The sequence below is a fragment of the Oncorhynchus gorbuscha genome, linkage group LG02, assembly GCF_021184085.1.
Source record: "Oncorhynchus gorbuscha isolate QuinsamMale2020 ecotype Even-year linkage group LG02, OgorEven_v1.0, whole genome shotgun sequence".
Lineage (NCBI taxonomy): Eukaryota > Metazoa > Chordata > Actinopteri > Salmoniformes > Salmonidae > Oncorhynchus > Oncorhynchus gorbuscha.
In genome coordinates this window covers 54,800,355-54,940,935 of record NC_060174.1, presented here as the reverse complement: position 1 = coordinate 54,940,935, position 140,581 = coordinate 54,800,355, and the positions used below count along the sequence as shown (strand labels likewise).

The following is a 140,581-nucleotide window of genomic DNA, read 5'->3' as shown; positions in this document are numbered from 1 at the left end:
AACACTTCTGATGACGTATCCTGACGTCTGACGAGTATACATTTGCAGGGCAAGGGGCGAGGAACATTGACGGTAGTGCCCCTGTATGCGATGCATGTGAGACGGTCAGCCTGGAGTGTGTGAAACTGCTCATACGGCATGGGGCTATGGTCAACCCTCCACTATTTACCTTCTCACCCATCCCCGAGGCCTGCGTTGGGCACCACACACAGTATAAACACACACACTGGGATGATTTGTAGTTTACTCCCCTTAAGTGTTTTAAACTATGTCTGGCGTGTTTTGTGTGTGTTACAGGTAACTCTGAGTGTGTTCAGCTCATGATAGATGTAGGAGCTCTGATGGAGGCCCATGACTGCCACTTTGTCCCAAATATATTGACATAGTAAAATAAATGTGTGTAAAAAAAATAAAGTATATTTCATGTTGAATTCCATTAATACTGTATATGTATGTGGCCAAATGCAAGACTATTAAGTTTATAAGTGAAATTGTCTTCTTTTGCATGGTCTGCATGGACTGTTGAAAATGTGGGTATTACAGGTGTCAAGTACACCCCTTCAATGAATATCTGCAGGTTATCATATTCAATCATATTAATACTTTTTACCCTTCAATTTTTGTGTCTATTATTATATTCAGAAGCTGAGCTAAGGTGTCAAAGAAATTGGACTTTGCTTGGGAAGTAAACTCATACAATGTGTGACTGTCACTATCAATTGATCTATTCATTTTCTGTAAAAGAGAATATGTATAATAAAATTGAATGTTCATATACATTTTCATAATAAAACATTTGGTAGTGGAATTGGGGAAATCGGGTCTAGACTTTAATACCCATTATTATTTTTATCATTATCATTAAATAGCCTACTTAAAATATGTAATGAGTCTTATTAAACTATGTAGAATTGCAGGATATTAGCTGAAAAACAACAATTTTCTTAGGTACAGTAGCAGTCAAAAGTTTGGACACACCTACTCATTCAATAGTTAAAAAAAAAAACTATTTTCAACATTGTAGAATAGTACTAAAACATCAAAACGATGAAATAACACACATGGGAATCAGGTAGTAACCAAAAAAACACATCAAAATACATTTTAGATTCTTCAAAGTAGGCACCCTTTGCTTTGATGACAGCTTTGCACACTTCGCATTCTCTCAACCAGATTCACCTGGAATGCTTTTCCAACAGTCTTAGAGGAGTTCCCACATATGCTGAGCACTTGTTGGCTGCTTTTCCTTCACTCTGCGGTCCAACTCATCCCAAACCATCTCAATTGGGTTGAGGTCGGGTGATTGTGCAGGCCAGGTCATCTGATGCAGCACTCTCCTTATTGGTCAACTAGCCCTTACACAGCCTGGATGTGTGTTGGGTCATTGTCCCGTTGAAAAACAAATCATAGTCCCAACAATAACGTAAACCAGATGGGATGGCATATCACTGCAGAATTCTGTGGTAGCCATGTCGGTTAAGTGTGCCTTTGAATTTGAAATAAATCACTGACAGTGTCACCAGCAAAGCACCATCACACCTCCTCCTTGCTTCACGGTGGGAACCACACACGTGGAGATCATCCGTTCACCTACTCTGCATTTAACAAAGACACAGCGGTAGTAACCAAACATCTCACATTTGGACTCATCAGACCAAAGGACAGATTTCCACCTGTCTAATGTCCATTGCTCGTGTTTCTTGGCCCAAGCAAGTCTCTTCTTATTGGTGTCCTTTAGTAGTGGTTTCTTTGCAGCAATTTGACCATGAATCTGTGATTCACGCAGTCTCCTCTGAACAGTTGATGTTGAGATGTGTCTGTTACTTGACCGCTGTGAAGCATTTATTTGGGCTGCAATTTCTGAGGCTGATTGGTTGGAATTGAGAGAGGCGATTGACAGGTCTGAAGGCTAGTCAGGTTCTGTGTATTCAAATGATTTATTTTAAAAACGTACATAATTCCATAGTTCCTTTTTTGTCAGGGACCATGTATATGGAACAAAAATATAAACGTAACATGCAAAGTGTTGGTCCCACGTTTCATGAGCTGTAATAAAAGATTCCAGACATTTTTAATACGCACAAAAAGCTTATTTCTCTCAAAGTTTGTGCACAAATTTGTATACATCCCTGTTAGTGAGCATGTCTCCAAGATGATATGCCACACCTGTCAGGTGGATGGATTAAGAAGCTGATTAAACACTTTGATAATTACACAGGTGCACCTTGTGCTGGAGACAATAAAATGCCACTCTAAAACATGCAGTTTTGTCACACAACTCAATGCCACAGATGTCTCAAGTTTTGAAGGAGTGTGCATTTGGTATGCTGACTGAAGGAATGTCCACCAGAGCTGTTGCCAGATAATTTTATGTTAATTTCTCTACCATAAGCTGCCTCCAATGTCGTTTTAGAGAATTTGGCAGTACATCCAACCGGCCTCAAAACCACAAACCACATTTAACCACGTCAGCCCAGGACCTCCACATCCAGCTTCTTCACCTGTGGGTTTGCACAACCGAATAATTTCTGCACAAACTTAACTACTTTAAGACAGATGGTTACTTGTAGGGTGGTTGATTGAGCCTATAACGCACACTTCTAGCAAGCAATGGTTTTCGAGTTCGAATCTCATGGACAACTTTAGCATTTTAGTAACTTTTCATCTACTTACTACTTTTTAGCTACTTTGCAACTACTTAGCTAACATACTAACGCTTCCCCAAATCCTTTTAGCTAATCCTTCCCCTAATCCTTTAACCTAACTCCTAAACTTAACCCTAATCTTAACCCCTAGCCTAGCAAACATTAGCCAGCTAGCTAACGTTAGCCACCTAACTAGAATTTGTAACATATCATACGTTTTGCAAATTCGTAACATAATGTACGTCTTGCAAATTCGTAGCATATAATACGAATTGTAATTTGATACGTATCATCCACAAATGAATACATACCATACAAAATGTCTCACATACAGATACAGTTGAAGTCGGAAGTTTACATACACTTATGTTTGAGTCATTAAAACTCGCTTTTCAACAACTCCACAAATTTCTTGTTATTAACAAACTATAGTTTTGGCAAGTCGGTTAGGGCATCTACTTTGTGCATGACACAAGTAATTTTTCCAACAATTGTTTACAGACAGATTATTTCACTTATAATTCACTGTATCACAATTCCAGTGGGTCAGAAGTTTACATACACTAAATTGACTGTGCCTTTAAATAGCTTGGAAAATTCCAGAAAATGATGTCATGGCTTTAGTCTCCTAGTGATGAACGTACTTTGGTGCGAAAAGTGCAAATCAATCCCAGAAAAACAGCAAATGACCTTGTGAAGATGGAGGAAACAGGTACAAAATCATCTATATCCACAGAACCTGAACCTGAAAGGCCGCTCAGCAAGGAAGAAACCACTGCTCCAAAACCGTCATAAAGAAAACCAGACTACAGTTTGCAACTGCACATGGGGACAAAGATCGTTATTTTTGGAGAAATGTCCTCTGGTCTGATGAAACAAAAAATTGAACTGTTTGGCCATAATGACCATTGTTATGTTGCAAGACGAAGAACACCATCCCAACCGTGAAGCACGGGGGTGGCAGCATCATGTTGTGGGGGTGCTTTTCTGCAGGAGGGACTGGTGCACTTCACAAAATAGATGGCATCACGAGGACGGGAAAATTATGTGGAAATATTGAAGCAACATCCCAAGACATCAGCCAGGAAGTTAAAGCGTGGTCGCAAATGGGTCTTCCAAATGGACAATGACCCCAAGCATACTTCCAAAGTTGTGGCAAAATGGCAAAAGGACAACAAAGTCAAAGTATTGGAGTGGCCATCACAAAGCCCTGACCTCAATCCTATAGAAAAATGTGTAGGTAGAACTGAAAAAGCATGTTCGAGCAAGGAGGCCTACAAACCCAACTCAGTTACACCAGCTCTGTCAGGAGGAATGGGCCCAAATTCACCCAACTTATTGTGAGAAGCTTGTGGAAGGCTACCTGAAATGTTTAAAAACAATTAAAGGCAATGCTACCAAATACTAATTACGTGTATGTAAACTTCTGACCCACTGGGAATGTGATGAAATAAATAAAACTGAAATAAATAATTCTCTCTACTATTATTCTGACATTTCACATTATTACAATAAAGTGGTGACCTAACTGACCTAAGACAGTGTATTTTTAAATAGGATTAAATGTCAGTAATTGTGAAAAACTGAGCATAAATGTATATGGCTAAGGTGTTTTTCAAACTTCCGACTTCAATTATATCTAGTTTGATCTGTGAAGATGGTCACTCAGTCGAGCAGTGTAAGAAAGAAAGGAAATGCGCAAGGAGACGATCACCTTTCTATAGAAAGAGGGAACTATTATGGATGCTCATAGGAACCTTGCTGCCTGCCTCTTAACCAAACCAAAAGCCAATAGCCCTTGCTAACCATGAAACATCTGGTCATGTTGGGGCCAGGAAGAAAGTTTAAGAACTGGACACGCACTGAGGAAGGTAAAAGCTGAAATATGTCCGTGCAGTGTATTAAGACATTTTGTTACTATGAATTTAAGAAAATAAACACAAACTGCAAATCATATCAAGTGAGTGCTGGTCCTTTCCTTCATGCTCGGGTCTATTTTTCTCTTCTTCCTGTCTGACTGACTTGCCCAAAGTAAACTGCCTGTTACTCAGGCCCAGAAGCCAGGATATGCATATAATTGGTACCATTGGATAGATGGTACCATTGGATAGAAAACACTTTGAAGTTTGTAGAAATGTTAAAATAATGTATGAGACTATCACACAATAGATATGGTGGGAGAAAACCCAACGAAAAACAAACCGGACATTCTTTTTTTTGAGAGCCCATGCTCTTACAATGGAAAGTATAGGCATATCCAAATCCAGCTCCCAGATTGCAATTCCTATGGCTTCCACTATATGTCAACAGTCCTTGTTCAAGGTTTCAGGCTTGTTTCTTCCAAAACGAGGAAGAATTATGAGTTTTAGTACTGGGACTCAGACTTGGAAATCAGTCTGTGCGTGCGCAACGAAGAGGACACTCACCTGCTAATATCATTTTCCTATTGAACATACTTCTTTCCGTATGAAATATTATAGTTTAATTACATTTTCGGGTACCTGTGGATTACATAGAAATGTATTTTGACTTGTTTTAACAAAGTTTAGCGTTAGCTTTTTGGATTCCTTTCTCTGCATGTTGAATGAGTGGATTACTCAAATTGATGGCGTCAATTAAACAGACTTTTTTGGGATATGAGGAAAGATTTTATATAACAAAACGACACTACATGTTGTAGCTGGGACCCTTTCAATTGCAAATCAGAGGAAGATTTTCAAAAAGTAAGTGAATATTTAATTGCTATTTGTGATTTTATGCAGCCTGTGCCGGTGGAAAAATATGTTGATGTGCGGTGCCTTCCTCAAACAATCACATGGCATGCTTTCGCTGTAAAGCCTATTGTAAATTGGACAGTGCACATAGATTAACAAGAATTTAAGCTTTTAACCGATATAAGACACGTCTATGAACCTAAATGTTTAATATCCATAATTTTATGATTATTTATTTGAATTGCGCCCTTTAATGTCACCGGAAGTTGTCGACAGGTGTCCCGCTGGCGGGAAAACCTAGCTTAATTTATATCTAAATAAGTTAAACCATTTGCTAGACCAGCAGGATAAGTCGATTGAGTCGATTGATGCACCAGTTACATAACAACAAAAAAATCCCCATCAAAAATCGGTCAGTTTAAATTAGCTAGAGATGTCTGTTTTTTTTGCATAGTATGTATATCACGAACACGATAGTGTTCTGTTTTGCTCTACAACCCCCACAAGTGTCACGGGACTCGTCTGAAGGTAACCGGTACCTGTTAAAAAAATAAATTATGTTTTTTGCCTACTTAAATGTGTTAAAAATATATATTTCCTGAGTTTGACAAACATGTCAAAACCTTGTTTTCTATTAGTTATTTTGACTGTCCTTCTTGCCATTTAGGAATGTGTTATTCAATGTGTTTCTATGGACTTTAGTAGTTCAGGGCAAAATCAATATTTGATCAAAAACAAATGTGTATATATTTGTTTTTATACCTAAAGGGGTACTAAAACTCCAAACGTGGGTTATGTGGATTTCAGCATAGCTATGATGTGGTCAAAGTTACAATAAAACGGTACTAAAGAGACACAGGGTTGCAAAAACCGTTCAATAAATTCCCTGGTTTTCCAGAAATCCTGATCGGAGAATTCCAGATTTCCCTTTGATTCTGGGAATCCTCCAACCGGGATTTTAGGAAAACCGGAATTTTGCAACCCTGGACAGACATATACACTGAGTGGACAAAACATTATGAACACCTGCTCTTTCAATGACATAGACTGACCAGGTGAATCCAGGTGAAATCTATGATCCCGTATTGATGTCACTTGTTAAATCCACTTCAATCAGTGTAGATGAAGGTGAGGAGACAGGTTATATAAGGATTTTTAAACCTTGAGACAATGAAGTACAACTCAACATTAGGAAGGTGTTCTTAAATGTTTTTTTTACACCCAGTGCAGATTTGTATTGAACCTACTGGTTATTAACCAGCATTTCACCAGGTCCTGGAAGGACCGCTTCTCCCTCCTCCCTCTCAAGCTGTAGTGTTTGAGGACATCATTGGTAGCAATTTTGAGCTCAGGTGCATCCTGTTTCCATTGATCATCCTTGAGATGTTTCTACAACTTGATTGTTGTAAATTCAATTGATTGGACACGAATTGGAAAGAAACACACATGTCTATATAAGGTCCCACAGTTGACAATGCATGTATTCATTCTATGTATTCAGTCTATGGAGTCTCACTGGGGTATAATAACAATTGTACAAACATTTGTAATTAAATTCTTAAATGTTACATTAGTAGAGGAGCAGTATACCCTGACGCAAACATTCAGCCATAACTCATCACTGATAGTCAGACAAAGATCCTTTCCCCAAATTATTTTCAAAGGAATACAGGATTTTGTAGATATAGGAGATTTTGCCTGTGATGGATTGTGCTATAGCAAGAAGGGTCTCTTGTTTCGTTCAGCTGTGCTCTAAACCTCCCCTTGGAAGTGAATGAGGAAATTACGTGTCTAATTTCAAGATAAATACAAATAAATGTATCTTGGCACATTGAATTCACTGCAGGGGTCTTGAAAGGATTTCAGAGTAGTTGTGTTCTGATGAAACAGGTCTGAAAATGTCCTGATCCCTAGAGTATGCAAAAGAATAAAGCAGGTATTACTCAGGGCTTTTGGCAAGTCTCGATTGCATACCATAGGCGAGTGAGAGCATATCTGGGAAGAAATGCCAAGGTATTTATTACAGTCCTTCCATGCTAGTAGGGTGCTGTAAATCACAAAGGTTTTGGGTATGTTGCCCACTTCAAAAAATATATTAATGAATATAATTGAGCTTAGGGGCAATTAACCACAGGATTGGGCCTCTATCTAAATCCATATTGAGTCTCGTCTGTTTGTGATCCATGTTAGCATGTTGTGGATTTGGGCAGACCAGTAGTACAATTGAAGGCAGGGAAGGGCAAGACCACCCTTAGATTCAGGTTTCAATAGAGTGGAGAACTTGATCGTAGGATTTTTATTGCCCATATAAATTTGGTGATGCTTTGGTTGGTTATTTAGAAGAAAATAACTGGGAGATTGCATGGGAGCATCTGGAATAAATAGTTCAATCTAGGGAGGATGTTCATACAGAACATTGATTCTTCTGACTAAACTAATTGGGAGAGACATCCAGGTTCAGAGATCTTTCTTGATTCGATCAAGGAGTGGGAGAGATTTTTCCTTAAAAAGGACCATTCAGATCTGGTGTTACAAAGATCCCAAGGTATTGAAACCCCTGTGTCTTCCATTGGAACGGGCAGTGTCTGTTATGCAGGTGAATGAGGACCCAAAAGCGACTTGGCGAAAACAGAGTCTTTAATCCAGTAAAGTAAATCTACAATCATAAAGCACAATTTCCACTCGTAATGACGAGAACAGACTGGAGACTCGATCTTGAACTGCAGGTTGCCTCGGGAAGGCACTTGAACGTAGCAGACTCAGACACCTGCTCACCACGCAGCATCTGAGGGAAACACGACACGACAGGGCGATACACAGACACAGCACGGTGAACAATAGACAAGGATCCGACAGGACAGGAACGGAAAACAAGGGAAGAAATAGGGACTCTAATCAGGGGAAAAGATAAGGAACAGGTGTGGGAAGACTAAATGATTGATTAGGGGAATAGGAACAGCTGGGAGCAGGAACGGAACGATAGAGAGAAGAGAGAGAGGAAGGGAGAGAGAAAAAGGGGAACGAACCTAAAAAGACCAGCAGGGGGAAAACGAACAGAAGGAAAAGCAAAATGACAAGATGATATAAGACAAAACATGACAGTACCCCCCCACTCACCGAGCGCCTCCTGGCGCTCTCGAGGAGGAACACTGGCGGCAACGGAGGAAATCATAGATCAAACGGTCCAGCACGTCCCAAGAAAGAACCCAACTCCTCTCCTCAGGACCGTAACGAAAAACGATAAAAAGGGAAACTAGGGTACTACTCTAAAAAAAAAATGAGACACGGGTAGAGAACTGAAAGCTTTAGAGCAAACAGGACCAAACAGGCCAGGAGAGTAACAACTAGGGACAGACTGAGACACAGCAAGGGCAGGAACAAGAACAGGAGAGATGCGATGGCAGGGAACAGACTGAGACCCAGCAAGACCAGGAGCAGAAGCAGAAAAAAAATTACCAGACTTCTTCTGCGCGCAGTCTGAACACGCAGCCACGAAACGGCGCGTGTCACGCTCCTGAGTAGGCCAGCAAAACCGCTGGCGAATAGAAGCAAGCGTACCCCGAACGCCGGGATGGCCAGCTAACTTGGCAGAGTGAGCCCACTGAAGAACAGCCAGACGAGTAGAAACAGGAACGAAAAGAAGGTTACTAGGACAAGCGCGCGGCGACGCAGTGTGCGTGAGTGCTTGCTTAACCTGTCTCTCAATTCCCCAGACAGTCAACCTGACAACACGCCCAACAGGAAGGATCCCCTCGGGATCGGTAGAAGCCACAGAAGAACTAAAGAGACGGGATAAAGCATGAGGCTTGGTGTTCTTAGTACCCGGGCAATAAGAAATAACGAACTCGAAACGAGCGAAAAACAACGCCCAACGAGCATGACGCACATTCAGTCGTTTGGCATAACGGATGTACTCAAGGTTCTTTTGGTCAGTCCAAACGACAAAAGGAACGGTCGCCCCCTCCAACCACTGTCGCCATTTGCCTAGGGCTAAACGGATGGCGAGCAGTTCGCGGTTAGCCACATCATAGTTACGTTCCGACGGTGACAGGCGATGAGAAAAATACGCACAAGGGTGGACCCCATCGTCAGTATCGGAGCGCTGGGACAGAATGGCTCCCACGCCCACCCCGACGCGTCAACCTCAACAATAAACTGTTTAGTGACGTCAGGTGCAACAAGGATAGGAGCGGATGCAAAACGCTTCTTGAAGAGATCAGAACAACAATCATACGACCGGTGAGGAGGAAGGGAGTTGGTTCTGGACCGACTGAAGACCGTGCGCAGACCATGATATTCCTCCGGCACTCCTGTCAAATCACCAGGTTCCTCCTGAGAAGAGGGGACAGAACAAACAGGAGAAATAGCAGACATTAAACACGTCACATGACAAGAAACGTTCCAGGAAAGGATAGAATTACTAGACCAATCAAAGGAAGGATTATGACACACTAGCCAGGGATGACCCAAAACAACAGGTGTAAAAGGTGAACAAAAAATCAAAAAAGAAATGGTCTCACTATGGTTACCAGATACAGTGAGGGTTAAAGGTAGTGTTTCATATAATATACTGGGGAGAGGACTACCATCCAAGGCAAACATGACCGTGGGCTCCCCTAACTGTCTGAGAGGAATGTCATGTTCCCGAGCCCAGGCTTCGTCCATAAAACAGCCCTCTGCCCCAGAGTCTATTAATGCACTGCAGGAAGCTGCCGATCCGGTCCAGCGTAGATGGACCGGTAAAGTAGTACAGGTACTTGACGGAGAGGACCGTCTAGTAGCGTTTATCAGTCGCCCTCCGCTTACTGATGAGCTCTGGCCTTTAACTGGACATGAAATGACAAAATGACCAGCGGAACCGCAATAGAGACAGAGGCGGTTGGTGATTCTCCGTTCCCTCTCCTTAGTCGAGATGCGAATACCCCCCAGCTGCATGGGCTCAACACCTGAGTCAGTGGGGAAAGACGGTAGTGTCGGAGAGAGGGGAGACACAGTTAACGCGAGCTCTCTTCTATGAGCTCGGTGACGAAGATCTACCCGTCGTTCAATGCGAATAGCGAGTTCAATCAAAGAATCCACGCTGGATGGAACCTCCCGAGAGAGAATCTCATCCTTAACCTTAGCGTGGAGTCCCTCCAGAAAACGAGCGAGCAACGCCTGCTCGTTCCAGTTACTGGAGGCAGCAAGAGTGCGAAACTCTATAGAGTAATCCGTTATGGATCGATTACCTTGACATAGGGAAGACAGGGACCAAGAAGCTTCTTTCCCAAAAACTGAACGATCAAAAACTCTTATCATCTCCTCTTTAAAGTTCAGATAATTGTTAGTACACTCAGCGCTTGCCTCCCAGATAGCTGTGCCCCACTGCCGAGCCCGACCAGTAAGGAGTGATATGACGTAGGCAATCCGAGCTCTCTCTCTTGAGTATGTGTTGGGTTGGAGAGAGAACACTATATCACACTGGGTGAGAAAGGAGCGGCACTCAGTGGGCTGCCCAGAATAACATGGTGGGTTATTAACCCTAGGTTCCGGAGGCTCGGAAGACCCGGAAGTAGCTGGTGGCACGAGACGAAGACTCTGATACTGTCCTGAGAGGTCGGAGACCTGAGCGGCCAGGGTCTCAACGGCATGCCGAGCAGCAGACAATTCCTGCTCGTGTCTGCCGAGCATCGCTCCCTGGAACTCGAGAGTAGAGTAGAGAGAATCCATAGTCGCTGGGTCCATTCTTGGTCGGATCCTTCTGTTATGCAGGTGAATGAGGACCCAAAAGCGACTTGGCGAAAACAGAGTCTTTAATCCAGTAAAGTAAAAATACAATCATAAAGCACAATTTCCACTCGTAATGACGAGAACAGACTGGAGACTCGATCTTGAACTGCAGGTTGCCTCGGGAAGGCACTTGAACGTAGCAGACTCAGACACCTGCTCACCACGCAGCATCTGAGGGAAACACGACACGACAGGGCGATACACAGACACAGCACGGTGAACAATAGACAAGGATCCGACAGGACAGGAACGGAAAACAAGGGAAGAAATAGGGACTCTAATCAGGGGAAAAGATAAGGAACAGGTGTGGGAAGACTAAATGATTGATTAGGGGAATAGGAACAGCTGGGAGCAGGAACGGAAGATAGAGAGAAGAGAGAGAGGAAGGGAGAGAGAAAAAGGGGAACGAACCTAAAAAGACCAGCAGGGGGAAAACGAACAGAAGGAAAAGCAAAATGACAAGATGATATAAGACAAAACATGACAGTGTCTTCATAGAGCTGGTGAGTGTAAGATTGAGAGGGCTCACAATGGTTTTGTTCAAATGTATCTTATACCCTGGAAACATGCCGTACTGAGCAAATGTGTCTCAAATGGGAGGAATATCTCAGGGTTGGATATGTAGAGCAAGACATCATCCGTGTAAATGTAAATCCTGTGGTGAAGGTCGCCTGCAGAAACACCCATAATACTTGGATTGTTCCTTATCAACTCTGCCAAAGACTCCGCCCTCAACAAGTAGAGCAGGGGGGGAACGCGAGCATCCTTGTCTTGTGCCACATCCCAAAGGGAATCTGTCAGAATTCAGACTGTTAGTAGTCACCATGGAATTTGGATGAGAATATAGGGACTTCATCCATTTAATAAAGTTCATGGGCCCATATTGACTGAGGGCCCATATTGACTGAGACTGAGAACGGAAAGCACCTCTCCATTCTGTTGAACGCCTTCTCGGCATCCAGTGAAGCCAGCAGGACAGGGGTCTTTTGTGTGTTTACTTGATCTATAATATAAAAAAGTTGGCAAATGTTATCAGAAGAGTATCTATCTCTAATACATCCGGTTTTGTCCACTTTTATTATTTTGGGAAGAAGAGTGTTTCGTCTTTTGGAGAGTGATTCTGTAATTATTTTATAGTCGAAATACAACAAGCTTCAGGAGGAGAAGCAGGATAGAGGGTCCTTTTTTTGTTGAGAAACACTGTAATGCGGGCTGTGTACATAGTCTAGGAGAGCTCAGTTTTTGCAAAACAAATCATCCAGTATTGGCATGAAACTGGGGCCAAAAAGCTTTGTAGAACTCTCTAGGAAATCCATTTGGGCCAGAGAGATAATTGCCTCTAGGACCTCCTCAGGAGTGAAGGGGGAGTTGAGATCTTCTTGGTCAGTCTCTGATCATTTTGGTAGCAAGATTCCCTCTAGTAAGGAATGGAGTTTTGCATCTGTATGTTTTCTCTCATAAGTATATAATTTGGAGTAAAAATCATGAAATGTTCAATTTATCTTATTTGGTTCATATGTGACCTCGTCATGTGCTGTTCGGATGGCCATGATTGTACGCTCTGACTGCTCTTTTTTAAATTGGTATACAAGCAATCTGCTAGGCCTATTGTTATACTCAAGGTATTTCTGTTGAGTAAAGATAACTTTTTTATCTCCTGAGTGTAGTCCAGGTTTAGTTTGGCTTTGGCTGCTTTAAGTTGACTCCAGGAGGCGCTGTCTGGGGATTGTTTATGTACTTTTCGCAGCGTACCAGCTCCCTCTCAAGATCTAACCTGTGTGCTTCCATTGCTTTTTCTTAGAGAAAGCATATGCAATTAGATGACCTCTTAGTGTGGCTTTGGCAGAGTCTCACATTGTGGCCGGAGAAACAGGAGAGTCTTTGTTGTCTTGTATGTAGTTGTCTATCCATGTATAGTCGTGGCCCAAAAAAAGTTTTGAGAATGACACAAATATTAATTTTCACAAAGTCTGCTGCCTCAGTTTGCATGATGGCAATTTGCATATTCTCCAGAATGTTATGAAGAGTGATCAGATGAATTGCAATTAATTGCAAAGTCCCTCTTTGCCATGCAAATGAACTGAATCCCCCAAAAACTTTCATCATCATGTCAGTGATTCTCTCGTTAACACAGGTGTGAGTGTTGATGAGGACAAGGCTGGAAATCACTCTGTCATGCTGATTGAGTTCGAATAACAGACTGGAAGCTTCAAAAGAAGGGTGGTGCTTGGAATCATTGTTCTTTCTCTGTCAAACATGGTTACCTGCAAGGAAACACGTGCCGTCATCATTACTTTGCACAAAAAGGGCTTCACAGGCAAGGATATTGCTGTGACAAATCAACCATTTATCGGATCATCAAGAACTTCAAGGAGAGCGGTTCAATTGTTGTGAAGAAGGCTTCAGGTCACCCAAGAAAGTCCTGCAAGCACTAGGACCATCTCCGAAAGTTGATTCAGCTGTGGGATCGGGGCACCACCAGTACAGAGCTTGCTCAAGAATGGCAGCAGGCAGGTGTGAGTGCATTTGCATGCACAGTGAGGCGAAGACTTTTGGAGGATGGCCTGGTGTCAAGAAGGGCAGCAAAGAAGCCACTTCTCTCCAGGAAAAACATCAGGGACAGACTAATATTCTGCAAAATGTACAGTGATTGGACTGCTGAGGACTGGGGTAAAATCATTTTCTCTGATAAATCCCCTTTCTGATTGTTTGGGGCATCTGGAAAAAAGCTTGTCCTCGCTCCTTATTCTACTGAACCGCTTAGGCGTAACAAACACAAGTCCAACATTTATCAGAAACTGTTAAACTACCTGTTCACTACCCTCCTGCTCTCCGGGGATGTACAACTCAATCCTGGGCCCAATATCACCGAGCCAGTGATACGCACCGGAGTGGAGAGCGGTGGAAGGCGTCGTCCACTGGTCGTCGCCGCTGTGGAAGTGGGTGAGTGCTATGGTCCTCTGGTTTCTCTCGAATCACCCGGCTCCAGGATAGATTTTGACTCTTCAAACATACCAGAGTCGCTATATGTGATCCCTGACTCTGCTTCTGGTACGCAAGCTATTTTAATTAGTTCCCCGCGTCCAGTGCAGGCGGGAGGGATTGTTAATTGCGCTACCGAACTGCCCCTAATCAAAACTAAACAAAACGGCCTAAACCCAGCCGTCAGAAAACACAGAAAATTTAACTTTTTTCAATGTGTCAATCACTCTCGAGTCATCTGGGACCCACGAGCTAAGCCCAAGGGACTACTAGGGGGGCACTTGAACATTCGTAGTGTCATTCCAAAAAGTGATCAAATTCTAAATCTACTCACAGACTCCAACCTTGACTTTCTCTGCCTCTCAGAGACATGGCTCCATAAACACTCTCCATATGCTGCTTTGGTTGTGCCTGGCTACAATGTTTTCAGGAGAGACAGGATTGAAGGAAGAGGAGGGGGTGTGATGATTTACATTAAAGAACATATCCGATGTAAACAAATTGAGTGGTCATGTGATAATGAACTAGAATGTATCGGCCTGAACGTTACACTGTCTCCCCAAATGTCTTTTACCCTCATTGGAATGTATAGGCCACCTTCCACCAAAAGTGTGTTTTTTGATCAGTTTAATACCATGCTTAGGGAATGTGATTTTGGGAAAGAGGTCATCTTAATGGGAGATTTTAACATTAATTATGAAGACAAGTGTTGTAGGAAAACCCTCAAACGGATCACTAATACCTTTGACCTTACACAGCTAGTTAAAGGGCCAACCAGGGTGACTTGTTGCTCTAAAATACAGATTGATTTGGTGTTCAGTAATAAACCAGAGAGAGTGACTAAATCATTCAATATGGTTACTGGGCTGTCTGATCATAATCTGACACTTATAGCCAGAAAACTGTCTAAGAGCAGGTTTAACCTCTCTACTGTTAGAAAGCCGGATCAACTCAGAATATCTGAGTGAATTAAACTATTTTGAAAAAGTAATTAAGGGAATAAACTGGAATGATCTCTTGTCCTATACAGACGTGGAAGCTGATAGTCAGGTTTTTCTATCCACAATCCAGACTACAATAAATGGCTTCCTAAAGAAAATCAAATCCAAACCTGGCCAAAAGAGCTTGGCTAAATGGAGAAATCTGGAAATTGATGAAAGAACGAGATTATGCTCTAAAAACAGCCCTAAAATCTAAATTAGAGCATGACAGACGTAGGTTTACCATGTTGAGAAATAAGGTCATAAAAGAAATCAGACAGGCCAAGGCAAACTTTTTTGTTAACATAATTGGTGAAGCAAAGGGAAATTCTAAATTGATATGGGAGAATCTAAAAATGTTAACAGGGAAAGACCATAGTAACACTGCAAAAAGACTAGAAATCGTGGTGAATAACAATCTAACACAGGATGCAGTTGAAATAGCAACAGCCTTCAATTCCTACTTTATTGACTCTGTCAGGTTACTGACACAGAACCCCTCCACTGATTTATTGGGCTCAGTGCTAGTGAATGACACTCAACCTGTCTTCATCATAAGGGAGGTTTCTGAGTCAAAGGTGAACAAGGTGATTAGCTCACTAAAGAACTCTAAAGCCAAAGATGTGTTTGGGATGGACTCTACCTTTCTTAAAAACTACAAAGAGTCACTCATTGGCCCCATTACTAAGGTCACCAACACATCTATTGGTCTCGGTGTGTTTCCAAGGGTATGGAAGTCAGCCATAATAATGGCCATCTTTAAATCAGGCGACCCTGCTGACGTGAGTAACTACAGGCCCATTAGTATACTACCTGTGGTGTCAAAGGTTGTTGAAAAGTGTGTAGCAGAACAACTGATTGCCCACCTCAACAACAGCCCCTTCACATTACACTCCATGCAGTTTGGCTTCAGAGCGAAACACTCCACAGAAACGGCCAACTGCTTTCTTCTGGAAAATGTGAAGTCCAAGATGGACAAAGGGGGTGCTGTTGGGGCTGTGTTTCTGGACCTAAGGAAGGCTTTAGATACTGTTAACCATGAGATTCTCATCACAAAATTGTCCAAGTTCAACTTTTCCCCTGATGCCTTGAGATGGATGAAATCATACCTTGAAGGCAGAACTCAGTGTGTCAGAGTGAGCAATGAGCTGTCGCCCACTCGTAGCTACGATGTGGGCGTGCCCCAAGGGTCAATACTGGGGCCCCTCCTGTTCAGCCTGTACATTAATGATCTGCCTTCTGTCTGTACTGGGTCTGAAGTTCAAATGTATGCAGATGATACAGTGATATATGTGCATGCAAAGAGCAAACAACAAGCTGCACAAGAATTCACTACTGTAATGGTCCAGGTTACAAAGTGGCTCAGTGACTCGTGTTTGCATCTCAATGTGAAAAAAACTGTTTGCATGTTCTTCACAAAGAGGGCAACAGATGCTACTGAGCCAGATGTCTATGTGTCAGGGGAGAAGCTCCAGGTGGTATCCGATTTTAAGTACCTTGGCATCATACTTGATTCCAACCTCTCTTTTAAAAAGCATGTGAAAAAGGTAATTCAAATAACTAAATTCAATCTAGCTAATTTCCGATTTATACGAAATTGTTTGACTACAGAGGTAGCAAAACTGTACTTCAAATCTATGATACTCCCCCACTTAACACACTGCTTGACTAGTTGGGCCCAAGCTTGCTGTACAACATTAAAACCTATTCAGTCTGTCCACAAACAGGCTCTCAAAGTGCTTGATAGGAAGCCCAATAGCCATCATCATTGTCACATCTTTAGAAAACATGAGCTCTTGAGTTGGGAAAATCTTGTGCAATACACCGACGCATGTCTTGTATTCAAGATCCTTAATGGCCTGGCTCCCCCTCCACTCAATATTTTTGTTAAACAGAAAACCCAGACATATGGCAGCAGATCCACAAGGTCTGCCATGAGAGGTGACTGTATAGTTCCCCTAAGGAAAAGCACCTTTAGTAAATCTGCATTCTCTGTGAGAGCTTCCCATGTCTGGAATACACTGCCATCAGACACACATAACTGCACCACATATCACACTTTCACAGAATGCTTGAAGACATGGCTAAAGGTCAATCAGATTTGTGAACATGGTCCCTAGCTGTGTGTTGCCGCTTTCCATGTTGTCTGTTGTCTGTAGCTTGTGAGGTGTGGAAACACTTTGTTGCTTTTATGAATTTTGTCTTGCTGCTTTTTGTTCTATTTTGCTCTGTCTGTATGCTACGTCTTGCTTGTCCTATGTTGCTATGTCTTGCTTGTTCTATGGTGCTATTGTCTATATTGTAATTGTTTTTAATAACCTGCCCAGGGACTGCGGTTGAAAATTAGCCGGCTGGCTAAAACCGGCACTTTTACTGAAACGTTGATTAATGTGCACTGTCCCTGTAAAAATAAAATAAACTAAACTAAACTAAAAAAGAAGACAATGTCAGCGCTACCATCAGTCCTGTGTCATGCCAACAGTAAAGCATCCTGAGACCATTCATGTAGGGAGGGGGTTGCTTCTCAGCCAAGGGAGTGGGCTCACTCACAATTTTGCCTAAGAACACAGCCATGAATAAAGAATGATACCAACACATCCTCCGAGAGCAACTTCTCCCAACCACCAAGGAACAATTTGGTGATGAACAATGCCTTTTCCAGTATGATGGAACACCTTGCCATAAGGCAAAAGTGATAACTAAGTGGCTTGGGGAACAAAACATTGATATTTGGGGTCCATGGCCAGGAAACCCCCCAGACCTTAATCCCCCATTGAGAACTTGTGGTCTACCCACAAATTCTGACAAACTCCAAGCATTGATTATGCAAGAATGGGCTGCCATCAGTCAAGATGTGGCCCAGAAGATAACTGACAGCATGCCAGAGTGGAAAAAGAAGGGTCAACACTGCAAATATTGTCTCTTTGCATCAACTTCATGTAATTGTCAATAAAAGCCTTTGGCACTTATGAAATGCTTGTAATTATACTTCAGTATTCCATAGTAACATCTGACAAAAATATCTAAAGACACTGAAGCAGCAAACTTTGTGGAAATTAATATTTGTGTCATTCTCAAAACCTTTGGCCATTACTGTAGTGACCAATGTATTGAATGCTTCATTGACTGACGCCCAGTGACGCGAATTTACCAGATGAGCTAAATGCCTTTTTATGCTCGCTTCGAGGCAAGCAACACTGAAGCACGCATGAGAGCACCAGCTGTTCCAGAAGACTGTGTGATCACGCTCTCCGTAGCCGATGTGAGCAAGACCTTAAATAAATAAGGTCAACATTCACAAAGCTGCGGGGCTGGACGGATTACCAGAACATGTACTCTGACTGGCAAGTGACTTCACTGACGTTTTCAACCTCTCTACATGTTTCAAACAGACCACCATAGTCCCTGAAAGCAAAAGTAACCTGCCTAAATGATTACCGACCCATAGCACTCACGTCTGAAGCCATTAAATGCTTTGAAAGGCTGGTCATGGCTCACATCAACACCATCATGCCAGAAACCCTAGACCCTTTCATATTCGCATACCACCCCAACAGATCCACAGATGCTTTGTGTTTACTATAATTTCCCATTTTATCCAGTTTAATTGCAGTCATTCTGTTTTGGATTTCTGTTATTCAGCGTATTGTGTCGCTGAGTTGTCATAGTGCTGCTGCAAATGTACATTGTTCCAGGGGTGTTGGAAATCACAATGTAAGTAACCTAATTTACGTTCCTCTAACTCACCTGAATGTCTCTGTCAATCCAACAGTTACTGTCAGCAGTAATCATGTGCCTGCCTATGAACAAGAGTTATACTGTGAGCACTGAGTTGGTTTGCTCTAGTAGGAAGCACACTGTGTGCATTTCACCCTGCACTATCAGCTCAAACATAAATATCACTGCCATGTCTACCTCTGATAAGCCTCCCAGTAAAAAGATGTTTTAAAAATAAACTCAGCAGAAAAAGAAACAGCCCTTTTTCAGGACCCTGTCTTTCAAAGATAATTCGGAAAAATCCAAATAACTTCACAGATCTTCATTGTAAAGGGTTTAAACACTGTTTCCCATGCTTGTTCAATGAACCATAAACAATTAATGAACATGCACCTGTGGAACAGTCGTTAAGACACTAACAGCTTACAGACGATAGGCAATTAAGGTCACAGTAATGAAAACCTAGGACACTAAAGAGGCCTTTCTACTGACTGAAAAACACCATATGAAAGATGCCCAGGGTCCCTGCTCATCTGTGTGAATGTGCCTTAGGCATGCTGCAAGGAGGCATGAGGACTGCATGTGGCCAAGGCAATAAATTGTAATGTCTGTACTGTGAGACGCCTAAGACAGCGCTACAGGGAGACAGGAAGGACAGCTGGTTGTCCTCGCAGTGGCAGACCACGTGTAACAACACCTGCACATGATCGGAACATCCAAACATCACACCAGCGGGACAGGTACAGGATGGCAACAACAACTGCCCGTGTTACACCAGGAACGCAGAATCTCTCCATCAGTGCTCAGACTGTCCGCAATAGGCTGAGAGAGGCTGGACTGAGGGCTTGTAGGCCTGTTGTAAGGCAAGTCCTCACCAGACATCACCGGCAACAATGTCGCCTATGGGCACAAACCCACCATCGCTGGACCAGACAGTACTGGCAAAAAGTGCTCTTTACTGACGAGACGCGATTTGTCTCACCAGTTGTGATGGTCAGATTCACATTTATCGTCGAAGGAATTAGCGTTACACCGAGGCCTGTGCTCTGGAGCTGGATCGATTATAAAAAATGGCGCCAGAGGAGATGGTCGCCGTTTTACGCTCTCCTAACCAATTGTGCAATTATGTGTTTGTTTTTTTAGATATTTGTAAATTATTTTGTACATAATGTTTCTTCAATCATATCTTACGGCAGAAAATATTTTCTGGATATCAGGACAGCGATCACTCACCTCGGATTAGATTACTATTTTTTCAACAACAACAACAGGACTCACACGATATTCTCCAAACACCCCGCAGGGCAGACATTCCAATTCGCATAAGGAAACGACGCAGAGGAAGTAGAGCCGGATGCCTCGTCCAGACCCATAGAAGGCGAGTAGGAAAGCTGCCGTTACCGTTAATATTACTCACCAACGTACAATTATTGGACAATGAACTAGACGGGGTACGATCACTAATATACTACCAACGGGACATCAAAAACTGTAATATCCTATGCTTCACGGAATCGTGGCTGAATGACGACATGGATATTCAGCTAGCGGGATATACGCTGCACCGGCAGGATAGAACAGCACACTCCGGTAAGACGAGGGGGGGGGGCAGTCTGTGAATATCTGTAAACAACAGCTGGTGCACAAAATCTAAGGAAGCCTCTAGATTTTGCTCGCCCGAAGTAGAGTATATTGTGATAAATTGCACACTACTTGCCTAGAGAGTTCTCAGCTATACTTTTGTGGCTGTTTACTAACCACCACAATCAGATGTGGGCACTAAGACCGCACTCAGTCAGCTGAATAAGGAAATAAGCAAACAGGAAACCACTCACCCAGAGGCGGTGCTCCTACTGGCCAGAGACTTTAATGCAGGGAAACTTGAATCAGTTCTACCAAATCTCTATCAACATGTTAAATGTGCAACCAGAGGGAAAAAAATTCTAGATCACCTGTACTCCACGCACAGAGACGAGTACAAAGCTCACCCTCCATTTGGTAAATCCGACCACAACTCTATCCTCCTGATTCCTGCTTACAAGCAAAAATGAACCCTGTGTCTATAAAAAAAATGGTCAGATGAAGCAGATGCTAAACTACAGGACTGTTTTGCTATCACAGACTGGAACATGTTCCGGGATTCTTCTGATGACATTGAGGAGTACACCACATCAGTCACTGGCTTTATCAATAAGTGCATTGAGGACGTCGTCCCCACAGTGACTGTATGTACATACCCCAACCAGAAGCCATGGATTACAGGCAACATTCGTACTGAGCCAAAGGGTAGAGGTGCCGCTTTCAAGGTGCGGGACTCTAACCCGGAAGCTTACAAGAAATCCCGCTATGCCCTGCGACGACCCATCAAACAGGCAAAGCGTCAATACAGGGCTAAGATTGAATCATACTACACCGGCTCCGACGCTCGTCGGATGTGGCAGGGCTTGCAAACTATTATAGACTACAAAGGGAAGCACAGCCGTGAGCTGCCCAGTGACACGAGCCTACCAGATGAGCTAAATAATTTCTATGCTCGCTTCGAGGCAAGCTTCACTGAGGCATGCATGAGAGCATCAGCTGTTCTGGACGACTGTGTGATCACGCTCTCCGTAGTCGACACGGGTAAGACCTTTAAACAGGTCAACATACACAAGGCTGCGGGGCCAGACGGATTACCAGGACGTGTGCTCCGGGCATGTGCTGACCAACTGGCAGGTGATGTTTTCAACATGTCCCTGATTGAGTCTGTAATACCAACATGTTTCAAGCAGACCACCATAGTCCCTGTGCCCAAGAACACAAAGGCAACCTGCCTAAATGACTACACACCCGTAGCACTCACCTCTGTCGCCATAAAGTTCTTTGAAATGCTGGTAATGGCTCACATCAACACCATTATCGCAGAAACCCTAGACCCACTCCAATTTGCGTACTTACTGACTTTATTGTCCCCATGGGGAAATTTTGTTGCAGTGTCATGTACACATTTAAAGTGGCATTTAAATACAAAACAAAATGGACAATACAACTTTCATAGCAGTTACATACCAATAAATAATAATAGTAAGAAATAAGAAATAAAACATTTAAAAAAAAGAAAAGACTAGGCTGCTGGCCTTACGGAGTCGATGGGAACATTCGCCCGAGCTATTTAGGAGGGATATCACACCTGGCACAAATGATTGTCTCGTTCTGTTTTTCCTGCTGAGGTGTGTCCTATACCTGTGCCCAGAGGGTAGTAGTTCAAAGTCCGGGTACAGGGGATGGCTTGGGTCTAAAATGATTTTTGTAAGCCTTGCATAGGGCTCCAACCTTAAAGATCTCATCCAGGCCTGTCTGTTTGACTACAGGGACCTTGCTTGCTGTGGTGATAATCCTTCTCATCATATTTCTCTGGCTGACAGTGGCATTGCCAAACCAACAAACAATACAAAAAGAGAAAATACTCTCAATGAAATATTTGTAAAACCCAGTCAATATAATACAGTCTACATTAAAAGGTGTCTGTCAGTATGGGAACTAGCACAACTGTTAGTGTACAAGATGTACAGAAGTGGGGACTAAACACCTCCCTGAGGAGAGCCTGTGTTAGTATTGCGTATATCCGACACGTGGGGACCTATTCTGAGTCCAACAGCCATAAAACCAGCCCCCCACCTAAGGAGAAGTCCCAAATGAGTCTCTGTGCCAGTATGTAAGGCTGGATGGATTGTGTTGAAGGCAGAAGAAAAGTCAACAAACAGAACCCTGACATGGGATTTAGCTCCCTCTAGATGTCTATAGACCATGTTAAGGAGGTTAAGAATGGCATCATCAACTCCTCTGCTAGGCTGATAGGCAAACTGAAATGGGTCGAAAAGCTTCTGGGTGACACTGAGAATATGACTTTTCACAATTTTCTCAAGGGATTGCATTACTAAGGATGTCAAGGCGACAGGGCAGTAGTCATTCAGCACAGAGGGTTGAGATGCTTTAGGAATTGGTATAATTATTGATTTTTTCCACAATACTGGAACGTGTTGCTGGTTGAGTGAGGATTGGAAAATGTCTATAAAAACACCAGCCAATTTGTTCAGCACAGTGCTTTAACACATGTCCACTTATTTTGCCAGGGCTTTTGTATGCGTTATATCCCCTGAACAACTTTAAAACATCAGATTGTTTAACAACAACTCTCTCAAACATTTGTAATGATGCGTCCATTTGTTTTACCTCCAACACAAAGTTGTCTGATTCAAATCTTGAGAAGAAAACATTCAGTTCATTAGCCATATCCCCTAAGGTCAGCACTGTTTTTTCCCCTGCCTATGTGGGGGGCACTAGCCATGGATTTAATCCCTTGCCAGGCCACCCTTGCTCTTCCTGAGGAGAGGGTCCTCTCCACCCTTTGCTTGTATGCCTCCTTGTCCACCAGTATCTGTCTTTTGATCTCACGTTGTACATCTCTTAAAGCCTGTCTATCACCCCAAGCATAAACTGGTCTTCTTCCTATCAAGTAGTGATTTTAGATGTTTTGATACCCAAGGCTTGTTGTTAGGGAAGATTTTACAGGTCTTAGTAGGCACAACTGACTCAACACAGAAGTTTATATAGCCCGAAATCACATCTGTGAGTTCATCAAGATTAGAGCTGCTGTCCTCAAATACCTCCCACACACTCAAATCAAATCAAATCGAAATCAAATCAAATCAAATCGATTTATATAGCCCTTCGTACATCAGCTGATATCTCAAAGTGCTGTACAGAAACCCAGCCTAAAACCCCAAACAGCAAACAATGCAGGTGTAAAAACACGGTGGCTAGGAAAAACTCCCTAGAAAGGCCAAAACCTAGGAAGAAACCTAGAGAGGAACCGGGCTATGTGGGGTGGCCAGTCCTCTTCTGGCTGTGCCGGGTAGAGATTATAACAGAACATGACCAAGCTGTTCAAATGTTCATAAATGACCAGCATGGTCGAATAATAATAAGGCAGAACAGTTGAAACTGGAGCAGCAGCACAGTCAGGTGGACTGGGGACAGCAAGGAGCCATCATGTCAGGTAGTCCTGGGGCACGGCCCTAGGGCTCAGGTCCTCCGAGAGAGAGAAAGAAAGAGAGAATTAGAGAGAGCATATGTGGGGTGGCCAGTCCTCTTCTGGCTGTGCCGGGTGGAGATTATAACAGAACGTGGCCAAGATGTTCAAATGTTCATAAATGACCAGCATGGTTGAATAATAGTAAGGCAGAACAGTTGAAACAGTCAAAACACCAGGTGGACTGGGACCAAATAGCCATCATGTCAGGTAGTACAGTCAAAACACCCCCAGAGACCAAATCCTCCCAGATAGTAGAAAACACCCCTGGAGACCAAATATGTCCCACATAGTACAGTCAAAACACCCCTGGAGACCAAATGGAGATTATAACAGAAAACACCCCAAGATGTTCAAATGTTCATAAATGACCAGCATGGTTGAATAATAGTAAGGCAGAACAGTTGAAACAGTCAAAACACCCCTGGAGACCAAATACCTCCCACATAGTACAGTCAAAACACCCCCAGAGACCAAATACCTCCCACATAGTAGTCAAAACACCCCTGGAGACCAAATACCTCCCACATAGTACAGTCAAAACACCCCTGGAGACCAAATACCTCCCACATAGTACAGTCAAAACACCCCTGGAGACCAAATATCTCCCATATAGTAGTCAAAACACCCCTGGAGACCAGATACCTCCCATATAGTACAGTCAAAACACCCCTGGAGACCAAATACCTCCCACATAGTACAGTCAAAACACCCCTGGAGACCAAATACCTCCCACATAGTACAGTAAAAACACCCCTGGAGACCAAATACCTCCCACATAGTAGTCAAAACACCACTGGAGACCAAATACCTCCCACATAGTACAGTCAAATCACCCCTGGAGACCAAATACCTCCCACATAGTACAGTCAAATCACCCCTGGAGACAAGTGATACTGTTGTCATTGGCCTGAGGTAGTTTTAACTGTGGATTTCTCCCTCTCCAGGAGCCGACAGTAGGTTGGCCTGAGGTAGTTTTAACTGTGGGTTTCTCCCTCTCCAGGAGCCGACAGTAGGTTGGCCCGAGGTAGTCTTAACTGTGGGTTTCTCCCTCTCCAGGAGCCGACAGTAGGTTGGCCCGAGGTAGTTTTAACTGTGGGTTTCTCCCTCTCCAGGAGCCGACAGTAGGTTGGCCTGAGGTAGTTTTAACTGTGGGTTTCTCCCTCTCCAGGAGCCGGCAGTAGGTTGGCCTGAAGTAGTTTTAACTGTGGGTTTCTCCCTCTCCAGGAGGCGACAGTAGGTTGGCCTGAGGTAGCTTAAACTGTGGGTTTCTCCCTCTCCAGGAGCCGGCAGTAGGTTGGCCTGAAATAGTTTTAACTGTGGGTTTCTTCCTCTCCAGGAGCCGACAGTAGGTTGGCCTGAGGTAGACCACATCGTGGAATTTAATGGCTGTGATGGGAGAAAACTGATTGTTTTAACAACATTGTAGTTACTCTACAATACTAACCTAATTGACAGAGTAAAAAGAAGGAAGCCTGTACAGAATAAAAATATTCCAAACATGCATCCTGTTTGCAATAAGGCACTAAAGTCTCTCCTCTGCTCTCATCCTTCTAGATCTATCGGCTGCCTTCGATACTGTGAACCATCAGATCCTCCTCTCCACCCTCTCCGAGTTGGGCATCTCCGGCGCGGCCCACGCTTGGATTGCGTCCTACCTGACAGGTCGCTCCTACCAGGTGGCGTGGCGAGAATCTGTCTCCTCACCACGCGCTCTCACCACTGGTGTCCCCCAGGGCTCTGTTCTAGGCCCTCTCCTATTCTCGCTATACACCAAGTCACTTGGCTCTGTCATAACCTCACATGGTCTCTCCTATCATTGCTATGCAGACGACACACAATTAATCTTCTCCTTTCCCCCTTCTGATGACCAGGTGGCGAATCGCATCTCTGCATGTCTGGCAGACATATCAGTGTGGATGACGGATCACCACCTCAAGCTGAACTTCGGCAAGACGGAGCTGCTCTTCCTCCCGGGGAAGGACTGCCCGTTCCATGATCTCGCCATCACGGTTGACAATTCCATTGTGTCCTCCTCCCAGAGCGCTAAGAACCTTGGCGTGATCCTGGACAACACCCTGTCGTTCTCAACTAACATCAAGGCGGTGGCCCGTTCCTGTAGGTTCATGCTCTACAACATCCGCAGAGTACGACCCTGCCTCACACAGGAAGCGGCGCAGGTCCTAATCCAGGCACTTGTCATCTCCCGTCTGGATTACTGCAACTCGCTGTTGGCTGGGCTCCCTGCCTGTGCCATTAAACCCCTACAACTCATCCAGAACGCCGCAGCCCGTCTAGTGTTCAACCTTCCCAAGTTCTCTCACGTCACCCCGCTCCTCCGCTCTCTCCACTGGCTTCCAGTTGAAGCTCGCATCCGCTACAAGACCATGGTGCTTGCCTACGGAGCTGTGAGGGGAACGGCACCTCAGTACCTCCAGGCTCTGATCAGGCCCTACACCCAAATAAGGGCACTGCGTTCATCCACCTCTGGCCTGCTCGCCTCCCTACCACTGAGGAAGTACAGTTCCCGCTCAGCCCAGTCAAAACTGTTCGCTGCTCTGGCTCCCCAATGGTGGAACAAACTCCCTCACGACGCCAGGACAGCGGAGTCAATCACCACCTTCCGGAGACACCTGAAACCCCACCTCTTTAAGGAATACCTAGGATAGGATAAAGTAATCCTTCTCACCCCCCCCCCCTTAAAAGATTTAGATGCACTATTGTAAAGTGGCTGTTCCACTGGATGTCATAAGGTGAATGCACCAATTTGTAAGTCGCTCTGGATAAGAGCGTCTGCTAAATGACTTAAATGTAAATGTAAAAATGTAATGCTGCAAAAAATGTTGCAAAGAAATTCCCTTTTTGTCCTGAATACAACATTTTATGTTTGCGGCAAATCCAATACAACATATTACGGAGTACCATTCTCCATATCAAGTATTCTGCCCTTGAGTTGCGTTCCCATGCAAAACTAGACAGATAGCTAACAACTAAGTCTTCAATAAAACTCCCAAGGCGTGACTTTTCTTGAATGAATATATTGAAAACGTTTATGTTGTGAAACTGCAAAATACAGAAAAGAATATACCTTAGTGTTCAATTCACACCGACATACTGTAGCTGTACATTAAACATTTGAAGTTGCATAATACAAAGCACGTGCTAAGGTACCATGCATCTGGCATGATGCCAAACCATATATCTAATTGTTAACCATATGGTAATTGCTCCTTTCATTACTCTAATAATGTATAACCATCTATGTAGAATAACAAAGCATATTACACTAGAAACAGTAACAAAACTACAGTATTGTATATTTTATAATTCGTTTGCATGACGCATGAGCAAAGTAATACAGCTAACGACATACACAAAAGGCATTGCAATTTGTGAGTAAATGCAACCAACATTGATATGTAAGAAACTCTATCAATAACAAGATTATCATCATTAGCTAAATGCTTGAATCGAACTTACAAACAAATATTTTTCCAAGGCTGAAGCGTGACAAGAAATAACTACATTGAAAGACCTGCACCGTAGCGTTGTCTGTAGCTGCTTCTATGCGTGCAAAACCAATTCTGAACTTCCCGTTTGCGTTGTCTTTCTAAGTACCAGAAAGCGCCACTAGGGGGCAAATAACACCATTGAACACAATGAAAATCCAATTTAACCATTGTAATAAAATAATCTGTTATCTTCTAACAGGATGGCAGCACACTCCCCGCCTGGTATAATGAAATTGTGCCACTATTAAATAAAACATATCAAGAAACAAATGTCCTTTCTATTTTTATCTTTTGTCTCTAGGATGCTTCAGAAAGAAGAACAACAATCTCTGAGATTGGTCTCAGAAACACCTTAGCAGCTCCTTGCTTGACAATTTTTAGTTCTACTTTCCTAACCTTTTTGTCAGTACTGGGAAAGGTTTTTACCACAAGCCCGACTGGCCAGTCATTTCTGTGTGCCTGACTGTCTTTCAATAAGACAACATCTCCCACTTTTACATTTGGCTTTTCTGCTGTCCATTTTCTGCGTCTCTGCAGCGTTGTCAGGAACTCCTGTCTCCACCTTTTCCAAAAGGTGTCAGCGAGACACTGGACTTGCTTCCACTGTTTCCATTTCTCTTCTTTTTCTGTGGGAAGAGGGGCATCCCACTCACTCTGATCAGAAGAGAGTTCTCTGATTAAGGCTTTACCTTGCATTGTTATTGGAGCCACAAACCCAAGGGGGTCATAAAGACTATTCACTGTGGACAGGATGCCTCTCCGAGTAAAAGGCTTCTCATTGTGGGACACCTGGAATGAGAAGCTGTCTGTTTCCAGGTTCCAGGAAAGTCCCAGGCTCCGTTGAAAGGGGAGAGGATCCACTCCTAGGTCCAGATCTTTTAAGTATTTTGCACGGTCCTCCATAGGGAAGGCTTCCATAACTGTTTTGCTATTGGATGCAATCTTGTGTAGTTTCATGTTGGACTCCGCCAACATTGCTTGTGTTTTTCTTAGAATATTGATAGCTTCTTCTGTAGTAGCTACTGATGTCAGACCATCATCGACGTAGAAGTTCCTCACTACATATTGCTTGGGTTCTGACCCGTGTTCCTTCTCACCCTGTAGCGCTGCTCGTCTCATGCAGTAGATGGCTACGGCTGGTGAAGGGCTGTTCCCAAATGCATGGACTTTCATCCTGTACTCAGTTATGTTTCTATCTGGGTTGTTGTCTTCATACCAGATAAACCTTAAGTAATCTCTGTGATCCTCACGTACACCAAAACAGTAAAACATTTGTTGCACATCTGCTGTTAGTGCAATGCAATCCTTGCGGAAACGCATTAGGACACCCAAGAGTGTGTTGTTTAAGTCTGGACCACTGAGCAGAACATCGTTAAGTGACACGCCTTGACACTTAGCACTGGAGTCAAATACTACTCGTATTTGTTCAGGCTTTTGTGGATGGTAAACACCAAATATGGGCAGATACCAACGTTCTTTGTCTCCCTCTAGTGGCTGTGAAGGTTCGGCTTGGTCGTTATCCAGCATCTTTTGCATGAAGTCAATAAAATGACGCTTCATGTCAGGCTTTTTGTCTAAAGTCCTGCAAAGTGATGTGAGACGGTTCATGGCCTGCTCCCTGTTATTAGGAAGGCGACGTCTATTGGGGCGAAAGGGTAGTGGAGCCACCCAGTTGTTTCCATCATCCTGGAAAACCTGTTTTTCCATAATGTCCAAGAAGGCTTTGTCCTCCACTGATGGTGCTGGTTTATCATCGTCTTGTGTTTTGTCGAACACGGAACATCCCAGGCTGTCTGTGTTCACAGTTGTGATTGGATCTCTCGAGTGCACTGTAGAGGGAGAGATGTGTTTCTGAGCTACGCTGTTGTAGTTCTCTTTTACCTGGATGATGTCAGGGCAAGGGCTCAGATAGGATGTGCGACCATTTTGAAGTATGTTTGTCCTGAACACGTTAACATTGGCTGGTCGGTGAGCCGTTCCCAGACAGACCTCACCCACAATGACCCACCCGAGGTCGAGTCGCTGTGCATAAGGAGTGTCGTGGGGCCCATTGATTTGCTCTCGTACCTTGTGTACCCTTAAGATGTCTCGTCCTAAGAGCAGGAGGATGGGAGCATCTGGGTCCACAGCTGGAATTCTGTCCATAACTGGTTGCAGATGGGGATGATGATACGCAATGTCGGGGGAGGGAATCTCCATCCTATCGTCTGGCATCATATCACACTCTATCAGAGTAGGGAGAGTGAGCTGCATGTGTCCATCTATAGACTCCACCATGAAGTTGACGGCTCTCCTGCCTGAAGTCTCTGTTACCCCAGAACACGTCTTCATGGTGTATGGAGCAGAGTTGTCATTGATGTTGAAGAGACTGAAAAACTCTGTCTTGGCCAGAGATTTGTTACTTTGTTCATCAAGCACTACATACATTTTGACAGCTTTCTCTCTTTTCCCAGCCGGATAAGCTTTGACTAAGCATATTTTTGAACATGATCTTGGATTGACTGCCTCACCACAGATCTCTGTACACTTTGAGGTGACAGATAGAAGAGCATCGTCACCTTGCTCCCCGCCATTATCTGTCTCTGCTGTAGCGGTGTATGTATTTGTAGGGGCTGGGCCTGGATGCAGAGCAGCAAGATGCCTGTCGCTGTCGCACTCAGAGCACTTGATTGAAACCTTACAGTCTTTAGCTCTGTGCTGAGTTGACCCACAGCATCGGAAACAAATGCCATTGTCTTTGAGATATGATTTGCGCTCATCTAGAGTTTTGTATCTAAACCCACGACACTTTTTAAGAGGATGAGGCTTGTTATGTATTGGGCAGTGACGGTCAGGGTTTTCAACCTTTGTCTTACTGGGTTTGGTTTGGTGGTCTGAAGCCTCAGATGACACATCTGTCTTGTATACAGTCACAGGTGTCTTGCTGCTGTACCTGGCAGGTTTCTCACTTTTCATGGACACCTGGTTAGTTGAGGTGTAGAGGGTGAAGCTGGGGTCATTTCTAATTTTCGCCTGGTTCCTGATGAATCTCGAGAAGAACGAGAATGGTGGGAATGCTACCCGATAGTCCTCCTTATATTTGGATCCCTGTGCTATCCATTTTTCTTGTAAACTGAATGGAAGTTTCTCTACAATAGGGTTTACCCCCCGAGATGTGTCCAGATAAGCGAGGCCTGGAAGGTACCCTTCTACTTTAGCACACTCCAGTTCGAGAAGAATGTCACCTAGTTCTCTTAGTTTGTGATTGTCTTTGTTAGCCAGTTTTGGAAATTCATCAATTTTCTTCAACAGTGCATTCTCGATCACTTCGGGTATACCATAGCACTCTTCTAGTCGTTGCCAGACCATGTTAAGCCCTGCTGTTGCGTTGAAAATATGGACAGATCTAATTCTGTTTGCTTGCTCAGACGACTCTGCCCCTAGCCACTTGGTAATTAGATCTAACTCTTCCCTGGCTGATAAATTCAAGTCTCTGGTCGCATTAAGAAAGGATGCTTTCCATGCCCAATAATTTTCAGGGCGATCATCAAACTTCAGGAGTCCTGAACTCACCATCTCACGTCGTAGGAGGTACTTGGTGAGGTCTGGTGCCACTTGTGACTCAGGGAAGTTGTGTGTGTGTGACTGGAAGTGGGCTTGCTTTCCATTTCCACCATGCTGCTGTTCATTTCTTTTGAACGGAGAGTCTCTGCTCATGTTCTGTTGTTTGCTACTTTCTGGATTATGGCATGTAGCTGGGTCAACACTAAGCTCTTGTTTCTCCACTTCAAATGGAAGTTCAGCAAAGTAGCATGTTGTTGCACATACTCACATGTGCGTTGGACTGGACTTAAGGGCTGTGTCCCTGTGTCTAGTTCTTTGTGAAGCTCTCTGCGTTCTGATTCTACAGCTTCTTCAAAGGCTGCAGCTTCAGCCAACGCAGCAGCAGCTGCTCTCTCAACTTGGAGAACATATAAAGTTGCCTCGAGGTCAGCTTTTTGCTTCTCTGTTTCTGCCTTTTGCTTCAACAAGCTGGCCTCTATTTCTGCCTTTTGTTTCATCACAGAAGCTTCCTTCTCAGCATAAGAGACTTGTGCGCGTGCTGCCTCCGCCTTGGCGCGTGCTTTGACGGCTGCAGAACTCGCTGTTGAGGATCTGCTTGACTGTTTTGATGACCTTGATCTTGTAGATTGAGACTTGGTCCCAATGTGCTGAAGAGGCTCTTCCATCTCTCTCTGTTGAACACCTGGCTCTGGTTGTTGCATCGTAGACTGCTGGTCTTCCCTAGGATAAGACGTCAAGCATAGTGGCATAGTGGTGGCTGCATCATGTTATGGGTATGTTTATAGTGTAATCTTTAAGGACTGTTTTTCAGGATAAAAAAGAATTGGAATGAAGCTAAGCTCAGGCCAAATCCTAGAGGAAAATCTGGTTCAGTCAGGTTTCCACCACACTGGGAGATTAATTCACCGTTCAGCAGGACAATAACCTAAAACACAAGAACAAGTCTACACTGGAGTTGCTTACCAAGAAGACAGTGAATGTTCCTGAGTGGCCGAGTTACAGTTTTGACTTAAACCTGCTTGAAAATCTATGGCAAGACTTGAAAATGATTGTCTTGCAATGAACAACGACCAATTAAAAAAAGAGTTTGAAGAATTTTCAAAAGAATCTAGGTGTGCAAAGCTCTTAGAGACGTATCCAGAAAGACTCACAGCGGTTCACCTGTCTCACCTAAAGCCTATTATTGTGAGAAATTGCTATAGACCAACAAGTGCTAACAGTCAGTATCTGGATAATACACTGCTCAAAAAAATAAAGGGAACACTAAAATAACACATCCTAGATCTGAATGAATTAAATATTCTTCTTAAATACTTTTTTCTTTACATAGTTGAATGTGCTCACAACAAAATCACACAAAAATGATCAATGGAAATCAAATTTATCAACCCATGGAGGTCTGGATTTGGAGTCCCACTCAAAATTAAAGTGGAAAACCACACTACAGGCTGATCCAACTTTGATGTAATGTCCTTAAAACAAGTCAAAATGAGGCTCAGTAGTGTGTGTGGCCTCCACGTGCCTGTATGACCTCCCTACAACGCCTGGGTATGCTCCTGATGAGGTGGAGGATGGTCTCCTGAGGGATCTCCTCCCAGACCTGTACTAAAGCATCCGCCAACTCCTGGACAGTCTGTGGTGCAACGTGGCGTTGGTGGATGGAGCGAGACATGATGTCCAAGATGTGCTCAATTGGATTCAAGTCTTGGGATCGTGCAGGCCAGTCCATAGCATCAATGCCTTCCTCTTGCAGGAACTGCTGACACACTCCAGCCACATGAGGTCTAGCACTGTCTTGCATTAGGAGGAACCCAGGGCCAACAGCACCAGCATATGGTCTCACAAGGGGTCTGAGGATCTCATCTCGGTACCTAATGGCAGTCAGGCTACCTCTGGCGAGCACATGGAGGGCTGTGCGGCCCCCCAAAGAAATGCCACCCCACACCATGACTGACCCACCGCCAAACCGGTCATCCTGGAGGATGTTGCAGGCAGCAGAACATTCTCCACGGCATCTCCAGACTGTCATGTCTGTCACATGTGCTCAGTGTTAACCTGCTTTCATCTGTGAAGAGCACAGGGCGCCAGTGGCAAATTTGCCAATCTTGGTGTTCTCTGGCAAATGCCAAACGTCCTGCACGGTGTTGGGCTGTAAGCACAACCCCCACCTGTGGACGTCGGGCCCTCATACCACCCTCATGGAGTCTGTTTCTGACCGTTTGAGCAGACACATGCACATTTGTGGCCTGCTGGAGGTCATTTTGCAGGGCTCTGGCAGTGCTCCTCCTACTCCTCCTTGCACAAAGGCGGAGGTAGCGGTCCTGCTGCTGGGTTGTTGGCCTCCTCCACGTCTTCTGATGTACTGGCCTGTCTCCTGGTAGCGCCTCCATGCTCTGGATACTACGCTGACAGACACAGCAAACCTTCTTGCCACAGCTCGCATTGATGTGCCATCCTGGATGACCTGCACTACCTGAGCCACTTGTGTGGGTTGTAGACTCCGTTTCATGCTACCACTAGTGTGAAAGCACCGCCAGCATTCAAAAGTGACCAAAACATCAGCCATGAAGCATAGGAACTGAGAAGTGGTATGTGGTTATCACCTGCAGAACCACTCCTTTATTGGGGGTGTCTTGCTAATTGCCTATAATTTCCACCTGTTGTCTATTCCATTTGCACAACAGCATGTGAAATTCATTGTCAATCAGTGTTGCTTCCTAAGTGGACAGTTTGATTTCACAGAAGTGTGATTGACTTGGAGTTACATTGTTTTGTTTAAGTGTTCCCTTTATTGTTTTGAGCAGTGTATGTGTGAAATGTTTGATAATGTGTGTGTGTGTGATATCAACAGAGAGGTATTTGTTCAGGGTGACCCAAATATTGACCGGCTTTCAAGCTTCAAACTATAACCAGTCCCTGAAACCAGGTTCGGGATATCATATACCACGATACAAACAGCACAGGAATGAAATCATCCAAATATATTGATCACATCTTTACTAATGCTGCAGAAATCTGCTCTAAAGCAGTATCCACATTTATCTGATGTAGTGATTCTAATATGGTAGCCATATCTAGAAAAACCAAAGTTCCAAAGGTTGGGCCTAATATAGTGTATAAGAGATCATACAAGAGGTTTTGTACTGATTCATATGTTGAAGATAAATGAATATTGGCTGGTATGTTGTGTGTAATGAGGAACAACTGCACTTGACATATTTATGAAATTGCTTATTCCAGTTACTAATAAGAATTCATCCATTAAGAAAATGTCTGTAAAAACTGTTAAATCCCTGTGGAATGATGAGGAATTTAAAAAATTGTATGGTTGAGAGGGACAAGGCAGAATGAATGGCAAATAAGTCTGGCTGAACAGCTGATTGTCAAATGTACTTTAAACTGAGAAATCATGGGACTAAACTAAACAAAAAATTACATAAAGAAGCTTAGCAAAAAGCTTTGGAGCACCTTAAATTACATTATGGGTAAAAAGTCAAACTCCTTCAATGAATCAGATGGCTCATTCATCACAAAACCCACTGATATTGCCAACAAACGCTGAACCTATCCATCCATAACAGACCAAATTATGGAATACATTGTAATATTGAATTCCGTAAAGTGAGTATGGAAGAGGTAAAAAAAAAAAAAATGTTTTGTTGTCTGTCAACAATTACAAGCCACCTGGGTCTGAAAACATGGATGGAAGATGACTGAGGGTGATAGTGGACGATATTGCCACCTCTTCAATCTAAGCCAACAGCAAAGTGTGTGCCCTCAAGCCCGGTGGAGGGCTGGGCGATATGGACAAAATATCGTATCACAGTATTTTAAAAAATGTTGGCGGTATGGAGGCTTTTGATGGTATTTTGTGTTTTTGAATAATAAAAGTAAAAAATGTGCTTCATGAGTATTGCGTGTCCCTAGGCTGGCAACACATACAGTAAGTCAAACGTTTGGACACACCTATTCATTCAAGGGTTTTTCTTTATTTTTACTATGAACTTATCCTCTACAGAAGAAGTAACTCTGGGTCATCCTTTCCTGTGGCGGTCCACATGTGAGCCAGTTTCATCATAGCGCTTGATGGTTTTTGCGACAGCACTTGAAAGTTCTTGACATTTCCGGATTGACTGACCTTCATGTCTTAAAGTAATGGACTGACGTTTCTCTTTGCTTATTTAAGCTGTTCTTGCCATAACACGGACTAGGTATTTTACTAAATAGGGCTATTTTCTGTATACCACCCCTACCTTGTCACAGCACATCTGATTGTCTCAAACACATTAAAAAGGAAAGAAATTCCACAAATTAACAAGGCATGGCTGTTAATTGATATCCATTCCAGGTGACTACCTCATGAAGCTGGTTGAGAGAATGCCAAGATTGTGCAAAGCTGTCATTAAGGCGAAGGGTGGTTACTTTGAAGAATCTCAAATATAATACATATTTTGATTTGTGTAGCAGTTTTTTGGTTACTACTTGATTCCATATGTGGTATTTCATAGATTCGATGTCTCACTATTATTCTACAATGTAGAAAATAGTAAAAAATAAAGAAAAACCCTGAAATGAGTAGGTGTGTCCAAACTTTTGACTGGTATTGTATATATTTATTATTAGATTATTAGATTTTTTTTCCTGCCTCTTAGGCCCAAGGGCTTCAACCCCGGTAATCCCCTGAATTAATCCGTCCCTGTAAATAATAGAGTCATACATACTGATGGAGGCATAATTATATTTGGTGTACTAACAAATTACTAGTCAATACAGAATGTAGCTCCAAACAGTAAGAACATTATTAGAAAACCACTCAAAGAACACTTGTCATTGTACCTACCGTATACACAGACAAACACATGCAACAACACACTATGTCAATTTCTCACTTTCTTAACTATGGCTTGGTCCGTTTCCATGAGCTGCTATTCTACCTTCCAGAACACTGATTTCATATGGTGCTAGAACAGCGAACACACATCTAAACCACCATAGGAAACCAGCTTCTGGGGGGAGCAATTTAGTGTCTTGTTCAGTGTGTATGAGGTCATTCAACTTGTCTTCATTCTACCAGAAGAGGTCACTGTCTGCACATAGGTGTTGTAGGCTATTTGTGGCTTGTAGAGCAATGCGATGGCCTGGCGTGAGATCAGCTTGTTACGAAAGTAGGATGTAGGGAAGTCACAGGTTACCTAGGTCACGGTTACCTAGGTCACGGGTTGGAGAGAAAGAAACGGTCCTTTATCTGTCACGTTCAAAAAAATTAAACAGCAGAGGTTGTGGTCTGGTCTAATGTAGAATTCAGAAACCAAATCATTAGTGATAAAAAAAAAAAAAAAAACATGAACAGGGAAACAAGGTGGATGGGGTCTTGGAGAAATTCTGCAAGCAATACAGTTACAGTTACAGTGGGTGGTATTTCCTACAAATACACAAGAACAGGCTACAGTTGACTTCCAACAGGAGGGTGAAGCATTACGTGGATATTTTGAAAGTTTGCACTTTAGCAATACAGTTGGCAGTATTTTATACATCCATACAAGAGTACAGCTTCCCTGAAGAGGAGAGAGGTCCAGCTCAGTACCGTTGCAGCATCAGCAAAGCAGGGCAGGAAGCTCTGGGGTGTTTGGGAGGTCTCCGCCTGCGAGGAGTAAGAGGGAATAGAAAAGAGAGTGAGTTTGTAAGAAAGAGAGGAGTTGTGTGTTATAGTGAGAGTCTATTAGCCTTAGTGCAAGCATGCGCATGAGGGTTGTGTTGAGAGCGTGGGCACCGTCTTCTCTTTCTGAAAGTGGTATTTCTACGACTTTGAGTCACGTTGCGCTCACATCCCAACTAACATGTTCCCACATCTTAAGAGTCTCATTGGGTCATTAACTAACGTTTTCATAGGAATGTTGCCGTGATGTGCAAGAGACCATTCCCTTAATGTCAAATGAAACCTACCAAGGAACGTGGTTACCATGTTCTCAGAACTTAAAAGACATTCATGTTCTAGATATGTTTCATGGGAACATTGACACGAAGTTCACCAATGGGTGCAGGAGGTAGTGTAGTTTTTTTTGAGTCAGGAGATTTGGTGGTGTCAGAATGAGGGGATAGGTCAAGGGTCTGTGGAAACGGGAACTATAGGTCTCGAGTTGACTTTGACAGTAATCTCTGCCATGAAGGTGGTTAGTAATTAGCCTTGTGACTCCTATAATGTGTTCCCAACTACCTCCCACGTGAGATGAGTATGTGGGGTTGTTGAAGATCTACGTACAACCTTGTCCACTCAGGTACCTGTCTATCTTATCATTGCCATTGTTTGAGTCAATCGTGAGCTCTTTGCAAGTACCAAAGTTGCCACTGGGTACACACTGGTTGAATCAATGTTGTTTAAACGTAATTTGTCAACGTATTATGACATGGAATCAACATGGAAAATACATTGGATTTGAAAAAAAGTAATCAACCAGTACTTTCATCTCATTTCAACCAGCATTGTAAACATTGAAATTAGGGTAAAACTTCAACTTAAATACATTGACTTAACCTGACTAACAGGTTGTTACATTAATCAAATTTCAACATAATCATCAGAACTACTGTATGTATATATTGAAATTGTGTTGAAAATTCCACATAGAAACGTTACAAATCTTCTTTTTTTAAATATTCATTATATATTAGGTCGTTGAAATGTCAAATGTTATATCTGATTAATCTTTGTTTCAATGTTGATAGTAAAATGGTATGTTTGAATCGATGTTCCAACGTCATGCCATCAACCTAAATAAAGAGATATATTGAAATGCCAGTCCAACTATTCCTGCCTGAACAGTGACTCCTACTGGTATATGAGGGGTAATGTTCTTCAGTTAGAACAAGTCTACTGTCCAGATGCCTACTGCTATGTACCCTGCTTGGCAAACAAGCTAAGTGTACATTTCAGCTGAGCCATCACGTCAACACATGTAGACATTGATTAGCATCCATACTCATTTGTGTAGACTACTTAAATAACATTGAATAGTTGAAAGTAAATCCTCTAACTTTTCTTAAACAAGTTGTATGTGAAAGTACACTGAGTGAGGTCGGGTTTATGTAGGGTACATTGACATCTATTTTGCCCAACAATGGACACCAACATGTAAACGTGTAGCTAGGTACAGGGCCGTAACTAGGGTTTGAGTTTTAGTGAGGTCCGGAAGGGAGCTCATTTACTGCCTTGCAGCTAGGTACAGGGCCGTAAACCAGGGTTTTAGAGAGGTCCGGAAGGGAGCTCATTTACTGCCTTGCAGCTAGGTACAGGGCCGTAAACCAGGGTTTTAGAGAGGTCCGGAAGGGAGCTCAATTACTGCCTTGCAGCTAGGTACAGGGCCGTAAACCAGGGTTTTAGAGAGGTCCGGAAGGGAGCTCAATTACTGCCTTGCAGCTAGGTACAGGGCCGTAAACCAGGGTTTTAGTAATGTCCGGAAGGGAGCTCATTTACTGCCTTGTAGCTAGATACAGGGCCGTAAACCAGGGTTTTAGTGAGGTCCGGAAGGGAGCTTATTTACTGCCTTGCAGCTAGGTACAGGGCCGTAACCAGGGTTTGACTTTTAGTGAGGTCCGGAAGGGGAGCTCATTAACGGCATTTATATAAAAACTTAAAAACCCTTAAAATGGGTTAGAAAAACTTCTTAAAACTCTTACTGAATGTTTCAATAAGACTTTTTTAATAAGACTGCTAGTGCCTTAGATCGCTGCACCACTCGGGAGCTCATCATCATGGTAACCACATGCCCCATAGTGAGTAGTGTCTATCTGCGGAGCGCATATCTGGGGGGGGGGGGGGGCATGGTGTGTAAGTGATGATCGACTACACACCGCATCCAACAAGTAGTGCCACGCGAGAATTTAAATGGCTACACTTACTAGCTAGCTATTTCCCTTGTCGTAACAGAACTGCGGGAAAGTGGTACTCGGGAAAGCAGTGCTCGCGGGAGCAGCATGTAGTAACCGTAGTCCGCAGACAGACATTATTGGCCGAGGCTCTTTATTTTAGATGGCAGTGAAGTTCTATTTACAAATAAAGTCATTGGGTCGATGTCAATCTCAAACCTCTCTCTTTCCTAAAATGGACACAAAAAGCTTTACTTAATATAAATAGTCAAACAACTCTCCCCCTCCTCTCATTTAATATGCAGACACAGCATCATTTCCCAGCCTTGCTTCCCTCAGGAATACACATTCACAGAGAGAGAGAGAAAGAGAGAGAGACTTCAGGGAGTGCGTTTTCTGTCAAATGGGCCTGTCTCGGTGGATCCAGGCCCATTCTGTGATATCTACAGACATTTTAGAGCAAACCTACCAGCTCCGCGTTGCTTTCTCCTATCAATGTCAACACTTCAACTGGGACGTCAAAGCGGCGGCCGCACCATGTAATGGAAATGATTCACTCCATTCTACTGACAGAGAAAGCAATCATGGAGCTATCATTGGGCTGGATCAGTCAATATAACAACGTGGATTTCTCACTCTGTGTTTTTAACTTCAATGGACAGCTTCAGAGCAAACCCGGTCTGTGACCATGTAAAGCAGATTGTAAAGCCCATATGTAATGATATTAACAATCTACATAGAGAATTCATGACATTACGAGACGCAGAAAACATGCAAAATACCTATCAAATAAATGGGGAAAATGCCCAAGGGCATTTCCTAGTATTTGATGTATGGGCCAGCCAAGATTCTTCAGCTGTACAGTAGGTACGGACACTAAATGTGAGGACAGTAATGTATGGATGGGAGTTGTTTATAACTACACTGTCTCGGAGTTAAGCTACACACTGAGAGAAAAGCCCGTTTGTAGTTACCCGCACTACAGATCAGTGACGATACAGACAGAGGGACCCACTCCACATACAGGATAGAACTGACAGAATGAGGCTCGGCACTCTGAGGAAGAAAAATAGCTAGAAATATGCACAGCCAATGTAGTACAAGATCCAGATGTGTGGTCACCTAGCACTTCAATTAGCTACGTGGATACAAGAGAAAGAGAAACAGAGAGTCAAAGTGAAACTTACACACGTCTCACACACACGTCTCACACACACACACGTCACACACACACGTCACACACGTCACACACACACACACACACACACACACACACACACACACACACACACACACACACACACACACACACACACACACACACACACACACACACACACACACACACACACACACACACACACACACACACACACACACACACACACACACACACACACACACACACACAGTGAAACCAGCGTCTGAAAGTGACACACAGAGAGCGAGAGTGAGAGTGTGAAATACTGAAAGTGAAACAGACACACACAAACACTGCTTACACACACACACACACACTCTGGTGTCTACAGTACAGTGCATGACAGATGCCCAGTTAGTTAGCGTGCTTGTCAGAGCATGCACAGAGAGTGATTTACAGTCTTGTGGCTTGACTTCTGGATGCACTACGTGTTTCAAAGATCTACTTAACTACACAAACACACTTTATTCTACCACTATTATATGAGCAGGAGGCTGAAGAAATTTGGTTTGTCACCAAAAGCACTCAAACTTTTACAGATGTACAATCGAGAGCATCCTATCGGGCTGTATCACCGCCTGGTACAGCAACTGCTCCGCCCACAACCATAAGGCTCTCCAGAGGGTAGTGAGGTCTGCACAACGCATCACCGGGGGCAAACTAACTGCCCTCCAGGACACCTACACCACCCGATGACACAGGAAGGCCATAAAGATCATCAAGGACAACAACCACCCGAGCCACTGCCTGTTCACCCCGCTATCATCCAGAAGGCGAGGTCAGTACAGGTGCATCAAAGCAGGGACCAAGAGACTGAAAAACAGCTTCTATCTCAAGGCCAGACTGTTAAACAACCACCACTAACATTGAGTGGCTGCTGCCAACATATTGACTCAACTACAGCCACTTTTATAATGGAAAAATTGATGTAAAAATGTATCACTAGCCACTTTAAACAATGCCACTTAATATAATGTTTACATACCCTACATTACTCATCTCATATTTATATACTGTACCCTAGACCATCTACTGCATCTTACCATCTTTATGTAATAAATATATCACTAGCCACTTTAAACAATGCCTGTTTTATGTTTACATACCCTACATTACTCATCTCATATGTTTATACTGTACTCTATACCATCTACTGCATCTTGCCTATGCCGTTCTGTACCATCACTCATTCATATATTTTTATGTACATATTCTTCATCCCTTTACACTTGTGTGTACAAGGTAGTTGTTGTGGAATTGTTAGGTTAGATTACTCGTTGGTTATTACTGCATTGTCGGAACTAGAACCACAAGCATTTCGCTACACTCGCATTAACATCTGCTAACCATGTGTATGTGACAAATAACATTTGATTTGAGTTACTAAGTCTATAAAAAGAAACAGACAAACAGTTATTATAAATTGATCAACTATAGATGCTGAATCTTACTGAAAACACAAGCTACTTTTAGATGACCCAATATAACAACGTAATTGAACTTAACATACTTGTTATGACGGTGCATTTCAGTTGCATTTACACAAAGCACCACTCTATACCTGTTTACAAATCGCCCACGGTGAGCCATATGGTGTCCCTCAGGCATCATCTCCATGCTGCCTGTGTTGCTGTGCTGTCCAGTTGTAAAGGAGAGGAGCCCAGCCACCCAGCCTATCCATGATAGAAGATATACTATACTGTAGCTCCCAGAGTCCTCATGTCTGTCTCTATACAAGTCCACAGAAAGAGTAGGGAATAGATGCCTTGAGCCATAGCTACCAGAGAGACTGTACTGCTAGCCTGTCTCTTCCTCTCTCTGCCTTCCCCTCTAGCTTTCTTCTTTGCCTTCCTCTCTCCTTTCTCCCAGTCTTCTTATTCTTTCTCCTCGTTCGGTCTGCCTTCCTCTCCGCCTTTTCCTCGTCAGTGTAAGTGTGAGGGTGTGATCTGTTCATCCAGTACTCACGCAGTCATTCTTACACAGAGTCAACAGGCTTTGCCGCACACTCTCTCGCTCCCTTTTATCAGTCTCTCTCTCTCTTTCTTTCTCACACACACACACACACACACACACACACACACACACACACACACACACACACACACACACACACACACACACACACACACACACACACACACACACACACACACACACACACACACACACACACACACACACACACACACACACACACACACACACACACACACACACACACACGTACTCTCTTACATAGTGACACTGTATCTTATCCTCTATCTCATAAACAAACAAAGGAAATACATACTGACTTTATCACACACATACTTTTAGAATCACTGCCGGTACACCTGAAACAGAGTCTGAAACTCTCACAACGCAGTGCAATTCATCACATGGTGGAATTGTTGTCAATCAAAATATGAGCAAACAAACATTGTTTTGGTGAAAGAGATTTATATACACACTACGTGGCCAAAAGTCTGTGGACACACCTTAAAGTTGTGGATTCGGCTATTACAGCCACACCCGTTGTTGACAGGTGTAGAAAATCGAGTACACAGCCATGCAATTTTGAAAGACAAACATTAGCAGTAGAATGGCTTTACTGAAGAGCTCAGTGACTTTCAACATGGCAATGTCATAGGATGCCACATTTCCAACAAGTCAGTTCGTCAAATTTCTGCCCTGCTAGAGCTTCCCCAGTCAACTGTAATTGCTGTTATTGTGAAGTGGAAACGTCTAGGAGCAACAACAGCTCAGCCATGAAGTGGTAGACCACACAAGCTCACAGAACGGGACCACCGAGTGCTGAAGCGCGTAGCATGTAACGCGTCTGTCCTCGGTTGCAACTCTCACTACCGAGTTCCAACTTGTCTCTGGAAGCAACGTCAGCACAAGTACTGTTCGTCGGGAGCTTCATGAAATGGGTTTCCATGGCCAAACAGCTGCACACAAGCCTAAGATTACCATGCGCAATGCCAAGCGTCGGCTGGTGTGGTGTAAAGCTTGCCGCCATTGGACTCTGGAGCAGTGGAAGCGGGTTCTCTGGAGTAATGAATCCAGCTTCACCATCTGGCAGTCTGACGGACAAATCTGGGTTTGGCGGATGCCAGGAGAATTCTACCTTCCCCAATACATAGTAGCAAATGTAAAGTTTGATAGTAGAGGAATAATGTTCTGGGGCTGTTTTTCATGGTTCGGGCTAGGTCCCTTAGTTCCAGTAAAGGGAAATCTTAACGCTACAGCATACAATGACATTCTAGATGATTCTGTGCTTCCAACATTGTGGCAACAGTTTGGGGAAGGCCCTTGCTGTTTCAGCATGACAATGCCCCTTTGCACAAAGCGAGGTCCATACAGAAATGGTTAGTCGAGATCAGTGTGGAAGAACTTCACTGGCCTGCACAGAGCCCTGACCTCAACCCCATCAAACAACTTTGGGATGAATTCGAACACCGACTGTGAGCCAGGCCTAATCGTCCAACATCAGTGCCCGACCTAAGTAATGCTCTTGTGGCTGAATGGAAGCAAGTCCCCACAGCAATGTTGCAACATCTAGTGGAAAGCCTTCCCAGAAGAGTGGAGGCTGTTATAGCAGCAATGGGGGACCAAATCCATATTAATGCCCATGATTTTCGACGAGTAGGTGTTCAGATATTTATAGGAATTATCAATGAGGGACACTTGTTGAATTATATACACCCACCACTACTTACACTACAGCCCCAGTGACTTTCATCATGTTGAAACCACACAGAAGGGGAAATTCCTGGGAAGACGTAAGAGGAAGTAATGGGATCCATGTGGTGAAAGTTAGCAGGTGAGTGGGAGAGAGTAACAGGACCGGAATCCTGCTTCAACATTCCAATCATGTGACAGGAAATATAACTAATGGCAGCCCTGGCTGTCAGACCAAAGGCATGGTAACACACACACACACTGCACACACACACACCCACCCACCCACCCACCCACACACACACTTCCAAATGTACATGCTTCCCACCGTTCCTGTGGTCTGAGTCAACTGACCACACGATGAGTCGCTTCCCTCTCCCTTCCTCTCCTCCTTTCATCTCTCCATCTCTGCTGTGCTGGAGCCAAGGATGTGTGGGCTGAGTCAGAGCTACCCGTAATAACCCCTCACCCAGATTGGCCTCCATCACCATCATTCATTCATCCACACACTACTACCATCCATCATGGCACCACACCTCATCCCCTTCACACCACTACCAAGTGTCAGAATCAGGATTTAAGACCTGGTTTCCTGGACACAGATCAAGCCTTATCCTGGAAGCATGTTCACTGGAGGTGGGAAATTGTTTCATGAAGTTTAGCAGCCCACGATCTATCTGTCAATCATCAGTGACAACCCATCAGCCTCCAGTGGGAGAGTTCCATTGCCTGTGTACCTGCTGCCCCCCCCCATCCCCTCCCCCCTCCTCCTCTCCCTCTGTGTGCGCTTTGGGTGGCTGGTGTACCAAAAACAGTCAAAACATGCCCCACCCAAACCCGTTACCCAACATCCTGACCATCCCTCCCTCTGTCCAAAATACAAACCAGCTGCACTATCTGGCGCCTAGGAAGGGGAACGTTAAATTCTCTCTCTATTACACACGCACACAGTGTTACTTGGATTGCATTGACATTTCCCTGTCCGTCTTTGACACCCACTTGTGATCTGTTCAAATGGCATGTTCATTAAATTGGTCCAAATCACTCAAATATCATTGAACATACAATAGCACATTCCAGCCGGTGTCTATTCCACAAAAAAAATGCCAATTTACTCTGTTCCATCTGACTGCGCAATCCACTGTCTCAAGTTTAAAACTTGATCTCCATCTAGACACCATCTCGCGCTTCTTTTCGACTAACATTTAGTTTTCAACAGCGGATATTTGCATAAACCTTGCAGTCTGTCTCTCAGACATTTGCAAAATTGTTTCAATATTCAAATTCGATTTCCAACTGTCCCATACTAATGAACATGTAGGGGTCGGGAGTTGGGACTACAGAGAGGCAGGCAGCGTTTCTCAGCCAGATTAAATCATGAATCAGCTGGCATCATTTTTATGGATACATACAAAAATAATGTCTATTGGAAAAAGGTCAAACGAAACGAAGTGCACCTAGTTTGCGGTCTTTCCAGCTTCCGTTTGAAGTTATTGTGTAGTTATGTTGTTGGCTAGCTCCTCTGAACAGTGTCATAACGAGAGCACATGTTCTATGCTGTGGTGAAATCGTGGCTCATTAGCTCATTGTTATGGATGTATCCAAATAAATGTCTCTAGAAAACAGCTTAAACAAATACAGCTACTGTTGTCATTCTGTCTGCACTGTTTGACTTGACTGTAAGTTAGCTGTAGTTGGCAAACTAGCAAGCAAGGGACAAGAACGTTGCCAGTCAGTATGGCAATAGAACATTAAGAACGAACGACTGGGTCGCGTCCATAGATATAGAACAAAAAGACTTAACGACTGGGTTGCAATCTCTGGCAAACAAACCAATAGAACGAACGGCCAGCCGGCTTGGATAGTAACCATAGATTTGTTTCGGGACTATATCTTGTGGAAGGATAAAATAGTATTAAGAAATGCATTTAAAAAAACGTTTTTAATTAAAATGTCAATCATTATTTGAATAAGTTGGTAACCCTTGTATTAAAGTGATAATGCCCTCGAAGCCGGTGTTTGGAGGATATATTGGCACGGTTTGCATTTACATTTACATTTAAGTCATTTAGCAGACGCTCTTATCCAGAGTGACTTACAAATTGGTGCATTCACCTTATGACATCCAGTGGAACAGCCACTTTACAATAGTGCATCTAAATATTTTAAGGGGGGGGGGGTGAGAAGGATTACTTTATCCTATCCTCCTTGCCTACCCTTTACTTCATATCGGGCCTAAAAACACCCATGCAAATATATCCTCCTAACACTGCCTTCTCAAGCATGATCACTTAAATAAGGCCAGAGGTGTGGTATATGGCCAATATACCACCGCTTAAGGGCTGTGCTTATGCAGGATGCAATGCCGAGTGCCTGGAGACAGCCCTTAGTTACCTGAACACATGACATTTTTGACAATGCTTTTTTCTGATAAAAACTAGTTCATTGCAGCCCAGTTTCATAATATTACCATATGTCCCAGCTACTTGCCATAGTTTTGAAGTAGTCACAAAAAAAAACAGGCCTTCATTTCAGGCATTTTTCACCCTGCCAGCTCCTATTAGTTCAATTCAATTCAATTTCAATTCAAGGGCTTTATTGGCATGGGAAACATGTGTTAACATTGCCAAAGCAAAGCAAAGCCAACTCCTATTAGTTCACCGTGGCACCAACTCGCCTTCCTAACGTTCTTTTCCCAGCCCATTGTTCTATGTCACAATGCCTGCGTCGCTAATGTTGGCAATGAGACCTGCCCATGTTGAACCAATTGCTGGTAGTTAAAACATCAACAATAACTTTCTCATGGAACTTAGAGCCCGTCCCATTGCTTCCTATAGGGCGAAATATAGGTATATCTGTCTATTTCGCCAAATATCTTGTAATATGTATATTTTTTCCTACTTCCTCGTTATGCAGACATAAGCACACTTGGCATCATTGAGGTGTGGATGTTTACTTTTAAAGTTTTGTCCTAAGAACAGTGTGTAGTGGTAAAATAAAAAGGGATACATTAGTTTTGTGCCATTTAGGCTAAATGGAATTCTCAGCATCACTCCAGTCAGAAGAGGCTCTGTGAATGTTCGATTCAATTCATTTGCTGTGGCCTCGTGCTCGTGTTCCAGCTCATCCAACATTCTTTTGCCATTTTTCAGCCTTGGGTGAATTTTGACTCATTCTATTGTCCAGCCTACCCTTAGCTGTGGTATATTGGCCATATATCACAAACCCCCGAAGTGCCTTATTGCTATTATAAACTAGATGATTTTTTGACAGGGGGTGCAGGAGTTTTTTTGTTGCCTGATTTAGATATGTTTCTGCTTAAAATTTCTGACATTTTGAGAGGCTATTTGTCAGCCAACTTGTCTATAATTAGATACATGCACATTCTCTTGTCATATGTTGCCCTAGAAGATGAAGTAAACCCTTGCTCACCAGAATAATGTCAACAATTCTTAGAATGAATGCGTCGATCTAGGTTTTAACAGTCAAGTTCTTCTTTCGCGGAGCAAAGACGTTTAGGGACCGGGGAGAAAATACAATAACAAATAAAACTGGAAAGAATTTCTATGCAAAATATCTAAATGACAACAGTCTGAAAGGTTTTAAAGAAATAGAAAGCTGTGAAAGATTTCAGTTCGGCATGGATGCATATTTCATGTGGTTGAAATACTATCAGCTTTTATGATGCTGATACAGACAGCACCTCTACAGAAGGTACCCAACTGAGCATTCGCAATCACCCGAGGCTGAATTAAATCAATATTATTTTCTCCCCTCGAGTCAATTTTTTTACATTTGGTGTATCATTTCTGAAGGAGTTAATACATTTACATTTAAGTCATTTAGCAGACGCTCTTATCCAGAGCGACTTACAAATTGGTGCATTCACCTTATGACATCCAGTGGAACAGTCACTTTACAATAGTGCATCTAAATCTTAAAGGGGGGGGTGAGAGGGATTACTTATCCTATCCTAGGTATTCCACACACACACACACACACACACACACACACACACACACACACACACACACACACACACACACACACACACACACACACACACACACACACACACACACACACACACACACACACACACACACACACACACACACACACACACACACACACACACACACACCTCTGAGAAAGGCCATATAGTGACCTCTCACATCCCGAACCACAATCCTCCAAGGAGAACACTCCCAAGTGTCATAAAAGGTTCATAAATACCTGGTCAGTTACAGAAAATGTGTATTATGGGTGTATATAATAGTAACGCTATTTAAAGTCATGCAAACCCATCTATCCATTAAAATTGAATGAAGTAGATGCCAACCTGGTACGTGGAGAGAGGGGAGATATATGGAGACATGGACGTTTGAGAGATCATCCTGTTTCCGATGCTGTACGGCGACACATAAAATTAAGCTGTGTGAGAAGTTATAAACCTACAGTCAGTGTCCAGATTTCAGTTTCCATTTAACTCATCTGAACAGTAGGCTACAGTTCCCTTGACATGACAGAGTCCTAAGTCCCATCTTGTGATTGTCAAATTTGTATAACAGTATATATGTTTGTTTTTTCCTGCAACGGCCAACTACAACTACCGCAACGCTGCTGGATTTTTCACACTCAACAGTTTCCTGTATGTATCAAGAATGGTCCACCACCTAAAGAACATTCAGCCAACTTGACACAACTGTGGGAAGCGTTGGAGTCAACACGGGCCAGCATCCCTGTGGAATGCTTACGACACCTTGTAGGAGTCCATGCCATGATGAATTGAGGCTGTTCTGAGGGCAAAAGGGAATGGAACTCAATATTCCTAATGTTTTGTACTCTGTATTTAGTTAAGAGATCTCTCAATAATAATTATCACAATAGCACATTGGTAGTAGTCAGTAACATATCAAAGCTAAGCAGTGCTTGGATAAAACCCTGGATGGGAGACCAACTTAATAGCGGTGGATAGATCAACTCTCCAGTAGGAGGTGCTGTCTAATCTATTTTTTCTTTTTTTTTCTTCTGATAGTGGATCTAATGTTGAAGATATGACGTTGTTTCAAAAGGTACAAATTCAACATATTTTATAAGGTTTGTCTATGTTGAAAATTGGTTACAATGATGACATATTCCTGTGCTTTAAATTCCAGCCTCAAAACAAGTTGATTACTTTTTCACATTTATTTTCTGTACAGATTCCACGTCACAATACATTGATAGATGACGTCGAAACAATGTTGACACAACCAGTTTGTGCCCCGTGGGGGAGGGCCAAGACACTACTCATGTATACATTCAAAATGAGCTCTGGTGTGTGAACACATACTGCAGAAGATAATGACAATAATGAATTTGATGTTTTTACCAAAAATGTTATATGAAGATTTAACATTACCCAGTTTCTGTTGTTACAAATACTGATGTAATTCTAGGAGTAGGTTTGAAATCTAGCTACTGCATACATCTTACATTCCTGTACATTCCTGAAACCTGACATCTGAGTGAGCAATCAGGTCAGCATGTATGAGGGGATTTCCGATCTCCCATACAACTTGAGTAACAGCAGGTTCTCCACTGGCCTTTATAAACAATTCACACAAAGATAATGTACTTTTCACACACACACACACACACACACACACACACACACACACACACACACACACACACACACACACACACACACACACACACACACACACACACACACACACACACACACACACACACACACACACACACACACACACACACACACACACACACACACACACACACACACACACACACACACACGAATCCCTTTGTACAAACACAACAAAGCCACAGAGAAACACTGGTAATTCTGACCACAGCTTCCTCTCAGAGGAGGAGTAGACTGACGTCAAGTCTGGTTTGGTTTTAGATTTACAGACCACACTCTGGTTTAGTGTTTTGCTCTAAATCTGTAGTGTACTTTCCCCTTCCTCCTGTGCTGCTCTCACTACCTCTACTAGGCTGCAGTACATCTCACTTGTCCCACCTTCTATGTCTATTTCCTTCCATCTCACATGTGTATGTACACACACACACACACACACACACACACACACACACACACACACACACACACACACACACACACACACACACACACACACACACACACACACACACACACACACACACACGCACACGCACACGCACACACGCACACACGCACACACGCACACACGCACACACGCACACACGCACACACGCTTCCTCTTTGATGAGGCATTGAATACCACCACCAGTCCCACTCACAAAAACACAGACCTTTAAAAACGTAGACCTATGACACAGACTTGATGGCATACATATACACTCTCCCATAAGCATACTGACAAAACAGAGCCATGCCCTGATATCTCACTCTCTGTAGGAGGCATGGCAAAGCTTCATTCAATGATTGCCAATATAAGTGAGTTTAATGCAACTGGAGAAGTGAACTAGTAATGGTTGAGAGATGAGTCGACCTGACTCAGTATTTTAGTGGTGGATATGTGACCAGGCTACTGAGGCCAGCATAGTAGAACTTGGCTTGGTTCGGCACACTATTGTGAAAAGGGTCTAAGAGTGCCCTCTACTGGTGACAGAGTATAGTGCAGTCAAGTACCAGAAGAAGTTTTGAGAAACTCTAGATACAGGTCGACATCGAACACATCTACCAGCCCTTCAAAGTCACTATGCTCAGTTGTACAGTGCCTCAGAAAGCATTCAAACCCTTTGACTTTTTCCACATTTTGTTGTGTTACACCCTGCATTTAAAATAGATTCAATTTTGATTTTTTTGGTCACTGGCCTACACTCAATACCACATAACGTCAAACGTGGATTTATGGTTTTCAAACATTTTACAAATGAATAAAAAATGAAAAGCTGAAATGTCTTAAGTCAATAAGCATTGACCTCCCTTGTTGTGGCAAGATTAAATAAATTCAGGAATAAAAATTGTCTTCGTCTAAACAAATCACATAAATTGCATGAACTCACTCTGTGTGTAATAATAGTGTTTGTTATTTTTCAATGACTTCCTCATATCTCTGTGCACCACACATACAGATAATTGTAAGGTCCCTCAGTTGAGCAGTGAACTTCAAACTCCCTTCACAGAACAGTTCAAACTGGCTCTAACCAGAATAGAAAGAGGAGTTGGAGGCCACCTGTGCACAACTGAGCAAGAGGACAAGTACATTAGTGTCTAGTTTGAGAAACAGACACCTCACAAGTCCTCAACTATCAGCTTCATTAAATAGTACCCACAAAACACCAGTCTCAACGTCAACAGTGAAGAGGCGACTCCGGGATGCTGGCCTTCTAGGCAGAGTTCCTCTGTTCAGTGTCTGTGTTCTTTTGCTCATCTTAATCTTTTCTTTTTATTGGCCAGTCTGAGATATGGCTTTTTCTTTGCAACTCTGCCTAGAAGGCCAGCATCCCGGAGTCACCTCTTCACTGTTGACGTTGAGACAGGTGTTTGTGGGTACAATATAATGAAGCTGCCAGTTGAGAGCTTGTAATGCATCAGTTTCTCAAACTAGACACTAATGTACTTGTCCTCTTGCTCAGTTGTGCACCGGGGCCTCCCACTCCTCTTTCTATTCTGGTTAGAGCTAGCTTGCGCTGTTCTGTGAAGGGCGCTGTACGAGACAGCGTTGTACGAGACCTTCAGTTTCTTGGCAATTTGTCACATGGAATAGCCTTCATTTCTCAGAACAAGAATAGAATGACGAGTTTCATAACAAAGTTATTTGTTTCTGGCCATTTTGAGCCTGTTATCGAACCCACAAATGCTGAGCGCTCCAGATACTGACGCTCCAGATACTCAACTGGTCTAAAGAAGGACCGTTTTATTGCTTCTTTAATCAGAACAACAGTTTTCAGCTGTGCAAACATAATTGCAAACATTTTTTTTTTAAAGTTATCAATTAGCCTTTTGAAATGATCAACTTTGATTAGCTAACACATTGTGCCATTGGAACACAGGAGTGATGGTTGCTGATAATGGGCCTCTGTATACCTATGTAGATATTTAATTAAATATCAGCCGTTCCAGCTACAAGTCATTTACAACATTAACATTGTCTACACTGTATTTCTGGTCAATATTATGTTATTTTAATGGACAAAAAATGAGCTTTTCTTTCAAAAACAAGGAAAAGTCTAACTGACCCCAAACTTTTGAACGGTATTGTACATAAAGGAGAGTCAAGGGTGGTGTTCCTATTCATATAATAATAAATGCAGTATTCATTCATGTAAGCAAAACAAGAGAAAACATTTAAACTTCTCTAAAGATCATATCTATGAAGGAATTAACTTTCTGTATACATGTATACTGATAGGGTACATTATATTCTCTTTATCCCTCTCCACATATGCCTTGACCTTACATCCACTGTGTGTGTATGTCTATATGTGTGTCAGTCCTTGCCCTTCTCTAGTGATATAAACACAGAAGCCTAGTGAATCATAAAACCAATGAAGGCACAAGATAAACAAACTCTCTCCCACCCTCTCTCACACACACACTAATAATAACATGACAACCAATTTGAAACCTCTGTACCTGTCTACAACAAATGCTATATTACCATATTGCCAAATCAAATTAGTTAACAGCCAGCGCACAAGTCTCCAAAGTGTGCAGCTAACAAAGACATCCCAAAAATCTGATTTGACAACAATATGTGGCACAACACAACACTGAGCAATTGCAACGGTTCAGCATCATTATTAAATCATAAAACAGGTAGGCCTATGAATAATACTACGCAACTGACTGGATGGCGTGAAATGAATACCGCTCCACGATTGAGTTATTTACACTTTAAATCACACCTCTTTCTTTTATTTATACACAACATGACCAAAAGTATGGGGACACCTGCTCGTCATACATCGCATTCCAAAATCATGAGCTTTAATATGGAGTTGGTCACCCCTTTGCTGCTGTCACAGCATCCACTCTTCTGGGAAGGTTTTCCACTAGATGTTGGAACATTGCTGCGGGGACGTGCTTCCATTCAGCCACAAGAGCATTAGTGAGGTTGGGCACTGATGTTGGGTGATTAGGCCTGGCTCGCAGTCGGCGTTCTAATTCTTCCCAAATATGTTCGATGGGGTTGAGGTCAGGGCACTGACCTCAAACCCATCGGGGCAAGTAGTGTTCTCCTGGCATCCGCCAAACCCAGATTTGTTTGTTGGACTGCCAGATGGTGAAGTGCGATTCATCAATCCAGAGAATGCATTTTGAGTGCTCCACAGTCCAATGGAGGTGTGCCTTACTCCAGCCGACGCTTGGCATTGCGCATGGTGATTTTAGGATTGTGTGCGGCTGCTTGGCCATGGAAACTCATTTCATGAAGCACCGGACTAACAGTTCGTGTGCTGATGTTACTTCCGGAGGCCGTCTGGAACTTGGTAGTAAGTGTTGCAACCGAAGACAGACAGTTTTACCGCTTCAGCACTATTCAGTCCCTTTCTGTGAGCTTGTGTGGCCTACTACTTTGCGGCTGAGCGTGGTTGTTCCCAGATGTTTCCACTTCACAATAACAGCACTTACAGTTGACCGGGCAGCTCTAGCTGGGCAGAAATTTGACAAACTTACTTGTTGGAGAGGTGGCATCTTTTGACGGTACCACATTGAAAGTCACTGAGCTCTTCAGAAGGCCATTCTACTGCCATTGTTTGTCTGTGGAGATTGCATGGCGGTGTGCTCGATTTTATACACCTGTCAACAACCGAATCCACTAATTTGAAGTGGTGTCCACATACTTTTGTAATTAGTGTAGATAAAAACGTTCACCGCGGGTATTCGGAGTACTTCAGCCCTGGAATTGTATCTGCGCAACATGATGGGGAATGCGGACGTTGGGCAATGCCCAAGTGTCAGAGCCGTTTGGCAAGGGATGAAAACACCCTCCCTTGGCAAGAAAAACATGGCGCAGCGTCAATTCCACGAGTCTAGAACCATTTTCTTGTAGATAATTTAATAAAACAAACAAACAAATCGTTGGAACACCGATGTTGAAGCTACAATAAACTACAACATATTAGCCTACTTTCAACGTGCTTATAATAAAACATGCACCGCACTTCAGCATCAAATAATAAACCAACTGTAATAATTTTACTTACATCACCAAGATTCAGCCATCGGGTTCAAATAAGAAAAGTCAAACTTGCATAATGTTCCTTTTAAACGAGAACGAAAGCAAAGTGCGACGCTTGGGTGCAGGTGTCTGGTCTCCCCGCAGGCGGATGAGGCGCGAGCATAGACAGACACTTCGCTTTATCGTATTTTTTCTGTCATTGTGCCCATCGTGAAAACTTGCGTCTTCTTTTTTGAAAACTTAAAGCGACCTTCCAAGTGGCAGAGTAGAAATGCAACAGATAGGTAGTCTACAGCAGGGCCGTCGGAAAACGTTATCGCGAGGCGGCACTTATGACTTAATTTTTATACCATTCTTTTTATGATTTGTCAACTCGCCCACAATTTCTCTGTCCTTCACAACAGAGTGCTACTGCAGCCTCTTTGCGTGTCTTGACCAATCAGATCCACTAAAATTGCAGGATGCGCGTGCGCCATCGCGCGCAAATTTATTTTGTCTCCACACAGCAAACATAATCATGACAGGCAGGTTGAAATATCAAAACAAACTCTGAACCAATTAAATTCTTTTGGGGACAGGTTGAAAATCATTTAACATTTATGGCATTTTAGCTAGATAGCTTGCAGCTGCTACCTAATTTGTCCTATTTAGCTAGCTTGCTGTTGCTAGCAAATTTGTCCTGGGTATAAATGTTGAGTTGTTATTTTACCTGAAATGCACAAGGTCCTCTACTCCGACAATTAATCCACACATAAAACGGTCAACCGAATCGTTTCTAATCATCTCTCCTCCTTTCAAGCTTTTTCTTCTTTGGAATTTATATGGCGATTCATAATAGGGTGTATTACCGCAACCGACCGACCATCCTCAGTTCATCTTTCAATCACCCACGTGGGTATAACCAATGAGGAGATGGCAAGTGGGTATATGCTTCTTAAAGTCAATGAGGAGATGGGAGGCAGGACTTGCATCACGCTCGGCGTCACAAATGGAAGCAACTTCTAAATAAAATGTTTAAATCAAGATCCGCACAGTGGCACACGTGCGTCCGGTTTGGGCATGGTGTAACGCACAACCCACAAAGCTCAAGGCGAGCACTCCACTTTCCTCCGGTATTTACCATCTGGGTTTGACGGATGCCAGAACGTTACCTGCTAACGTTACCTTTTGCTAACTGTAAAGTTTGGTGGTTGAGGAATACTGGTCTGTGGCTGTTTTTCATGATTCGGGCTAGGCCCCTTAGTTCCAGTGAAGGGAAATATTAATGCTACAGCATAATATGACATTATAGATGATTCTGTGCTTCCAACTTTGTGGCAACAGTTTGGGGAATGCCCTTCCTGTTTCAGTATGACAATGCCCCCTTGCACAAAGCAAGTTCCATACAGAAATGGTTTGTCGAGATCGGTATCTAAGAACTTGACTGGCCTGCACAGAGCCCTGAACTCAACCCCATTGGGATGAATTGGAACACTGACTGTGAGCCAGGCCTAATCGCCAAACATCAGTGCCCAACCTCACTAATGCTCATCTAGCGGAAAGCCTTCCTAAAAGAGTGGAGGCTGATATAGCAGAAAAGGAGGGACCAACTCCGAAGTATATGTTACAAATTTGCAAAACCTATGATATGTTACGAATCTAGCTAGGTGGCTAACGTTAGCTAACCTAGGGGTTAGGGTTAAATTTAGGATTTTGGTTAAAGGGTTAAGTATAGGTTTAGCGTTAGGGGAAGGTTTAGCTAAAATGGTTAAGGTTAGAGGAAGGATTAGCTAAAAGGGTTAAGGTTAGGGGAAGGGTTAGCTAATATGGTAATTTGTTACAAAGCAACAAAAAAGTCGTAAGTAGTTGAAAGTTGCTAATTTCATAAAATGCTAAAGTTGTTTGTGATGAGATTCGAACTCACAACCTTTGGGTTTCTGACACTGAGTAGTAACTACTTAGCAAACGTGCAATATGTTGCAAATATACTAAGTAGTTGAAAAGTTCATTAGCTAAAATGCTAAGGTCTGTGTTGAGAGTCAAACTCGCAAAGGTTGCTAGACGTTTGCGTTATAAAAAGGATTAAGGTTAGGGTTATGCCTTGATCACACCGACAGCGTCATTGAGTAAAATGGCACGCAGCATCATCTGGATATGTGTGCAACAAAAGTTCAACATTCACCTTCTGCTACCATTTCTGTCGTCACGCATACAATTTGATGTGTACAATAAATCTAATGTATGCACCACAGAGAACGCACTGCAACTGCCTTTGCAATGCAATGCTGCAAGGCAAACGCAGCGCTCCATTGGGGAATTAACATCGTTTGGTGTACCAAAATGCAATAACGCTGTCGGTGTGATCGAGGAATTAGGGGAAAGGGTTAGCTAACATGCTAAGTAGTTAGAAAGCAGCAAATAAATAGTTGAAAAGTTGCTAAAATGCTTAAGTCCCGAATGAGATTCAAACTTGCAACCTTTGGGTTCACCTTATACGCCCACACATCCACCCCAACCAACTGCACTACTTGCCTTAAATAACCATCTGTCTTATGTAACCACATCAAACGTTACATATCATGCTAATTTGAGTGTCCCGGATTTACATTTGCTATACTATGTCTAGTTTATGAGACCAGGCTGAGTCTACTATGCACATTTTCCTTTTGACCAGGGTACATTAAGTGCATTTCACTGAAACTATTACGTAAGTACAATATTTTCCTTTTAATTGTAAGTGGGTCATTGTATGGAAATATACATACAGAAATTTTATGCAATACAATGCAAATGTATAGGGTAGAACTTTTTTATTTCAGTAGGTTGAGAATGAATGGTGCAGTGATTCTGGAGTGTAGGAAAATGCATTTGCATGGTTTTGGGGGTTTTTCAAGACAAAGTTGCTGGACCTGCCAAGTACTATTTTGAAAGGACAAAAATCCTCCTGAGGAAATATTCCTACAATAAAATCTGAGCAAGTATCATATTCAGAATACATGAAAATAATACTTGTAACTTTTGTGTTTCACTAACATCAGTTTGTATAGCATTGAGGTGGTGAACTCACTTTTTGTCATTTAGTATTTCAAAATTATGCTAATCAGAGTACAGTAATATGTTTTGTCCATTTACCGGTATAATCATTTTTCTGGTGTTCAATTACATGTTGACAGACACATACTTTTGAGTCACAGCTCAGCAAAACTCATATTTAGCAAAACACCTAAATAAATACAGCTCACCAAACAAACAAAACAGTAGGGTATCTCCATTACAATCAGTTTGCAAAAATCTTGCCTTGACTTATTCAGTCAACAAGGTAGTTTTTGTCAAGGTTATGTCCTTAAAATGGGTTAAGTGAGAAACCTAGTGGGAAGGCTTTTTTTCTAAGGTAATTGTTCAAGCAATGAAAACAATTCATTTTTTATGATGATTCTATTAAAAACCAACCTGCTCCTACTGCAACTGCAGTAGAGAGCGAGGGGGGAAACAGGCTCCAGAGTGTGCAATCACACCCACAACAAATGTAGTCCCGTATACACACACAACAGTGCAGTTGTGGATCCAAGTTCGTGGATCCTCTTCTTCAATTCTTTTTGAGGCAAAGAGAGAGGATGCAAGGAATTGACGAAAGTGCTGCGTATCACTCCGCCTTCTTTACTGCATATTACTACGTCTTTTTCTTCTTCAGCTTTTCACTTCCTCTTAACGCCGTGCAGACGCTAGTCCAGACCTCCGTGTAGATCAGGGTGCCCAGGAAGACGACTCCAGTGCCCACCCAGTGCCAGGCGGTGAAGGGATTCTTGAAGAAGAGGATGGAGATGATGAGGCTGATGAACTTCCTCAGAGTCACCACCAGGGTTACGGTGAGAGAGGCACACTCTGTGGTCAGGATGAAGACACCGCGGATGCACACGTATCTGAGGAGGGTGAAGGACTGGTAGAGGATGATGGTATATGTTTAATAAAAATGGGTCTAAAATGTGTGTGTGTATGTGAGTGAGAGAGAGAGAGTGTGTTTGCATTGCAATTTGTAAGGTGAATGTGCATTGTCTTCTATTATACTGTATTTGACTACACACAAATACAGTATTCACTGTGAAAGTATTGTAAAGGATACTGTGTGATGACGTTCAGCAGTAGGTACAGCCACAACACCGGCACAGCCTGGCCAATCACAGGAACCTCTACAGGAGCTGGAAGACAAATGTAAATTAGGCTACAGCCCAACTCTGGACAATGTGAATTCAACATAACATTCATAACATCAGTGAGCAAAGACTAGCCTGGTCCCAGATCTGTTTGGGCTGTCTTGCTAACTCCTATGGCTATTGTCAAGACAGCCCAAACAGATCTGGAACCAGGTTAAGCAAAGACACCAACAGACATAACTATAAATTATTGGAGGTTAGTGAAGCAATTTCCCATTAATCCTTCAACTGAGATTTCTGAATAACCTGGAAACTTTGCAACTCTACTCAATGAGGAGGATACTTTGACATGTTTTCATACAAAATGTTCCTACAAGACTGTATTTAACTCACTGCTTTGACTGAAGAGGACACCGTGGTTGTAGATGTCTGAGGACAGAAGCAGGAACCCAGGCAGAGGCAAGCAGTGCTGAGAGAGCAATGACACATATTACAACTGCAGAGAAGATACACATATAGAGTAAAGTATACATATAAAACACCCTATTATCAATGCACACAACACTGAAAATGCAGACACTTGGTTTGCACCAAATATAGATCAACAATTGTAGGGTGGCGCATTACGTTTGGTGAGAAAAGCAAAGCTTAAATATCCCCATTGTCAGGGGATAAATTACAATTACTTTTGTGAGTTACTTTGCCTTTCAAGTATACAACACCTGACAGGTTTGGAATGCATACAGGAGTTTTGGGGTTGACACGTACATTATAGAAGAGAGCCTCCTTGGAGTGTTTGCCATACTGCTTGTATAGGGTCTCCTGGAAAATTCCCATTCTCGCAGACATGAGCAGTGCAAAGGTCAACATGGCGATACCTAGAAGAACAACAACAAACCCAGAAGATCAGTTATATCATGATTGAGAAACTGATACTTTAACCATACAGGGAGAGGGAGACAGTTGTCGGTCTGTACAGTAGGGGGCCGTTTGTTTGTTTTGCTGACTGCAGTCTTTTTCACATGTAGAATCGGTTTGCAAAATGACTGCCAGCCCTCTGTTCAGAGGTGCTAAGTACTCTCGGCCGGCAGACACTACAATCCTACCGGTGTGTTTGTGCCTTAAGCTTGTATTAATGATTGCATTAATCATTGCCAGTTTAAAATGGGAATGGGGTAGATTATGCACTAAGGACTTGCAAGTCCCGTAATTTCCTATAAATATGTATGCAGGGTTTGTGTGATAGAGTTGTGTGCTCTTATTTCAATCCATTGTCCACCCTTTGTCAACAACAATAACAATCCGTGTCCAGTTCTCAGATAAAGGTAGTCCCAACTAGTCGAGGCAAGGTAAAGATCTTGTTATCAAAAAGTCATTCTGGAACAAGGAAATCTGGCCGAGAAGACTCCATGTAAAAGTTAATGTAAGACTTACCTATCAGCCAGTGCAGGAAGGCATATACACCTTGATCATCTGAGCCCTTAGTACCTACATTCTGAAAAGTGAAAAACAGAGGTCACTAAATAGCAGGAAATGTAACAGTACAAAAACTTACTGAATATTTCCCTGTACAATATGAACAAATATGTACTGACTACTGTATATGTATAACATATTGTAGTAGCTGTAACAAATGTGTAACAACTGAACTACTAGACATTGCAGCTGCAACCCACAGCTGCATATGGACACAAAGTGTGTGGTTGAACAGAAACATGTTAATATTATGAAGAGCTCACCACTTGTTTGGCGGACATGATGGTGCATATGAAGATGCCCAGAGACACCATCGCTACGGAGAGATATTTACTCATTGAATACCTGCAGGGAAAAGATGCTGTACATAGTTTCAGAACCTCCTTATAACCAGACCAGGCCAGACATTTTAGGCATTTCAACAGCAGCCATCATGATCATGCAAAATAGTGACAAAGGCAGCAATACATTCCTCTGATGCTATAGCTCATGCTGCAGAAATGGCAAATGTAGCCTATTCATTTGGCTAACAAATTAGTAACATCTCTAGAGTAACAGTAACATGTTAACATGGTAAGGGTTTGTAAGACAGCCAAGTAAAGAGAAGTTATGCGGGGATACCTTTTCTTCAGAATTATTATACCCAGGATCATATTAGCTATTAACGATCCCTGTGAAGATATAAGCACAACACAAAGCATTTGTCCATCAAGAAGGGATATTATTAGATGTTGGTAATAAGTGGTACTAAAAGCATCAGATGTTGAGTTAAGAGCCATCAGAACATTTATAACGGTATACTTACAGATCTGAAGATCATGTGCAGAGGCATAGCGATGTTGAAGTTGAGAGCATAGTTGTTGATCACACTGACTGTGAAGAACATGGTCACCATGATTACATAGTTGCTATTAAGAAGAAATAAACACAAAGGTTGAAATGAAAACTGTGCTTCTCATCCCTGACAGGACAGGGAGAAAGACAGACAGACAGGCAGACAGACAGCTCAATAATTCCATCATTGTAGCTACATTCTCATACATTAGGCCAGGTGTTCCCAAAGATTTTCAGCATTGGGGAATATCCTGTGCCCCCCCCCACCTCCATCTATTTCTATAGGCACAAGCACTGTTCATGACACAAACTGTTAACACCCCTCTTTTGCAGGTTTAAGCTTATTTCCTGCAATTCTACACATTTTGTCACGTGGTGCAAAGAAAATTGTGCAGTTTTAAAGCAAAATTTCTTGCAATTCTACACATTTTTCCATGTCTAATGTGTATTCATGTGACAACGCACCCACTGCCAGCTGGCCTACTTCAGCAGTACTGTATCATTTTAATCATTTTAGTCAATGAGATTCTTGCTACGTAGCTTAACTTTCTGAACATTCGAGACGTGTAGTCCACTTGTCATTCCAATCTCCTTTGCATTAGCGTAGCCTCTTCTGTAGCCTGTCAACTATGTGTCTGTTTATCCCTGTTCTCTCCTCTCTGCACAGACCATACAAACGCTCCACACCGCGTGGCCGCGGCCACCCTACTCTGGTGGTCCCAGCGCGCACGACCCACGTGGAGTTCCAGGTCTCCGGTAGCCTCTGGAACTGCCAATCTGCGGTCAACAAGGCAGAGTTCATCTCAGCCTATGCCTCCCTCCAGTCCCTCGACTTCTTGGCACTGACGGAAACATGGATCACCACAGACAACACTGCTACTCCTACTGCTCTCTCTTCGTCCGCCCACGTGTTCTCGCACACCCCGAGAGCGTCTGGTCAGCGGGTGGTGGCACCGGGATCCTCATCTCTCCCAAGTGGTCATTCTCTCTTTCTCCCCTTACCCATCTGTCTATCGCCTCCTTTGAATTCCATGCTGTCACAGTTACTAGCCCTTTCAAGCTTAACATCCTTATCATTTATCGCCCTCCAGGTTCCCTCGGAGAGTTCATCAATGAGCTTGATGCCTTGATAAGCTCCTTTCCTGAGGACGGCTCACCTCTCACAGTTCTGGGCGACTTTAACCTCCCCACGTCTACCTTTGACTCTTTCCTCTCTGCCTCCTTCTTTCCACTCCTCTCCTCTTTTGACCTCACCCTCTCACCTTCCCCCCCTACTCACATGGCAGGCAATACGCTCGACCTCATCTTTACTAGATGCTGTTCTTCCACTAACCTCATTGCAACTCCCCTCCAAGTCTCCGACCACTACCTTGTATCCTTTTCCCTCTCGCTCTCATCCAACACCTCCCACACTGCCCCTACTCGGATGGTATCGCGCCGTCCCAACCTTCGCTCTCTCTCCCCCGCTACTCTCTCCTCTTCCATCCTATCATCTCTTCCCTCCGCTCAAACCTTCTCCCACCTATCTCCTGATTCTGCCTCCTCAACCCTCCTCTCCTCCCTCTCTGCATCCCTTGACTCTCTATGTCCCCTATCCTCCAGGCCGGCTCGGTCCTCCCCTCCCGCTCCGTGGCTCGATGACTCATTGCGAGCTCACAGAACAGGGCTCCGGGCAGCCGAGCGGAAATGGAGGAAAACTCGCCTCCCTGCGGACCTGGCATCCTTTCACTCCCTCCTCTCTACATTTTCCTCCTCTGTCTCTGCTGCTAAAGCCACTTTCTACCACGCTAAATTCCAAGCATCTGCCTCTAACCCTAGGAAGCTCTTTGCCACCTTCTCCTCCCTCCTGAATCCTCCCCCCCCCCCCTCCTCCCTCTCTGCAGATGACTTCGTCAACCATTTTGAAAAGAAGGTCGACGACATCCGATCCTCGTTTGCTAAGTCAAACGACACCGCTGGTTCTGCTCACACTGTCCTACCCTGTGCTCTGACCTCTTTCTCCCTCTCTCTCCAGATGAAATCTCGCGTCTTGTGACGGCCGGCCGCCCAACAACCTGCCCGCTTGACCCTATCCCCTCCTCTCTTCTCCAGACCATTTCCGGAGACCTTCTCCCTTACCTCACCTCGCTCATCAACTCATCCCTGACCGCTGGCTACGTCCCTTCCGTCTTCAAGAGAGCGAGAGTTGCACCCCTTCTGAAAAAACCTACACTCGATCCCTCCGATGTCAACAATTACAGACCAGTATCCCTTCTTTCTTTTCTCTCCAAAACTCTTGAACGTGCCGTCCTTGGCCAGCTCTCCCGCTATCTCTCTCTGAATGACCTTCTTGATCCAAATCAATCAGGTTTCAAGACTAGTCATTCAACTGAGACTGCTCTCCTCTGTATCACGGAGGCGCTAAAGCTAACTCTCTCTCCTCTGCTCTCATCCTTCTAGATCTATCGGCTGCCTTCGATACTGTGAACCATCAGATCCTCCTCTCCACCCTCTCCGAGTTGGGCATCTCCGGCGCGGCACACGCTTGGATTGCGTCCTACCTGACAGGTCGCTCCTACCAGGTGGCGTGGCGAGAATCTGTCTCCTCACCACGCGCTCTCACCACTGGTGTCCCCCAGGGCTCTGTTCTTGGCCCTCTCCTATTCTCGCTATACACCAAGTCACTTGGCTCTGTCATAACCTCACATGGTCTCTCTTATCATTGCTATGCAGACGACACACAATTAATCTTCTCCTTTCCCCCTTCTGATGACCAGGTGGCGAATCGCATCTCTGCATGTCTGGCAGACATATCAGTGTGGATGACGGATCACCACCTCAAGCTGAACCTCGGCAAGACGGAGCTGCTCTTCCTCCCGGGGAAGGACTGCCCGTTCCATGATCTCGCCATCACGGTTGACAACTCCATTGTGTCCTCCTCCCAGAGCGCCAAGAACCTTGGCGTGATCCTGGACAACACCCTGTCGTTCTCAACCAACATCAAGGCGGTGGCCCGTTCCTGTAGGTTCATGCTCTACAACATCCGCAGAGTACGACCCTGCCTCACACAGGAAGCGGCGCAGGTCCTAATCCAGGCACTTGTCATCTCCCGTCTGGATTACTGCAACTCACTGTTGGCTGGGCTCCCTGCCTGTGCCATTAAACCCCTTCAACTCATCCAGAACGCCGCAGCCCGTCTGGTGTTCAACCTTCCCAAGTTCTCTCACGTCACCCCGCTCCTCCGTTCTCTCCACTGGCTTCCAGTTGAAGCTCGCATCCGCTACAAGACCATGGTGCTTGCCTACGGAGCTGTGAGGGGAACGGCACCTCAGTACCTCCAGGCTCTGATCAGGCCCTACACCCAAACAAGGGCACTGCGTTCATCCACCTCTGGCCTGCTCGCCTCCCTACCACTGAGGAAGTACAGCTCCCGCTCAGCCCAGTCAAAACTGTTCGCTGCCCTGGCCCCCAATGGTGGAACAAACTCCCTCACGACGCCAGGACAGCGGAGTCAATCACCACCTTCCGGAGACACCTGAAACCCCACCTCTTTAAGGAATACCTAGGATAGGATAAGTAATCCCTCTCAACCCCCCCCTTAAGTTTTAGATGCACTATTGTAAAGTGACTGTTCCACTGGATGTCATAAGGTGAATGCACCAATTTGTAAGTCGCTCTGGATAAGAGCGTCTGCTAAATGTCTTAAATGTAAATGTAAATGTAATATTTGAGTGACAAAAAATTACAACAATATCTATGGGCTAAAAAAAACTCTATAAAAAACATTAGCTGACATGGGCTAGTTGATTTGGACATTTCTGACAAGTTATAAATAGCTCTCCAACAGTGGTGGTCAGTGCCATTTATTACGAGGTAGGCCGATTTTTATTTTCATGAGCATGCCATTATTTCTATTACAGCATGTTGGATGACTGTCATTCATATTCCATTCACCCAGTTCAACGTAACATCAGTAGGTTTAGGCTACTACATGTTACTCAAATTTTCCCTATTCCCATCATGAGTTTGCTACAACGAATGTAACCAATGTGAAATGGCTAACTAGTTAGCGGGGTGCGCGCTAATAGCGTTTCAATCGATGACGTCATTCGCTCTGAGACCTTGAAGTAGTTGTTCCCCTTGCTCTGCAAGGGCCACGGCTTTTGTGGAGCGATGGGTAACGATGTTTCGAGTGTGGCTGTTGTCTATGTGTGCAGAGGGTCCCTGGCTCGTGCCCAGGTAGGGGCAAGGAGAGGGACGGAAGCTATACTGTTACACTAGCCTATGAATGAAAGTTTACGAAGTAGGTGCACACAGGTCGAGAGAAAAGTTCTAAGGTATGCAAAGACTAACATGACAAGAGGAACTGATGATGTATTTCGAAATTGCACCTTGTCCATTTTACTATTACAACTTTCAAGAATAAATTGAATGCCGGACTGAGTTCCTTTAAAAAGGAGGGGGACCGCCGACCCCAGGTAGCCTGCGGGTAGGCGTGTGGGGCCAGTAACCGAAAGGTTGCTGGATCGAATCCCAGAGCTGACAAGGTAAAAATCTGTCATTCTGCCCCTGAGCAAGGCAGTCAAGCTACTGTTCACTGGGCGCCAGACACATAGATCAAGGCAGCCCCCCCACACCTCTCTGATTCAGAGGGGTTGGATTAATGCGGAAGACACATTTCAGTTGAAAGCATTTAGTTGTAGAACTAACTAGGTGTCCCCCAAAGTTTGGGAACCACTGCATTAGGCTACCTACCTCATAGGGATGGCTGGTTTCTTTCTTCCAAAGTTCGTCTCGAAGATGAACCCCTCCAATGCAATGAAGGCAAATTGAGCGAAGGTCACAATGTTGCCACATCCTGGGAACTCTCTGGGAGTAGGAAAAATATATAAAAGTGTACATGAATATTTAGGAAATATGCTAGCCTAAATATTAGATTATTGGATATTAAGCATTGCAGCATCTTAGCTAGGCCTATATAAACATGTTCTTTACAGAATTCATAACATTTCTAAAGATATAGCTAACCTCATTCAACCAAGCTAGTAGCCTAGTTGTCAATAGTTGTTGTTGAGGAGTTCAGAGTTGATCACTGACCTTACAAGCGTTTCCAGAAACACAACATTGCTGCAGCACCCAACAAAAACAAGAAGTACTGCAAAAATGGTACTCATGTTTGCAGTTTTTGGGAGAAAATAGCCTACGAGTATTCCTAACGAGGACATTGTGTAAACACGGAAGTTTTCTGCTCTAATTATGTATTTTTAAAAAAACTAATCGAGTATTTTCTTGAACACGTCACCGGCTGCACTCTTCCGGATTGCCTACGCATGGATGTTGTAGTAGCTATATTTTTCAAGCAGAGAACCACATTTCCCATAAAGATGGCGATGTAACGTTAAAAGAAATCACAGTTATATTGAGTCCAGGCAGAATTGTGTTGGGGCAAAATAGCAAAATAGTAGCAAAATACAAAATACATATCCACAACAGAGAGGAAGAGGCGAAGCGAGAGGGTTCATTCTCGACTAAATTTGTCCAAAATAAACCTAATGTGTTTATATGGGCTTATCTGGGACCTTGTCGCCTCTGCCTTCCCATCTTTGGGACAACGACTCCAATTGTTAGGGCGGAGACATGGGCATCTCGTCATTATATACAGATCTCTGTTCACAAATAGCAACACACACATCCCCCCATACCTTGACTTTTTAATCACAACTAAAATCTCTACGCAGCACCGCGCAGAACTGTTTCCCGTGAACGTGTCATTTGAGCGTGCGTGAATGCATGAATCACGAAGAAGACGTGGCGCCAGCTTTTCCTCTGCTTTCAACAAGCTACCGCTATCTAACGATTATTGAATGAGCACAAGTGATTTTCCAATCGCTACCTTTCCCGAAAAAAATGATTTCTCTAACAGATTCACAGAGTAAGACCTTTGAATTTATAAATGACATGTTTAAAGCGTTGTTGTATCTTCTCTTTGTGAGCAGTCCTTCTAGCTAGCCAGGTTGAATGAATGGGATCAGTTGGGCCCATCGCCCTGTTTTATGAACGACCTATTATGAACTTATTTCACTGCTAGTTAAATCATGGGCGATAGCTAGTTACCTACTTACTCCTGCTCATAAAGTAACGGATGTGCAGACAAGAAAGAGTATATGGATGGATAGATGCTTTAGGTGTCAATCAATGTCAATGGAAACAATGTAGCTAGTTAGACTTTAATGTATATAACATGATTAAGTCTACCTCTCATAAGCATCCCAGTTAAGCATTAAAAACAATCAAGCAACCTAGAAAAGTGCTAAAAATAACCCATATTAACATATGTAGCCTAAGAAACAAAGTCCATGAAGGCAATAACTTGCAGATGACATTAATATTCTGACTATCTCTGAAACTCACTTAGGTAATACCTTTGATACAGTGGTAGCAATACATGGTTATAACATCTACCGAAAGGATAGAAATGCCAACGGAGGCGGTGTTGCTGTCTATGTTCAGAACCACATTCCTGTAAAGCTTAGAGATGATCTAATGTTAAATACTGTTAAATCACCTTGGATTGATGAGGAATTGAACAATTGTATGGTTGAGATGGATGAGGCAAAGGTATGGATGGCAATTAAGTCTGGCAGCCCAACTGATTGGCAAACGTACTGCATATTAAGAAATCATGTGACTAAACTAAATAAAAATAAACTACACTATGAAACAAAGATAAATTATATAAAGAATGATAGCAAAAGCTTTGGGGCACCTTAAATTAAATTTTTGGGAAAAAAAGCCAACTCGGCTCCTTCATTTATTGAATCAGATAGTTCATTCAACACAAAGCCCACTGATATTGCAAACTACTTTAATGACTTTATCATTGGTAAGATAATAACATTTAGGGATGACAGGCCAGCAACAAACGCTGACACTACACATCCAAGTATATCGGACCAAATTATTAAAGACAAGAATTGTACTTTTGAATTCTGTGAAGTCAGTGTGGAAGAGGTGAAAAAATGATTGTTGTTTATCAACAATGACAAACCACCATGGTCTGACAATCTAGATGGAAAATTACTGAGGATAATAGCAGATGATATTGTCGCTCCTATTTGCCACATATTCAATTTAATCCTACTAGAGAGCCTGTGCCCTCAGGCCTGGAGGGAAGCTAAAGTCATTCCGCTACCCAAGAATAGTAAAGCCCCCTTTACTGGCTCAAATAGCCGACAAATCAGCCTGTTGCCAGCATTTAGTAAACTTCTGGAAAAAATAGTTTGACCAGATAAAATGCTATTTTACAGTAAACAAATTGACAACAGAATTTCAGAACGCTTATAGGGAAGGACACTCAACAAGCACAGCTCTTACACAAATGACTGATGATTTGCTGAGAGAAATTTATGATAAATAGATTGTGGGGGCTGTCTTGTTAGACTTCAGTGCAGCTTTTGACACTATTGATCATAGCCTGCTGCTGGAAAAACGTATGTGTTATGGCTTTACACCCCCTGCTATAATGTGGATAAAACATTACTTGTCCAACAGAACACAGAGGGTGTTCTTTAATGGAAGCCTATCAAATATAATCCAGTTAGAATCAGGAATTCCCAAGGGTAGCTGTTTAGGCCCCTTGCTTTTTTTCAATTTCTACTAATGACATGCCACTGGCTTTGAGTAAAGCCAGAGTGCCTATGTATGCAGATGACTCAACACTATACACGTCAGCTACTACAGCGAATGAAATGATGGCAACACTCAACAAAGAGCTGCAGTTAGTTTCAGAGTGGGTGGCAAGGAATAAGTTAGCCCTAAATATTTCTACAACTAAAAGCATTGTATTTGGAACAAAACACTCACTAAACCCTAAACCTGAACTAAATCTTGTAATAAATCACGTGGAAATTGAGCAAGTTAAGATGACTAACCTGCTTGGAGTAACACTAGATTGTAATCTGTCATGGTCAAAACATATTGATACAGTAGTAGCTAAGATGGGGAGAAGTCTGTCTATAATAAAGTGATGCGCTGCCTTCTTAACAACACCATCAACAAGGCAGGTCCTACAGGGCCTAGTTTTGTCGCACCTTGACTACTGTTCAGTAGTGTGGTCAGGTGCCACAAAAAAGGACTTAGGAATATTGCAATTGGCTCAGAACAGGGCAGCACGGCTGGCCCTTGGATGTACACAGAGACCTAATATTAATAATACACATGTCAATCTCTCCTGGCTGAAAGTGGAGGAGAGATTGACTTCATCACTACTTTTATTTATGAGAGGTATTGCCTTGTTGAATGCACCAAGCTGTCTGTCTAAACTACTGGCACACAGCTCAAACACCCCATGCATACCGCACAAGACATGACACAAGAGGTCTCTTCACAGTCCCCAAGTCCAGAACAGACTATTGGAGGCACACAGTACTACATAGAGCCATGACTACATGTAACTATTCCACATCAAGTAACCGACGCAAGCAGTAAAATTAGATTTAAAAAACACCTTGTCGAAGAGCGGGGACTGTGAAGCAACACAAACATTGGCACAGACACATGCATACACACACACACACATACGATAACATGCGCACGATACATACACATAGATTTAGTACTGTAGATTTGTGGTAGTGGTGTAGGGGCCTGAGGGCACACAGTGTGTTGTGAAATCTGTGAATGTATTGTAATGTTTTAAAATTGTATAAACTGCCTCAATTTAGCTGGACCGCAGGAAGAATAGCTGCTGCTTTGGCAGCAGCTAATGGGGATCCATAATAAATACAAATGTATTGACTTCTAATTTTGGCTCCACAGAAATCGGGATGGGGTTGACAGGCTTTGGCGTGTTCTTCCTCTTCTTTGGGATGATCCTGTTTTTTGACAAAGCTCTTCTTGCCATTGGAAATGTGAGTTATAGCCTACTACATAATCATAATGTTTGCGATAGATGCCCTGCTACATGTATGTGCACCTCCTTTTTTCACGAGAATGATCCCAAATGTACCCCTTATCGGCTGTTTACGTTTTACTCATTTAGCAGACTTTTTCATATTTTTTCCCCCCTCATACTGGTCCTCCGTGGGAATTGAACCCACAACCCTGGCGTTGCAAGCGCCATGCTCTACGGGACTGGCGTTTACACTATACAAGCAGCCAAACCTTAACGACGCTGGGAGAATTGTGCGCCGCCCTATGGGACCAATCACATCCGGTTGTGATAGACTGGAATCGAACCAGGGTCTGTAGTGATGCCTCTAGCACTGAGATGCAGTGCCTTAGAGTGATGTGCCACTCAAATCAAATGTTATTTGTCACATGTGCCAAATAGAGTGAAATGCTTACTTACATGCCCTTAACCAACAATGCAGTTTTAAGAAAATACTTTTTTTGTAAGACATAAGAATAACAAATAATTAAAGAGCAGCAGTAAATAACAAAAGCGGGGCTATATACAGGGGGTACCGGTACAGAGTCAATGTGCGGGGGCACCGGTGTCGAGGTAATATGTACATGTAGGTAGAGTTTTTAAAGTGACTTATGCATAGTTAATAACAGAGAGTTGCAGCAGCTTAGAAGAGAGGGGGGGTGTATAATGCAAATAGTCTTGGTAGCCATTTGATTAGATGTTCAGGAGTCATGGCTTGGGGGGTAGAAGCTCTTTAGAAGCCTCTTGGACCTAGACTTGGTGCTCCGGTACCATGCGGTAGCAGAGAGAACAGTCTATGATTAGTGTGGCTGGAGTCTTTGACAATTCCAATCCCTACTCGGGATCCCCAGTATGGGTTGGAAGCTATGGTGAGCTTCGATTGGTCACTTGAGTTATGATATCGTGGAGGATTTTTATTTAATTTAACCAGGTAGGCCAGTTGAGAACAAGTTCTCATTTACAACTGCGACCTGGCCAAGATAAAGCAAAGCAGTGCAACAAAATCAAACAACACAGAGTTACACATAAACAAACGTACAGTCAATAACACAATAGAAAATAACTAGAAAATCTATGTACCGCGTGTCGAAATGTAGAAGAGTAGGGAGGTAGGCAATAAATAGGCCATAGAGATTAAATAATTACAATTTAGCATTAACACTGGAGTGATATATGTGCAGATGATGATGTGCAAGTAGAGATACTGGGGTGCAAAAGAGTAAGAGGGTAAGTAATAATATAGGGATGAGGTAGTTGGGTGTGCTATTTACAGATTGACTGTGTACAGGTACAGTGATCAGTAAGCTGCTCTGACAGTTGATGCTTAAAGTTATAGAGGGAGATTTAAGACTCCAGCTTCAGTGATTTTTGCCATTCGTTCCAGTCATTGGCAGCTAAGAACTGGAAGGAAAGGCGGCCTAAGGAAGTGTTGGCTTTGGGGATATACCTGCTGGAGAGCGTGCTACAGGTGGGTGTTGCTATGGTGACCAGTGAGCTGAGATAAGGTGGGGCTTTACCTAGCAATGACTTATAGATGACCTGGAGCCAGTGAGTTTGGCGCTGAATATGTAGTGTGGGTCGGCCAACGAGAGCATACAGGTCGCAGTGGTGGGTAGTATATGGGGATTCAAGGGGCGGCAGGGTAGCCTAGTGTTGGACTTGTAACCGAAAGGTTGCAAGTTCATATCCCCGAGCTGACAAGGTACAATCTGTCATTCTGCCCCTGAACAGGCAGTTAACCCACTGTTCCTAGGCTGTCATTGAAAATAAGAATTTGTTCTTAACTGACTTGCCCAGTAAAATAAAAGGAAACAAAACGGATTTAACATCTTGTTGGGAACAAACATCATTATGTTGTCATCCCAAGTTACATGTATTTATTTTCCAAGTTATAGCACACGATATTGTACGTACAGCAAGAGATTACTCTGCTTTGTGTTTTTTAATTTTTGCCATGGAAAGAATATTGCGATGGTATCGTCACAGCCCTATTTACACACAGAAGGAAAAAAACTGATGTGCATTTATAGTAATGTTTGTAAAACAAGAACTGTATTACTTGTAAGACATTTGGAATGGAATGTTGCGCAATGTAATTTAAACATTTTGTTAGCAGTCTTTTAACCAAAATACCACAGATGAGACATTTTCAGCTGCCCCTTTAAGGTTACTGTGGTAACGGGGCCATTCCAGTCATCACGTGGGGAAAGTTAAAGCGGATCACTTTGGTCAAGTAATTGACCATCGTTGGTCACCACCTTTCAGAGTGTGTTGCATTATGGTTATAAAAATTGTCCGGCTCGTGTTAGAGTTGCGTCAATTTGATAAATATGACAATGAGTCACCGATTGTACACTATGTATTTTTTATTAGCTAAGCAATAAGTGGTAAATGCAATTTTCATATATACGGGCTCTCTGTCCCACCTCGCAGGGCAAACAGAGAACTGACTTGTTCTTGACAAAGATATTATAAATATACCCTGACAGAAATAGTTCCTGCTTCCGAGCCGGTCTGTCAGAGTAGAGACTGGGCGTGGTTTAAACTCACCCAGCCTATCGTTGATTGTTGGCGCAGAGGCTGGTCCCAGCCCTCTAAGCACGTCAGTTGATAGATGACCATAGATCATGTTCAATACCGTTATCTCGCACCTGGCTCCTGTTATCTAACAAAAGACCGTTTGTTCTCGCAACACTACGTTCTGAATGTGCCCCCCCAACTCATTGCACAGTTCCTGTCTTCATGTTATTCTGTATTTTTCCATCATGAGAAAGGCCCAAGGCCCTGAAACTGTTAACAATGTTTCAAGTCAGCTATGTTGCAAAACACATACATACATCCACACAAGCCAACAGCAGATCATATTCAATCACATATATGGTAACGGGCTATAGTGCATAACACAGAATCCTCATACTTGCGACTACATGTCGACTCCATGAACATTTACAAAAATAATGAAGTTGCTTCTCACCAACGGCACCATGCAGCAGCCATCACCTGCATTGTGTGGGGCACAATTTGCCAACCAGTCATTATGGTGCGTTTGTTTGACTCACGTGAGTGTGGCAAAATACATGACTAAAACAGGAACCAACTTTGTCATATCTTAAAGCTACATGTGATACAAATGAAAAGTGATATTTGAGACCTTTCTAGTCTAACCAATGAATTATACACACTCTATGATTCCAGTATATTTCCAGGGCATAGAAAAGTTTATTTTGACATTTATACAGACAGACATTGATAAACAATAGCAGCTATGTTGACACTGCCATGTTGATCTGAGCCTAGTCTAACTACATTCGGCTGTGGCAGATGCACCTAACCTGACTTCACTTCTTGACTTTCGTCTACAGTGGGTTGCTTTCGCCTTACTACTTACTACTACTACCGCTAAAGCTAACTCTCTCTCCTCTGCTCTCATCCTTCTAGACCTATCGGCTGCCTTCGATACTGTGAACCATCAGATACTCCTCTCCACCCTCTCCGAGTTGGGCATCTCCGGCGTGGCCCACGCTTGGATTGCGTCCTACCTGACAGGTCGCTCCTACCAGGTGGCGTGGCGAGAATCTGTCTCCTCACCATGCGCTCTCACCACTGGTGTCCCCCAGGGCTCTGTTCTAGGCCCTCTCCTATTCTCGCTATACACCAAGTCACTTGGCTCTGTCATAACCTCACATGGTCTCTCCTATCATTGCTATGCAGATGACACACAATTAATCTTCTCCTTTCCCCCTTCTGATGACCAGGTGGCGAATCGCATCTCTGCATGTCTGGCAGGCATATCAGTGTGGATGACGGATCACCACCTCAAGCTGAACTTCGGCAAGACGGAGCTGCTCTTCCTCCCGGGAAGGACTGCCCGTTCCATGATCTCGCCATCACGGTTGACAACTCCATTGTGTCCTCCTCCCAGAGCGCTAAGAACCTTGGCGTGATCCTGGACAACACCCTGTCGTTCTCAACTAACATCAAGGCGGTGGCCCGTTCCTGTAGGTTCATGCTCTACAACATCCGCAGAGTACGACCCTGCCTCACACAGGAAGCGGCACAGGTCCTAATCCAGGCACTTGTCATCTCCCGTCTGGATTACTGCAACTCGCTGTTGGCTGGGCTCCCTGCCTGTGCCATTAAACCCCTACAACTCATCCAGAACGCCGCAGCCCGTCTGGTGTTCAACCTTCCCAAGTTCTCTCACGTCACCCCGCTCCTCCGCTCTCTCCACTGGCTTCCAGTTGAAGCTCGCATCCGCTACAAGACCATGGTGCTTGCCTACGGAGCTGTGAGGGGAACGGCACCTCAGTACCTCCAGGCTCTGATCAGGCCCTACACCCAAATAAGGGCACTGCGTTCATCCACCTCTGGCCTGCTCGCCTCCCTACCACTGAGGAAGTACAGTTCCCGCTCAGCCCAGTCAAAACTGTTCGCTGCTCTGGCTCCCCAATGGTGGAACAAACTCCCTCACGACGCCAGGACAGCGGAGTCAATCACCACCTTCCGGAGACACCTGAAACCCCACCTCTTTAAGGAATACCTAGGATAGGATAAAGTAATCCTTCTCACCCCCCCCCTTAAAATATGTAGATGCACTATTGTAAAGTGGCTGTTCCACTGGATGTCATAAGGTGAATGCACCAATTTGTAAGTCGCTCTGGATAAGAGCGTCTGCTAAATGACTTAAATGTAAATGTAATGTAAATGTACTTAAATGAGCCCACACTCTTATCACGCCACTTTGATTCCAAAGGGATTTTCATAGCCGGGTAGGAGAGCATTTTCCCTAACCTTAACCTCAGTCTCCTAACCTGCTATGTTAATTATCCTAATCTGCTATGAAAAAGGGGCGTGAAATGAGCGTTTCCCGAGAATCTGACTAGTAGCCGAGGACGTTTCTTCTTCGCTAGCACTAGAAGCAAACTCAAACATTTAAAAAACTAGTATGTAAAGAAAATGTAAATAGCCAAGAAACAACAGGACAAAGTCTCACTTTAGTAAGCTTTTGAGTAAATTAGACCCATTTTATGCCTGTGCGCATTTCTTCTAAAAACAAATCTTTCAGCACTTTACTCACAGAGGGCACGGCCCCTCAGCCAGGCAGTGTTGCTGTGCGAGGTGAGATATAACGTTACGATTCATAGTTCTTTGTGCAAATACCATATAATAAAACAAAATGGCAAAAATACTTTGAAAACAGCTACTGCAGCATTTATTTTTCTACAGTATAAATCACAACTCGCATGTGCTCATATTTGACTTTTGAATATTCTTATGAAATGCTCACACTATAGATCCCTTAGTGTGACCACCTGCCAATGTGGCTGGTGAATTAGATATCCTACCTGCCAATGACAAAATCTGTTAATTTTAGGCCCAGGTTGTGGAGGGCTTTGATGATTATCTGTTGTAATTGCACTGCCTACTAAGCTACAGTACTAGTACTATCAGTGTCTCTGAACAGACCACTGTTTTAGGACTTGTCTAGATGGTATGTGTCCTCCAGTCATTTACATAGCTAAATTAAGTGAAATGACATACTGTACTGCACTAGCCTTGCATCCAAAATGCTTTCACTACTACGTTTCACCGTTGAAGTGAAACAGCAGTGAGATGAAGCTAGATCAATGTGGATGCCGCCAGGCTAGTAGTGCAGCATACTGTCATGGGATTCTAAAAATCCTCTAACCTTTATTTCTCACCCCTGTGTTTGTGTGTCAGATCTTGTTTGTAGCAGGCCTGTCCTTTGTCATCGGCTTGGAGCGTACCTTCAAATTCTTCTTCCAGAGACACAAATTTAAAGCCACCAGTTTCTTCCTGGGGGGGGTGCTGGTGGTTCTGATTGGCTGGCCTATCATTGGAGTGGTGCTGGAGATCTATGGATTCTTCCTCTTATTCAGGTCAGTTGGGTCTAAAATGGACAGTTAGCCAAACATTTCAACCAACTTATTTTTTGGCCATGTTTTTTTCTTGATTCCCTGTTTCCTCTCTCTCTCTCTCTCAAAACCTCAGAGAAGCAAGGAGAACATTGGAGGAGAAGGAACCTCAGATCTTCTCCAATGCTCTCCTCGCTTCCCTCTAACATTTTGTGAAGTAGTGAGGGAACAGGATTTGTAAAATCAAGAAATACTTTTGAGATTCACCCCAAATGTCGCTCTTCTCTTTCCCAGGGGCTTCTTCCCAGTGGCAGTAGGCTTCATCAGGAGGTTGCCTGTCCTCGGGTCCATACTGAACCTCCCAGGGATTAGTGGAGTAAGTATCTCAAGTTCCATGTGTAATACCATGTGTAATGTGATAAAGTTCATAGAATTGCCAAAGTCAGCTGTTTCTGGCTCTTTGCGCCTTGCACCATTGCCCTTTGTCTCCAGGGGCAAGTTTTCTACACACAAATTAAGCCTAGTCCTGAACAACAACAAAAAAACACTTTCAATTAAGGTTATTAATTGAGCTTGCTTTTTAGTCCAGGACTAGGCTTAATCTGCGTCCGGCGAACCACCCTTATATGACAAAGATTGTGGTTTTCTGATAACACATTGGTATCTTTTTTTCAGTTTGTGGACAAAGTCGGCGAGAGCAACAATATGGTATGACAGTGAACATCTTTGGATTGGAGGATATGAAATGGCTTTACTCTATTTATAATAGTTTATATTGGTGACTCTTCTCTACTGGTCAAGACTACCCCCATGTTAAAGGTCAAAGCTGTAAATCAGAAACCTCTTTCTGTTCAAAGGAAAACAATGTTTCTTTGGGCAGGCATATGAATACATCTGGTATCGTAAAGTTTCCTTTGACGGAAATGGTCTCATAACCTGGTTGCCATCGATGGACAATTGTTACTAAGGGACTACTTTATTTCAAGGCCCAATGGGTGAATTGGGCCCTTTTTGTGTCACTACCCGTTCCTGATCGACTGATTATGATGATTGACGTGACTGAACCAACCACTGGATTGGACATCGCTATGGAGGAGAAGTCTTGAATCTGTTACAGCAGTCTTTCTTCTAGAATGTTGTTCTGGAATGTTGTCTGTACAGTCAGAGAAGTGCTGTGGTTACCTTGATGAAGAGTTTGTGTTTTTTTTTGTATGGCTGTGTAGAGTTGTGTTACACCTGGGTACTGTTCAGGAGGATGTAGCTTTACAGAACTTTCAGATATTGTGTAGAACAGATATGATTGTCAGATAGTGAATTATGTCAGCTGTATTTATTCCATTTCTATCTGCAATGTTCAGAATGTTTTGCATCATTAAATACTAAACTGTTGAAGATTAATTGCCCTGTGCGCACAACGGGTCACAAATGGGTACATTCATTTAAGCTAGTCCAGGACACCAGTTGAGTTGAATTTACACATTTTAAACTATTCCTTCCTAAAGTGAACATTTCCACCCACCTGGGGCACTGGGCGAGCTAAAACGAATGCATCCTGTTATGCAGGTGAATGAGGACCCAAAAGCGACTTGGCGAAAACAGAGTCTTTAATCCAGTAAAGTAAATCTACAATCATAAAGCATAATTCCACTCGTAATGACGGGAACAGACTCGAGACTCGAACAAGAACTGCAGGTTGCCTCGGGAAGGCACTTGAACGTAGCAGACTCAGACACCTGCTCACCACGCAGCATCTGAGGGAAACACGACACGACAGGGCGATACACAGACACAGCACGGTGAACAATAGACAAGGATCCGACAGGGCAGAAACGCAAAACAAGGGGAGAAATAGGGACTCTAATCAGGGAAAAAGATAGGGAACAGGTGTGGGAAGACTAAATGATTGATTAGGGGAATAGGAACAGCTGGGAGCAGGAACGGAACGATAGAGAGAAGAGAGAGAGGAAGGGAGAGAGAAAAAGGGGAACGAACCTAAAAAGACCAGCAGGGGGAAAACGAACAGAGGGAAAAGCAAAATGACAAGACAATATAAGACAAAACATGACAGTACCCCCCACTCACCGAGCGCCTCCTGGCGCACTCGAGGAGGAATCCTGGCGGCAACGGAGGAAATCATCAATAAGTGAACGGTCCAGCACGTCCCGAAACGGAACCCAACTCCTCTCCTCAGGACCGTAACCCTCCCAATCCACTAAGTATTGGTGACCCCGTCCCCGAGAACGCATGTCCATGATCCTACGTACCTTGTAAATAGGTGCGCTCTCGACAAGGACGGGAGGGGGAGGGAAGACGAACGGGGGTGCGAAGAAAGGGCTTGACACAGGAGACATGGAAGACAGGATGGACGCGACGAAGATGTCGCGGAAGAAGCAGTCGCACAGCGACAGGATTGACGACCTGGGAGACACGGAACGGACCAATGAACCGCGGAGTCAACTTACGAGAAGCTGTCGTAAGAGGAAGGTTGCGAGTGGAAAGCCACACTCTCTGGCCGCAACAATACCTTGGACTCTTAATCCTACGTTTATTGGCGGCTCTCACAGTCTGTGCCCTGTAACGGCAAAGTGCAGACCTCACCCTCCTCCAGGTGCGCTCACAACGTTGGACAAAAGCTTGAGCGGAGGGAACGCTGGACTCGGCAAGCTGGGATGAGAACAGAGGAGGCTGGTAACCCAGACTACTCTGAAACGGAGATAACCCGGTAGCAGACGAAGGAAGCGAGTTGTGAGCGTATTCTGCCCAGGGGAGCTGTTCTGCCCAAGACGCAGGGTTTCTGAAAGAAAGGCTGCGTAGTATGCGACCAATCGTCTGATTGGCCCTCTCTGCTTGACCGTTAGACTGGGGATGAAACCCGGAAGAGAGACTGACGGACGCACCAATCAAACGACAGAACTCCCTCCAAAACTGTGACGTGAATTGTGGGCCTCTGTCTGAAACGGCGTCTAACGGGAGGCCATGAATTCTGAACACATTCTCGATGATGATTTGTGCCGTCTCCTTAGCGGAAGGAAGTTTAGCGAGGGGAATGAAATGTGCCGCCTTAGAGAACCTATCGACAACCGTAAGAATCACCGTCTTCCCCGCAGACAAAGGCAGACCGGTAATGAAGTCTAGGGCGATGTGAGACCATGGTCGAGAAGGAATGGGGAGCGGTCTGAGACGACCGGCAGGAGGAGAGTTACCTGACTTAGTCTGCGCGCAGTCCGAACAAGCAGCCACGAAACGGCGCGTGTCACGCTCCTGAGTCGGCCACCAAAAGCGCTGGCGAATAGACGCAAGAGTGCCTCGAACACCGGGATGACCAGCTAACTTGGCAGAGTGAGCCCACTGAAGAACAGCCAGACGAGTGGAAACAGGAACGAAAAGGAGGTTACTAGGACAAGCGCGCGGCGACGCAGTGTGCGTGAGTGCTTGCTTAACCTGTCTTTCAATTCCCCAGACTGTCAACCCGACAACACGCCCATAAGGAAGAATCCCCTCGGGATCAGTAGAAGCCACAGAAGAACTAAACAGACGGGATAAGGCATCAGGCTTGGTGTTTTTGCTACCCGGACGGTAAGAAATCACAAACTCGAAACGAGCGAAAAACAACGCCCAACGAGCTTGACGGGCATTAAGTCGTTTGGCAGAACGGATGTACTCAAGGTTCTTATGGTCTGTCCAAACGACAAAAGGAACGGTCGCCCCCTCCAACCACTGTCGCCATTCGCCTAGGGCTAAGCGGATGGCGAGCAGTTCGCGGTTACCCACATCATAGTTGCGTTCAGATGGCGACAGGCGATGAGAAAAATAAGCGCAAGGATGAACCTTATCGTCAGACTGGAAGCGCTGGGATAGAATGGCTCCCACGCCTACCTCTGAAGCGTCAACCTCGACAATGAATTGTCTAGTGACGTCAGGAGTAACGAGGATAGGAGCGGACGTAAAACGTTCTTTTAGAAGATCAAAAGCTCCCTGGGCGGAACCGGACCAGTTAAAACACGTCTTGACAGAAGTAAGAGCTGTGAGAGGGGCAGCAACTTGACCGAAATTACGAATGAAACGCCGATAGAAATTAGCGAAACCTAGAAAGCGCTGCAACTCGACACGTGACCTTGGAACGGGCCAATCACTGACAGCTTGGACCTTAGCGGAATCCATCTGAATGCCTTCAGCGGAAATAACGGAACCGAGAAAAGTAACGGAGGAGACATGAAAAGAGCACTTCTCAGCCTTCACGTAGAGACAATTCTCTAAAAGGCGCTGTAGAACACGTCGAACGTGCTGAACATGAATCTCGAGTGACGGTGAAAAAATCAGGATATCGTCAAGATAGACAAAAACAAAGATGTTCAGCATGTCTCTCAGAACATCATTAACTAATCCCTGAAAAACAGCTGGCGCATTGGCGAGACCAAACGGCAGAACCCGGTACTCAAAATGCCCTAACGGAGTGTTAAACGCCGTTTTCCACTCGTCCCCCTCTCTGATGCGCACGAGATGGTAAGCGTTACGAAGGTCCAACTTAGTAAAGCACCTGGCTCCCTGCAGAATCTCGAAGGCTGATGACATAAGGGGAAGCGGATAACGATTCTTAACCGTTATGTCATTCAGCCCTCGATAATCCACGCAGGGGCGCAGAGTACCGTCCTTTTTCTTAACAAAAAGAACCCCGCCCCGGCCGGAGAGGAAGAAGGCACTATGGTACCGGCGTCAAGAGACACAGATAAATAATCCTCGAGAGCCTTACGTTCGGGAGCCGACAGAGAGTATAGTCTACCCCGAGGAGGAGTGGTCCCCGGAAGGAGATCAATACTACAATCATACGACCGGTGAGGAGGAAGGGAGTTGGCTCGGGACCGACTGAAGACCGTGCGCAGATCATGATATTCCTCCGGCACTCCTGTCAAATCGCCAGGTTCCTCCTGAGAAGTGGGGACAGAAGAAATGGGAGGGATGGCAGACATTAAACACTTCACATGACAAGAAACGTTCCAGGATAGGATAGAATTACTAGACCAATTAATAGAAGGATTATGACATACTAGCCAGGGATGACCCAAAACAACAGGTGTAAAAGGTGAACGAAAAATCAAAAAAGAAATAGTCTCACTGTGGTTACCAGATACTGTGAGGGTTAAAGGTAGTGTCTCAAATCTGATACTGGGAAGATGACTACCATCTAAGGCGAACATGGGCGTAGGCTTGTCTAACTGTCTGAAAGGAATGTCATGTTTCCGAGCCCATGCTTCGTCCATGAAACAACCCTCAGCCCCAGAGTCAATCAAGGCACTGCATGTAGCACCCGAACCGGTCCAGCGTAGATGGACCGACATAGTAGTACAGGATCTAGATGGAGAGACCTGAGTAGTAGCGCTCACCAGTAGCCCTCCGCTTACTGATGAGCTCTGGCCTTTTACTGGACATGAATTGACAAAATGTCCATCAAATCCGCAATAGAGGCACAGGCGGTTGGTGATCCTCCGTTCCCTCTCCTTAGTCGAGATGCGAATACCTCCCAGCTGCATGGGCTCAGTCTCTGAGCCAGAGGAGGGAGATGGTTGCGATGCGGAGCAGGGAAACACCGTTGACGCGAGCTCTCTTCCACGAGCTTGGTGACGAAGATCTACCCGTCGTTCTATGCGGATGGCGAGAGCAATCAAAGAGTCCACACTGGAAGGAACCTCCCGAGAGAGAATCTCATCTTTGACCACTGCGTGGAGTCCCTCCAGAAAACGAGCGAGCAGCGCCGGCTCGTTCCAGTCACTAGAGGCAGCAAGAGTGCGAAACTCTATAGAGTAATCCGTTATGGATCGATCACCTTGGCATAGGGAAGCCAGGGCCCTAGAAGCCTCCCTACCAAAAACTGAACGGTCAAAAACCCGAATCATCTCCTCTTTAAAGTTCTGGTAATTGTTTGAACAATCAGCCCTTGCCTCCCAGATAGCTGTGCCCCACTCTCGAGCCCGGCCAGTAAGGAGTGAAATGACGTAAGCAACCCGAGCTCTCTCTCTAGAGTATGTGTTGGGTTGGAGAGAGAACACAATATCACACTGGGTGAGAAAGGAGCGGCACTCCGTGGGCTGCCCGGAGTAGCAAGGTGGGTTATTAACCCTAGGTTCCGGAGGCTCGGCAGGCCAGGAAGTAACAGGTGGCACGAGACGAAGACTCTGGAACTGTCCAGAGAGGTCGGAAACCTGAGCGGCCAGGTTCTCCACGGCATGGCGAGCAGCAGACAATTCCTGCTCGTGTCTGCCGAGCATGGCTCCTTGGATCTCGACGGCAGTGTTACGAGCGTCTGTAGTCGCTGGGTCCATTCTTTGGTCGGATCCTTCTGTTATGCAGGTGAATGAGGACCCAAAAGCGACTTGGCGAAAACAGAGTCTTTAATCCAGTAAAGTAAATCTACAATCATAAAGCATAATTCCACTCGTAATGACGAGAACAGACTGGAGACTCGATCATGAACTGCAGGTTGCCTCGGGAAGGCACTTGAACGTAGCAGACTCAGACACCTGCTCACCACGCAGCATCTGAGGGAAACACGACACGACAGGGCGATACACAGACACAGCACGGTGAACAATAGACAAGGTTCCGACAGGGCAGAAACGGAAAACAAGGGGAGAAATAGGGACTCTAATCAGGGAAAAAGATAGGGAACAGGTGTGGGAAGACTAAATGATTGATTAGGGGAATAGGAACAGCTGGGAGCAGGAACGGAACGATAGAGAGAAGAGAGAGAGAAAAAGGGGAACGAACCTAAAAAGACCAGCAGGGGGAAAACGAACAGAGGGAAAAGCAAAATGACAAGACAATATAAGACAAAACATGACACATCCAATGCTACAGATGTCTCCACAACCCAGATATTGATGGTCTCACAGCAGCTGGGGTTTGTCACTTTCTACTTAATGTATTAAGAGGTCTGTCAGAGAGATGTTTTACTCAAATGTATCTTTTGTAAATACATACTTGAAATAGTGTGTTTTAAAAACAAATGTGCCTGACAATTTTTAACACAAAATTCAGATGCCCATTATTTTGGTTACCATGACTACAATAAAATATTTGTAACTTAGGAAGAGGGGTCTCAAAGGAACATAGGGGGTTTAAAGTGTGTCAGTCCCCAGATCTCAACCCAATTCAACACTTATGGGAGATTCCGGGGCGCCACCTGAGACAGTTTTCCCCATCATCAATAAAACACACACTTATGGAATTTCTCGTGGAAGAATAGTGTCGCATCCCCTCAATAGACTTCCAGACACTTGTAGAATCTATGCTAGCCTCTGGTTTTCAGGGGATTTAGTTTCAGGCTCCCCCCCCCACCTGGCTATGTTAAGCATTGAAGCGGTTCTGGCGACCCATGGTGGCTCAAACGCACTATTAAGACACTTGATGGTTCCTTTATTTGGGCAGTTACCTGTCATTTGAAATCGGACATTCAAGGAATTGTCAAGATTTGCAAATTGAACACAGACAACCTGTGAAAACAATCATCCACCTGCCTCAATACCAATGTATTCATTCGGAGAAAATACGAATAGGAAATAATTATGGGGGGGGGGGGGGGTCTAACAAAACATAGGCCACATTGATCAACCGCCCTTAGGTCCACACATTCTCAAACAGAAACGTGTCTTCCTCGTCAAACTAACGATGCCTTCGGGGTCAACTAACAGGCATTCACACCGAGCGAGTAGGAAACATTTTCGGTCTCGTGCACCAGTGTCAGGAGCGGTGAGAATACACCCCCGTGATCATTAGGAAGAACACACTAATCCATGTGAAAGAGAGCGACCCGGCTCTACGTATTTGCTGACCTAGAGTAGACACACAGGGAACTTAATTACTACACATTGACAAAGTATATGGGGATGAAAAAAGGTAGGTTCTGTAAGAAGGAAATGAAAGGCAATGAATATACTGTACCTATCCCAAGAGCAGTAATAAAGGATTGTATGAATATCTTCTCTGAACGTTTACAGGTTACAAGCTATACAGAGGCAACATGCATAATGCAACAAACTATTAAGAACAATATATACATGCCACACAACTCACTTTGGGCATGCAAACCATCCCACAAGTTCAGAGATATGAGTGAGTCCAGTTGTTGATGGGCAGAGACAGAGATGTAGCTCTGCCACTGCTTGAGGGAGACTGCATTGTATTGGGTAACCTGTATACATTTACATTTAAGTCATTTAGCAGACGCTCTTATCCAGAGCGACTTACAAATTGGTGCATTCACCTTATGACATCCAGTGGAACAGCCACTTTACAATAGTGCATCTACATATTTTAAGGGGGGTGAGAAGGATTACTTTATCCTATCCTAGGTATTCCTTAAAGAGGTGGGGTTTCAGGTGTCTCCGGAAGGTGGTGATTGACTCCGCTGTCCTGGCGTCGTGAGGGAGTTTGTTCCACCATTGGGGAGCCAGAGCAGTGAACAGTTTTGACTGGGCTGAGCGGGAACTGTACTTCCTCAGTGGTAGGGAGGCGAGCAGGCCAGAGGTGGATGAACGCAGTGCCCTTATTTGGGTGTAGGGCCTGATCAGAGCCTGGAGGTACTGAGGTGCCGTTCCCCTCACAGCTCCGTAAGCAAGCACCATGGTCTTGTAGCGGATGCGAGCTTCAACTGGAAGCCAGTGGAAAGAGCGGAGGAGCGGGGTGACGTGAGAGAACTTGGGAAGGTTGAACACTAGACGGGCTGCGGCGTTCTGGATGAGTTGTAGGGGTTTAATGGCACAGGCAGGGAGCCCAGCCAACAGCGAGTTGCAGTAATCCAGACGGGAGATGACAAGTGCCTGGATTAGGACCTGCGCCGCTTCCTGTGTGAGGCAGGGTCGTACTCTGCGGATGTTGTAGAGCATGAACCTACAGGAACGGGCCACCGCCTTGATGTTAGTTGAGAACGACAGGGTGTTGTCCAGGATCACGCCAAGGTTCTTAGCGCTCTGGGAGGAGGACACAATGGAGTTGTCAACCGTGATGGCGAGTATACTCAAGAGGATGGGCAGACTTCCGTCCCCCTAGTAACATCCCCTAATAACCTACCAGGACACAGTCACACAGGTCAGTAGCCCCATTTATACCTGGTTCTGACTTGCATAATGTGTCCTGACCTTGTCGACATTCTGATTGTCTACTCCTGTATAAAAAATGTGGACACAATAAAGGACACATTGTGATGAGAACAATCGTGCCCACCTTTCTGAGATAGTCAACAACGCATGTCTGGATATCTTGCAAGTGTAGACATATATCTATTATCCTCATTATTCCACCCCAAAATTGACAGGTGGCACCATTGACTGATTCCATCAATATGTCTTCCAATAAATACATTATTTCAAAGGAATAGCTGTGAAATAATTTGCATAAAGGAAAGGACCAGAATCTGGTCACAATGCAGAAACAGTGGATGGTTGAGACACATTTTAATACCATGTGTAGACACATTTTAATACCATGTGTAGTAGACACATTTATGGAAATGTGGGCACAATCCGAATGTAGACAAGATCAGGACAAAGGACCCATGTTAGCACAAGGTACAAACAGGGCTCGAGTGTTTGCAAGGCAGGTTTATGGTACCCCCTAAACTCTAAGGCTCTGGTTGTGGGGATAGGGAGTAGAGTGGACAGCTCAGGATTGTGAGGTGCTGAAAAGAGTCACCAACCTTCAGGGAATTCGTATCATGCTCTATGTTTTCCATGTAATGAAACTCCTGTGTTCAGAGAGGTCGAAACATCACATCTTAGTGCCTTTCCATGACGCAGAGTTGGTTCGGAAGAAAAAAAAACTATTTGTAAACTTAACTCTGAATCAGATATTTTGACCCGGTGGATGAACTTTGTGTCTAGAGTGAAATGAAACAAATATTAATTTCCACAAAGTTTGCTGCTTCAGTGTCTTTAGATATTTTTGTCAGATGTTACAATGGAGTACTGAAGTATAATTACAAACATTTCATAAGTGCCAAAGGTTTTAATTGACAATTACATGAAGTGGATGCAAAGAGTCAATATTTGCAGTGTTGGAATTAAGGTCTGGGGAGTTTCCTGGCCACGGACCCAAAATATCGATGTTTTGTTCCCAGAGCCATTTATCACTTTTGCCTTATGACAAGGTGCTCCATCATGCTGGAAAACTGCTCCTGGATGGTTGGGAGAAGTTGCTCTCGGAGGATGCGTTGGTACCATTCTTTATTCATGGCTGTGTTCTTAGGCAAAATTGTGAGTGAGCCCACTCCCTTGGCTGAGAAGCAACCCCACACATGAATAGTCTCAGGATGCTTTACTGTTGGCATGACACAGGACTGATGGTAGCGCTCACCATGTCTTCTCCGGACAAGCTTTTTTCCGGATGCCCCAAACAATCGGAAAGGGGATTCATCAGAGAAAATGACTGTTCCCCAGTCCTCAGCAGTCCAATCCCTGTACCTTTTGCAGAATATCAGTCTGTCCCTGATGTTTTTCCTGGAGAGAAGTGGCTTCTTTGCTGCCCTTCTTGACACCAGGCCATCCCCCAAAAGTCTTCGCCTCACTGTGCATGCAGATGCACTCACACCTGCCTGCTGCCATTCCTGAGCAAGCTCTGTACTGGTGGTGCCCCAATCCCGCATCTGAATCAACTTTAGGAGACGGTCCTGGTGCTTGCTGGACTTTCTTGGGTGCCCTGAAGCCTTCTTCACAACAATTGAACCGCTCTCCTTGAAGTTCTTGATGATCTGATAAATGGTTGATTTAGGAGCAATATCCTTGCCTGTGAAGCCTTTTTTGAGCAAAGCAATGATGACGGCATGTGTTTCCTTGCAGGTAACAATGGTTGACAAAGGAAGAACAATGATTCCAAGCACCACCCTCCTTTTGAAGCTTCCAGTCTGTTATTCTAACTCAATCAGCATGACAGAGTGATCTTCAGCCTTGTCCTCGTCAACACTCACACTTGTGTTAACGAGAGAATCATTGACATGATGTCAGCTTGTCCTTTTGTGGCAGGGCTGAAATGCAGTGGAAATGTTTTGTTGGGATTCAGTTCATTTGCATGGCAAAGAGGGACTTTGCAATTAATTGCAATTCATCTGATCACTCTTCATAATATTCTGGAGTATATGCAAATTGCCATCATACAAACTGCGGCAGCAGACTTTGTGAAAATTAATATTTGTGTCATTCTCAAAACTTTTGGCCATGACTGTAGATGCAAATACCATATTTAGTAGAGAGAAACTGAAGAAAGACATCATATAGATATTAAAGTAAGTAAACTATTTGCCTAAATATAGGGATAATGATGTGCTTTGATATACTGTATCGGAGAACTCTTCTAGGCTTAATGCATTATTGAATGTTATTTTCATTAATAACCGGTGGTTGAAAGTGTAACAAATGGCATGATTATTCTAATTCTCATTTTGTAGGAACATGTACCCTTTTACGCATGTATATTGGTTTGCGAGGGTGCTTTTACAGTAGCATACAAATATTTCTCACAATACATAATGATATAAAGACATTCTATTGTTAGTTCAGACCTCAACGACTCTTTTGCTCGCGCTAATGTCTCATCCTTGGAGCGCGCCCCAGGTAACCACATTTTACGCGCATTCTACAGACCGCTCAAAACTATAATTTTGGTTTATTAAAAGTGCATTGAATATAAGTTACAATAGCATCTATTGTCTGTACTTAGTTTCAGCGGAGAAACTGGACTCCTTGGGCGATACTGTACTTAAAAAGCGCGCGTAATAAAGAGCTTTCTCTTTTTATGCATAAAGTGATTGTGTAACGTCTACGTTAGACAATACAATTGTGTGCATTTGTTCCATATGTGAATGTTTAATTAGTATGTAGTGGCCTTGTGGTTAGAGTGTCCCGCCCTGAGATTGGGAGTACGATCCCTTTGCCAAGTCATACCAAAGACTGTAAAAGTGGGACCCAATGCCTCTCTGCTTGGCATTAAGGAGAAAGATGAGAAATTAAAGGGATTTTGATAACTATGTGTAAAGAGTGGCCCACCAGTTGTATGAAAGGTTTAGCAAAAATATTTTAAAAGGACTGTCAATGTATGGGTCCCAATTTGTTAGAGCGAGGGCACCATCGTTTCATATCAGAGGGCAGAAAAGGGGATGCCATGAAATTGGGGAGAAAACGGGGTAAAAAAATAAACAAATGTAATTTATTAAGAGAAATCATGTAATATATAAATATTTGATAGTCCAATTGTACTGACACCGTCTTCCGCTGGGCTCATTTTTATATAGGGGTTTCCCCTCTTCTAATCACCCTGACAGGTGATTAGAAGACGAAAGAAAACATGTCTACGCCTGTCCTCAGGCTACTTACAGTAACTCTAGTGACACAGGACTGTCACGCCACCACAATTAACAGCAGTAACACCACTCTGAACACCATTCGGACCCACTTCACCTTGGTCACACGACGTTTACATTCTCCTCACAGTGAAAGGTTGCCACATCACACTGATGTGGGATGACATGACAGACACGTTTCTACTGGCCAGACTGAGGGCACATGCTATGGTGTGTTAGGACAAGTACTGTGACACTCCAGTACATACGGCAATGTTTGACACCTGAGCATAAATGGAAGAAAAAAAAACTGGTGCTCTACGTAGTATATTGTGTTTGTACATGCATGTATGAAATTATCATGAAAATACAGAAATGATGCTTCTCAATCTGAACCAAATAAATTGTTGATTAATCATGGTTTCAATCATTCTGAAAACAAAGATTGAGGACTTTGTTCATTCCAACAATAAACACTTTTATTTTACACATCCAACATGATTAACAATCCTTAAATAACCCTTCACTTTAAAAAGGGGAAAATGACTGAAGCATTTGATGATCCCACATCTGAATGACATGGTTTTTATATAGCCTAGCACTTTTCCAGGTTTTTATATAGGCTTTTTCAGGGAAACAAAGATGCTTCAATCTGCACCTTTCCCAGTTAGGCAGCCATGTGCAAAGTAAGCCTAACACCTAATGCTCTTGACCATGAGACCAAACACCCAGATGCCAGGAAAGCTATGAAGATTACAAATGTATAAGATAACAGCAGTGACACTGTGAAAGTGTATTTTTGGAACCTGTGTCATTTTTTAACTGTGTGGCTCAGTTGTTAAAGGGCAACTGCACTTCCTGATTATATCTCGTTTTAAATTTGGTTCATTAGAAATCCTAGCGGCCATAACTGAATTCAAACTTGAGTTGGTTTCGGAGTCTGGTATGATGTGGGTGTCTTGTGTGTGTTTGCAGGTGGGAAGAATTAGTCAAATGATTTAGCCAATTAGCTTCAGCCAGCTGGTGTGCGACTATGGCAAAATTGGATTCTCTTTGCATAGCATATCTCCGGGGCTAGTTATGGACTGTCAAACAAATGACAATGTAAAATAAAAAAAATTCACATTGAACACCTTTTAGTTCTCATCAAATGCTTTCAATACATGTCTATACATTTATTTAAATTATAATTCGTTTGAGGTTTTTAAGTCATTGACATTTTTACCTATTGGAATTTTAACATATTGGCCCATGTGCATTGTGTAATTTACTAATGGTCCCTAACTAGATGGATATCCAAAGTAAACTCAAATTTACCAAAGGCATTAAGATTGGATCATTTGCAGCTTCACCTCCCGAATTGATGATTAATTGTGTGCTGCCAGCTGTGGGCAGGAATGAAACAAACCCAACCTTCATTTACGTTGTGATGCAGTCACGACCACAAGTCACAACATTTTGGATGAGAATGACTTTATGACCAAAATGATCCCATTTACACTTTGTAGTAAATTTGCCACATAGGCGGTTTTATAAAGGAGAAGTTGTTTTTTAGGGGCAGTTGCTCTTTAAGAGCGAGGCTAGCAATGCAAAAGCTGTGGGTTTAATTCCCACACGGATCATAAACACATTAGAACTATATGCAATCACTGTACTGTAAGTCGCTTTACATAAAAGCGTCCGTCTGCTAAGTGGCATATGTTGAGTAATAGGTGACAAGGAGTGTTGGGGCTATGTCCCAATTATCTCTCCTTTCTCCCAAAGTGTGCACTTGATTTTAGATTTGCGGGAAGTAGTGAACGAATGCACACTAGAGGAGAAGGGAGATATTGAGTGTTGAGTGGAATGTGGCGCCCCTCGGTGTTCTGTTAGCGTTGCTACACGTCAGTCAGGTCCTTCTGGATGTCCCACAGTGTGTCAGCGCTCTGTTTTATCTGGCCGATCTCGTCGTCCGTCAGGGTCATGTTGACCACGCTGGCCACGCCCCCAGCATTCAGCACGCACGGCAGGCTCAAGTACACCTCGTCATCGATCCCGTACATGCCCTGTCGAGCAACGGCATCATCTCCTTGAGTTTTGTGCATAGGTGAGTACATGTCTATATGCCTGTTTGTTTATCTGTTACAAATCTGTCATGTAAGCATTTACATACAACAGACTGTGTGTTGTCAAGGAATAACCGCACACCTCCAGTGGTGTGAGAAGGCACAAGGCCAAGTGTGCGTGTGTGCATACAGTACGTGTATGGAGTGTGTCTCTCACCTTCACCATTGTGGAGACAGGGTGGATCCTGTTCATGTTCCTGATGAGGCTCTCAGTGAGGTCAGCTACACTCAGGCCAATGGCCCAGTTAGTATAGCCCTTCAACTTGATCACCTCATAGGCACTGGAACACACAATTACATTTTTTTTATTTTAGTAGCCTTGAGGTTTGAGAAACGTGCCAGTAACCAGACGTCAGCCCTGGGATTCGAACTGGCAACCAGGGGAAAATCTTGACTCCTGGCTGTCCCCAGTCCACCTGGTCGTGCTGCTGTTTCAATTATTCTGCCTGCGGCTATGGAACCCTGACCTGTTTACCGGACGTGCTACCCTGTCCCAGACCTGCTGGTTTCGACTCTCCCTCTACCGCACCTGCTGTCTCAAACCTCTGAATGCTTGGCTATGAAAATCCAACTGACATTTACTCTTGAGGTACTGACCTGTTGCACCTTCTACAACCACTGTGATTATTATTTGACCCTGCTGGTCATCTATCTTGAAGAACAATCTGGCCTTTAATGGCCATGTACTCTTATAATCTCCACCCGGCACAGCCAGAATAGGACTGGCCACCCTTCAGATCCTGGATCCTCTCTATGATTCTTCTAGGGAGTTTGTCCTAGCCACTGTGCATTGCTTGCTCTCTGGGGTTTTAGGCTGGGTTTCTGTATAGCACTTTGTGACATCTACTGACGTAAAAAGGGCTTTTTAAATACATTTGATTTGTCCTATGGGGACAGCCAAAGAACCTTTTTAGGTTCTAGATTACACTCTTAGGGGGGAAATAGTGTTTACAACAAAAGTAGAGGTAATAGTTTGTGTTGGTACGGTGCTGTGTACATTACCTGTCAACCACCTGTTTGTGAGTCTCCTTCCAGTTCTCCTGGTCAGCATCAGTACCGATGTCAGGGTTCAGTGTCTGCAGGTTGACACCTGCTACGTTAGTGCCGCTCCACACAGGGACTGGAACACACACACACCCACACACACACTTAATCTTATTACTCGTTATCTCCTTAAAAGGCCCAGTGCAGTCAAAAAAACGTGATCCTGTGTGTTTTATATATATTTCCACACTGAGGTTGGAATAATACTGTGAAATTGTGAGAATGATGATAATGCCCTTTTAGTGTAAGAGATGTTTGAAAAGACCGCCTGAAATTTCAGCCTGTTTTGGTGGGAGTGAGATTGGGCCTGCCTAGTGATAACACCAGGCGGTAAATTAGTTAATAGACCAGTAAGAAACCTCTGGCCATAACAGCTAGTTTTCCCCTCCCACTCACAGACAGTCCTAGCAAAATTATTGCTAAGAAGCTATTTTGGACCATTTGAATTCAAAACAATTACAGTAAGGTACTTAATTGTTACCCAGAAATTATTTGATATTGAGATAAAAATAGCTGCATTGGACCTGTAGGGCCCAGACAGCCCAGATTAACAGATCTCTGTCCCTCACCTTTATCACAGTAACCCTCAAGCATGGGGGGCTACTTATAGTCTAAGAATTCAGTAGCACATTTGAATGGAATACATACGTTTTCAGACTTCCTGAGTGTGTATTCGTTAACATTTTTCTGGTTACTACATGATTCCATATGTGTTATTTGATACTTTTGATGTCTTCACTATTATTCTACAATGTAGAAAATAGTAAAAAATAAATTGATGACAGCTTAGCATACACTTGGCATTCTCTCAACCAGCTTCATGAGGTAGTCACCTGGAATGCATTTCAATTAACAGGTGTGACTTGTTAAGTTAATTTGTGGAATTTCTTTCCTTAATGCGTTTAAGCCAATCAGTTATGACAAGGTTGGGTGGTATACAGAAGATAGCCATATTTGGTAAAATGGCAAGAACATCTCAAATAAGCAAAGAGAAACGACAGTCCACCATTACTTTAAACATGAAGGTCAGTCAATTCGGAAAATGGCAAGTTTCTTCAAGTGCAGTCGCAAAAACCATCAAGCGCTATGACGAAACTGGCTCTCATGAGGACCGCCACAGCAAAGGAAGACCCAGAGTTACCTCTGCTGCAGAGGATAAGTTCATTAGAGAGTTACCAGCCTCAGAAATTGCAGCCCAAATAAATGCTTCACAGACTTCAAGTAAGAGACATCTCAATATCAACTGTTCCGAGGAGAATGTGTGAATCAGGCCTTCCGTCGAATTGCTGCAAAGAAACCACTACTAAAGGACACCAATAATAAGAAGCAACTTGCTTGGGCCAAGAAACAGGAGCAACGGTCATTGGACCGGTAGACAGCTGTCCTTTGGTCTGATGAGTCCAAATTTGAGATTTTGGTTCCAAACATCCGTGTCTTTGTGAGATGCAGAGTAGGTGAACGGATGCTCTCCGCATGTGTGGTTCCCACCATGAAGCATTGAGGAGGTGGTGTGATGGTGCTTTGCTGGTGACACTGTCAGTGATTTATTTAGAATTCAAGGCACACTTAACCAGCATGGCTACCACAGCATTCTGCAGTGATACGCCATTTCCATCTGGTTTGCACTTAGTGAGACTGTCACTTGTTTTTTAACAGGACCATGACCCAACACACCTCCAGGCTGTGTAAGGGCTATTTGACCAACAATGAGAGTGATAGAGTGCTGCATCAGATGACCTGGCCTCCACAATCACCAGACCTCAACCCAATTGAGATGTTTTGGGATGAGTTGGACTGCAGAGTGAAGGAAAAGCACCCAACAAGTGCTCAGCATATGTGGGAACTCCTTCAACTGTTGGAAAAGCATTTCAGGTGAAGCTGGTCGAGAGAATGCCAAGAGTGTGCAAAGGGTGGCTACTTTGAAGAATCAAAATATATATATTTTAAATTTTACCCCCTTTTCTTCCCAAGTTTGTGGTATCCAATTGTTAGTATCTTGTCTCATCGCTACAACTCCCGTACGGGCTCGGGAGAGACGAAGGTCGAAAGCCATGCGTCCTCCAAAACACAACCCAACCAAGCCGCACTGCTTCTTAACACAGCGCACATCCAACCCGGAAGCCAGCCGCACCAATGTGTCGGAGGAAACACAGTGCACCTGGCGACCTGGTTAGCGCGCACTGCGCCTGGCCCGCCACAGGAGTCGCTGGTGTGCGATGAGACAAGGATATCCCTGCCAGCCAAGCCCTCCCTAACCCGGACGACGCTAGGCCAATTGTGCGTCGCCCCATGGACCTCCCGGTCACCGCCGGCTGCGACAGAGCCTGGGCACAAACCCAGAATCTCTGTTAGCACAGCCCTAGACCACTGCGCCACCCAGGAGGCCTCTCTAAAATATATTTAGCTTTGTTTAACACTTTTTTTGATCTTCACATAATTTAATGTGTTATGTCATAGTTTTGATGTCTTCACTACTATTCTACAATATAGTAGTACCCGTCAAAGCTTTTGACTGGTACTGTACGTATGCACGCACGCACTCACCACTGGTGTCTCCGTGTTCTCCCAGGATCCATCCGTTGAAGCTGGTAGCATGGATGCCCAGTTTTTCAGCCATCAGGTAACGGAAACGGGCAGAGTCCAGGTTGGTGCCGCTGCCAATGACACGGTGCTTGGGCAGGCCGCTCAACTTCCAGGTCACGTAGGTCAGCACATCAACTACAGCCAGGGAGAGATTTCTAGGGTTAGACTTCCATAACAAGTCATTGGATGAACACTACTGTATCTGGTGTGAGTTTGTATCTGTGTTAGTGTGTATCTACGTGTGTGTAGCTGGGATGTGTAAGCGTTTGCAGTAAGTGTGTTTAGGTACTACAGTATATGTAGGTGTGAGTGTCTGCAGAGCCATATTTACATATCTAAATAAATGGCTCTGAGTCTATGGTGTCTGTGTGTGAGAGTGTACTTGGTGTGTGTATATTTAGGTATGTGTATGTACCAGTGGAGGCTGGTGGGAGGAGCTATAGGAGGACAGGCTCATTGTAATGGGCCTGTCCTCTGTGTGTACCTGGGTTGGAGACCACAATGATGATGCACTTTGGGGAGTGTTTTATGATCTGAGGGATGATGTGTTTGAAGATGTTGACGTTCCTCTGAACCAGGTTCAACCTGCTCTCTCCCTCCTGCTGACGAACGCCCGCAGTTACCACGACGATACGAGAGTTCGCCGTCACAGAGTAGTCTGACCGTGGGAGAATATCAAGTCAATGAAAGTACTGTATATCACTTTTGTCTAGTATTTCTTTCAATAATTTGTCATATCATAAATAGAATAATGCATTCATACATTTCCATTTCACCCTTTTCCCATCCCCCCTTCATACACTTCCCCTCTCAGTGAGAGTACTTCATTTAACACAGACATTTGACATGCAGTTTGTGTCCATCTTGGTTTTATGGTCTCCTGGTGACCAATTGCTACACACTCACCTTTGCTGGCGACTATCTTGGGCGTTTTGAGGAAGAGGCTGCCATGCTGCAGATCCATCATCTCTCCCTTCAACTTGTCCTCCATCACATCCACCAAGGCCAGTTCATCAGCCAGCTCCTGAAGAGAGAGAGAGAAAGGGGGGGGGGGGTAAGATGTGATGAATGTACAATGACTGTGCAGTTATTCTTTCCACCTTGACTTCACCATGATGGGCATTTGGAGAATAAAATATATTTCAATCATTGACCCATAATGTCTTTGCATGACTTCAAAAATAAGATACTCCTAAAACTCATTGGCCACATTGCTGCAGCTGTCATCCCGAGAAATAATTATGTTGGTAAAACTGCCTAGGAATAATACCCTCTTCATAACAGATTATAAACACAATTATAATTCCTTCTGAGCTAATATCAGTCTAAGCAATGGTAGTCAATTACACATATTCTGCATGTGCATGTCTAAAAGCCTGTTTTATAGTTTAGCAACAAAGTACTGAACATTATAATAACACTGTAATAAGGAGGGAATGGATGGACGTGTAATATTGAGAGAAGATCAGTAGACAGAGAGTAAACTTGCCCTGAGATATGACAGACTCTATGGCATCTAAGGAGTCTACAGCCATGTCTCAGAGTAAAGAGTAATCCAGGGTCAATGCAGTAGACTAAACACCATAATACTGTAGCTCTAGGGGGTAGTAATCTGACAGGAGTATAAACACAGCAGGTCTGATCTTACCCTGAGCAGGATACTGACAGCACAGGCCATGCCGACCTGGCCGACCCCCACCACTGTCACCTTGTTCCTGGCGGGCTCAGGTGTCCCACTGAACAGGGGAGTGATGAGCTTCTGAAGGATAGAGGCCATGTTCAATGCTATGAAGAGAGAAAGGGGAAAGAGGTGGAGAAACAGAAGTGGTCTTTCACATGTCCAAAGACATACGACAAAATGGTCATCTGTTTCCTTTCCCTTTTCCCTCTGTGGCTTCGTTGGTAGATCGTGGCTCTTGCAACGCCAGGATAGTAGGTTAGAGTCCTGGGACCAACCATACGTAATTTATTTTAAATGTATGCTAGGATGAATGTAAGTCTCTTTGGATAAATGGCATACATTATAAACCCTATCAACCAAGCTGGCCAAACACGTTGTTCGACCTTGGTAGGGTGAATTTAGGTTTCACTAAATAAGTAATGCATTCATGAAAAACAGCCTGCGTTGCTTTAAAACGGCAGGCTGGCAGCACTGCACGGAGATTACGGATGAAGGTTAAATACATTTGATTCTACAGCTCGTAGTCCTATGTGACTTTCACCTCCTACACCCGTTTCCTACACACACATCAACATCTGAGCCCCAACCCTTATAACCGAGCAGAGCTGATACTAGCAGGACACCCTGAACCTCCCCAGCTATAATACAACAAATACTTGCTTTGTTTGACGATGCTCCGAGCTGCGAGGTATAAATACCACCATGTAATCAACATGTCAGACTAGACGAGAGCTACGGTGCCTTCCCCCTGCACCCACAACACCTCACAACGGCTGTATCCAAATCCAGACAGGGCAGGTGGGAGGAATCAGATAGGTGAGCTGCAGCACTGCAATCAGGGCATGTGACACAGGCCTAAAACGAGGGTGCACTACAAAAAGCCCCACAGCACAGAGCTCTACTGTAGATTGCTGCTGCTCTCGCTCTCCCCCCTGTGCTCCAACGGCCTGGTGAAGGCTCTACTAATCGGATGCCAAACTTGACTGCAGACTGTTAAAAAGGAGTTATCCTGTAATCCTGTAATGTCACAGGCTCCATCTGGTGCACTTGTCCTGCTTCTCTGATGACTATAAACGATATGTATCCAGTACATGGGCAGTGCTAAACAAACGGGGATATGTGCATAGCGCATAATGTGTTATGAAGAGGGTTTTATTCCTAGACAGTGTTACCAAAATAATGATTTCCCGGGATGACAGCTGCAGCAATGTGGCCAAATTAGGAGTAACTTGTTTTTTAAAATCATGCATTATGGGTCAATGGGTCAATGGTTGAAATACAGTTTATTCCTCAAATGCCCATAATGGTGAGGTCATTAAGAATTAAGTACAGGGTAGTGCCGCAAAATTGTCAATCTTATTAAGTGAATGTTGAATGACATCGTCCTCCAGTCACGGCGTGCATAAATACATTGAGCGATAATGCGCTTTATCATTATCCGCTTGGCAAGGTCATCCGTGTAGGCCAGGAACAATACATTGTTATAATCTTATAATCTTTTGTACTACTAGAAAAACAAATATAAATTGTCCATGCCGTAAATATGATACTAGGCAGGCCAATACAATAGTCAGATGAATGAGAAGGGACGAACACCGTTAAATTTGCGAAATCCATAATCTCTTGGGCATGGCACGTCGCCAAAACAATCCCACTTTCGCAAAACAGACAGACAGCCGTTCCATTTTCGCGCAATCTGCTAAATAGACAATATGGCCGAGGGTAGACGACATCGGAGATCAAATAAGGGGATAAATTGGCAGTACATATTTTAATCTTAAACTTTATACACAATTTTAAGAGTATTTTGTTTGGATAGGCTAGAAAATTCTAGAATACGATGCGAATTTTATTTAGGCCTAACACAAATATTTCAACATCTCAGCCGATTTCATCTGGGTTTATAATAAATAGGCTTTAGTCTATTAATAATCACCACAATTTTATAAAGCACGATACACTAATTGTCCATAACATGACATCCAAAACGAATTTGAAGGAAAAGATCTTCAGTACACACATCCCTTTTCCTTGATAAAAATGACCCTCTGTCTCAGGGAGAATGTACCGCATGGGATTCTGGTTGCTCTTGTCAATACGTGACTGCCTTGTCCCAGGCGGAAGCTGTCGCCCAAGAGTAATGGATGCGACAATTAAGCAGTGCGGTAAAGTACTTTAAAAAATACTTTGAATTACTACTTAAGCAGTTTTTTGCAGAATCTGTATTTGACAACTTTTACTTAACTACATTCCTAAAGAAAATAGCATACTTTTTACTCCATACATTTTCCCTGACACACAAAAGTACTTGTTACTAGCATGTCAGGAAAATGGTCCAATTCATGCACTTATCAAGAGAACATCCCTGGTCATCCCTATTGCCTCTGTGGCACTCACTAAACACAAATGCTTTGTTTGTAAATTATGTCTACGTGTTGGAGTGTGCCACTGGCTATCTGTAAAAATAAAAAGAATAAAATGGTGCCTTCTGGTTTAATATAGGGAATTTTAAATGATTTATACTTTTTCAATACTTTAGTTTATTTTAGCAATTACATTTACTTTTGACACTTAAGTATATTTGAAACCAAATACTTTTGCTCAAGTATGATTTTACTGGGTGAATTTCACTTTTACTCGAAAAATGTTCTATTAAAAATGTATCTTTACTTTTACTCAAGTATGACAATTGGGTACTTTTTCCACCACTGCAATTAAGTAGCCTTAAGATTGTTACACCTCACATACCTTGTGTACTGTGTTCAAAATTCAATGTTTCTGTTCCTTTTCACCAGTCCTTTTGCATTAGTTTGTTTCTTGCCAATCAATGACATGACAAGGCCTTAATCAGTATACCACGATTAATCAACCAATAGCCTAAATATCTAGGGTCAATAGGCAGATTGAAATTGCAGCAGTGCATCATATAGGCTCAGGTAGCCCCTGTACAGATGGGTATTGCACACCATCATCATTGGTTAATAATGCATGCTTCACATACTTCGACACCCAAACATTAGACACTGGTTATTGGTATTGGACCCTCTCACCACTGCTCTTTCACTTGTTCCAAAGTCTAAATTAAAGTATATTTACAGTAAGTCTTACCCTTGGCTTGTCGTCTTCTCTCCTAGTCCTCTCTCCTTGCCTGCTGCCTCCTGAGTGCAGGTAATCAACTCTAAGCCCCAAACTTCCATCCCCCACAGGAAGTGTACTGCCTCTAACAGGTGACCTGACATGTCAGCTGTTCATGTACTTCATCACCATAAGACACTCTTTCAAATACCAAAATCCTGTCACCTCATCTGTACTGATCTGAAGACCCACCCTAATGATGAACGTCCACCAGTTTTCACCTGTCAAGCCTTTTACAATCAGTGCAGAGGAAGGAGTCAACGGATTCGTCTAGGGACTCATCTTTCTGAAGGATTCAATCCCCTCCTGGATCAAGATCCCAGTTGTCTAAGTTGTTTTGAGCAATTCAAAATGGAACGCCTTGTGCACACTTCCGGTAATACCATATACCCCGGCCCGGTATGGTACACAAACCGGATGAAAATCTAGATACCACCCAACCCTATAAATATGTCGTTTTATGTGATGGCGCAAAAAATCGGACTGTTGAAAGTCTTATCAGAAACTCATATTTAAAACAGATAACTAAAATCACAACTACTGGCAATGGTCAGTCTGTAAAGAGGCATCTAAAGTGGAATCAAAACATTACCTTCCTTATCAGCCACAATCCTTGAAAAACAAGACAAAACACTGTTGTTTCTACATTTATTAGAACATTAACCAACTATGGTGGGGTGTTAAAACCTGATTGCATTCATGTCGTAGTCTTTCCTCTATACCCCCACATGGGGGAACCATCTTCCCTCTTATCTTTTAGTATGCCTAATGAGTCATTACCAATGACCAGTTGGGCTGGGGACAATCAATTCAGTAAGTAAACTGAAATTCCAATTACCTTGCATTCAATTAAGAAAATTTGCATTGAAAATTAGAATTAAAGTCTAGAACTGACACGGAATTCAAATTGAATCAACCCCAATCCTGCTGATCAGTAGCCCAGCCCAGGGTAGGTGGACTACAGGCAGGACAGCTATGACTATAGCAGGTAGAGAGCGGTGTGCTAGGCGGTTGTCAACTGAAGGATGTGTTTGATAAGGCCGCTGTCTTACATCTTATATGGCTGTTGATAAGGCCGCCATTTTGAATGGCTATTTGTTGATAAAGCCGATATTTGTTTCGTTACTCTGTGAGGGCCAAGCTTCTTCTTGAGGGACTCGGGCATCTCTGGGGGAGGGGGACGTAGACCTTCACAGAGTCGTAGATGAACCACTGCAGGGCGGTCAGGGTACCGATCATGATGATACGAGCCACCAGATCCTTCCACACACTTGAGAAGGAAGGACGAACGGAGGGAAGAAAGAGCAAGAGAAATAAAGGCAAAACTGTTTAAACTCCGATCAAATTGATATTTGAATATCCCATTACACCATTTAAAAATATCAAAGGTCAACAACTAATGATGGTTACTCTGAGACAGGTGGTAATAGGTACTGCAAGTATGCACTGGTAGTATTCGAGCGAGGCTGCCCAGTGCAGGTAATGGGCTGGGGAGCAGGTAGACTGTTCGCACAGGCCATTGACTCAAGCAACTGTCCAGCCAGAAAGCTGCCTGGGGCACCTGGGCTGGAGCTGCAATCAGCCCTCAGAGAGAGATCGAAGGAGTGTGTTGGAAACCTCAGTGTTTTTACTGTGAAGTTAACACCATCAATCTACATTCTAAACCAGTGGTTCTTAACTGGTTGTGCCTCAGGACCCAAATTCAACCAGGTTGTCTCAGTCGCAAACCAATATTTGTGTTGTGAAAAAAGGCCATAAAAATAAATAAATCCAGATTGTGTTATGCCATGATAGTAAATGTGACAATAATATGACAAAAGGAACAACATTCCCACCTTTTCATTGTCAATAATTCAATTTTGCCCATATTATTGATTAAGAATGTTAATAAGCTTACTGATTTGAGACCACATAACCAACTAAACAACGCTAATAGTTCCATATTAAAAATACTGGGATTGAAGTAAAATTGCTCAGGGATTTAATTATTCAAAAATCTAGGTTCATTATAATTTCTAAAAACGTTCTACCTGGTTTTAGTTGTTTAAATTCAATGAGCATTTTAAAATGTTTATTTAAAATCAGACACCCATTCAAAACCTCAATTTGGGTTGCAACACACCAGCTGAGAATTGCCATTCTAAAAACAGTTAGAATAGGCAATAGGATAGCCCGCCTTTGTCTGTAGAACTTCTGGAAAGAATCCAGTACTCACCTTTGGGTCCGAGTTTCTTGAGTACTCCGAGGGCACTGCTGCCACTCTCCTTGTTCAGTACAGACACCACAGAGTCAGCAGGGTGAGACACAATGGCACAGAACACACCAGCTGAAGGGGAGAGCACAAACACCAGGGATGTCAAGACAACATAGGAAATCTTGATTTTGACTAAGGGCAGCAGTCTCAAACATACAGCCAAATATGGCCTGCTAACAGATTTAACGTGACCTGATTATTTTTTTAATGACCATTTCTTCAATGATTTTAAATGCAGTTCATCCACCTACAGTGCATTCGGGAAAATATTCAGACCCCTTGACTTCTTCCATATTTTGTTAAGTTACAGCCTCATTCTAAAATGGATTAAATAGAACATCAATCTACACACCCCATAAAGACAAAGTGAAAACAGGTTATTTGTGTGCAAATGTACTAAAAACACAAAACAGAAATATTCAGACCCTTTAGTATGAGACTAAAATTGAGCTCAGGTTTTCATCCTGTTTACATCCTTGAGATGTTTCTACAACTTCATTGGAGTCCACCTGTGGTAAATTCAATTGATTGGACATGATTTGGAAAGGCACACACACACACACACACACACCAATCTATATATAAAAAGTTCAGTTGACAGTGCATGTCAGAACAAAAACCAAGCCATGAGGTTGGAGGAATTATTGGTACAGCTCCGACTCAAGATTGTGTCGAGGCACAGATCTGGGGAAGGGTACTAAAAAAGGTATGCAGCAATGAAGGTCCCAAAGAACAGTGGCCTCCATTCTTACAAATGGAAGATGTTTGGAACCACCGAGGCCCGGCCAAACTGAGCAATCGAGGGAGAAGGGCCTTGATCAGGGAGTTGACCAAGAACCCGATGGCCAATCTAACAGAGCTCCTCTGTGGAGATGGGTGAACCTTCCAAAAGGACAACCATCTCTGCAGCACTCCACAAATCAGGCCTTTAAGGTAGAGTGGCCAGACGGAAGCCACTAAGTGAAAAACACGACAGCCCACTTGGAGTTTGCCAAAAGGCACCTAAAGGACCCTCAGACCATGAGAAACAAAATGATCTGGTCTGATGAAACCAAGATTGAACTGTTTGTAATGAATGCCAAGCGTCAGGTCTGGAGGTAACCTGGCACCATCCCTATGGTGAACCACGGTGGGGAAGAATCATACTTTGGGGATGTTTTTCAGCAGCAGGTACTGGGAGAATAGTCAGGATCGAGGGAAAGATTAACAGAGCAAAGTACAGAGAGATCCTTGAAGGCCAATCACCACCTTCCGGAGACACCTGAAACCCCACCTCTTTAAGGAATACCTAGGATAGGATAAGTATTCCCCCCCCCCTTTAAGATTTAGATGCACTATTGTAAAGTGACTGTTCCACTGGATGTCATAAGGTGAATCCACCAATTTGTAAGTCGCTCTGGATAAGAGCGTCTGCTAAATGACTTAAATGTAAATGTAAATGAAAACCCGCTACTGAGAGCTCAGGACCTCAGGCTGGGGAGAAGGTTCACCTTCCAACAGGACAACAACCCTAAGCACACAGCCAAGACAACGCAGGAGTGGCTTCGGGACAAGTCTCTGAATGTCCTTGAGTGGCCTAGCCAGAGCCTGGACTTGAACTCGATCTAAAATCTCCGGAGAGACCTAAAATTAGCTGTGCAGCAACACTCCCCACCCAACCTGACAGAGCTTGAGATGATCTGCAGAGACGAATGGGAGAAACTCCCCAAATACAGCTGGGCCAAGCTTGTAGTGTCATTCCCAAGAAGACTCGATTCTGTAATCGCTGCCAAAGGTACTTCAACAAAGTACTAATTAAAAGGTCTGAATACTTACAGTGCCTTGCGAAAGTATTCGGCCCCCTTGAAATTTGCGACCTTTTGCCACATTTCAGGCTTCAAACATAAAGATATAAAACTGTCTCCGTATAAATGCACCTGCACTGTGATAGTCTCAGAGGTCCGTTAAAAGCGCAGAGAGCATCATGAAGAACAAGGAACACACCAGGCAGCTACCTAGCTTACCAAAAAATGCATCGTCAGCAAACATTACAGTAAAACTGAACACATGGTGCCCCTGCAATTTAATGTTTGCCTGCTAAGCAAGCTAGCCAGGCATACCAGCCAGGCAGAGAGTGGAACGAACAATAAGGAGCTAGCTTGCTACACATGTCCTTGCAGAAACCTTCGTGTTCTTCATGTATTCACAACATGTTGAAGGCAGCAATGCAAACGTTGACCTTATGCAGTACTTATGTAGTCAATAATCTAACAGCCAAACTAGCTAAATGTAATAACTAGGCTGGCTAGTAAGATAGATAACAAGCAGCTCTTCCAAGTCAGCTAGGATTGCGATGTTTCCATTTTTTAGCTAGCTAGCTATTTAAAGCTTAAGCCATTAGTTTATTTTCCTGACATTGTCATATATTTTAATAGAACTCCTCTTCTTTAGGAATAGGTATTCAAGTATTCAGACGTTTCTGAGTACTGATACAGAGCTCATTCTCGAGGCAGCAAATGAAGCGCACATGAAGGATGGAACACTACTGGAAAATCTGTCTGAAAGGATATTGAGCACACTCAGGTACAAAATACAGCTGAATGAAAATAGTCAATGTAGGTAAAAAAATGTATATTGATTTAAGTATTTTGTGATGTCTTAACCTAATATTCTAATCTACAATTAAATATGCATTATAGATTAGTCTGAACATTCTCACTCTGCACATGCTTTGGGAGAGGGTTCCCAATAGCATTCTGGCTCTCAGATCATATGTTGTCCTATTCAGAAGATGTTTCTCTCTCTCATTAAGGAAGAGTTTGGAAGAATTGCAACTGTTGCTCTTGAGTCCACCTTTATGCAGAAGCTGGATGAATATACACCAAAATTATTGGACTTGTTTAAGTCAAGAGGAGGTGCTGTAAAGGAGGACATGCAGAAAATCCTTGAAGTCCTGTACGGGGTATGCACAGTAACACCTTCACAATAGTATATAGGTTATACTGTATGTATTTAATGCCGGTATTAAATGCAATTATTTGTATAACATCATATTACAGTGCAACACCATCTAGGAAAGAAGAGACCGTGTGATCTGTGACCTGATCATATCCCCCGGCGAGAGAGTTGGAGACCTTATCACAGAATACAAGGTAAAGGTTTTATTTTTGTATCCTTATTTATCTCTAAATTAGATGTCTTCCTTTCTTTCCCTCTCTCTCCTCTCAAGTTGCACAGTTAATCTAGTAGACTAGTCTATTATTTTTCTATTTTTTTTCACTCAGGATGCTGACAACACCATGATCCGAGAGGACCTCGTTCAGCATGTGATGGTGTCATGTGATCAAGGAGCACTGTGAAGGATCTGCATCGAAGGAGCAGAGGTCCTGGCTGGTATTCCAGTCATGTAACTTGCTTATGGGCCTCAGATTTAAGCCATAGATAAGGTACCCCAAAGAACTGAAGTATACCTTTTGAGGTGGTCCAACAAGTATTCTTTGAACTTGATGATCTTAGGACATCCCTATGGGTCCAAGCTCTAAAAATGAAGTTACTTGTTTTCAAAGATATCTGAGAACTCTCAAATGGCCACTCACAAACTGTGGTCTAAACCCTACTCAGTAAGCTGAAAAGCTAGGTGGTATAGGAGCTACAGCTTACATGATGACAACTTACTCCATATGCACTAGTGGATATCTGAGTTTTTTTGTCAGGTGTAAGCTATCTGGATGTAACTTTACCTAAGGAGGCAAGGTATAGTTATACCCAGAATGCTTACAGATGATTGTCACAGCTGGCTGAAGGACTGGACCAAAGTGCAGCATGGTAAGTGTACATTTTCTCTTTATTCAAAAATGACGCTGACAAAACAAAGAACAAAAACCAAACCGTGAAGCTTTGGGCTATGTGCCCTGAACAAAGACAAAGTTAACGTTCCACAAAACAGGTGGGGAAAAGGGTACCTAAGTATGGTTCTCAATCAGAGACGACGATAGACAGCCTCTGATTGAGAACCACACCCGGCCAAACACAGAAATAGAAAATCATAGAACATAGACTGCCCACCCAAACCACACCCTAACACTGTTTCTTTTAGCATATTCCCTTGTATAGAAATAATAATTTTTGGTAAATTATCCCAAGTATATTGAGGTAACTATTTGCATCAGCTTTTAAGTATAGTTGTTAGTATGTATTTGAGTAGTAGGAACCCAATTTAAATACATTTTACTAACCTGAGTACCACAAGTAAATGAGTAAAAAACATTTGTAGATAAAACGGAATATCAATCACGATACTGAGTAAATTCAGCAAATTAAACTTAATGTAATCAGTTACAGAACTAATATTGTATCTGAAACTTAGTTCTGGGACTTGAAGGCCTTAAGCAGGTAAAAAAAAACAGTTCTGAACCTGATAAAATTAAGTTGAATGAAATGGACACCTCACAAGTCCTAAACTGGCAGCTTCAATAAATAGTACCCGCAAAACACCAGTCTCAGGGTCAACAGTGAAGAGGCGACTTCGGGATGCTGGCCTTCTAGGCAGAGTTCCTCTGTCTGTTATGAATAGTATTGTGTTGAACAGTTTGTCAGATTGTCACCTCTTACTTGGACTGCTGCAACGCTCATCTCCATAGCCTTTCTGTCAACCCTCTTCAATATGTTCAGAATTCTGTTGCTTCAGTGCTCACCCTGAAGGGTACACCATTTTGGTGTTACCGTTAAGGCAAAATCTTTTTGCAGCCATTCTGATGTACTGGCAGGGGAGAGCAAAATCTAGTGTTCTCCCTCCTCTGGGTCCTTATCTGATGTTATGGTATAAAGTAAAGTATGCAACTTCTCACCATTGTGCATATTGTCTGAATGCTATTAAACCTTCAAAAGTCCATTGTTGTTCGATTTATCCTTGGATCCTTTATTTCACAACACTGGAAATGAAAACTTCCCTACATCTGCACCAAAACCTGGGAAAACATCACATCCACTCTCCACCGCTCACGTACAAATCTCTCCATGTCCTGGTTCTTTCTTACCGCTCTTACATTCTGCACACCTAAATCCCCTGTCACTCACTTTACTCATCTGACTCAAGTTCCCTTATCACCCCCAACACCAGACTCCTGGTCACTGGGAACCTTGTCTTCAGCACCTTCAGCTCAGCTGCTCTCAACTCATTTGCGTATTTAAAACCAGACTCGCAAGATATCTCTTCAGACAGCACCTATGTTGCCCTCCACTCAGCGCCTATAGTTTTAATTTCTTGTTAAATGTTTTGACTAGAACCCAACACTTTGATCATATTACTCCAGTGCTAGCCTTCATGTTAAGGCCAGGGCTGATTTCAAGGTTTACTGTTAACCTACAACGCATTGCCTGGACTTGCTCCTATTTATGTCTATGATTAGATCCTGCCATACATACCTACATGTATACTACAGTCACAAGACCCAGGCCTCCTTATTGTCCCTCGAATTTTGAAGGAAACAGCTGGAGAGCTCCTCTTTTATGGGATGGTCTGCAGATCCGTGTGAGAGAAGCAGGTTTGGTCTCAACCTTTAAGTCTTAACTGAAGACTAATTTCTTCAGTAGGTCCTATGAATTAAGTGTAGTCTGGCTCAGGGGTGCGAAGGTGAACGGCAAGGCGGTGGCGAGAGGAACCACCCTTGCTGTCTCTGCTTGGACAGCACCCCACTCTCCTGGGATTCTCTGCCTCTGACCCTATTACGGGCGCATCACGTCATGCCAGGCTTTGTTCGCTATGCTCGACTCCTTTGAGTGGGTTGAGTCACTGATGTAATCTTCCTGTCCGGTTTTGCGCCCCCTATGGCTAGTGCGGTGTAGAAAGGTAAGCACAATGACTAACGCTAGCACAATGCGTTAGCACAACGACTGTAAGTCTACAGGAATAGTTAGCTCAAAAGCTGTTTCTGTTCATCTGACTCTGGGAAAGTAGTTTAAATGGCTTTATTGACAATGTCTCATCCTATCCATTTAACATGGAGAAAAGTACAGTCATTGGAGCTGTCTAGGTCTTAATTGAAATGAAAAAAAACAAAATCCAGCAGACATTAGGCCCTCCATTGAATAAGTTTGACATCACTAATCTAAGTGGTAATTTTCTGGATGGTTAAAGTGCAGACTGTCAGCTTTCATTTGAGGGTAATTTCATCTATATCGGGATAATTAAGGCACTTTTTGTACATAGTCCCCCCATTTTAGAACTAACAAATCATAAATTAAAGCTAGACAGTCAGGGAGAATTGAAAATGGCAAAAACCGGGCATTCAGGCACATGCCCATTGGTTTTGTTATGTTTGAGCAGAGGAGCACAGCATTAGCCATGGTGAAATGCATAGTATTGCAGGAAATTAGCTTTAAAACTGCAAAAATGGAAACCCAGCTCCAAGCCAAACTGTTTAGAAATTGCTGGAAATAATCTTTACAACGGCAATATTTTCTCTAGCCTGCCAAGTTTGCCTTTATAGCTAATATAATATGTTAAGAGTTTACTCTTCCAATGAAATGTGGGGAGGTCAAAATAATGACATTGTCTACCAAATCTATTCACTTTAAAATGTTGATTACTTCTACTTCATATTAGCATTCACCTGATGATAAGATGTCAAAGATGGACCTTCCTGATATATGGGTGCATGGCACGAGCCCGGATGTTTTGGTTAAGGAATAAGGCAAAATGGCTCGATCCCGGATAAGGACATTGGCATTGCTGATTACGTCTTTTGGTGTGACAAACTGAAAAAGTGGGAGGGGTGGCTATATATGTGAAATCAATTATTGTTGCATCATGCTCTTTAATTTAATTCCCCCAAAATGCGAGCTTTTGGTTATAGATGTTACAAATGTATCTGTTGCAGGGATTTATCCCCCATGATTTTCTATAGAACTTTCAGATCTTGTTATGAGAAAACATGCCTGGGCCAAGGCTACAAAAACGGACACTATAGGCAGCTTTTCAGGCAATTGAGAAATAGATGCAGTTCCTCAGTCAAGAAAACTAAATCTAGCTACTAGCTAAGTTCTACAGTGTCTCAGACTCTGCTGATGATCTGTCTACATTTTGGAAAACAGTTAATGCACTGAAGTGTGGAAATTCCTCTTCCTTGCCTAAGCAAATTGTGTCAGACCCTGGCATCACTACTGAGAAAAATGAGAAGTGATGATTTTAATAAGCATTTCTTCTTGGCAGGCTTTTTTATCTGAAATAAATTGTGGTTTAATTGACCATGTTCAGCCAGTTGACTGCCTGCCCCTCTCCCAGCCTTCAGTTGGCTCGATGGAAGTTCTGACAACTTCTAGTGAATCTTTGTTTTCATTTCAACAACTTTCTACTTGTGAAATGCTAGACGCTTTGCACAAGATTGATGTAAAAATCCACTAAGGCTTGATCCTTTCTTGCTGCAGCAGAATGGCGCTGGAGTGAATAGTGCAGTTTTACGGGCTCCTGACCTATTGTGTGCTTGGGGGGGCTCTGCACACATAGACAACAGCCACCCTCGAAGAATCGTTACCCAACCATCTCACATTGATTTTGCATATTGTTTTTTATACTGAATGTTATCAGATCTTCAACCAAAACCTTATATTAGATAAAGGGAACATGAGTGAACAAATAACCCAACAATTACATACTTACTTAATTTATTTAATCAACAAAGTTATGCAATTCCCTGTGTGAAAAAGTAATTGCCCTGTTACACTCAATAACTGGTTGTGCCACCTTTAGCTCCAATGACTCCAACCAAATGCTTCCTGTGATTGTTGATCAGTCTATCACATAGTTGAGGAGGAATTTTGGCCCACTCTTCCATGCAGTGTGATTTGTGGGTTTTCAATCATGAACTGATTGTTTCAAGTCCTGCCACAACATCTCAATTGGGATTAGTTCTGGACTTTGACTCTAGGCCATTACAAAGCTTAAAATGTGTTGCTTTTTTAGCCATTTTATGTATACTTGATTGTGTGTTTTGGATCATTGTTTTGCTGCCTGACCCAGCTTCAGCTTCAGCTCACAGACAGATGGCCTGACATTCTCCTGTAGAATTCTCTGATACAGAGCAGAATTCATTGTTCCTTCTATTAAGGCAAGTTGTCCAGGTTCTGAGGCAATAAAACATCCCCACATTTTCACACTACCATCACCATGCTTGATCGTTGGTGTAAGGTTCTTACTGTAGAAATGCTGTGTTTGGTTTTTGCCAAGCGATCCGGACCTCTGTAATTTTTGGTCATGGCTATAATAATAATATATTCCATTTAGCAGATGCTTTTATCCAAATTCTTTAAAAAATGTATATTGTTGTAATTTTCCCCCCCTTTTTCCCCCATTTGGTAATTACAGTCTTGTCCCATCGCTGCAACTCCCGTATGGACTTGGGAGAGGCAAAGGTCAAGAGACATGCGTCCTCCAAAACACGACACTGCCAAGCCGCACTGCTTCTTGATACACTACTCATTTAACCCAGATACAAGCTGTATTCGAATACTCATACTAACCGTGCTATTTGTGACGTGATTTGAGTATATAGTATGCTTATTGGTCATAGTATGGATAGTTAGTATGCCAAAAGTTCCTGGATACAGGAAAATACAAAGTATACAGGCAGTGTACACTGTTTCCGTGCATTTAGTGCCCATAATGCAATTCTCCAGAAAATGGGCGTGGCTTCACAACGTTTTCAGATTAGAAGAAAATGTGTTCGTATGGAAAACATGTTTTGTGATTGTAGTGAAAGATCGTAGGGTATTTTTTTTTCAAGCAAAGTATATGGGAGTTGTACTCCAGTCCAATAGGTGGCGCTCTCCCTCTCCCTCCTTTTGGCAAATCTGACCATATTTCTATCCTCTTTATTCCTGCTTACAAGCACCAGTGACTCAGTCAATAAAAAAAGTGGTCAGATGAAGCAGATTCTAAGCTACAGGACTGTTTTGCTAGCACAGACTGGAATATGTTCCGGGATTGTTACGATGACATTGACACCCCCAGGTGTTAAGGGTAGGTAACAACACATCTGCCACACTGATCCTCAACACTGGGGCCCCTCAGGGGTGCTTGCTCAGTCCCCTCCTGTACTCCCTGTTCACTCATGACTGCACGGCCAGGCACAACTCATTAAGTTTGCAGACGACACAACAGTGGTAGGCCTGATCACCAACAACGACGAGACAGCATATACGGAGGAGGTCAGAGACTTGGCCGTGTGGTGCCAGGACAACAACCTTTCCCTCAATGTGATCAAGACTAAGGAGATGATTGTGGACTACAGGAAAGGAGGACTGAGGACGCCCCCATTCTCATCGATGAGGCTGTAGTTGAGCAGGTTGAGAGCTTCAAGTTCCTTGGTGTCCACATCACCAACAAACTAACATGGTCCATGCACACCAAGACTGTCGCGAAGAGGGCACGACAAAACCTATTCCGCTTCAGGAGATGGAAAAGATTTGGCATGGGTCCTCAGATCCTCAAAAGGTTCTACAGCTGCACCATCGAGAGCATCCTGACTGGTTACATCACTGCCTGGTATGGCAACTGCTCAGCCTCTGACCGCAAGGCACTACAGAGGGTAGAGCGTACGGTCCAGTACATCACTGGGGCCAAGCTTCCTGCCACCTCTATACCAGGGGGTGCCAGAGGAAGGCCCTAAAAATTGTCAAAGACGCCAGCCACCTTGGTCATAGACTGTTCTCTTTGCTACTGCGGTACCGGCGCGCCAAGTCTAGGTCCAAGAGGCTTCTAAACAGCATCTACCCCAAGCCATAAGACTACTGAACATCTAATCAAATGGCTACCCAGACTATTTGCATTACCCCCCCCTCTTTTACTCTGCTGTTACGCTCTGTTATTATCTATGCATAAGTCACTTTAATAACTACCTACATGTATATATTACATCAATTACTTTGACTAACCGGTACCCCCTGTATATAACCTCACTATTGTAATTTTACTACTGCTCTTTAATTATTTGTTACTTTTATTTCTTATTTTTCTGTAGGTATTTTTCTTAAAACTGCATTGTTGGTTAAAAAGGGCTTGTAAGTAAGCATTCCACTGTAAGGCCTACACCTGTTGCATTCGGTGCATGTGACAAATAACATTTGATTTGATTTTAATGCAACATAATGCAACATTTACCAACTGCCGTTAAACCTCATCGAAGAAGAATCATTCAGTCCTCGTGAAAATCACTACAATCAAGGTCCTTTAGCTGTCACACATATTGGCTACACTAGCTAATGTTAACTACTTTTCCACACTGCAAACAATGTAAATGTTACCTGTATTGTATTAAGATAATGAAGTTGAAATGTCATGTTTTCGAGTTGATCCCCCCTGACTAAGAAAGTGCATTTACTTATTTTCAGTTGATTTACCTTACCCAGAAAATGCAGTTTGTATTGTTTAAAAAAATATTCTGACTTGTTTCAATACTTTTTTAGGTTAAAGTAAGAGAATTTTAATGGTAAGAGATATCTAGGTAAGATGATAAAAATATAAGATCAAATCATGACGTCAGTGATCTTCAGGTTGGAAAGTCAGAACTCTAGAAAGAAGCCCAAGTTCCCAAGTTGGATGACCATTCCAATCGATTTTTCCCAATGGAGCCCGTTTTTTCTGAGTTCCCAGTTGTTTTGATCGCTATGAAGTCGGAGATTTCCGAGTTCCCAGTTGTTTTGTCCGCTCTGAAGTCAGAAATTTCCGAGTTCCCAGTTGTTTTGAATGCTGCAACAGTCTACTAAATCAATGGGGAGAGGGTAGCATGCATGGCAAGCCGGCAGCACAACACCTGGGCACAGTGTCGTTCCCACTTGCCCAGCACTGCGATGCAGTGCCTTAGACCACTGCGCCACCCGGGATGCCCCTGGAAAGCACTTTTAAAGAACAACCAGGCATCCTCTACTGACGAGATGAGGTCAATATCATTCCAGGATACCCGGGCCAGGTCGATTAGAAAGGCTTGCTCGCTGAAGTGTTTTAGGGTGCGTTTGACAGTGATGAAGGGTGGTCGTATTACCGCAGGCCCATTACAGACACAGGCAATGATCGCTAAGATCCTGGTTGAAGACAGCAGAGGTGTATTTAGAGGGCAAGTTGGTCAGGATGATATCTATGAGGGTGCCCCATGTTTACAGATTTAGGGTTGTACCTGGTAGGTTCCTTGATCATTTGTGTGAGATTGAGGGCATCTATTTTAGATTGTAGGACGGCCGAGGTGCTAAACATATCCCAGTTTAGGTCACCTAACAATATGAACTCTGAAGATAAGATGGGGGGCAATCAATTCACATATGGTGTCCAGGGCACAGGTGGGGGCTGAGGGGGGTCTATAAGAAGCGGCAACAGTGAGAGACTTATTTCTGGAAAGGTGGATTTTTAATAGTAGAAGCTTGAATTATTTGGGCACAGACCTGGATAGTATGACAGAACTCTGCAGGCTAACTCAACCCCCTTTGGCAGTTCTATCTTGACGGAAAATGTAGATTGGGATGGAAATTTCTGAATTTTTGGTGGCCTTAAGCCAGGATTCAGACACGGCTAGGACATCAGGGTTGGCAGACTGAGCTAAAGCAGTGAATAAAACAAACTTAGGGAGGATACTTCTGATGTTAACATGCGTGAAACTAAGGCTTTTACGGTTACAAAAGTCAATAAATGTGAGTGCCTGGGGAATAGGTGTGATGCTGGGGGCTACAGGGCCTGTGTTGACTTCTCCATCACCAGTGGAACAGAGGAGGAGTAGGATAAGGGTACGGCTAAAGGCTATAAGAACTGGTCGTTTAGTGCGTTCGGAACAGAGAATAAAAGGGGCAGATTTCTGGGCGTGGTAGAACCGATTCGGGGCATAATGTACAGGGTATGGTAGGATGTGAGTACAGTGGGGGTAAACCTAGGCATTGAGTGACGATGATAGAGCTTGCATCTCTGGAGCCACCAGCTAAGCCAGGTGAGGTTTCCCCATGTCTGGGGTGTGTGACAAAATAGCTATCTAAGGAATGATGAGCTGGACTAGGGGCTCTACAGTGAGATAAAACAACAACTAAACGAAACAGCAGAAGACAAGGCATATTGACATTAGAGAGAGGCATGTGTAGCCAAGTTAGCTAATAGTTTTGACTAATTGCAGTTTGTGACAAAATAAGCTAGTAGACACCATCTAAACAGCTGTGAAATCTATTTTCCATAACCAACAATATTGTTGTTTCAGCTGTTTGAAGCTGGTGTACAAAACCTAAATGAAAAAGATAATAACGCTAGTCACTGTGACGTTCAGATGGTGAAGAATATTGTACGTTCTCTCCCTCGCCCATCAAAGTAAGCATACCTTTCTTATGAAAATTGTAATCAGTGCCTGGCTGTTGTTGCCAGCGTAACTAGTTGGCTTGTTCAAAGTCTAAGTTAAGAGCGAGTGTGACATCCCTTTGGCATACTCTTCTTTCACCTTTCAGTTGGAAGCTTATCTCACTCTGCATGCCTGTCTTCAAATTCTGTTGAAATGTTCTCAAACGAGCATTCAGAGATGTTTTTAAGCATGCGACCAACTGGGTTCGACTGTGGGTGTCTGCACAGTGCGCACCACAAGACTGTTCACCAGCTGAACTAAAGGCATTTCCTAGGCATTTACCGCAGAGAGCCAACACAAGTCTTCATCAACAGATAGCACAGTAGCTGTCTTCTTTTCTCAGATGACCAAGAGTATGGAATCTCCTCATTAAAGAAAACCATGGGGAGAGAATTGACTTACCACATTTATTTAATGATATTATCTATTAGAAATAAAAACAGATAAAAAAACCTTAACCCCACAATATACTTTCATCCTTGCTTGGGAAGCTAGCTGCTTGATCAAAGTCAAAAACATTTCATCTTTAATATATTCACTTGCGTAACAAGTAAACAGAGGTTCAGATTTAGCATATAAAAAAAAGCGACATCCTACTTTCACCTATGGTACTTTATTTTTCTACAATAAAATAATAAAAAAGTTCACAATTCACATTTGAAAAATACGGAACAAAATAAAAAACGGCTTTTTCTTCTTTTTTTTCAAACAGTGTGGACGAACATGTCAACTTCTTTACAAGTGAATGTCAGTAAGTGGTCAACATAAGTTAAGTGGCTATCACTTTTGTCATTAGTCTCCTCGGGTAATTATTGTCCCCATTAATATTACCTCTGCTATCAAGATGAATTATACAAGAGGCAAACTCTATTTGAGTTTTTGACTCATTAAAATTAGAATAGGATCATGAGCCATTTACTTGCTCAACTTTATTTAGCAAAAATATAATTCTTCCAAGATCCGTAGCAGTATGTATGGAACCATTAAGAAGGGCTGTGTGGATGCACTAAATATAAAGACAGCCAGTCCTAGGTCGTGTTCATTCGGCACCACATGGAAAAAAACACAGAATCAGAGAATATTTGTCCAATAAGGACTACCCACTTGTGTTTTCCTGTTTCAAAACTTTTTGCTACGGTGAGCATGCCCTTTAGATAGGACTGAAGGATCTTGAATCTTCAGAGCAACAAAGCACTATAGCTGAAACACAAACTCACACAAAGCTATACTGGGATTTGGTCATCACAGACTGATGAGCCATTCAACTACCAGACCACTTACTGCTAGACAGGTCCCAAATCTGCTTTTGCTGTCTTGCCAACTCCTCCTGACAATGACCAAGAGAGTTGGCAAGATAGCACATACAGATCTGGGACCAGGCTTACTTACTGCAGTTCATCTCCCCAACAGCTTTTCAATGTACTGATGGCTCTAAACGAGCAGTTTAAAGACAACTAATAGTTTTAGCAATCAAACTCATAGTTTATAGCATGAAAAAGGGCTTCTCCTCATTCAGTGACAAAACCTTATTTAACACTATTGGACAGTATTATGACTCCTCGCAGCAGTGATCCAATTAACTTAGAGCAAATTAGAATAGACCTGAGCACCATTCAATTCATAGTTTAAAAACAGTATTCTACATATCTCTATTATTAATACTACAGTGTATATTCAAAATCCATACAGAAATACTTGTAGATATTTCCGTAATCAGTAGCAGGGTTGGGGTCAGTTCCATTTCAATTCAGGAAGTGCACTCCATTTCTCATTCTCTCCAAAGTTTTTTATGAGGAACCTTTGGAATTTGGTTTACTTTCTGAATTGACTGGAATTGACCTCAACCCTGGCACTATGCAAGTTCTAACAGTGTGCCTGGCACAACAGACACCCCGAAAACTACAACCATGTCCTGCAAAAACTACAACCATGCATGTGACCTGTCCTCGCAATATCACATGGGAGTTCTATCTACACACATAAGTGAAAAATACACACAAAGAATACACAAAATGCACTTCACACTATGATTAAAAACAACTTAATAAAAACAAGTCTATTCAGACTGTCATGACAAGACAGTGCTGGTTTGTTTTACAAGAAGCTTACGTTGGTTAGGTTGAATGCCCTTCCTTTCTCTCCTTAGCGGGGACGAGGAGAAGTGAACAAGGAAGGGACAGGGTGAGACAGTCTACCAGCCCAGATTAAATGTCAGTCAGTCCTCCAAGATGGTCAACCATGTATAAATAGATGAAGATGGGTTTGGTGACCAGATGAAGGGGGGTCTTTTGACCTCAATTGGACACCCTGGTAAAATAATAGAAAGAATTATAATAAAAGAGAGCAGGGTGGAGTAGGTGTATTGCTTACTTGCCTCCACCCTCAGCTCCTGCACTTTGGCTGCTGCTGGCCCCGATGCCGAGAGGCACAATCACATTATCGACCACGGCATCTACCACCTTATCAACCGTGCTATACAGGTGACCCATGGCGTCGTTTATCAAACCCTTGACGGACTGGACCTGATCTGCATCAAGGTGCTGGATGACGAAGTAGATGGAACCGGCTACAGTGATGAGCACCATGAGCTTTAGTAGGACAGAGAGGAATCCTGGCCTGGCCCGTTCTGAGCCCAGGGAGCTGCACTCAGAGTGAGACTCTGTGTAGATGGAGCGCTCCAGGAGAGACTTGTTCAGCCAATAGTTGCTGGGTTTCACCGGTCGGCCAGCCGCACCATGGATCGATCTCCTGCATGTGGCGCTGGGGAGAGAGGAGGATTAGAAGATAATGTGACAAAGTCATTTCTGACAAGTCATGTTTAACAACTGCTGTAAATATTTTACTGGTAAGTGCCCCTGTGTTCTTGGAGCCATACACATAAAAAAAGATCAGGAGATGGGATCTGTCTTAGTTTGACCAAAAGTGAAAGGTTCCACATACTAGTGATAGGGCCTAAAAAGGTCTTACCTGATGCCTATGGGTGAAAGGATCTCATTCGCGAGAATCTCCTCAACATTCTTCCCCGTCTTCTTAGGGGTCTGGTCACCAGTTGCTAGACTCTCATCCACCACCTGTGAACATTGATAATGACAACAGATGATTGAGAGGTTGAGGTTTATGGGTGCAAGATAAGATTATTTACATATGTGCTGAACTGTCTTGCTGTTGAAGACAAATGCTGTTTTAATGTGAGAGCTCTGGTGAGTGTGATTTTGCATTGTATTTACTTAAATCAACTTGAACTTAAAGGCTTACCTTGTTGCTCCGTCTGCTGCTGGTCCTGATGGTGACAGGAGTCTTCCCTCTGCTCATCACAGACTTCTCCACAACAGCAGCTGGCTCTGGTTCAGGAGCAGCTGTAATCTCATCTGACAGAGTTAAAGCAAACACAAGTCAGTGAGAATCAAGGCATCTAAACGGAGTAAAAAGGATCCATTCCATTCCAATTCTGAAATTCCAATTTCCTCATTGCTTTTCAGTTTAGGCCTACTTCCTGAATTGAAATTGAAACCAAACCCTGAATTAAATCAAATCCAAATGTATTAGCCACATGCACTGAATAAGTGTGCTGCTTAATTAATGGTGCAGGTTCTTGTGCAGTTATAATATCTCATCTCACCTTCCTCCTTGTCACTGTACTGGTCAGAGAGTGTGTTGCCGTTCTGGTTGCCGTCTGACTTGACTGCTGCAGCGGTAACTGTGGCAGTCTCGGATAGGCTAGGGGTAGCCTCAGGGGCAGGTGTATCCAGTTGCTTCTTCTCATAAAGAATGCGAGTGCAGCCTGAAGACAAGGGGAAACCAGTTAGAAGTGAAGGGGGTTACATTTAGTCAAGGATCTCTCACTGACTGTTTGAGTCTGTTGGTGCATCTCAATTAGAGGTTGACCGATTAATCGGAATGGCCGAATAATTACGGCCGATTTCAAGTTTTCATAACAATCGGAAATCAGTATTTTTGGATGCCAATTTTGATTATTATAATTTTTTTACACCTTTATTTAACCAGGCAAGTCAGTTAAGAACACATTCTTATTTTCAATGACGGCCTAGGAACAGTGGGTTAACTGCCTTGTTCATGGGCAGAACGACAGATTTTTACCATGTCAGCTCTGGGATTCAATCTTTCAACCTTACGGTTACTAGTCCAACGCTCTAACCACCTGCCTCTCATTGCACTCCACGAGGAGCCTGCCTGTTATGCGAATGCAGTTTTTATTTTTTTATACCTTTATTTTACTAGGCAAGTCAGTTAAGAACAAATTCTTATTTTCATTGACAGCCTAGGAACAGTGGGTTAACTGCCTGTTCAGGGGCAGAACGACAGATTTGTACCTTGTCAGCTCGGGGATTTGAACTTGCAACCTTCCGGTTACTAGTCCAACGCTCTAACCACTAGGCTACCCTAAGCCAAGGTAAGTTGCTAGCTAGCATTAAACTTATCTTATAAAAAACAATCAATCAATCATAACCACTAGTTAACTACACATGGTTGATGATATTACTAGTTTATCTAGCGTGTCCTGCATTGCATATAATCGATGCAACGCTGGGGGATGATTTAACAAAAGCGCATTTGTGAAAAAAGCACAATCGTTGCATGACTGTACCTAACCATTAACACCAATGCCTTTCTTAAAATCAATACACAGAAGTATGTATTTTTAAACCTGCATATTTAGCTAAAAGAAATCCAGGTTAGCAGGCAATATTAACCAGGTGAAATTGTGTTACTTTTCTTGCGTTCATTGCACGCAGAGTCAAGGTAAATGCAACAGTTTGGGCCGCCTGGGTCATTGTGAACTAATTTGCCAGTATTTTACATTATGACATAACATTGAAGGTTGTACAATGTAACAGGAATATTTAAGACTTAGGGATGCCACCCGTTAGATAAAATACGTAACGGTTCCGTATTTCACTGAAAGAATAAACGTTTTGTTTTCGAAATTATAGTTTCAAGATTCGACCATATTAATGACCAAAGGCTCGTATTTCTGTGTTTTATTATGCTATAATTAAGTCTATGATTTGATATTTGATAGAGCAGTCTGACTGCGCGATGGTAGGCAGCAGCAGGCTCGTAAGCATTCATTCAAACAGCACTTTCGTGTGTTTTGCCAGCAGCTCTTCGCAAGTACAGTGTTTATGACTTCAAGCCTATCAGCCTAATGGCTGGTGTAACCAGTGTGAAATGATTAGCTAGTTAGCGGGGTGCGCGCCAATAGCGTTTCAAACGTCACTCGCTCTGAGACTTGGAGTAGTTATTCCCCTTGCTCTGCAAGGGCTGTGGCTTTTGTGGAGCGATGGGTAACGCTGCTTCAAGTGTGGCTGTTGTCGATGTGTTCCTGGTTCGAGCCCAGGGAGGAGCGAGGAGAGGGACGGAAGCTAGTGTTACACTGGCAATACTAAAGTGCCTATAAGAACATTCAATAGTCAAAGGTTAATGAAATACAAATGGTATAGAGAGAAATAGTCATATAAATACTATATTAACTGCAACCTAAAACCTCCTACCTGGGAATATTGAAGTCTCATGTTAAAAGGAACTACCAACTTTCATATGTTCTCATGTTCTGAGCAAGGAACTGAAACGGTAGCTTTTTTACATGGCACATATTGCACTTTTACTTCTCCAACACTTTGTTTTTGCATTATTTAAACCAAATTGAATATGTTTCATTATTTATTTGAGGCTAAATGTATTTTTATTGATGTATTATATTAAGTTAAAATAAGTGTTCATTCAGTATTGTTGTAATTGTCATTATACATGTTTTTTTAAATAAATTGGCCGATTAATCACCACCTTCCGGAGACACCTGAAACCCCACCTCTTTAAGGAATACCTAGGATAGGATAAGTAATCCTTCTCACCCCCCCCCCCCTGCACTATTGTAAAGTGACTGTTCCACTGGATGCCATAAGGTGAATGAACCAATTTGTAAGTCGCTCTGGATAAGAGCGTCTGCTAAATGACTTAAATGTAAAATGTAAATGTAATCGGTATCGGCATTTATTTTTTTCGGTATCGGTATTATATTTTTGGTCCTTCAATATCGGTATCGGTGGTGAAAAATCATAATCGGTCGACCTCTAATCTCAATAGTCTAAAGTGGCTTCCTCTCCTTGTCTCATTCACATCATCTGCACAGATGTACAAGAACTGATGAGGTGAAAGCTTATCTTCTCAGATCAATGCAGATGAAGTGGCGGAGCAAGGAAAGGAGAGGACACCATTTTAAGACACACCCTGAGTAAAACATAAGGAAGACTCACCAACTATGGGTCCAATATTGACTCCATGCTTCAACAGCTCATGTTTTAAGCCTGCATCTGTAAGGTCTGTCATCTTCACTTCTTCTGACCGAGGCTTGTCAGTCCTGGTGGCTTTCTGTGGATGGATGGATTATGGGTGTCAATTCATAGACCTGGGTAAAAAGCTTATCTAGAGAACGAAGATTAGCCTATGTCTGTTGTAACTAAGATTATCTACAAAGAACACAGACATTAGAGAACCAGTAAGTAAAGCCCTATTCAGGATTAGTTTTACTGGGGGAGGTCATTCTCTAATTATGTGCACGAGCACAAAACACCACATCTGTAATTTTAGTCCCGCCCGAATCTGCCATCTCAGTTGTTTTCACATGGCAGGAGAGTAATAATTCCAGCCAGAATAACCTAGTGTTTTTTGGTAAGTCCAAGGTCCCTTGAAAATACTAGTACCGTGTGAATCGACATCCCTGTTTTATGAGACAAATGTCTGTGTTTGACAGGTGTTGCTCACAGTTTGAGCAAGAAAACAATAACTGATTCGATAAATCGAAAGAAGTGCTGCCTATAGGCTATATATGAATGGCCTACATGCATCAACTTTCACAGTGAATGCTTTTGTTTACGTTTCATGCGTATGAATTGAATATAGCCAAATGATTCAGTAAAAAATATTGTGCTTATTTAATGCAACCCTTGCTGCTAATACATCGCAAAGCAGCACACAACTTATCTAAACATTTGGAAATGAGAAGTTAACTTTCTCATCCATGGCCTTAAAACGCATCTCGAATTAACTGTTTAGCTCACATCCAAAGGCTGGGAGGCATTTAGGACGTACTGCGGATTGATTATTATGACACTATACCAATGATGTTTTGGTATGGTTTAGAAAACAAGCTCGAGTTATCAGTGTGGCACTATCAGCTGGACATGTTGAAATATCTTCATGCCTAGAATAAATCCCTGTAGGCTTCCATCATAACTGTCAATTTATATATATATTTTTTAAAGTAAGAATTCCAGGGGACAGTTTGGAAAAAAACTAATCCCGTCCGAAAGATTCTCTGGAATAAAAGACATTCTGGAGTAATAATAACATAATAACCAACGTTCTCTCATAATACTAGTCCCGTGTGAATATGGTTTAAGAGGCCTCTATGGGAACGGTGACCCCCCACGGGACGGTTGAGCTAACGTAGGCAAATGTGATTAGCACGAGGTTGTAAGTAACAAAAACAAAACCAGGACATATACATATCTGATATGGGCAGAATGCTTAAATTCTTGTTAATCTAACTGCACTGTCCAATTTACAGTAGCTATTACAGTGATATAATACCATGCTATTGTTTGAGGAGAGTGCACAATTATGAACTTGAAAAATGTATTAATAAACCAATTAGGCACATTTGGGCAGTCTTGATACAACATTTTGAACAGATATGCAATGGTTCATTAGATCAGTCTAAAACATTGCAAATATACACTGCTACCATCTAATGCCCAAAATCTAAATTGCGCCTGGGCTGGAATAATACATTATTGCTTTTCTCTTGAATGTCAAAGATGATCTAATGTGTTATATTCTCCGACATTAATTTCACATTTCCACAAACTTAAAAGTGTTTCCTTTCTAATGGTATCAAGAATATGCATATCCTTGCTTCAGGTCCTGAGCTACAGGCAGTTAGATTTTGGTATGTCCTTTTAGGCAAAAACTGTAAAAAAGGGTCAGATCCTTTTAAAGAGGGAAAGAAACAGGAAGGGGGACATTTAAATGAATAACATTCACGTTATATGGAAAGGTTGCTCTCGGTCAGATTAATGGGCTAATGGAAAGGCAACAATACTTTAACACAGGTACCTAGTAATTTCATAAGTTACAAAATCAATTCATAGCACTGTAATGACCAATAATAACATATTCATAACTTACTCTTCCAGAAAGACTCTTGTTGGAGACTATAGGGGTAGGTAGTTCTTCATCACTGGAGAACATGTCTGTAAGTGGACTTTTCTGGTTCAGAACGGTCAAGTTCTTCAAGTACAATTGAACATATACATGTTTCTTCTGCTCGGAGACGGGAAGCGGCACATTGTTGGCCGTGAGCTCACTTTTGAGTTTATCCTTCGTGAGAACTGACGGATTTTCGAGAAATTCCGCCATGCCCGTTTCCTTTCTCGTAGATAAAAACAGTAGGCGGGTGTAAATTAGCTAGGTAAATTATTAAATTGAGCAGTTAGCAAGCTCGGTCGTAACAACAAAGGGAACGTGCAGAGTTGGAAGTATCGGTAAACGAAAAGACTGGTGCCCAGCAACGATTATTCAGCTATCATGAGCTAGCTATCCGATTCAACTTAACGTACTTATTATTTTTTATCTTAGAAATATTCACTCTCCATCGCGTGTCCCAGCTGAGATTGTTTGGTTAAACTACAGCTGCACTGTGATGGTACATTGAAACCGAACAAGTAAATACATATTCAAACTATTTAAAGAACGATATTAGCTAAAAACCCGGACCCTTTTTTGTTGTTGCTGTCTGTCCGCGGCATAGTCCGCGACCGTATATCAGGCAACAAAGAGGAGAGGTATTGGACGTTAGACCCCAAGAAACTAGATGGTGATTGGTCAGTCTTGAAAAAACCAAACGCACCCCGCCACAAAGAAAGAACCCTGTGGAGCCTGCAACATCCGTAGGCGTAATCGACAGTCAATATATACTATGTTGAATTCTGCCCGGAATTTCTGGATTTCTGCCCAGATGGATATTGACATAGTTAAAAGTTCTTTATAATTACATTTCCAGTGTAAATTTTCAATTTCATAACGCTGATGAAACTGCACCCCCATCTGAAGATGGCAGTGTTATCCACCATATGGTCGCCTGTAATTATTCGTGGAGCGCAGGCCATTAAGCACTTCACATTTCACAGACCATAAGCTACAAAGGAAAGCTGTTACTATAAACAGTGTTACATTAAACATTCCAAACATTGTTTGACACAGGCGTACATTGGAACATTATTAACATGATGCACAAGCTGGTCAGAAGGATACATTATAAATAAAGTTAAGAGGTCACTAAGGTTTCTTTTCAGACATTATCTCGCACTGAAATGTCCATGACCAATGTGATCTACTGGCTGCTGCATTTCCAGGCAGAATGTATGCAGCCATTTCTTTAGTGAGAGAGAGAGAGCGAGGAGGGGGTTCATAAAAATATATTTCTGACCACTGTCTGGCTGGTCCTTGGGGCATGACAGGCTTTTAAACTCTGTGGTGGTGAGGACCCTATATGTTGCCACAGTGATAGTGGTTTGAGGTGCCAGATTGTTGCCTCCTACTACCTGACCTTCAACTAGGCCTGGTCTGTGTCCCAAATGGGCTATGGTCAAAAGTAGTGCACACTATACAGGGAATAGGGTGCCATTGCCTTGCCTTTCTGGGATGCAACCGTTGCCTTTCTGGGATGCCGCTGCAGCAGAAACCAAGCAATGGATCCTCTGCCCACCTCAGACCTCAGCCTCAAACCACACAGAATACAGTGCTTGAAGTTTATAGTTCAGGTTTTCCATAGCCGACTTGCCAATGGAGTGTAAGCGAACATTTTTTTTGAGCCCTTGAGAAACACCTCTTAAGCTTTCTTTGTATGTCATTTACACAGAAAATATGTGGCGGGCCAAGAATCATAGTAAGTGCCTCAAGCATAACAGTCGTGCCCTCTGAAAGATGATCAAAGCGGAGACTGCAATTATCAACGATCACATGTTTTCAAAATTAGTTAATGTAAAAATGAAATACCAGGCCTACAGTACTATGCAGAAATGGTGTGAATAGCTAATAATATATATATTTTTGGATCAATGTTTATAAACTCTCAAGGCTAGATACAGATTTTGCAAAGGTATTAACTTTTGGAAACTTACAGAACTAGGCCTCTATATATCGTCAATAATATATACACTGTAATATATAATATATTATACAACAGGTGAGTCTAATTCTGGATGCTGATTGGTTAAAACCGCATTCCAGCCGGTGTCTATTCCACAAGTTACCACCGGCTAAAGCTATGATGTTGAAATCCCTATTTATTCTCTTCCATCTCACTGCACAATCCACTGTTTCATCAGCCCAGCCAGACAATTTATCAACTTGATCTCCAGTGTAAAAAGCTTTTAGACTAGCAATTGGTTTTCAATAGCGGAGATCTGTATAAACCGCAAGGTTAACGTAGACTGCTGTCTGTCTCTCTGACATTTGCAACATTGTTTCAGTATTGAAATTCAATGAACGTGTAGGGAGGGGTCGGGAGTTGGGATGACAGACAGGCAGGCAGCTTTTCTCAGCCAGTCTAAATCATGAATCAGCATAATTTCTATGGATATATACAAATACATGTCAATAACAAAAAAACAGGTAAAAAACAAATGAAGTGCAGCTAGTTTGCAGTCTTTACACCTTGAGTTTGAAATGATTGTGTTAGCTGTGTTGTTGGCCAACTCCTCTGAACAACAGTGTCCTAACGAGAGAGCACATTTTCTATGCTGTGGTGAAATCGTGCATCATTAGCTCATTGTTATGGATGCATCCAAATAAATGTCTCTGGAAAACAGCTTAAACAAATGCAAATACAGCTACTTTGTTGTTATTCTGGCTGCACTGTTTGACGTGACTGTAAGTTAGCCGTAGTTGGCTTGCTAGCAAGCAAGGGATAAGAACGTTGCCAGCCAAGACTTAACGACTGGGTCGTGTCTCTGGCAACCGAACTGATAGAATGAACGACCAGCCGGCTTGGATAGTAACCCTAGATTTGTGTTGGGACTATATCTTGTGGAAGGATGAAATACTGTGAATAAATTGATAAAAAATTAAGTTAATGAAAATATGTAAATCATTATTTTAATACTCTTAGTAACCAGATGTATAGAAGTGATAATGCCCTTGAAGCCTGTGTTAGGAGGATACATTGGCATGGTTTGCCTTGACTTTGTTTTGAGCACTTCTCACTTAAATATATGACATTAGGCAGAGGCTTTTAGCCAAAGCAACTTACAGTCATGCATGCATACATTGTACGTATGGGTGGTCCCAAGAATTGAACCCACTATCCAAGCCCTACCAACTGAGCTACAGAATTCAATAGACATGTCATAACCCAATTCAATTCTAGAAGAGTCTCTGCACACTTAGATCAAAACAAATGTAATATTATAATGTTCCAGGCAGCTTTCAGACACAATACCTTCATCTCAGCATGCAGAGCATTTGATTGTCACCTTTTTAGCCTTGTCAATGAACTTGTTTGGCACCAAACTACAAGAGATGTTTAGGCTCTCCGTGGCCTAAATATTTCTGTATATTATAGACAGTTTGGTAACATTCCACTTAAAGCCTGGAGATATAATGCATTATGTATATACATAAGACTTGTCATGGGCTTTTATGACCCCCTTATAACCTGTTGTTATCATCTTATAATGGTCCTGGCTCAAAGCCATTTGGAGTCAGTCAAAGAGAGGCATAACATTATTATAAGCCTTGTGAAATGACTTGTGTAGTCTTTTCTAGATAAGATTCACATACTCAGAAAGTCAAGAATGTAACACATTCTATAATCAAGAATGAAACAGCGTAGAAGTCAGAGGACTGAAATCCCAACTCGAAGATCCAAAGTTCCTCTAAAAATAGATGTTGTATCATTTGGAAAAACATTTAACACAAGACTCCAGTTTATCTTGGATTTGAAACATTTCTGAATCCCAATCGGGCCAACTGCCGCCGCGGGAGGAGTGTAGGAAAAGTCAACCTTTTACCAACCAGTGAATGTGTCTGATCAAATTCCACTGACACGACAAAATAAATACTGGTGAAATTGATTGAAGATGTGAGATTTCAATGGTCTTAAACTTGATGATGAAAGCAGTTTTATATGTTCAATGCATGGAGACAGCCAGGTAGATTGCATGAGGAATTGAGTTTACAGGTGAACAAAATTACAATGTGTGAGGCCACATTCTTTAGACAATGTTAATTAATTATGTGTGTAACCAACAGGTAATCTACTAACCTTACTTCAATCATGTTTTTCAGTATCCCAAAGCTCCCAGTTCCCGGGTTTGATTAAATAGTCCCCTTGTGTGATCTTAATCCTGCCTGGGTGGGTTCAAAAAGTTCCAACAGTTCCGTGAAGCTGGATACACAGTCAAAGTGTGTGTGTGTGTGTGTGTGTGTGTGTGTGTGTGTGTGTGTGTGTGTGTGTGTGTGTGTGTGTGTGTGTGTGTGTGTGTGTGTGTGTGTGTGTGTGTGTGTGTGTGTGTGTGTGTGTGTGTGTGTGTGTGTGTGTGTGTGTGTGTGTGTGTGTGTGTGTGTGTGTGTGTGTGTGTGTGTGTGTGTGTGTGTGTGTGTGTGTGCCATTATACAATAACTGAATCAGAACCGTTGGTTGGTGGGACAGTTTCACTGCCCCATGCACAAACCTACAACAACAATCTCCTTAATCCACTGAGGATGTTATTCATAACTGCCAAGCTAATTAAGATCAGCCCCTCTGTCGTTTCCTGTTCCAGAGGGAGGGACAAATGGACGGAGAGGTGGAGGGATGTAAAGGAGGGTAGGATGCGGGTGCTAGGCGCTCTGTGTTTCACAGGAGCTAAAGAGGAGATTTGTGTGTCCTGGCCTATGAACAGTCAGCCAGCCGTCCATCCATTCAGTAGTGCTGCAGCTCAGTCCGCTCACACAGTATATTTTTGTCTGTTGACAAAAACACTTAGTTGTGGACATTGCTCTCTGCAGGAGAAACTGAGACTCCCTCTCTTGGCCCCTCTGTTGATGCCCATTTGGCTCTCCACGTACTGGTGCCATAACAACTAAGTACTCCATATATTTGCATTATTATTATTGGAGTTTTTTTTCTCGTTTTGTTTGGCTGTCGAACACAGAAAACACAGCCATGTCCGTGCGTACTGCCTGGACTGCTTCAGTTCAGACAAATTTGAGGTGAACTGTCACGCTTCAAAATGAATGACAAATATGTTTTTAAAATCCCCGTCGAGGCCGCTGACGACTCATGGCATTTTAGGTAATTTAGAGGAAAACTTCATGTTGACCCAACATCTACCCAGTATGTAATAGAGTCATATCTAATTAATACTAAAGGTCAACACAACCTTAATACTGTACATATTCAAGATCTAGGGACATATTCACAAGTCTCAAAGTGCTGACATTGGATCAGTTTTGCCTTTTAGATCATAATCAATAAGATTACATGGACAGAGGGGATCTGATCCTAGATCAGCACACACTCAGAGACACTTTTTGAATATGGGCCCTGAAACTACCTCTGAATCACAACCAACATCCCAGTAGATGTTAGTACAGGAGTTAGAACTTTCAACCCCGTAGATCTTTTATCCTACTTGCTGTAATTTAAGAGATCATGGGCACTATGTGCATAGCTAAGCAGAGCCAATGCCAGGAGAGCTACTATGCTGCACGCCAAACACAATCACCAGCCCAGCAGCCCTGCACAAGCAGAAATCCATCCTGTCCCCCCCAGCACAGACCTGGCTCTCTGAGACAACCTTAGGGCGTTTACCCTCCCAGGGTCCCTCAGCAACTCTACATCTGCAGCACAGTTAAGGGAAGGTTTTCTCCGGCCAACAAAACCACCCTGCAAAGTGAATGATTCCTTGTTTAGGCAACAGCTGATATAGTATCCATAACTAAAGAGCTCTCAATGAAATTCTATGGGCCCTATTGTCGAGGGTGACAAGTAGCCTAGCGGTTAAGAGCAAAAAGCCAGGAACAGAAATGGTAGCTGGTTTGAATCCCCGAGCAGACTAGGTGAAAAATCTGTTGATGTGCCCTTGAGCAAGGCACTTGCGCCTATAAATCACCCTGGATAAGAGTGTCTGCTAAAATGTAACTGTTCCTAGACACATACACTATATACAGTGTATTCGGAAAGTATTCAGACCCCTTGACTTTTTCCACATTTCGTTACATTACAGACTTATTCTAAAATGGATTAAATAGTGTGTTCTCCTCATCAATCTACACAACCTACCCCATAATGATAAAGCAAAAACAGTTTTTAGAATTTTTTGCAAATGTATAAAACATAAAAAACTGAAATATCACATTTACATATGTTTTCAGACCCTTTACTCAGTACTTTGTTGAATCACCTTTAGCAGAGAGTACAGCCTTGAGTCTTCTTGGGTATGACACTACAAGCTCGGCACACCTGTATTTGTGGAGTTTCTCACATTCTTCTCTGCAGATCCCCTCAAGCTTTGTCAGGTTAGAAGGGGAGCGTCGCTTCACTGCTATTTTAAGGTCTCTCCAGAGATGTTCGATGGGTTCAGGTCCGGGCTCTGGCTGTGGCACTCAAGGACAGAAACTTGTCCCAAAGCCACTGCTGCGTTGTCTTGGCTGTGTGCTTAGGTTCGTTGTCCTTTTGGAAGGTGAACCTTCACCCCAGTCTGAGGTCCTGAGCCTCCTGGAACAGGTTTCCATCAAGGATCTCTGTACTTTGATCTGTTCAACTTTCCCTCGATCCTGACTATTCTCCCAATCCCTGCCTCTGAAAAACACCTCCACAGTATCTTGGTTTCATCAGACCAGAGAATGTTGTTTCTCATAGTCTGAGTGCTTTAGGTGCCTTTTGGCAAACTCTAAGCGGGCCGTCATGTGCATTTTACTGAGGAGTGGCTTCCATCTGGCCACTCTACCATACAGGTCTGATTGGTGGAGTGCTGCAGAGATGGTTGTCCTCCTGGAAGATTCTCCCATCTGCACAGAGGAACTCTGGAGCTCTGTCACCTCCCTGACCAAGGCCCTTCTCCCCCGACTGCTCAATTTTTCTGGTTGGCCAGTTCTAGGAAGATTCTCTGAAGATTCTATGTGGTTCCAAACTTCTTCCATTTGGGGACCTTCAATGCTGCAGAATTGTTTTGGTAGCCTTCCCCGGATCTGTGCCTCGACACAATCCTGTCCTGGAGACATGCACTGTCAACGGTGGGACCTTATATAGACAGGTGTGTACCTTTCCAAATCACGTCCAATCAATTGCATTTACCACAGGTGGACTCTAATCAAGTTGTAGAAACAACTTGGGACTCCTGTGTGGCACAGCGGGCTAAGGCACTGCATCTCAGTGCTAGAAACATCAACACATACCCATGTTCAATCCCAGGATGTATGACAACTGGCTGTGATTGGGAGTCCAATAGGGTGTGGCGCACAATTGGCCCAGCGTTGTCTGGGTCCGGGGTAGTCCGTCATTGCAAAATAAGAATTTGTTCTTAACTGACTTGCCTGGTTAACTATTATGCCTAGTCCTGGGCTATAAAGCTATTTAATAATAATAATATAATATATGCCATTTAGCAGACTTTCAATGGAGACTGAGCATTGTACACTTTATTGAAATTGTACATCATCTTTGTAAGCAACATAGCATTAAAATGGTCAAGGGTCATTCAGACAAATATAGTTGAACCTGTTAAACCTTCAATGAACAAACGTAAAGTAATATTGCTGACCTACATGGTTTAACCTAGTCACGAACCCAGTTGACCACACATAGCCTAATCCTGTGGCTGACTGACACGGTTAAACCGGGTGGCCGCCTGCCTGGCCGGTAACTCAGGATCAGGATGAACAGAGAGAGGGTAACTCTACAGGTGACTGCCAGACTCTTGAATGAACAGGAAATAAATATTTCCGTGCTTAACTTGGCCCAGGAACCTCAGTCAGGCAGGGCAAGCAGATCTGCTTCTGCTCAGTTTCCCTGTCCTGCCCACCGGCCCGCCTTGCATGGTGGAATGAAGACCGTTACCCAACCAACCGCCCAGCCCCGGCGATGCCTGGAAAAGCCAAAGAACCAAAGAGCCAGAGACTTTTCTCAAAAGACTCCTGTGCTGTGATGTGCAGGTGGCACTGGCATGCCCTTTGGCTCTGTCCGTTTCCCTTTCTCTCTCCATCCTTTCTCCATCCTGGATGTCTGGACACTGAGCTCATTGGCCTGGCACAGCAGGCCTTCACCGGAGCAGCAGCCCTGGGTTCAAATACTATTTGAAATACTTTCAAATACTTTATCGATGCTTGATTGAGCTTTCCCGGCACAATGGAACCAATAGAATAGCGTCAAAACTGTAAACCCCGTCCATCTGGCACTGCAGGCAGGCAACAGCAAACATTCAAATATTTCACCTAGTACTTGAAACCAGGTCTGCCGGGCCGGCAGCCTGTCTACCAGAGCAGGCCGCTCGTCGTTCTGGAGTCTGGAGCCTCACTGTACTGTTAACTTTACCTAATAAATCAACCAGCAGAAACCTTCAACAGCACTAACAGTCACATAGGGCCAGATCGAGGGACATGCCAACACCTCAAGGCTTTAGCATTTCACTGTAATTTCTGTTCGAGCTTGATCCTCAATTGTTGTATCAAGCCATGAAGAGTGGATCTACAATAGCTGACAATAAGAGACTTATCAAAGACAAAACAATTAAAAAATATGTCGCTCCTGTAAGTCGCTCTGGATAAGAGTGTCTGCTAAATTACTGTTTCCTGGACACATATTATGCCTAGTCCTGGGCTATAAAACTATTTCAAAGGAGATGATTTAAATTTAACGTCATATTCGTATTTCGACATAGCACTAAAATGGTCCAGGGTAATTTAGACAAACATAGTTGAACCTGTTTAACCATCATTGAACAAACGTAAAGTAATATTGCTGACCAACATCAATTTTACAATTAAGCCATGAATTGGAGAGTGGATTAAGAGTGGATGGAGAATGGATCTAAAATAGTTCACAGTAAGAGATGTGTTTGGTCTGATTGGGGTCATTTGCCGACATGTAGGTGGAGAGGTGGTGTCAAAGACAGAACATGATTTTCAAAAATGAAGATATTGATAATTATTCTCCTCTATTCACACGTTAATGATCCTAAGGAATGGCATGTCAATAATGTATTTCACCATTTCAAAGCAGTTCATGGATCACAAGCCAAGCATTGATTCTCAATATTCTTCACGTGTTTTTAAAATGATGAGAATTATTTGGGCGGTCAGTTTCAACTATGGGTGCTCACCCACACTCAGTGGACAGCGGGAAAGTGAGTTGTTTGCATAGACAAGAAATAGTAAGCAATTTGTAAGAGAGGCTTGAATGTTATAGAGCAAATCAGACATCGCTACCTGAAAAGAATGTTCCTTTATTCCCAACATTTAACTTAAAGAAATAATAAAGGTCTCGCATTGAAATGGAAGTCAGTGTTGAAAAGTATTTTTCCAGGGTTCCGTGTATGAAACATGAATGCTTTCAATTCATCTCTAGAGTGAATGATATATAGATCATTCACTCTAGAGATGAATTGAAAGCACTCATGTTATATATATATATATGATAGATAGATAGGTAGGTAGATAGATAGATGATAGATATAGATAATATATATATATATATATAGATACATAGATGATATAAAATATATGGATTTATATATAAAGATTTATATACAGTGGGGCATAAAAGTATTTAGTCAGCCACCAATTGTGCAAGTTCTCCCACTTAAAAAGATGAGAGAGGTCTGTAATTTTCATCATAGGTACACTTCAACTATGACAGACAAAATGAGAAAAAAAATCCAGAAAATCACAAAGACAAATCGTCCGATATTGGTGTTCTGGTAATGGAAAGTTGAACGACAGAGAGAAACAGTTGCTTTTGAAAAATTATCATATTACTGCTTTTTCAGCAAAACAACAAATTGTAATTCAGAATATTGTGAAATAAAGAGCATTGTCTGTTTTTTTCGCTTGGTTTACACTCAAAGCCATCAATGGTCTTGCCAGTTTTGTCACACACTTTAAATGTACTTAGTGCAATGTACTTTGACAATGTACTTAATACAAATGTAGGCCCTACTAAGACAATGCTCGCTTACTCAAAGGTATTCCTCAGAACAGCTCCAGTCTCGCCATTAGCTTTCATTCAGTTCAGAGCTGTCTCAAGCTCAAGCAATGTGTAAAAGCAGGCGAACACATGCTCTGGTAAAACAGCCTAGCACTTTGCCTCGCTGTTATTTTATTGATGTAATCCTGAAAACTGAAACCTTGCATTCCATCTCTATACTGTTTGGACATGCCCCTCTTTAGTTTAGCGCTGACCTCTTTGTACCATAGAAGAAGTGTATGTCAGTGTTGGTGTCAGTTATAATGGGATTGGGTGGAGATAGGCCTACGACAGGAATTGACAGGTGTTGTTGTCATGTTTACTTGTTTTTTTCTCAATCCAATGACCCTCCTCATGATAGGTTAAATGTTGGGAGTCCGTGGCAGTTATATTATTGCATGGTTTGCATGGTTTCTTGTAGTAGTGTGTATGGTTGCCAATCTGCCAGAGGCCTATCGATGATCTGAAGCCTCACAGCGAGCAAGGTTCATCCGTGCCAGCGGTTAGGGGACAGATGTGCCAAAGTCTACTGGGTTTGGCACCGTCCTCACCCCCTGGCTTCCAACACCCACGTATCCAGCTGAGGTACAATAATTTGACACCTCTTCAGCAGCAGGATCCTTTAGCATGACAACCATGGCTTTGTTTTATATCCCGGCCTGCATTTTGAACGCAAGAAAAAAATGACAGTCAGCAACATCCCAACTGTTTTTTATTCACTTTTGGAATGCAATTGCAAGTTCACTTCGCTCCCCCACCCTCCATCTCTCTCCATCTCTATTATCCCTCCCCTTTCCTATGTGGGATTTAACATACACTCTGTGGTAACCTTGCAAAATTATCCGCTTTTTTTTTCTACGCTCTCCTCTGCTGAATAAAGGGTTTGTTTCTCTATGTCCTGCTTGTTAAGAATTCAACGACAGCTCGCTACTTCTGGCATTAAGCAGTCCTGGTGCTGCTGGTGCCAGTGGTGAGTTAACTGACACCACTGCACTTAGACTAATGTCAGTGAGTGAAGAGAACACACCAGCCATCACCCATGAGGTAGTGTACGTAGGTAGGCTACCTACTCACCTTGGATTGGAACAAGCTCCCAGGCCAAACACAATTTTAAATATCCCATCAGAGCTGAGAAACTATGCTGCACCAGAGGGCAACTGTCTGCAGTATAAACATGTGTTTACAGGTGAATGCTGCGAGAAAAAGCATCTACACCATCACCAGTCCACCACCGTGTGCAAATCAAATCACCACTCAAGGAGCAGAGTGCAGAGTCCCACAACGTCTCACCGCACCTCCTCTAGTCTTAAACCCGCCCGTCTCAATAGAAAACTAAGCAGAACACTTTTTAAGAATGAAGGGTTTTTGTTTTTCAGTTTGTTGCTAAATATAGTCTCCGGCAGTCCAGGCTGCCCAGTGGGAGATGACTAAGCAAGCAGGTACCAGAGCCATGTTCAACAAAGATGAGCCCCGGTTCCTGCCCAGTGCCCGACGGGTGGCGACTGCTGGTGGTCTTCCCTTTTTGGGTCTGTCCCAGATGGCACCCCATTCCCTGTGTAGTTCAGAGAACATAGGAAAACCCATATGGCTCTGGTCAAAAGTAGTGGGGTGAGGGGTGACTAACAAGCAACCCTAGTTGCTAGGGGGATGGGAAGGGGGGGAAAACATGGTTTCTGAGAATGGGGGTGGGGACATGTTGGCTGCGTGGGGTTGGGGGAATGGGATGGAAGGTTGAGGGTGAAGGCCCACTTCTTTTTTTGTTTTCTTCTCCTGTAAATATTTAATTCATTATTACTTCAACTTTAAAATATGATACAATGGTCAATACTTTTTTAGTTATGTACCTTTAGTAATGTTTATTTGTATTTCATGTTTTCTTCTTACGAGCGGCAGCACACAGGTACAGTGAAATAATTCATTGAATATATAAACTCAGCAAAAAAAGAAACGTCCTCTTCCTGTCAACTGCAAACTTAACATGTGTAAACATTTGTATGAACATAACAAGACATCAACATCTGAGACATAAAATGAACAAGTTCCACAGACATGTGACTAACAGAAATGGAATAATGTGTCCCTGAACAAAGGGGGGTCAAAATTAAAAGTAACAATCAGTATCTGGTGTGGCCACCAGCTGCATTAAGTACTGCAGTGCATCTCCTCCTCGTGGACTGCACCAGATTTGCCAGTTCTTGCTGTGAGATGCTACCTCACTCTTCCACCAAGGCACCTGCAAGTTCCCTGACATTTTTGGGGGAATGGCCCTCGCCCTCACCCTCCGATCCAACAGGTCCCAGACGTGCTCAATGCGATTGAGATCTGGGCTCTTTGCTGGCCATGGCAGAACACTGACATACCGGTCTTGCAGGAAATCACGCACAGAACGAGCAGTATGGCTGGTGACATTGTCATGCTGGAGGGTGATGTCAGGATGAGCCTGTAGGAAGGGTACCACATGAGGGAGGAGGATGTCTTCCCTGTAACGCACAGCGTTGAGAAGGCCTGCAATGACAACATGCTCAGTCCGATGGTGCTGTGGCACACCGGCCCAGACCATGACGGATCCTCCACTTCCAAATCAATCTCGCTCCAGAGTACAGGCCTTGGTGTAACGCTCATTCCTTCGACGATAAACGCGAATCCGATCATCACCCCTGGTGAGACAAAACCGCGACACGTCAGTAAAGAGCACTTTTTGCCAGTCCTGTCTGGTCCAACGACGGTGGGTTTGTGCCCATAGGCGACGTTGTTGCCGGTGATGTCTGGTGAGGACCTGCCTTACAACAGGCTTACAAGCCCTCAGCCCAGCCCCTCTCAGCCTATTGCGGACAGTCTGAGCATTCTAAATTGTATTACATTGTTTTTTCCCCCTCATCAATCTACACACTATAGGTTTTACTGCTAACCTACAAAGCATTACATGGGCTTGCTCCTACTTATCTCCTTTTTGTCGCTAGAATTTCTAAGCAAACATCTGGAGGCAGGGCTTTCTCTTATAGAGCTTCATTTTTATGGAATGGTCTGCTTATCCATGTGAGAGACGCAGACTCAGTCTCCACCTTTAAGTCTATACTGAAGACTCATCTCTTCAGTAGGTCCCATGATTGAATGTAGTCTGGCTCAGGGGTGCGAAGGTGAACGGAAAGGCCAGAGAATCGTGTTTCTCGTGGTCTGAGCGTCCTGTCTTTGGCAAACTCCAAGCGGGCTGTCATGTGACTTTTACTGAGGAAGGGCTTCTGTCTGGCCACTCTACCATAAAGGTCTGATTGGTGGAGTGCTGCAGAGATGATTGTCCTTCTGAAAGGTTCTCCCATCTCCACAGTGGAACTCTGGAGCTCTGTCAGAGTGACCATCGGGTTCTTGGTCACCTCCCTGAACAAGGCCCTTCTCCCCCTATTTCTCAGTTTGGACGGGTGGCCAGCTCTAGGAAGACTCTTGGTGGTTAAAAACTTCTTCCATTTTAGAATGATGGAGGCCACTGTGTTCCTTGGGGGACCTTGAATGCTGCAGACATTTTTTGGTACCCTTCCCCAGATCTGTACCTCGACACAATTTTGTCTCTGAGCTTTACGGACAATTCCTTTGACCTCATGTCTTGGTTTTTGATCTGACATGCACTTTCAACTGTGGGACCTTACATCGATAGGTGTGTACCTTTCCAAATCATGTCCAATCAATTGAATGTACCACAGGTGGACTCCAAGTTGTAGAAACATCTCAAGGATGATCGATGTAAACGGTTTGCACCTGAGCTCAATTTCGAATCTCATAGCAAAGGGTCTGAATACTTATGTAAAGTACTGTTTACACTTTGTAATAATGGGGTATTGCATATAGATTGATGAGGAATGTTTTGATTGAATCCATTTTACAATAAGGCTGTAACGTTTTAAAAAATGAAAAGGGGGAAGGGGTCTGAATACTTTCCAAATGCACTGTACATGTCACGTTCAAAGTATGATATCTCAAAGCAAAACCAGAGTTGCATTAAACATGGAAGGCTAACATGTTATTCAAAAGCCTTTATGTCAAAGTAAATAAGTCAAACAAACAAGAGGACAGACCTAATTGACAAAATGTTTGAACCCAGGAATGCTATAAAGACCATGGTATGAGTCTGCCAAAGAAAACACTTGGGTACATGAGCAGCAAATCAGAAGCACTTGCAAGGGAGAGGAATCAAATAGCGATCAATTGATTGAACAAAGCAGCTACTAGAACTGAGACAGGATTTCTGAGTGGCATGCCCCTTAAATAGTCATTGGTTACATGGCTAGTCTTCGATCCAATGGAAGACAGCTTCAAGATATGTACAGCTAACTGCCAAAATAAAGTTAACACCAACAAGTGACTTAATGGGGCGCTGGGCCACCATGAGGTGCCAGAATAGCTTCAATGTTCCTTGGAATAGATTCTACAAGTATCTGGAATTCTTCCACGAGAAATTCCATAATTTGGTGTTTTGATGGTGGTGGAAAATGCTGTCTCAGGCGCTGCTCCAGAATCTCCCATAAGTGTTCAACTGGTGGCTGTGACACACACACACACACACACACACACACACACACACACACACACACACACACACACACACACACACACACACACACACACACACACACACACACACACACACACACACACACACACACACACACACACACACACACACACACACACACACACACACACACAAGGTATTTTTATACACGACCCTAAGCAATTAAATCTTCTTGGTGACAGGGGGGCAGTATTTTCACGTCCGGATGAAGTGCATGCCCAAATTCAACTGCCTGCAACTCATCCCCAGAAGATAAGATATGCATATTATTAGTAGATTTGGGTATAAAACACTCTGAAGTTTCTAAAACTGTTTGAATCATGCCTGTGAGTATAACATAACTTATTTAGCAGGCGAAACCCTTAGGACAAACCATTCACATAAAAAAATTGAGGTCACTCTCTTTTCAATGAATTTTCATTGGGAATCCAGGGACCTTCTTGCAGTTCCTGGAATCCAGGGACCTTCTTGCAGTTCCTGGATTCCCAATTTTCATTGGGAATCCAGGGACCTTCTTGCGGGACCTTCTTGCAGTTCCTACCGCTTCCACTGGATGTCACCAGTCTTTAGAAATTGGTTGAGGTTTTTCCTTTGTGTAATGAAGAAGTAGCTTTGTTCAGAACGAGGGTCACCTCAAGTGTACTGATAGATAGGTGCGTGACCAGAAAGCTAGCTACAGTTTGTTTTCCTCCTGTATTGAACACAGATCATCCCGTCTTCAATTTTATCGATTATTTAAGTAAAATACCTAAAGTTGTATTACAAAAGTAGTTTGAAATGTTAAGGCAAAGTGTACAGGTAAATTTTAAGATATTTTGTAGTCACGTTGCGCAAGTTGGAACCGGTGTTTTTCTGGATCAAAGGCGCCAAATAAATTGACATTTTGGATATATATCGACGGAATTAATCAAACAAAAGGACCATTTGCAATGTTTATGGGACATATTGGAGTGCCAACAAAATAAGCTTGTCAAAGGTAAGGTATTTCTGCGTTGTGTGTCGCGCCTGCAGGGTTGAAATATGCTTTTCTCTCTTTGTTTATGGAGGTGCTATCCTCAGATAATAGCATCGTTTGCCTTCGTCGAAAAGCCTTTTTGAAATCTGACACATTGGCTGGATTCACAACAAGTGTAGCTTTAATTTGGTATCTTACGTGTGATTTCATGAAAGTTTGATCTTTATAGTAATTTATTTGAATTTGGCGCTCTGCATTTTCAATGGCTTTTGGCCAGGTGAGACGCTAGCGTCCCACATATCCCAGAGAGGTCATCTCAGGATGGAACCACACCTGTGTGGAAGCACATACTTTCAATATACTTTGTATCCCTCATTTACTGAAGTGTTTCCTTTATTTGGCAGTTACCTGTATATGCTTTTTTTAAACCTCTTAGATGTAAGGTCCCTGCGTGGTTCTGGTATCCAGTTTCGACCTACATTTTCAGGTACAAATTGATCTGTGGACACCGTAGACCGAAATGGCTTGCAATTGAGTGATAGCACTGATTCGCATAGACACAGTAGTATTTCTGAGCCTGTGTGACGTAGGATGTGAGCTGGGATGTCCCTCCTACTATTTCATTCGCTCTTCTGACTGTCCATCAACTCCTGGCTGAACCGTACATCGCAGCCACTGACAAAGTACTTGCCTGCAATCGCTACACCGCAGCACAGCAGGGGAGAGTGGTTTCATCCCAGTAGTTTCATCATTAGTAGTTATTGTTGATTGCCCTCATGATAAATTCTTACTTTTGGGGATTACGTAGATGACATTTATACTGAACAAAAATATAAACGCAACATGCAACAATGTCTAAGATTTTACTAGATTACAGTTCATATAAGGAAATCTGTCAATTTAATAAATTCATTAGGCACTACTCTATGGATTTCACATGACTGGGAAAACAGATTTGCATCTGTTGGTCACAGATTCTTTTTTTTTAAAGGGTAGGGGTGTGGATCAGAAAACCAGTCAGTATCTGGTGTGATCACCATTTGCCTCATGCAGCGCAACACATCTCCTTCGCATAGAGTTGATCAGGTTGTTGATTAACTAAGAAGAGAGAGGCTTTTCAAATTTTTTTTTTCTTCTTCTCATTATTCCATGAGGCAAAGATGCTGCTCCTTGTTTCACCTATGGATAATAAGAAAACAATCCACTGAGAGCTCTGTGTGTCGTTGCAATGCTCCCTCTTACACATGGAGTAGGGAGATCATAATTGGGTCTGTAAGTAAGTCTCAGTGGCTGGGCTACCTGTAAAGGACCTCAGGGTGGCGATTAGCAGGGCTGTAGCTTTCTGAGCTTCTTAGTGGTACAGGAAGAAGGATTTACGGTAACTCAGACAAGCGTTAACAGCTTGGACTCCTGGCAAAGCGGCCATATTGCCCCTGGCCGGGCATCAAACCCACTAGTCCTGAGGTCCAAGAGTACCTATACACAAAACCCCTCGCCCTGGCCTGGGATGTGTGGATAATAAATCGCCCAATGTTTAGTGGCATGCAGAACAAATAATATTGGCCTTGCTGGGGAAATCAATTTGTATGAATTCACAGTGAGAATGCTGTATGCATACTTACTGGGTGGTTTGATCTGATTGACCATTTTTTTTTGTAATTGACATAGTGTGCATCCCAAATACCCCCTATTCCCCATTTTACCCAGAGGGCTCTGGTCAAAAGTATGACTGAAGTAAAAGATCCCAGAAATGTTCCAGATGCACAAAAAGCTTATTTCAAAAAAAAAAAGTAATGTATAAATGTGTTTACATCCCTGTTAGGGAGCATTTCTCCTTTGCCAAGGTAATCAATCCACCTGACAGGTGTGGCATATCAAGAAGCTGATTAAACTGCATGATCATTACACAGGTGCACCTTGTGCTGGGGACAATAAAAGGGCACTCTAAAATGTGCAGTTTTGTCACACGACACAATGCCACAGATGTTTCAAGTTTTGAGGGAGCGTGCAATTGGCATGCTGACTGCAGGAATGTCCACCAGAGCTGTGGTCAGAGAATTTAATATTAATTTCTCTATCATAAGCCACCTCCAATGTCATTTTAAAGAATTTGGCAGTACGTCCAAACGGTCTCACAACCGCAGACCACATGAATGGCGTTGTGTGGGCAAGCGTTATGCTGATGTAAACATTGTGAACAGAGTGCCCCAACTTCAGACATGCAGCAATGTTTTTTTTGGACAGCAGTGGCTTCTTCCGTGGTGTCCTCCCATGAACACCATTCTTGTTTAGTGTTTTACGTATCGTAGACTTGTCAACAGAAATGTTAGCATGTAACAGAGATTTCCGTAAGTCTTTAGCTGACACTCTAGAATTCTCTTTAACCTCATTGAGCATTTTGTGCTGTGCTCTTGCAGTCATCTTTGCAGGATAGTCAGTCCTAGGGAGATAGCAACAGTGCTGAAACTTTCTCCATTTATATACAATTTGTCTTAACGTGGACTGATGAACATCAAGGCTTTTAGAGATACTTTTGTAACCCTTTCCAGCTTTATGCAAGTCTTCTGAAATCTCTTTTGCTTGAGGCATGGTTCACATCAGGCAATGCTTCTTGTGAATAGCAAACTCACATTTTGAGTTTTTTTATAAAGCAGGGCAGGTCTAACCAAAATCTCCAATATTTTCTCATTGATTGGACTCCAGGTTAGCTGATTCCTGAGTCCAATTAGCTTTTGGAGAAGTCATTAGCCTAGGGGATTCACATACTTTTTCAAACCTACACTGTGAATGTATAAATTATGTATTCAATATAGACAAGAAAAATACAATAATTTGTGTGTTATTACTTTAAGCACACTGTTTATGTCTGTTGTTGAGAAACAGACCTCTCACAAGTCCTCAACTGGCAGCTTTATTAAATAGTTCCCTCAAAACAGCAGTCTCAATGTCAACAGTGAAGAGGCGACTCCAGGATGCGGGCCTTCTAGGCAGTTCCTCTGTCCAGTGTCTGTGTTCTTTTGCCCATCTTAATCTTTTCTTTTTATTGGCCAGTCTGAGATATGGCTTTTTCTTTGCAACTCTGCCTAGGCCAGCATCCCAGAGTCGCCTCTTCGCTGTTGACGTTGAGATTGGTGTTTTGCAAGTACTATTTAATGAAGCTGCCAGTTGAGGACTTGTGAGGCGTCTGTTTCTCAAACTAGACACTCTAATGTACTTGTCCTCTTGCTCAGTTGTGCACCGGTCCTCCCACTCCTCTTTCTATTCTGGTTAGGGCCAGTTTGCACTGTTCTGTGAAGGAAGTAGTACACAGCGTTGTACGAGATCTTCAGTTTCTTGGCAATTTCTCGCATGGAATAGCCTTCCTTTCTCAGAACAAGAATAGACTGACAAGTTTCAGAAGAAAGTCATTTGTTTCTGGCCATTTTGAGGCTGTAATTGAACCCACAAATACTGATGCTCCAGATACTCAACTAGTCAAAAGAAGGCCAGTTTTATTGCTTCTTTAATCAGAACAACAGTTTTCAGCTGTGCTAACATAATTGCCAAATCATTTTCTAATGATCAATAAGCCTTTTAAAATGATAAACTTCAATTAGCTAACACAATGTGCCATTGGAACACAGGAGTGATGGTTGCTGATAATGGGCCTCTGTACGCCTATGTAGATATTCCATTTAAAGAAATCAGCCGTTTTCAGCTACAATAGTTATTTACAACATTAACAATGTCTACACTGTATTTCTGATCAATTTTACATTATTTTAATGGACGAAAAATGAGCTATTCTTTCAAAAACAAGGACATTTCTAAGTGACCCCAAACTTCAAACGCTAGTGTAAATATACATATATATTTTTTTGCAAAATATGTGGGGCTAAAAATGACGTGTCACCACTGGCTGTATGTAATAATGTAAGAAATAAATACTAAAAAACAAAATACTGCAGAGTTTCCTAAGAGCTTGAAGCACGGCAGCCCTATCCTTTGGCGCCATTTTACATTTTCGGTGAACTGTCGTGTCAATTTAAAACATGCACAATAACTGTAAGCAAAGGTATCAGTTAGAGATGAAATGGAAGAGCTTGCAGGGATTTGTAGTCTTGCATGATGTCTACTTTGATGCTAATTATTATTTTTGAATGTGAGAGTAAATATAGCCTAATATGTCGATAAAAGTCACCTTGTCTGAGACAGATTTACATTTACACAAAAAACAGTCTTATTTTAAGTGTTTCTAAAATTCCCTATGGAAAAATTGAATGGTGGAAAAATGATTGGAACCATTCCCTGTTTGACTGCTAGGTTTTATGGGTATTATGACACC

The 140,581-nt window shown here is 43.1% G+C and overlaps 4 protein-coding genes and 3 long non-coding RNA genes across 8 annotated transcripts; 2 read left to right on the top strand and 5 right to left on the bottom strand.

Annotated features, from left to right (window-relative positions):
• Nucleotides 1-35,657: 35,657 nt before the first annotated feature.
• On the bottom strand, nt 35,658-54,213 carry LOC124004609. The gene is made up of 2 exons (XR_006833493.1): nt 53,828-54,213; nt 35,658-36,574 (listed from the first exon to the last, which is right to left on the bottom strand). It is a non-coding gene; the product is annotated as an uncharacterized LOC124004609 (long non-coding RNA).
• Nucleotides 54,214-56,576: 2,363 nt separating this feature from the next.
• Nucleotides 56,577-65,804, bottom strand: LOC124004577 (UDP-xylose and UDP-N-acetylglucosamine transporter-like). The gene is made up of 10 exons (XM_046313258.1): nt 65,319-65,804; nt 64,977-65,090; nt 60,214-60,316; nt 60,030-60,079; nt 59,672-59,753; nt 59,367-59,427; nt 58,701-58,810; nt 58,326-58,401; nt 57,902-57,977; nt 56,577-57,701 (listed from the first exon to the last, which is right to left on the bottom strand). The coding sequence occupies exons 1-10, from the start codon at nt 65,444-65,446 to the stop codon at nt 57,452-57,454; spliced, it is 1,050 nt and encodes a 349-aa protein (XP_046169214.1). The 5' UTR covers nt 65,447-65,804; the 3' UTR covers nt 56,577-57,451.
• Nucleotides 65,805-65,923: 119 nt separating this feature from the next.
• Nucleotides 65,924-76,424, top strand: LOC124004593 (vesicle transport protein GOT1B). Its single transcript, XM_046313259.1, has 5 exons — nt 65,924-66,153; nt 69,039-69,130; nt 74,872-75,050; nt 75,321-75,402; nt 75,702-76,424. Exons 1-5 carry the CDS (start codon nt 66,129-66,131, stop codon nt 75,738-75,740), a joined length of 417 nt encoding a protein of 138 aa, XP_046169215.1. The 5' UTR covers nt 65,924-66,128; the 3' UTR covers nt 75,741-76,424.
• An 11,385-nt stretch (nt 76,425-87,809) lies between these two features.
• Nucleotides 87,810-97,963, bottom strand: ldhbb (lactate dehydrogenase Bb). Of its 2 annotated transcripts, none has more exons than XM_046313257.1 (8): nt 97,870-97,963; nt 94,729-94,865; nt 93,987-94,104; nt 93,565-93,738; nt 93,042-93,215; nt 90,456-90,573; nt 89,611-89,734; nt 87,810-89,393 (listed from the first exon to the last, which is right to left on the bottom strand). In XM_046313257.1, the coding sequence occupies exons 2-8, from the start codon at nt 94,855-94,857 to the stop codon at nt 89,226-89,228; spliced, it is 1,005 nt and encodes a 334-aa protein (XP_046169213.1). In that variant the 5' UTR covers nt 94,858-94,865; nt 97,870-97,963; the 3' UTR covers nt 87,810-89,225. The 2 variants fall into 2 exon arrangements, with proteins under 2 accessions (XP_046169213.1, XP_046169212.1); XM_046313256.1 differs by lacking the exon at nt 97,870-97,963 and adding an exon at nt 95,422-95,715.
• A 567-nt stretch (nt 97,964-98,530) lies between these two features.
• On the bottom strand, nt 98,531-100,332 carry LOC123993267. The gene is made up of 2 exons (XR_006831409.1): nt 100,112-100,332; nt 98,531-99,166 (listed from the first exon to the last, which is right to left on the bottom strand). It is a non-coding gene; the product is annotated as an uncharacterized LOC123993267 (long non-coding RNA).
• Nucleotides 100,333-102,549: 2,217 nt separating this feature from the next.
• Nucleotides 102,550-103,988, top strand: LOC123993261. Its single transcript, XR_006831407.1, has 4 exons — nt 102,550-102,712; nt 102,942-103,091; nt 103,189-103,281; nt 103,414-103,988. It is a non-coding gene; the product is annotated as an uncharacterized LOC123993261 (long non-coding RNA).
• Nucleotides 103,989-112,879: 8,891 nt separating this feature from the next.
• On the bottom strand, nt 112,880-121,329 carry LOC123993251 (lamina-associated polypeptide 2, isoforms beta/gamma-like). Its single transcript, XM_046295186.1, has 6 exons — nt 120,700-121,329; nt 118,767-118,881; nt 116,111-116,272; nt 115,747-115,859; nt 115,459-115,562; nt 112,880-115,251 (listed from the first exon to the last, which is right to left on the bottom strand). Exons 1-6 carry the CDS (start codon nt 120,928-120,930, stop codon nt 114,858-114,860), a joined length of 1,119 nt encoding a protein of 372 aa, XP_046151142.1. The 5' UTR covers nt 120,931-121,329; the 3' UTR covers nt 112,880-114,857.
• Between the last annotated feature and the right edge of the window lie 19,252 nt (nt 121,330-140,581).

Excerpts from the sequence above, each read along its gene's own strand:
- LOC123993251 (XM_046295186.1), bottom strand. The coding sequence starts at position 120,930 with ATGGCGGAATTTCTCGAAAATCCGTCAGTTCTCACGAAGGATAAACTC. Across the intron at positions 115,563-115,746 it reads GCAGCAGACGGAGCAACAAG|GTGGTGGATGAGAGTCTAGC; the intron begins GTAAGCCTTTAA and ends CAATGTTCACAG. Across the intron at positions 115,252-115,458 it reads CTTTCACCCATAGGCATCAG|CGCCACATGCAGGAGATCGA; the intron begins GTAAGACCTTTT and ends CTCTCTCCCCAG.
- LOC124004577 (XM_046313258.1), bottom strand. The coding sequence starts at position 65,446 with ATGTCCTCGTTAGGAATACTCGTAGGCTATTTTCTCCCAAAAACTGCA. Across the intron at positions 60,080-60,213 it reads TGCACATGATCTTCAGATCT|GGATCGTTAATAGCTAATAT; the intron begins GTAAGTATACCG and ends ATATCTTCACAG. Across the intron at positions 59,754-60,029 it reads ATAATAATTCTGAAGAAAAG|GTATTCAATGAGTAAATATC; the intron begins GTATCCCCGCAT and ends TTTTCCCTGCAG.
- ldhbb (XM_046313256.1), bottom strand. The coding sequence starts at position 95,476 with ATGTTGATTACATGGTGGTATTTATACCTCGCAGCTCGGAGCATCGTC. Across the intron at positions 90,574-93,041 it reads AGAACACGGAGACACCAGTG|TCCCTGTGTGGAGCGGCACT; the intron begins GTGAGTGCGTGC and ends TGTGTGTTCCAG. Across the intron at positions 89,394-89,610 it reads CTGTCTCCACAATGGTGAAG|GGCATGTACGGGATCGATGA; the intron begins GTGAGAGACACA and ends GTTGCTCGACAG.
- LOC124004593 (XM_046313259.1), top strand. The coding sequence starts at position 66,129 with ATGATTTCTCTAACAGATTCACAGA. Across the intron at positions 69,131-74,871 it reads CTCTTCTTGCCATTGGAAAT|ATCTTGTTTGTAGCAGGCCT; the intron begins GTGAGTTATAGC and ends TTTGTGTGTCAG. Across the intron at positions 75,403-75,701 it reads ACCTCCCAGGGATTAGTGGA|TTTGTGGACAAAGTCGGCGA; the intron begins GTAAGTATCTCA and ends TCTTTTTTTCAG.